The sequence below is a fragment of the Eschscholzia californica genome, unplaced genomic scaffold (assembly GCF_041429995.1).
Source record: "Eschscholzia californica isolate CP2 unplaced genomic scaffold, dmEscCali1.0.p SCAF_2, whole genome shotgun sequence".
Taxonomy (NCBI): Eukaryota; Viridiplantae; Streptophyta; class Magnoliopsida; order Ranunculales; family Papaveraceae; genus Eschscholzia; species Eschscholzia californica.
Genome location: NW_028238309.1, coordinates 15,007,277 through 15,117,009, shown reverse-complemented (window position 1 = coordinate 15,117,009; position 109,733 = coordinate 15,007,277). Strand labels below are relative to the sequence as shown.

The 109,733-nt window shown below is 38.4% G+C and overlaps 7 protein-coding genes, 2 long non-coding RNA genes and 1 pseudogene across 11 annotated transcripts; all 10 read left to right on the top strand.

Moving 5' to 3' along the window:
- Positions 1 to 29,520: 29,520 nt before the first annotated feature.
- LOC147556462 (uncharacterized) lies at positions 29,521 to 30,072 on the top strand. The gene has a single exon (XM_086658646.1). The coding sequence runs from the start codon at positions 29,521 to 29,523 to the stop codon at positions 30,070 to 30,072; it is 552 nt and encodes a 183-aa protein (XP_086514772.1).
- A 189-nt stretch (positions 30,073 to 30,261) lies between these two features.
- On the top strand, positions 30,262 to 33,489 carry LOC147556461 (ACT domain-containing protein ACR11-like). The gene is made up of 9 exons (XM_086664369.1): positions 30,262 to 30,837; positions 31,206 to 31,263; positions 31,351 to 31,476; positions 31,881 to 31,975; positions 32,145 to 32,229; positions 32,365 to 32,480; positions 32,831 to 32,936; positions 33,020 to 33,088; positions 33,173 to 33,489. The coding sequence occupies exons 1-9, from the start codon at positions 30,698 to 30,700 to the stop codon at positions 33,233 to 33,235; spliced, it is 858 nt and encodes a 285-aa protein (XP_086520495.1). The 5' UTR covers positions 30,262 to 30,697; the 3' UTR covers positions 33,236 to 33,489.
- A 716-nt stretch (positions 33,490 to 34,205) lies between these two features.
- Positions 34,206 to 41,599, top strand: LOC147556460 (rust resistance kinase Lr10-like). Of its 2 annotated transcripts, XM_086664365.1 has the most exons (4): positions 34,247 to 34,386; positions 34,646 to 34,674; positions 39,995 to 40,136; positions 40,220 to 41,599. In XM_086664365.1, exons 3-4 carry the CDS (start codon positions 40,100 to 40,102, stop codon positions 41,461 to 41,463), a joined length of 1,281 nt encoding a protein of 426 aa, XP_086520491.1. In that variant the 5' UTR covers positions 34,247 to 34,386; positions 34,646 to 34,674; positions 39,995 to 40,099; the 3' UTR covers positions 41,464 to 41,599. The 2 variants fall into 2 exon arrangements, with proteins under 2 accessions (XP_086520492.1, XP_086520491.1); XM_086664366.1 differs by lacking the exons at positions 34,646 to 34,674; positions 39,995 to 40,136 and having other exon boundaries at positions 34,206 to 34,386.
- A 1,210-nt stretch (positions 41,600 to 42,809) lies between these two features.
- On the top strand, positions 42,810 to 47,497 carry LOC147556459 (uncharacterized; the record flags this gene model as incomplete). The annotated part of the gene is made up of 2 exons (XM_086658645.1): positions 42,810 to 42,917; positions 46,685 to 47,497. Coding segments are annotated over exons 1-2 (921 nt in total), but the record flags the coding sequence as incomplete, so codon positions are not given.
- A 138-nt stretch (positions 47,498 to 47,635) lies between these two features.
- Positions 47,636 to 50,516, top strand: LOC147556458 (auxin-responsive protein SAUR50 pseudogene; annotated as a pseudogene).
- A 1,979-nt stretch (positions 50,517 to 52,495) lies between these two features.
- Positions 52,496 to 54,876, top strand: LOC147556457 (rust resistance kinase Lr10-like). Of its 2 annotated transcripts, none has more exons than XM_086664363.1 (3): positions 52,496 to 52,759; positions 53,268 to 53,397; positions 53,645 to 54,876. In XM_086664363.1, the coding sequence occupies exons 2-3, from the start codon at positions 53,331 to 53,333 to the stop codon at positions 54,751 to 54,753; spliced, it is 1,176 nt and encodes a 391-aa protein (XP_086520489.1). In that variant the 5' UTR covers positions 52,496 to 52,759; positions 53,268 to 53,330; the 3' UTR covers positions 54,754 to 54,876. The 2 variants fall into 2 exon arrangements, with proteins under 2 accessions (XP_086520489.1, XP_086520488.1); XM_086664362.1 differs by having other exon boundaries at positions 53,528 to 54,876.
- Positions 54,877 to 70,647: 15,771 nt separating this feature from the next.
- Positions 70,648 to 74,818, top strand: LOC147556456 (uncharacterized). The gene is made up of 3 exons (XR_015235389.1): positions 70,648 to 72,747; positions 73,391 to 73,457; positions 74,523 to 74,818. It is a non-coding gene; the product is annotated as an uncharacterized LOC147556456 (long non-coding RNA).
- Positions 74,819 to 78,652: 3,834 nt separating this feature from the next.
- On the top strand, positions 78,653 to 82,749 carry LOC147556454 (uncharacterized). Its single transcript, XR_015235390.1, has 2 exons — positions 78,653 to 78,935; positions 82,599 to 82,749. It is a non-coding gene; the product is annotated as an uncharacterized LOC147556454 (long non-coding RNA).
- On the top strand, positions 78,931 to 82,489 carry LOC147556455 (uncharacterized). Its single transcript, XM_086664368.1, has one exon. It carries the CDS (start codon positions 80,246 to 80,248, stop codon positions 81,440 to 81,442), a length of 1,197 nt encoding a protein of 398 aa, XP_086520494.1. The 5' UTR covers positions 78,931 to 80,245; the 3' UTR covers positions 81,443 to 82,489.
- Positions 82,750 to 94,773: 12,024 nt separating the features above from the next.
- Positions 94,774 to 95,445, top strand: LOC147556453 (uncharacterized). The gene has a single exon (XM_086658644.1). It carries the CDS (start codon positions 94,774 to 94,776, stop codon positions 95,443 to 95,445), a length of 672 nt encoding a protein of 223 aa, XP_086514770.1.
- Positions 95,446 to 109,733: the final 14,288 nt, after the last annotated feature.

Below are 109,733 nucleotides of genomic sequence, written 5' to 3'. Positions count from 1 at the left end.
TTATCTTGATAATCAAGCTTTTCTTAACAAAATCAATTGGCGTATTATCAACAACCCCAGTCGATATGGGTTCAGATTCTCAAATCTAAATATTTCCCTAAATCGGCCAAGCCCACCGCCCCAAAGCAGAATCATTCCTGGAATTGGAAAACGATCAGCAAACAATTCTGCCAGGTAAAAAGTTTAATCTTCTGGGATGTCAATAAAGGCGAGCAGATTAACATCTGGCACGACTATTGGATCCCAGATCACCCCCCTCCCATCTTCAACCAGAGCGACGTTAACATCACCTGGGTTGCTCAACTCATTAATAATAACAACTGGAATACTAACTTGATTAACAACTGTTTTGACAATGATACAGGAAATGCTATTTTAAGTATTCAACTGCGGCAGATAAGGACAATGCAGCAATATGGTCTCTAACCAAATCAGGTAAATTTTCGATTAAGTCTATGTATAACTACCTAAGAACGGGCAATAACGAACCAATGTATGACACAACAAACTGGTTTTTCATTTGGAATCTGAACACAATACTACGAATCAAACTATTCTTATGGAAATGTTGTACCAACAACTTACCTGTTAGAGGTAAAATAGGTAAATTTAATGGCAATAATTTTAACTGTCTTAACTGCAATGCAAATGAATATTTAGACTATGTGATGTTACACTGCGACTATGCAAGGGCTATTTGGTTTCATTTCCAGATAAGATCGGAAAATTTGACCACTGTATTACTTTGGATTCAACAATGGAAACTTTTAGATGAGGAACAAACGACGCTATATGCAAAATTTTTATGGTTTATTTGGAATGCTAGATGCGAAAATTGCTTTCAAGCGATTAAGCAAACTCCTATCCAGATCATTGAAAGGATTAAGCAAACTTCTACCACTCCTTTAAAAATTGAATCTATACTAACAAACAAGTGCAGGGAAAAACCACAGCAACACTAATGGAGACCTCCATCGACACCATTCCTTCAGATTAACATAGATGCGTCTTTTTTGAAACTTACGGAACCAGCGGGGATTGGATGTATCATTCAGGATGAACAGGCAAACTTTGTTATAGTAGCAGCAGATACAGTTCGTGGCCAAAACGCAGAAGAATGCCAAAGCTTAGCTTTTCACTTCAGATCATGTGGGCAATACAACTTCAAATCAAATTCGTTCACATCGAAAGTGATAATCTTAACCTTATCAACTTCGCAAACAACCACAGTGATGGCCTTCACTGGCAATCGAGGCATATCATTACAACATCGCTGGAACACCTGGATCAATTTACTGAAATAGTATTCACTCACACTCCCAGAGAATGTAATGTTAAAGCAGATGAGCTGGCAAAGTGGGGTAGATACAATCGTCAGAAGAAAATATGGAATGAGGAGGATTTCTACAGTTATTTAAATTGTTTGTATGGATGTTTTTTTAGTTCTATTTCCTCATAAAAAAAAAATCGAATTGATCATTGAGTGTTTAAATCTACTAGCAAATATCTGAGTTCTTCTTTGTAATTCTTAGCTTTCAAACTTGTACATTTGCAATGCTTTATTGTTTCTTGACACATCTGTTGGCGCTCCGCGCTTGTAATGAAATCAAACCACATCCAAGTATATGGGGCAGATAAATACTAAATCAAATTACTCCCAAAGTTGGGCTAATTAAGAGACTTGTAGCTTTATCCAAGAACACTAATTTGAAGACTTTGTCCCTAGGGTGTTCTTGAAAATACAAAATGAGTGGGAATGTTGGATGAAGTTTGAAAATTAGTTGCTTCCTTGTAAAAACTGTTTTGATTGGGTGATAACTTTTGTATCTCTTAATGATTTGTGCATGATCTTCTAGCAAGAAGATTGTGTGGAGTTAGGGTTTCCTTTCACTAATTTTTTATTGCAGAAATCGAATTAGTTTCATCTCTGAGACGGTTTGTGCATGATCTTCTCATTTAGTTAGTGTGGCAGGTCACTTCAGTTTTATTATAGACATAATTCACTCTCTCTATATGTATATGTTTTATTACTTGAAATTTATGAAATGAACTTAGTTGAAGAAAAAGAAAAGAAAAATACTAAAATTTGGGGAAAGTTTGAGATGTGGGAAGAAACTGTATTATTTTTCTATTTATGTAACTCTGAAGAGGAAACATCCATGCATCTCTTTTACTCTTGCCCCAGCCCCCAAGTTCAAAGAGGTAAAAATGAAAGGAGATGAATATTTTATAGCTATTTGGTATAGGGGTTCTGGAAAGGAAGAAATAATATGGTATTTCGACAAAAAAGAATAGATTTAAACCAGATTATACATCAAGCAAAGCTAAAAGTTAGGGATCTTCACAATACCTCATTGGTTCATTCCAATATAACTGATAGAACTTCGGATTGGGTTCCACCACCAGAGAATATATTGAAGATAAACTATGATGGGGCTTTTACAACAGAGAAGGTAAGTACTCAGGTGTTACAGTCAGGTGTTATAATAACAAACCATCTTGGAGATATCATAAAAATGGAAGGTAGAATCATCAGTGCAAGGTCGTCATTGGAGAGTGAAGCTCAAGAAAGTTTAGTTGCATTTGAAATAGGAGCGACATTAGGGCAACAAAAGATTATATATGAAGGGGATAGTCACATCATTACACGTGCCATCAACGCGATGAACCCCCATGGAGAATCAAGAGGAGCATTCTTCAAGCAAGGGACCTCCTCAAGGCCCAACTCTCAAATAAGTTTATTTATTACCACCGCGAAGCTAACACGACAGCTCACTTGTTAGCCCAACAGTATATGCACCATTGAAGCCCAATTACTTTGACTCTTACTACTCATTCATGTAATCTTTGTCCTTTAACTTCATCTTGTATGTTTCCCATTGCTGTTTTCAACTTACCAATGAAGTTAAATTCCAAAAAAAAAAATATCTACTGTCACTTCCCAAATTCTCAATTGCCAAACCCTGTTATCTTCCGTAAACGCAACATAACTTCGTGATGATCAAGTGAGAAGAGTCTAAGGCTTGGAAAACGAGATGAATACATAGGACTAAAATCTCTTTATGAATTGGTAATGTTTACGAAATTAATTGTTTAATTGAACTATAACAATAAAATTTGATAATTAAATTAACTGTAATGTAGTAATAAGAAATGATGATCAAATGAATTTAAGATATCTCTCCACCTCTCTTAAACCATGTTTATTATAGTTCAGCTGAAAGATTTACACTCTTGTTATATTGAAACTTCAAACTTTGATAAGCACAAATTATTGAACAAACCATTTCTCAAGAAGGATTACACAATATGGCAGGGAATGCGAAAGAATTTATCAACAACAAAGATATTCAGTGATTTTTTTTATTTCTTTGTACACATGCATGTATTCTAGATGGCCAAGAACAATATTTTTACAAGGTAATGATGTAGAACACTATATTAAGGGGCCGTGGTATGCGACTAAATAGACTGAGACACTCGATTTTCGCAAGAAAAATCAATTTTCAAATGTTTTTTTTTGTTAAGGGAATTTTCAAATGTTTGGTTGGACAGAAAAGAAAAATCTAGCTAATCAAACACACATTTGAATTTCTAGATTGTTTTGTTTGCCGTCATAAGAAGATGTTTTCCATGAATTTACATCACTCATCCTAATCACTTGAAATGTACTGTCCAACTTAAATCTTATATATTTGTGTTTGATAAAACAAATAACTAAATCCTCACTTTCCTAATGAAGTAGAAAGATTTGAAAATAATGAGAAGATAATAATTAAGAATCATGGGTAAGTTAAATTTGACATAAATGGAAGGACAAAAAGGATATCAGTTCATATACCTACTCACCATCATCTAAAAGCTTAGCCTTCATCTAAGAAGGAAGGATATGAATAACGAGCATTATCAGCATCATATAAACAATCGGCTAATTCACTGAGAAGATATTCCTCACCTTTGCCGCTAGCATGGTCAAGTTTTTCTAATAGTCGATCTACATATGATGGCCTATCAATTGTTATGCAAATGCAAATCTTCGAACAATCTCTCTTCTCGTTGTCAGGTAGTCGAGAGAACGACAAGTTCAATGCGTCCATTTCGTGGCTTAACTCATACTTTTTAACTATCTTCGTCCAGTTTTTAGTCAATACATAGTATTTCTTGCCCTGTTTCTTGAGTTCAACTTCCCATGGTTCACCACTTGAAAACATCACATAAACATTCGAGATTCCTCTCTTCTTCTTCTTATCATCTCCCATTAATTCCTCCTTTTCTTCAGATGTGAACATCTCTTCGAATGCCTCACATGGCAGTAGAAGGAGTCTACCTTGTTCGGTGTCGCTTCTTGTGAGCTTTTTCTCCTGCCACCATACTAGGGTTGTTCCTCCAAGGTTGTAATCTTAGTTGGCAGTGTCTCCCATAACAGTGGTGGTGCTGGTGGTGGCTTCTTCTTCTTCTTCTTCTTCTTCTTCTTCTTCTTCTTCTTCTTCTTCTTCTTCTTCTTCTTCTTCTTCTTCTTGTTTTGCATTGTCGTATTTGGGCGTTTCACTCTAAACTCCTTTACTTTTGACCCTAAATTGGATGCCCTTTACGTAAAGCGAAGAAGTAAACTTACAAAATACAATCTAAAAAACATCTATTGAACCAAATAATAGCCTAAGTAAGAACAAAACGTTATGTTGACCACTGTAAAATGATAAGGAAAACCAATATCAAATTTTATTTGCGTAATAATCGTGTAAATTGAGGAAGATAGTTTTCACTTACGGTTGAGTTTCAGGAAATCCATATGGAAAGACCCTTCAATGACGAAAGAAAAGAAGGCATCCAGAACATTCGCCATTTGATTATTGTTGTTCTATTGATATCCTCTGTAAAATGAGCTTGCTCGTGATTCTCTTCTGGTGCGAATTTTTTATGTCCAACTGCATTGTAGGTCACCTAATATTTTCTACCAACAATTCCTAAACGCTCTTGTTTCTCATTTCTTCTTCCTATACAAATGGAAAATAAAATAAAAAACTCAGTTAAAGCTTTTTATTAAAGTCTAAGAAACAAGAAAATTCAAAAATAACAAAAATAGACTATCAGCAGAATCATCCATTCCTATTCCAAAAAATTAGAGTAGACATTACTTGTTGAAGAGCATGCATTTTGGTCTATTAGAAAATAACTCCATGACAAGTAAAGGATAATTTCGAATTTAACAAGTCAAACCATAGTGTTAGATTATATCATGACATAAAGATCAAACCACCTGAAGACGTTATTTGTAACTCCCTTATGCTAAAGAGCCATTTACTCGCTCAAAGAGAACTAAAAATTGATCTCGATTTGGCTTACATGGACCAATTGTTAATATATATAGTAAGGAAGTTCTTGTGTTTTTCGAAGTGTTGAAAATGAAGTCACTAATCTTTTCTTATTTTCCGTAGATTGAATTACTATGTTATTTTCCAAAGAGCGAAATTACTGATTCATATATTAGTGTTTGTCAATTTCATGTAAAGCAACTGCTTAAATAGCTCTGCAACAATAATTTGAACAAAAATTTAAGTTAGGGAAGCCTATAACAAAAATAATCATTTGATCAGAAAAGGAGAATATAAATAACAAATAAGAATCTTCAAATTTTAAGAATATTTAGTCAATCTAATCCAACCAAATTAATTACTTCATTGTAAAAAATAAACTAACTACGCAGAGAGTAACCCACAAATCAAAATTAAAGAAACTAACAAGGGAGAAACCTTTCTGACTCGTCACTAAATAGGTAAGCCAAATAAGATTTTTTAGCTGCACGAGGGAGAGGTGGTGATGGTGCAAGGTCTGGTAGAGGTGCGGTAGACAATGCCATACGAAATGGGGGCGGAATTGTCATTTTATTCATCACATGTAATACCTGCACCAAATGTTTCACATCATTTCAAGGCATCATGATAACCTACAATTCTCTAAATGAAGACAACTAAAGAGGTAAAAATAAAAAAGAGAAGTAATGTTAGTGTGTCAGTAACGAAGATCAGTGATTCAATCTGTGTATAAAACCGAGGAACTGCAATTAGGGCATTCATGATGTTCGTTAGTACGCTCCCATTAGGAGGTGGATATATGCATATATGAAATAGGAAGAATGTTAATGAGGAGAACATGAAACTTGAATGACAAACCAAATAATGTATTTGCCTATTAGTTGATTGAATCAAGAAATGCGGATGCATGTTACAATTTTACAAAGAAAACTCGCTAACAAATAATATAGAGGGAAGGGAAGTAACATACTCAAGATGAGGGTGTTGGTCATTCCAAAACATTCTTAATTTTCGATGGATCAACAACAACTCCTTCCTGTGTAGTTAAATGGCCAAGTTACTCCACCTGCAAAACTCCAAATTGACACTTCGATAATTTAGCATAGAGTTTGTTGATTAGCAAAATTTCAAATACTGTCTCTAGATGGTGTAGGTGTCCCTCCCAGCTTTTACTATAAATTAAGATATCATCGAAGAATACCAAATTAAATTTTCAAAGATGTGGTCGAAAGTCATTCACGAGGCTCTGAAAAGTGAAAGGAGCATTTGTTACCCCAAACGACATAACCATAAACTCGTAGTGGCCCTCGTGAGTACGAAATGTTGTCTTGTGGATGTCTGCATCCTTAACCCTAATTTGGTGGTAACCCGGACGCAAATCCAACTTAGAAAAGAACTTAGCACCGTGTAACTCATCCAACAATTCATCTATTACGGGAATAGGGTATTTGTCTTTCACAGTGATAGCATTAAGAGCACGATAATCTACACAGAAACGCCATCCTCCATGTGCCTTACGAACCAATAATACCGAAAAGGAAAAAGCACTAGAGCTTGGACGTATCAAGCCAGAAGCGAGTAGCTCCTTGACAATTTTTTCAATCTCTGGTTTTTGGTAATATGGGTATAGTTAAGGTCGTACGCTTACCGTCCCAGAATCAACCTCCAAAGGAATGTTATGGTCATGGCCACGTTGTGGCGGTAAGTCAGTAGGCTCAATGAAGACATCAGTATATTTCTGTAACAACCTGTCCATGTTACTTTTATGCTTAGAGGTGGTTTCAGATACATTACATAGCATGATCTGTAAAAAATAACCAACACATTCTAGGTTCTGAAGTTGCTTGTTATTAAGAATCTCCATTCCAGATCTTTATAGCCCCTTAAATGTGACTGATTGACCATATTTCTGGAACTTCATAGTCAAATCCTTATAGTTGGCCTGGATCGGTCCTAACGTCATTAGCCATTGAACTCCCAAAACTGCTTGACAAGCCGCAACAGGTAGCACATAAAAATCAGCAGTGACCATAATATTATCTTCAATGGGAGAGTAAGACAACGACCATAGCAAAGTATATGTTCACGATTAACAACCATCACTTGAAAAGATGTATCATTCACATATGTAAGGAATATTTGGCTATAATCGTTTGGTCAATAAAATTGTGGGTGCTCCCTCCATCTATCAACATTGTAATATCATGATCTCTGAGTTTCCCAATCACCCTAATAGTTTGGGGGTGGTTGGTACCAGTCATGACATGGAAGGAAATCTCTTGTACCAGATCTGGTAGGTTGTCTGATTGGTCTTCTAATTGAGGAGTTTCTGGTAAAATATCTTCAATCATATACAATTTTGGTTTATTGCAGCGATGTCCTGGTACATATTTTTCGTCACAGTAAAAGCACAAACCCTTTTCTCGACGTTCGCGTGCTTCCTTTCCAGTGATTCATTTGAAGGTTGGTGAAAATGAAGGTATGGTGGCTGCCACAGACTTTGTGTGAAGAGGGCAGGTGGTGAGCCGAGGACGCTCGAGGTTTTCGACGGTGCAAGCGAAGAGATTCGAGAGGTAGATATTGATTTTCTTTCGATTGTGTTCCTCTCTTTCAATAATCGTGCAACACCAATCGCTTCAGACAAAGTACCAGGCTTTTTAATCTTAACATCCAGTCGCACCTCATCTTTTAACCCTACAATGAAACAACCAATCAAATAGGTTTCAGGTAATCCATAGCTCAATTGTGACAGGCATTCGAACTCCTGTTGATAAGCATCGACATTAATTTGACGTTTGTTTCAGGCGAGTAAGGGCCTCAAATGGATTGTCATATTCGGTGGGACCAAATCTTCGCAATAATGCCTTCAAAAGTTCGTCCTATGATAATGGACCTCTGGATTTTGTTAGCCAGCGATGCCATTGTAAGGCAACACCTTCCAGGTGAAAAGATGCAATAGAAACACGTTGTTGCAGGGGAATATTTTGAAACTCAAAATATTTTTCAGCCTGTAAATCCACCATATTGGGTGTTCTACTGCAAATCTTGGAAAATTGAGTTTGAGATGAGAAATTGGAGCAATAGCCTGATTTGTAGCATCTGAAGGTTGAAAGGATGGGTGGCGTACTTCCCTTGTGCCAAAGGGGTTGATGTCAGACGTCTCTAGGCTTGGAGTGTGGTGGATAGTAAATTTTAGAGCATGAATTTCAGTTTGTTGATTTAAGTGCAGCAGTGAATTGATCAAAAATTGACTCATGACGAGCCAGGATTTCAGTAACCTCATTTCTGAATTCAGTATTAGTCTTACCCCTAGTATCTATGGGAATCTTATGGCTCTGATGCCGTTGATGTTAGTGGGCAGATCAGAGAGGAAAAACGAATTAGAGAAAGTGAAAGATAGAGACAGAGAAGGGATTATGTGCAGAATAATTGTCCCCTTTCCATTGATTAAACGCATCTTTTATAGTGGTCACTTTACAACCATACTAGCAGTTAAAATAACTATGACTTAGTGTTGATCATACACTTAAACCCAATAACTTAAACATGGATAATGGAAATTACCTACTAGATAATAGAAATTAACTACTAAATAATAGGACTAACTACTTGGGAACATGGAAACTAAATTAGCCACATATCATTCCTTTCCCCCCAGAATGTCCTTGTCCTTAAGGACAAAATCAGAATACGTCTTTGAGAAGCACCATTTATTCTCCCATGTAGCGTCTTCTGGTGGTGCACCTTTCCACATTACTAATATCTCGATTTTTGAACGATAAGTTCCTTTACGAATGATCCACATTACTGAGAATAGATTCTGGTTGAGGCAGGAGCTCCGACGTGTCTGAAACCGATGGTAGGACTTGAGAGAGCGGCGAAGTTGGACCGAGCTTTTTTTTTTTAAGAGGCTGACATGGAAGACATTGTGGATTTGTGATTCAGCAGACAATTCTAATTTATAAGCAACTGGCCCAATACGCTCAATGACTCGATAAGGACCAAAAAAAGCGTAGAGATAGTTTCATAGAACTCCGGAAAGCCATTGTAGATTGACGATATAGATGAAGCTTGAGAAATACCATGTCTCCGACCTCGAATTCCACTTCACATCATTTCTGATCGTCTTTGGACTTCATACGCTCTTGGGCGATTATAGTTATTCTCAATTCTTATTCCGTTTCAAATGAGTCAAAACGACTCAAAGAAAAAAAACTAAGTTCTGATTTCTTTATTTGGTTGATCTTCTCTTTGATATTCCCAACATTGACTTGAAAATTGACTTTGCCGATAAATTGCGCAACAGCAATAGAGAAGAAACAAATCATAAGCCTAGATTCTCTGACTGCCCAAACATTAACTGTGAAAACAATTTCAGTAGCCATCTCAAGTGAACCAAATGAAACAGATCTTATGATTTGTTCATCGACTGATGTTCCCCTGCATTGGTGATAGCTAGAAAGAGAGGGAGAGAATAAAGAGAGAGAAGAAAGAAAAGAAGAGAGAGAAGAAATAAGAGAGAAGAAGAGAGAGAAAGAGAGAGAGAGAGAGAGAGAAAGAGAGAGAAAGAAAGTTCAAGAAATGATTTATTTTTTAAAGTTTGAAGGTCGCCAGAAATTTTGTTCGGCCGGCAACCTTCGTCGGACAAGATGATGAGGTGGCGAGAGAGATGACGTGGAGGAGAGAGAGGTGAAGAAAATGAAGAGTGATGAGGTGTCCTTAATGTTTTTAAAACCAAATTCCATTTTGGCCCCCTAGTTTGTTCTAAATAAGTTTGAATTTTTTGAGGAATTAACCCATATTTAAAAGAGGGTTAATTTTGAGTTTACAAAATCACTTTTATAACAAGGGAATTATGTAAACAAAAAATTAACTATAAAACTTAACTATTGGTACTAACAGAAGAGGGTGAAATTTGAATTTATGAAAAACAGAAGGCCACAAAGGAAGCTGGTCATAAAGTAGGGGGCCAAAAAGGAAATAACTCTACAATGATTAACAAATATATATGTAGGAAATTGTTTATAAGTATTGATCTTTGTTATTCATTTAAATATGAAATATTTTTATTATAAACATAACATGTCTTTGTTATAAGTATAAACTAGTTTCATTATAAATATAGAATATCTTTATTATAAGTATAATATTTTTTATTATTAATATGGGATATTTTGTCATAAACATAAATATTTTGTTAAAAAATTATTATAAATATAAAAATGTTTTTATTATAAATATTTAATACAAATAAAAATACTTTTGTTATATTTTCTAATTCCAACATATTGTTTGTTGTTAGTCTTTGAATACCTAATTTACTTCTTAGATTGAGCCTCACTATAATGTTAGATCAAGTTTGTTTACTAAATTGTTGTATATTAATCTTTTTATTACACTAATTTGTTGTTAATCTTTAAATACCTAATTTAGTTCTTAGACTGAGCCTTGCTATAATGTTAAATCAAGTCTCAGTGTACTAATTTGTTGTTAATCTTTGAATATCTAATTTAGTTCTTCGATTGAGCTCACTATAATGTTATATCAAATCTCAGTATACTAATTTGTTGTTAATCTTTGAATACCTAATTTAATTCTTAGATTGAGTATCACTATAATGTTAGGTTAAATCTCAGTTTATTGTTGCAGGAAGAGGAAAATGGAAGTAAATTTAGATGTTACCAAGTTAACCTTAACTGAGCTCAAGGAAATGAAACATTTCTTACAAATGAATGTCAAAATGATACCCTACTACCACGAGGAAACGAAGTTTCTCATCATCGAGTTAAATTTGGAAAAAAAGATCGGGAACAAAAAAGTAAGGCAAAAATTGAACAAAGATGAGACTAAAGTCAGCAAACTCCTTTATAAGCTTGGACAGGGTCTACCTGAAGAAAAGCACCAACGAGATGTTTTTTACTCATTGAAGACTTCGATGCTCGTCTCCCGTTGGTGGATGAAGATAAGTATATTAGCAATACCCATCCACACCCCCAACAATACCACCTACATCGGCACCAAAGATATACGTAGGAACTTGTTTATAAGTATTGATCTTTGTTATTCATTTTAAATATGAAATTTTTTATTATACACATAACATAATCTTTGTTATAAGTATAAACTAGATATTTTTTTTATTATTAATATGAGATATTTTTTCATAAACATAAATGTTTTTAAAAAAATCTATAGAAAGCTTCAATGTTATTGGGTGATTGTGCAATTTCTTGTTCATTATTTAATAATAAAATGAATAACAAAGATATATGTAGGAACTTGTTTATAAGTACTGATCTTTGTTATTCATTTTAAATATGAAATTTTTTATTATAAACATAACATAATCTTTGTTGTAAGTATAAACTAGTTTTTTTATTATTAATATGAGATATTTTTTCATAAACATAAATATTTTAAAAAAATTAAAAGAGTATTATAAATATAATTTTTTATTATTATATTTTTTATTATAAATATAAAATGTTTTCATTATAAATATTTATTACAAATAAAAATATTTTTTATAAATAAAAGTATCTTTGTTGTTAATGTTAATTTTAATTCTTAACAAGATTACAATAAAAATAAAAAAAATAGTTTAATATTATTAAAAAAATAAAATAGGATGTGCACATGTTTTGGATAGATTTCTAAGAACCTTAGGTCTAAGTAGTGGTGCGTAATTAAAGACAATATAAATAGACAGCTAATGTAAATATTCACTTACAGTTCTTAAAGAGTCTCTACAATGAAAGTCTAGTGGAGATTTGTTGGCGAAGATAAGAACTGTTGGTGAGATGTGGAAAATCAAATACACCCACCCTAAATCGAGCCATGCATTGGAGAGAATTCTTGTAAAAATCGCTTAAAATTCTGAGTGACACTTCGAGTTTTTCAATATAGGCCTTGCATTGTTGACATCTCAATATTGAATGTTGGCACATCATCTCAAAATCCTGTCTTTTGAATTGTACATCCTAATTTAGGAAAATATTTGCTTTTAATATTGAGTGACAATTGGAATCTTCAAAAGAAATCTCAAACATTTCAGTTTATTCTTGAAAAGTTTCAAATTAAATGTTGGTCCATCATCTTAAGATCCAAATAGTCTAGTATTAGAGAGAGACTTTTGTGAAAATTTCAAAAAAATCCGAAGTGGCACTTTGAATTTTTTAATCCAAGACTTGCATAAGAGATAGTGTAATCTATTTCCTTACTCTAGCAATTAAAGGAAAAACTAAAAGATGATAGATGGATGGAAATAGAGAACAAGCAAAGTAAAAAAGATCCAACAACCCACTAATAAGAACATCTCCAATGAAAAGTTCAATAATTAATCTCTATTATTCTTATGTGTCAAGTTTCAATTGAAATTTTCATTCTTAGGTGACAAGATAGAGATCCTCAATTCTTTTGTGTCTCCAATACAAAACTAAACTTTTTTTGTTTACTTTCGTGATATGATTATTTTTGTGAAGAAATAATTAACTATTTAAAAAAGTATATAAATACTTGATTTCAGTTGGTTCAAATGCAGATCTTGATGTGTTGGACAAACATGACCTTAAAAGAAAGGGGTTAAACACTCTGAATATAGTTGTAGGAGCCAGATTGCACACAATACCACTTTAAAAATATTAAACGAGGAGATTTTTTTGGTAAATAAGTTATGTATTCTAGTGGTTTGGTAGCCATGATCTATCATATATAAGAAGAAGGCCAATATGGGATATGATAAAAAATGCACATGACATGCCCCAATCCAAAATAGGAACTTTTTTTTCTTCTTTGATAAAGAAGAAAAAGAGAAGATATTCTTCAATTCTTATACTTTTGTCTTTTATAATACTAGTTTTTGTCAACCCTCCTTATCTCCAATATAAAATCTTCCTTGTATTCCCAAATTGTTATTTCTAGAAACTAAGTTTTATTAGTTTGGAAATGAAAGAAATTTAAAACTTAGTTAATAATTGTCTACCAACCCTAAGCCTTTATTTTCAAAACTACAAATTAGATGTATATTTTCCTATAAAACATCGGCCCTTTTATGCAGTGTCCTAAGGACACTAATCGGTTCATTTCCAATTTAGATTCCTCATTTATACTTGACGAAAGAATCAGTAATCTGTACCAAAGGTGTAGAAAATTCACCATTGTGATGATTTTATACGTTGAAATCAATTTTTTTTATATGAACAAGAACACCAACAACGGTATGATGTCTTATTCTTCAACGGATGTTCAATCACCTAGTTTGAAAACCAATAAGGTCGTTATAAATTACTGTATGAGAAAACTCATCCTACTGGTCTTCTTCCCTTGTGCTCATGGCAAAGCTTTTACTCAAGTAAATTTCTTTGAAAGGTTTATTACGTTTCTCTCGGCTCTAAAATCAATATCCCTCTTGATATCTCAGTTTGTAATGAGATTAGTTGCTGCTAGGCCTTTAGGAGGAGGTAATGGTAGTCGTCCACTTAGTTTTGTAGGAGGAAATGGGTCGCCTTCAGGAGAAGAAGATAAAATTAGTTTTTTTTTATCCGGTGGTGGTTGCCGGCAACCGCCAGGTAGTTGGTCGACCATCAGCCGGTGACAATTTTCCGGCAAAGATAGTGATCGAGGAGAAATAGGTTATTAATTTTTGAATAGAAGGGTAAAAAAGAAAAGTAAAGTCCGATGTTAAAGTCGACTAACATTTTACTAACGAAAATATAAACAAGAGAGCCAAATTAGAAACTGATCATTTTAGGGGGCCATTTTGGTTAGTTGGTCATCTTTAGGGGGCTAAAATAGAATTAACCCACACATAATAGGTGATATCTTTTTTTTAGTTCTTATTATATAGATTTTTCTAATTCAAAAAAAATGGTTAATTACCTTTTAGCTCCCAATTTGTGATCAACTCACTGGTTTGTCTCCATAAATGTCTTGCAATTCGTTTTGCCCTTGAGGGGCAAAAAATTTTCAACTTCTTCCGGGAATACCCTTCGAGGTCAAAGCAGAATATATTTCAAAAAAAAGTTATAAACATTAATAGCCACATCATCTTATTATCTCTCTTCAATTTATTCACTTCTCTCATCCACTTAATCTCTCGCCATCTCACTATCTTCTCCGACAAAAGTCACCGGCGGTCACATTTTTCACCGACCTTCGAATTATAAAAGAAAAATCGCTCCTTTCTCTTTCCTCTTCTTGTTTTTTCCCTCTCTTCTTCTCTTCCCCTTCTCTCTTATCTCCCAGTCTCTCTAGTTTTCCATTATTAATAAAGGCCGCGGCTTTGGGGAATAAAGAAAATTCTCCGGGGAATAAAGATTTTTCTTAAAACTAGTCAAATAAGATTGACTTTTTATGTTTCTTTTTATTCCTAAGGGGCTTCTAATTTTAGAAGATGCTATAAAAAAGGCTCCTCCATCTCATCACCTCTCTCTGCCACCTAATCATCATCTTCTCCGAATTGGCCGGCCGGCGACCTTCAAACATAAAAAAAAAAAAAAATTCTGGTTCACCAGATCTAGAGAGAGAAGAGTGTTTGAAAAAAAAAAAAAAATTTAGAGAGAGAAAGAGGAGAAAGGAAAAAAATAATTTTCTTTTTTTTATTTGTTTGAAGGTCGCCGGCCGGAAAATTGGCCGGCCGGCGACCTTCCCGGAGAAGATGATGATGAGGTGGCGAGAAGGTTAGGTGGCAGAGAGAGGTGATGAGATAGAGGAAAACTTTCAAAAAAACGTATTTTGTATTCCCCATAAAAATTTATTTCTCGGAGAATTTTTAAAAAAATCTGGATTCCCTCGAGAATTTATTCCCGGAGAATTTTCTTTATTCCCCAAAGCCGCGGCCTTAACAAAAATGGAGATGGAATTAGGTTCCCCGATAGAGAGTAAGAAGAGAGAGATGCCAATCAAGAAAATTAAAAACCACGAAACAACCTCCAATCCGATTTCCACATTCTTTTCATGACGCAAACACCAATCTTAATCTTTCTATAGTCATTTCTGTTTTCCTCGTTCGAATCCATATTTCTTCTTTTACAAAAGACTTACGTCCTAACAAACTTCCCTCTAAAATATACCTTCCTTGATCATATGAACAAAATAGCATAAAACATTAAAAACAATGATCATACACAAACATATATTTATATATAAGACATTAACCACAGATAAGATATTTCTTACTGAACTCCTCGGAATTACCACCGAATGAAGAAGATGAGTACAAGAAAATAGTAGGAGAAGCAAGAAGCTCTAGAGTCTATATAGAGAGGGAGTACAAGAAACAGATTTGAAACCCTCTTCTTGAATGAAGGGTTCGCCAAAGTTGTCCCTTTCGCCGGGGTTCCAGCCGACGAAAGGGAACCTTGAGAGAATGAAAGGTGAGAGAAAAGAGGAGGAGGAGGAGGAGGAGGAGGAGAAGAAAGAGACAGCAAAAGAAGGTAAAAAAGTGTTTTTAGTTTGAGTCGCGAGAGAAAGTAGTCGCCGGCAACCTTCGTCGGAAAATATGGTGAGGTAGGAGAGAGAGATGAAGTAGAGGAGAGAAGTGAATAAATGAAGGAGAGATAATAAGATGATGTGTCTTTTAATGTTTGTAATTATGTTGAGAATTAGTTATGTTTTGGTCCCGAAGGATATTTTCGGGAAGAGTTGAAATTTGTTTTGCCTATGGAAGCTAAAAGAAACTGTCGATAGTTATGAAGACCAAAATGATGAGTTGGTCACAAATTAGGGACTAACATAGAATTAACCTCAAAAAATATGTATTAACATTAGGACAAGCATATGATAAGAAAAAACATTAGTATATTAGCATATGACTTCTTTTCCTAATCTATAAAACAAATTATATTAACAAATAATGCAGGAATGTAATTATGTTGTTTCGGCCCATATAATTTTAGTTTGGGGCATAAAGACGTTGATCTATTCGTATGACTAAGTTAAAATGCAACACCTTCATCAAAAAAAAAAAGTTAAAATGCAACACTATTTTAAGATTCAAATTTAAATAGTTGTGTTTTATCTCTTTCTTTTCATCTTCATATTTCTCTCCACTTCTGACAACCACCACCATTTCACTATATTTTTTTTCGAGGTGAGTTGGCTTGTTTCTTTTCATCTAAGTTTTCTAGCAAGGGGAAAAAAATTCAATTGTGATTGTGATGATATCGACTTGTTCTTACACATGAGAGAAGGAAAAAAGAGAAAAAAGAAACAAGAGACGCGAGGAAAGAAAAGAATAGAAAAATCGTGGTTGTGAACAAGATGGGGAAAATGAATAAGAGGAAGTACGACAAAAATAATTTAATTTTTTAGAATTAAAACAATATACTCTTCTAATTTATGAACAAAAATTATGCTTAAGCTAAAAACAATGTCAAATTAGAATCCATCTAGATGGGTGGATATCACCCAAACCATCACAAGAGAGAAATTTTGGGTGAAATTTATCTATCCACGTCAAATTTCCATCTGATTCCCACAAAAATTTCTAAGAGTCCGTTTGTTACGTGAGAATGTGTGAGTAAGAAAATCATTTTTTTTCCTGATGAGAAAGAAAATGAATTTTTTTCTTGTGAATTTGAAGTTTTAAGTGTTTGGTTGGAAGTAAGAAAACTACGGGGGTGCCTGTAAAGCGTTATGTCTAGTTGGACAGGGACTCTTTATCTTCATCTCTTTCCCAAATCCTTGCCATCGGCATGTTAATGACGAGAAGAAACCAGAGTTTGGGAAATCAGAAAGTATATTCAAAAGTAGAGACAAGATTCTGCTAGTGTATGGAAGATGTTGATGCTTCTGTTCGTGAATAATTAGGGCTTTTAAAGGGTTCAAAAAGAAAGATCTTGCCCACTTATGAGAATGCTTTAAAGAGGTTGAAAGCTTGTTTAATATGTTAATCTGGGGTTATCTTTTCAAGGGTTTGATTTGGTTAATTCAATTAGGGTTTAAATTAACTATTTTAGTTGTCATGTCTAACTGCTAGGATTTAGAGTTTGTAGGGTTTGTACGTCTATTTCTTCAACAAAATTGATTCTTATACATGTTATTTGAAGAAGTTGAAACTTTGGATTAATCTGAAGTCTGGTGAAGGAAGTTTTGGTCAGGGGCATATTCATCTGATGACATGAGGATGAAAGTCTTCTAGTGAAACTTACTCCCGGTGAAGATCTGAGCTTGTTTCTATGTTAGACTTGAGTAGGGAGCTTTCACCTGGAGGTTCCATGGAGATCAATATAGAGGAAGTTTTTCTTTTGTTAAGGAAGAGGATGTTGTTATAAGCTTGAAAACATCTCGGGGTTCAAGCTAAAGTATATTTAGGAGAATCTAAATATACATAGTTTTGTGAAACTTTCATTTTTTAATTTATTTAAAAGTTACTTAAAGTTAGGTTTCCTTTTATTTTGATGTAATCTAAAATAGGGTTTTTGAGTTATGGTTCCCTATATAAGGAGGTGCTAAGGTGTGGCACAATGATATAGGTGAGTTTAAGGTTTTTGAGTGATTTTTCCTTACGATTAATAAGAGAGTTATTCTTGTTAAATTCATTGAGTTCATATTGAGATTTTATAATTGGTATCAGAGCTTTAGGAAGATACAACAATGGCAGACGGAGACAAGAAGGAAGAGACATCGACGATGTCAAAGACGCAAGAGGAAGGAGGATCTCTTTCCGGTAAGTGTCCCATGTTAAATTCAAAAATGATATGGCTATAGCTTTAATGTTTCAATCGATCCCCGAAGCTCTTATTTTTCAAGTCGGTGACCTAAAGACAGCCAAGGAAGTGTGGGAAGCTATAAAAACTAGATATCTGGGAGCAGACAGGGTCAAATAAGCAAGACTACAAATCCTAATGGCAGAATTCGACCGACTTAAGATGAAAGACACAGAGAAGATTGATGACTTTGTCGGAAAATTATCAGCAATTTCATCAAAATCAACTGCACTAGGAGAGGAAATAGAAGAACCTAAGATGGTCAAGAAATTTATGTCAAGTCTTCCTCGAAAAAAATATATACATATCGTAGCATCGCTCGAGCAAGTGCTAGATCTCAATAACACAAGCTTTGAAGACATCATAGGGCGAATCAATGCCTACGAAGAAAGGATCAGTGAAGAAGAAGAAGAAGAGCAATATGAAGATCATGGTAAGCTTATATATGCCGATGGTAATTCATCACGACAACCGTTTCAGTATAGTTATAGAGGCAATAGAGGAAGAGGATATGGAGGTCGCTCTTCCTGGAAAAGTCGAGGACGTGGTCGGTTCGGGTATCAATAGGGACGAGACAAGGAGTATGAGTCAAAGATAACTTGCTATCGTTGTGACAAGAAAGGGCAATCACATGTGTGGAAATCGAAGCTTCTTCATGGACCTTGATGAGACAATTATGGGAAAAGTGAGATTTGGTGATGACTTTCGTATAGATATACGAGGGAAAGGGTCAATTCGCTTTGTTTTCGACAATAGTGAGAACAAAGTACTAAAGAATGTTTACTTTATTCCAGAGCTGACAAGTAACATTATAAGTTTGGGTCAGGCCACGGAAGTAGAGGTTCGAATGAAAGAAGACTTGCTGATGTTATATGATCGTTTGGGGCAATTGATGGTGAGAACAACAAGATGAAGAAATAGGTTATACAAAGTTATCTTGGAAGTCGAAGATATTAAATGCTTACAACTAACGACTTTGCCTGAATCATCAATGTGGCATGCAAGAATGGGTCATGTTAACTTGGAGACAATGAAGATGATGGTCAATGGAGAGCTAGTGAGTGGTATACCAAAGATCACAGTAGAGAAGGAGATGTGTGTGACATGTTGTATTGGCAAAAAATAGCATTGGGCCTTCCTTATGCGCCCACCCTCGTGTAACATGAGAGGAGTGCCTTCAGTAGCCTCCATGGTCTAGCAAGGAAGCCCACCGTAAGCCCAACACGCCTCGCAAGCCCAGAAAGTCTAAGCAGGCTTACAGAAGCCCACGCTCCTGGCATGCCAAGATAAGGTCTGCCATGACGATCCACCCACACTCCAGCTAGTTGTGCGTACGCGTGGCCAAGGTGTTAGAGATTGAGTCAGTCCAATCCTAGCATTCTGCTACACGTTGGAGTCATGGTAGAAGACCGAGTCTTGCGCTACTTTAAAGGAGTAGTGGACCGTTTCTACTGGCAATGAACAGGCTAGGGCAACGGGTATCGTAAGGCTACCCTTCCCTCTCAAGAGATCAACGGCTACGGAAGCAGTCTAGTGCGATCCTACTATTGCGGATCTAACAACCCTGCGCCCCCAAGAGCGGTTACTATCCTCTACACTCTATAAATAGGGTAAGCCTCACTATTGGAAGGGGAGGAGACTCTCACTCGAAAACTACTTACCTATTCTCTACTTAGCACTATAGAAGTTCTACTCCGATCACCTCACTCACTCTATACTAAGCTCCGGCTACGAATCACCTACCCCGACGACCTTCGGTCTAAGCTAGCCTAAGGCAGAGATTCCGACTAGAAGCTTCCACGAAACCACATCGAAACTTGCTAGAGGCTTCTCGTTTCTCTCATTCCCCGTTAGTCCATCCTTCTGTGAGCAGAAGACTACCCTTCTGCAAGCAGAGATCACCCTTCCGCAAGCAGAATCCTACTCTTCCATAACCAAAAGTCTACTTTGCTGATCAAGTAGTCCAGAAGCTACCACAACTCACCATTCCGTAGAACCGAGCTCCCGCCACTCTACGAGTCGTGCCACCCCGACGCTACAACGATTCTACCATCATTAGTAATTTTATCTTCGGTTTATTCACTTTATCACATCAAACTAAGTTACTGACTTGACCGTCGGAGGGTCCTTGGCCGACACCATCTCCGGTGCCCCCTTGGACTTTACGGTTGTGTTTCTCTTGTTCAGGTTTACAGGCTACTGGTACCCGTTTTTTACCCTGACGTTGGCCCGACAGTAGCTGTTTCCTTCTATGACGTTTGCCTACCCGTCTACCCGACTACCAGAACCGACCTTCTGCCCGTCAACCCGTCTATTTGAAGGCATGAAGCCTAGTTGCTGGTGCCCATCCGACGATCCTTCTAACCGTGTGACTTTCTACCCGTCCACACATGTCCCTTCGAGAAACAGACAAGGAAATCTTTTCCACAAGCAACCACACATTGAGCCTCTCAACTTCTCGAGCTCATTCATGGAGATATTTGTGGACCTATCACACCTCCTACTGCGGCTCATAAGAGGTACATTTTTGTTCTCATTAACTGATAATTGCTCACGATATATGTGGATTATTTTGTTGAAGGAGGAAGCGAACCATTTGAAAAATTCAAAATCTTCAAGATACTTGTTGAACAAGAAACAACGGTTGTGATAAAGACATTCAGAACAGATCTAGGTGGAGAGTTTGTGTCTCATGAGTTTCAAGCTTACTATGATAAATATGGAATCAAGAGACATTTATCAGCTCCGTACTCTCCTTAACAAAACGGAGTTGTTGAAAGACGTAATAGAGCTCTCTTGGAGATGATTAGGAGAATCTTGAAACATATGAAAGTACCAAACTATTTGTGGGGAGAGGTTGTGAGACATCCTACATATTTAATCAACAGAATAGCAACAAGATCGCTGACTAAATCAGCTCCGTATGCGATGCTCAAAAGGAAGAAACCAAATCTCGAGTATCTTAGAGTGTTTGGCTGTGTCAGATATGCAAGAACAGAGGTTGTTGGGAGAAGAAAGCTAGACGCCAGGTCAAGAACGCTGGTACATCTGGGAACAGAACCCGGTGACGTGATTTTTGATGAAAAAAAAAACTAGAGCTAGAACAATATCGAAAGAGAAACAAGTAGAGATTCTGGAACATTTGTTATTAATTTGGGAGAATTTGGTAATAAAGGCATCAGAGGGATTGAAACTTATGAAGACACAGAGGAGAATAATCTTGATACTCGGGCAGTCAGTGAGGATGTGTTAAATAAAAAAAAGGGCGAAGTAGTTGAAGAAAACTCTGGAGATGAAGATGAAGAAGGTGAAGATAATAGTGTGGATGAACCAGCACAAGCACAACCACAACTAAGGAGATCAACAAGGCCATATATTAAGCTAGCTTACTTAAATGATTATGTTCATATCGCAGAATATGAAGGTGAGCATCTGTTTTTGACAATGAACGAGGAACCGTGGAATTTTAATGAAGCAAACGAGTTAAAGGTCTGGATAGAAGCGTGTGAGTATGAACTTTCTTCAATAGAAAGAAATAAGACATTGAATTTAGTAGACCTTCCTGTTGGAGTCAAGCCTATCGGACTAAAATGGGTATTCAAGATAAAACATAATTCTGATGGGAGTGTCAACAAATACAAAGCACGATTAGTGGCGAAAGGATATTTCAACGACATGGCATTGATTATGATGAAGTATTCGCTCCCGTGGCACGTATTGAGACAATACGTTTCATCATTGCTCTAGCAGGCTCAAGTAGTTGGGAAATACATCATCTTGATGTAAAAACCGCGTTTCTCCACGGTGAATTGAAGGAAGACATTTATGTCACTCAACCAGAAGGATTTATAAACTTAGGAAATAAAGACAAGGTCTACAAGTTGAATAAAGCTCTTTATGGTTTAAAACAAACACCTAGAGCTTGGAATGATAAGCTAAACAAGATCCTTAGAAAGTTGAAGTTTCATAGATGTTTAAAAGAGCCATCGTTATATCAAAAGGAAGAAAATGAGCATCTTCTTGTCATGATTGTGTATGTCGACGATCTACTTGTCACAGGTTCATCGTTGAAATTGATACTTGAGTTTAAAAGGGAGATGACAACCAAGTTTGAGATGAGTGATCTTGGAAAATTGACCTTTTATCTTGGGATTGAAGTACATCAGTTTGAAGGAGGTATCGTATTAAAGCAAAAGAGATATGCGAAGAAAATACTAAGTGAAACTGGGATGGAAAGCTGTAATTTGTGTCATGTACCGATGGATCAGAATCTGAAGTTGTCAAAGTCTCAAGAGGAGAAAAGCATCAATGAAAAGGAATATAGAAGAAGCATTGGATGCCTACGATATTTACTCCACGCACGTCCAGATTTATCTTATAGTGTTGGGGTTTTGAGTAGATATATGCATGAGCCGAAAGAATCCCATGGAGCAGCGCTAAAGCAAGTCTTGTGGTATCTGCGAGGAACGCCCTCTTTTGGTCTTGTGTTTTCACGTTCGGATGGTGTAAAACTCTTAGGATATAGTGACAGTTCACATAACGTTGATGAGGATGATGGTAAGAGCACAACAAGACATATATTCTATCTCGTTGAATGTCCAATAACTTGGTGTACACAAAAGCAAGAAACTGTGGCTCTGTCATCCTGTCAGGCTGAATTCATGGCAGCTACAGAAGCGGCAAAACAAGCTATTTGGCTTCAAGAGCTCTTTGTTGAGTTAATAAGGAAAGAGTGTGAGACGGTTACTATACGAATTGACAATAAGTCGGCAATCACGCTAACTAAGAATCTGATATTCCATGGTCGAAGCAAACATATACACAAGAGATATCACTTTATAAATGAGTGTGTCGGGAATGAACAAGTGGTGGTTGAGCATGTTCCAGGAAATGAGAAAAAGTCAGATATATTGATGAAGGCACTTGGAAGAACCAATTTCAAAGAAATGAGAAGCCTTATTGGAGTTCAATATGTGGTTGTCTGGTTGAAGATGTTTTCAAGCTTAAGGGGGAGAATGTTGTTATAAGCTTGAAAACATCTTGGGGTTCAAGCTAAAGTATATTTAGGAGATCCTAAATATACATAGTTTTGTGAAACTTTCCTTTTTTTTATTTAGAAGTTACCTAAAGTTAGGTTTCCTTTTATTTTGATGTTATCTAAATAGAGTTTTTGAGTTATGGTTCCCTATATAAGGAGGTGCTAAGATGTGGCACAATGATATAAGTGAGTTTAAGGTTTTTGAGTGATTTTTCCTTACGATAAATAAGAGAGTTATTCTTGTTAAATTCATTGAGTTCATATTGAGATTTTATAGAGGAAGAAATTGTAACTGATGAACCAACTATCCATCAATGGAGATAGAGAGATAGAAAAGGAAGTAGTTCTGTTGATAGAGGAAGTTATGGGAAGAGAGAGGAAGTTACGGGAGGAGGAGAGAGAGCGCGTTAATGTGAGGTTGAGAAATGGGTTTTCCTATTTTTTTTGTGGGGAAAAAATATGCCCCTTTTTCTACTTTTTTTTTCTCGTAAGAATCCGGTTTTCTTACTCTTGGGTCCTATCAAACAACAACAAGTCAATTTTTCCGAGAAAACGACTTTCGTACCCACATTTTCACATGTATCAAACGGACCCTAAGTAGAATTATATTCTTCATTTACTAATGAAATAATTTTAATCCAATATTGTCAACATTTAGTTGTCCAAGTGGTTAACCGTGTGGATATGAACTTCAAAATCCTGAAGAATCCATGATTTATTGAATTTGGATTATAAAGAATATAAATATTTAATTAACTTCAGACTAAGTTTCTCTCCCCTTCAGACCAAGTAAAATAATATTCTTGATTTACTAATCAAATCAATTTAACTTAATTTTGTTCGTTGTCCAAGTGGTTAACCTTGTTGATATAAACTCTAAAATCCCGAAGATTCCTTGATTTATTGAACTTGAATTATTAAAGAGTATAAATATTTAGTTAACTTCAAGATGTAGTTTAGTTGAGCTTTAAGTCCGATCCCGTAAAAGCTTAAATTTGACTAATATTTTTGCCTTCACTTAATCCCATACACCAAACGCCAATAATTTCTACAAATTTAATTTAGATTTAAAAATAGAATTTTTATTTTATGATAAAAATAGAAAATTAATGAGTTAGGTTAGAAAAAAAATTCATTACTAGTTTACTAGTAATAGATGTCAAAGATTCAAAGTTGTGAATCATCAACACTTAATATTTATCATTTCCACCGATAAAAAAAAAAAACCTTTTCCCAGAATCATTCTTACATATTAAGAGTACCTTCCAAATCTCCTCTTACTCTTTTTCGTACTGGATATTCTCATCTTTCTAGAGAGACAAACTAGAGAGAAAGAGAGTTTAGAGAGATAGAGAGAGAGAGAGAGGGAGAGTCAATCGCAATTGTTGTTCTTATTGTTGTTGTTGTTGTTGTAGTGAGATTTTGAGTTTTAGGTCAAAACAATGGATCAATGAAGACGGAAGATGAATTGATAAGCGTTGATGAAGAATCAAAAGAAGCAATTATTTATGTTAATGGAGTAAGATGAATTGATAAGCGTTGATGTAGTAGTAGTAAGAGGAAGAGGAGGAGGATTATTTTTTTTATGGTTGAAGGTTGTCGGCCAAAAAATTTTCTGGGCAGCGACCTTCCTACCGGAGAAGAGAGAGGTGAGGTCGACGTGAAGTTGAGAGAGATGTGAGGTGGAGGTGAAATGTGGTGGCTCAATATTTTTTGATTAATTTTATTTTGAGAATATATTTATATGAAGGGCGGTTATGGATGCATTTAAACGCTAGGGATATATTTCTTTTGAGATTCTTCTTTTTTTGCATTTTTTTGTGGCTTATATAAAACTTATCTTTTTTTTTTTGCAATTATATAATCTTATCTACGTTACATACTTACATTTGTTATATATCTTCTATGGTAGTATCAGACGAACTTTATCCATCTTGGTTGGATTCTTTTTACGTTTGCTATATGATTCCGTTATATTCCTATATGTTAATTGCATGGGCGGCCCTAGTTGTTAGGAGGCCTAAAGCAACGAAAAAAATTGGGGCCCCATTAGAGAAATAAAATTAGTTATTTTCCACGTTGTAAAATTTACGAAAAATAAACTTAGTAGATTATAATACGCTCTTGACATTTTTTTGTATTACCAGCGTGCCTCGAACTCTTGACCTTTAAGGTGGAAGACTAAACCTTTTACCACTCCAACCCAGAGTTGTTGGCTTCTTCACATATATTCAATGTAATGTTAAATGTTTATATGTTATTACATTTTAACATAATGAAAAAATTGTAGTAAGAAAATAAAAATTTCGGGAATGTTGGAACCAATCGTTGTTGTCAATTTGTTTTAATGAATTGTTGAAGCATGATTTGCTTAATATGAAAAAAAGATTAAGAAATCAAATATCTAATGTATCTTTACTAGTTGAACACATCCGAAGTATAGAATAGTTCTTTGCAAAAAAAAAACTAGTTCATTTTTTTTTTTGGAAATTGACTACGATCAACGATAGTTATTACATATGGCATTGATACATTAAAGATGTGATAAGTTCGATAACCGCCCATTCAAACTCTAACAAGACTGGGCCTATAGCCCAACTAAACAATGGCCTAAAGGCCAACTACATTATTTATACCCTAATAATCCTAATTCAAATAACCAAAGATTCTAACTTTTCTGGGATCCGAACCTGGGACCTCGAGGGGTTTCTGGAGTTTATGTCAACACCTTGGAACCACTTGGGCCACCAACTATTGACAACAAAATTAGTTCAATGCTCCTTGAATAACAGAAATGTGAAAGGAATGCTTTAATAGTGTTTATTGATTTGAAGATGTGAAAAGTAGGGTGGGGGACTTCAACACGGGTCTAGTGGGACAACCACCGAACACTAACACAATGTGGTGGAAGCCCTTTCAAGCTTTCAAGTTGATATTTGTTATATACTACTATATCTCTAGCACGTTGGGCCTTTTAAACCTTCGGGCCCAAAGCGACCAAAGCGGACGCTTTGGGCCTAGGCCGCCCCTGGTTAATTGTTACTTCCTCAGTCCCAAAATGAATGACTTATTTTGAAAACCCAACGTTTTAAGAGAACATCATTAATTAGAGTTTGACTTTAAAAAATAACATAGTTTTTCAAATTGTATCCTCATTAATTTTTTTAGTTTACAGTGAAAAAGTTGAAATTACTTTTAGATAAAGTTGTCATTAAATATATAGTAATGGATACTATTGGAAAGAGCGAAAAGTTATTTTCTTTATTTTTAGAAGTATGACAATAAAATGGGACAACCCAAAATAGAAATTAGGTCATTCAATTTGGGACAGAGGGAGTACATGATATGCACCGTGATGCATAACTTACTACCATGAAGGAATACAAATATACAATGATGTTAAATGTTATATAGTCGACTTATATATCTAAGTATGTAGAAGAAGGTAAAATGTTGATTTATTGCCAAAGGATTACTAGAAATGGAGGAGTTGTTCGTGTTTTTTGTTGGAATGAGAAGAAAACGTAAGAGAAGAAGAACAATGTGGGAGGGGTTATACTTCTAAGTTTGAGAAAAGAGGAAAAAGGATGATAGCTAGAAATTCTAGTAATCCTTATATACGAAGAGTTAAAAAGTCCAGATCCTAAGAAAAAGATGTAGTTTCACTTAATCAAAAACTTGAGAGATTCTTGACTGAAACTCCCCATGACGAGTTCATCAAGTTTCCTTGTATGAATTTGAATTAGTTGAATCTGAATAGATTGAATTGAATTGGTTAAATCTGAATGACTGAATTATTTTGTAAGTTAGATCTTTGTTTTCTAAATCTTAATTGCGAGGTTTAAATTAATATTTTGACATTTATACCCCTATTTGATATTTTTGACAAACAAAACGTAATTCTTATTTTTCGTACTCCTTTCTTTCTCTTTCTCCATCTTTTTATCTCGCTCCTCGCTCTCTCTCTCTCTCTCTCTCTCTCCCTCCCTCCCTCTCTTTCGCTTTTTCTCTATCACAGTCTCTCTCCTAACAGAAGATCCGATAAGGGAGGTCTTCGAGGTTCAGTCTCTCTCTCACTCTCTCTCTCTCTCTTTCTCTCTTTTTCTCTCTCCCTCTCTCTCTTAGTCCCTCTCTAATAGATCAACAAAGTTAGACCCTCACCATATCCTATGAGGCTTATGTCCCTCTCTAATGGTGGTAGACGTATTATGGTGTTGCTTAGTGGTGGCAGAGTTGTGGTAGTGATGGTGCTGGTAGAATGGAGGGGGTGTTGGTGGTTAGGGGGTAAAGTTACAACGACAGTAGTGAAATGGCATTGGTGGAGGTGGTATAATGTGGTGGTGGAGTGGTCGATTTGTGCTTATGGTGGTGAAGTGGTTGTGGAATGGTTGTGGTGGTGGAATGGTGGTGATGGAGTTGCGCCGAAAGTGGTAAAGAAGTAAAGTGTTGGTGATGGTGGTGGAATGGTGGCAGAGGTGGTGGAGTGATGGTCAGAGGTGGTGGAGTGATTGTGGTGGTGGGTGGTTGTGATGTTGGTGGATGTTTATTGATGGTGACAAAAAAAGATAAATATTTTATTTTCATAGCTAGCTGTTAATAAGCAACTATAAAAAAAAAACCACAAAATCTTGTCTTCTGCTTTTTTGGAGAAAATGGGCTTTTCTAGCTTAAAATAAGCTACAGCTTTTAGCTTTTTTTTTTAAGCGGAACCAAATGGCGCCGTCGAGGACTTAATTCAACTAAATTTTTCAGATTTTTTTGTTAACTGAAAAACAAATATTTGAATTTATAGCTAAAAAAATAAAAAACAAACACAACTAACTTTTTTTTTACTGCGCCTTTGGGGAATAAAGAAAATTCTCCTTAGAATAAATAATTAGTCAATAAAAATTGATCTAAAGGGCATATTCTTCTTTTAATCCAAAAATTGACTTCATCAAACAATGACCCCCTAATCTTCATCTTCTCTCTCGTCCTCTCTCTCTGTTTCTCCCTCTCGTCCTCTCTCTCTCACCATCTCTTTCACTCTCATTGACTATCTCTTTGTCGTTCTCACTCTAGATCTTTCTCTCTTTCATTGTAGATCACTCTCATCTCTCTTGTTGTAGATATATCTCTCTGTAGATTAGTTTTTTTTCTGTCGAGTCTTTATCTCTCTTTCTCGCAACCTCTATCTTGTTCTCTCTCTCTCTTTTGCAGTATGTATAGATCTCTCTGTGGAGATCATAGAGTTTCGCCAAAAACCCTCCTCTAGGTCTGGTTCTGGAGAAGGGAACACTTCTCTTCGCCGGAACAATGTTTGTATGTGAGAGAGAAAAAAACAATGAGAGATCGATCAAGAAACAATGAAAGATTGAGAGAGGAATAGTGAGAGATCGGGAGACATAGATAGGGAGATCAATATAGAGAGATAGGGAAAAAGAGGGAGAGACCGAGAGAGTGAGGGTAACAGTAACTGAGAGAGGAGAAGAAATGAGAGAGAAGAGGAGGAAATGGTAGTCAAAATGGTGGTACGGAAAAGTTGTGGTGGTGATGGTGATAGAGAGGATGGAGATTAAGGGGCAATGTTTGATCAAGTTAATTTTTAGGTTAAAAAATAATATTTTCCCAAGAATGTACAGAAAAAACATGGGTTCAGTTTCTTAAAGCTAAATACTTCCCGAACTCTCCCAATCCAGGTTCTGCCAAGGCTCACCACTCGTGGAACTGGAAGGTTCTTAAAAAGCACTATGACAATATAGGTAGTCTTATTACGTGGGAAGTGAATACGGGGGAACATATTAATATTTGGTCTGATAACTGGATCCCTGGCCTTAATACTCTCGTCCCTAATATAAATAACTCTAATCTCACTAAAGTGGCGCAACTGATATCCAATAACCAATGGAATAATGATAGATTAAATGACAATTTTGATGAACCTACAAAAAATCTTATTAAAGCCATACCACTTTCTAATGAGGGTATGGACCAAATGAAATGGGCTCTAACCGAAGCAGACAACTTCACAGTCAAATCTATGTACCAACACCTCAGTATCAACAATATTCTGTCCACTTTGTAACCAATTCCATCATACAATTGGAACGACATATGGTCCCTTCCCAATATTCCCAGAATCAAGCTATTCTTATGGAAAATTTGTACTAATGCCTTGCCAGTCAGAGACAGAATAGCCAAATACATAGATAATAACTTAATTTGCCCGAATTATCCAGAAATAGAAACCATAGAACATGCCCTTTTCCATTGCCCTATGGCCAAAAATGTCTGGTTTTACTTTAATATATTGTCGACTAATATCTCATCTATAACAGACTAGATTTTCTCCTGGAAGGACGAGAATCAACTGTGCTACGCGGCAAATGATATTCACTTTTCAACGATTCTATGGCATATTTGGAAAGCACGATGTGACCACTGTTTTCAGCACATAATCAACAACTATAACACTATTATAAAAATGATTCTAGCATTCCCAAAATCTAGCAATAATGCCCCAAAATTATCTATTAGTCAGAATGACAAATGGCATCCACCACCACCATCTTATATTAAAATTAATGTAGATGCTTCTTTTACTAACATAATTTCTAAAATTGGCATTAGTCTTATTGCTCATAATGAGACAGCAAAATTTCTTGCAGCAAATGTTTCTACAACCCGAGCAAGAACCAGTGAAGAAAGCGAAGCTATTGCAATCCTTCATGCATTACTCTGGGTTGAAGATAATCATCACCACAGGATAATTATTGAAAGCGACAACATCAATCTAGTCAAGCACTTGAAAAATCCAAAGCACAAGATACAATGGCAATCGATGATACACATCCAGAAAATCAAAGAGAAAATGAGCCGATTCGAAAGTGGCAACTTCATCCATACGAAAAGAACTTGCAATACTCAAGCAGATAAATTGGCAAAATGGGCTCGAAGGAAGGATAAATCGAAGTCTTGGAATAATGTTCCTTATTTTCTAGTTAATATGTATTGTAATGGCAGTCTTACTCTTTAATTTATTACACATCTTAACAAAAAAAAAGAGAAGTTATTCCCCGAAGATTATTCTCTATGCCCCAAAGCCACGACCTTTTTTTTACTTTGGAATTGACCCCCATAATTTGCATTCCACAGGGCACCTATGAAACTTGAATTGACCCCTTCATCTTATCATTTCCCCATCTTCAACTCCCAAGAACACCTTATCCTCAAAATGGCCACCCTCGAAACAACCTACCCAACAACCTTCCAACAAACTTAATCTAGCCCTAAATCCAACGGTTCATATTCACTCCCATACTTTATCTTCATTGGTCCGACCAAATTACACATAAGACAGAACCATTGGGCAGGAGGACTTCCGATTGGATGTTCAAACACACACTCTTTCTCTCTCTATCTTTCAACCAAACGCGTCGTTATTATCTAGAGAGAGAGAAAGAACTTCCATGGCGATGGATAACACAACTCATTTGAACAGTAGAAAAGAAGAAGACAAGTGGTTGAGTAATAACAAACCCACCTTTAGAAGAACAACCCATGTTATTATCATCTCTTATGATTTCCTCTAACAACAAATTGTAGTTTAGATCTTAGGAATTTTTTTCTTTGTTTTTATCTTTTGGGTTTTCTAGAGGGGAATGGCTTTAGCAATGGCTTCTGGGTCTGTTCAATTCTATTCTAGATTGAAAAATTTGGAAAATTGTTTACCCAATCAAGGGTTTCTTAAGAGGGTTTTGGGTTCTGATAATGGACGGATTACAGTTCTTCACAAAAGAAGGTAATGGATTATATTGACATGGGTTGGTACTTTTTGTTTAATCAGTTTGAACTCGATCGCCAAAATCAACATAGTTATAGTTCGAATTAACCAATTGATATAACAATTATGCTTAGTTTAGGTCTCATTTGTTTCCGAGCCTAATTCTAATACCATGTTAGGTTTGTGGTAATCAAATTCAAAATCAATTGAATGAGCCGAGAGGACTTAGACATTATATTTTTGGTTACTAGATTACCCTTCTCTCATGTGGGACTATTCTCGCAATAAGTATGTTCTTTTTTAGTTTTGATTCATTTCCAAATTTTTCTCAATCATAATTTATCTTTGGTAATTTCTTTGTTAGTTATGTGATTGGGCTTTTTCAGATTGTCATCTTCCATAGCTGTGAAAGCCCAGCAAGCTTCATCCCCGTCCTCTGTCGAGGTATTTCAAAAACTTAGTTCAGATGTGATTGGTTCTCTCATTTCCTCATATGTATACACAATATGCCTAATGTTTCTGGGTTAGCAGGATGGAAGTTCTAGTGAAAATGACACAGTTCCTATCCCCAAAGTTATAATTGATCAGGACTCTGATCCAAATGCAACTGTTGTCGAGATAACTTTTGGTGACCGCCTTGGAGCTCTCCTTGATACGGTAATATAGCGAAATGTTTCAAAATAAGATCTTTTGTGTAACGGTTCATACCCATCGCAGATGTAATAGTAAAATAACTATTTATAATGGTTTATCCTCTAAACCGGATACTGTTAAAGAATTTACAAGAATAACGGTTTCTACATCATTTACATGGCAAATATGGTCTACAAAAGACGAGAAAAGGGTTTTTTAGTAGGAGTACCATTAGTATTAAACAAGTCTTGTTTCCGTTATGACGGCTGCATTTTAACCACTACACATTTCCTCTTTTATTGTAGGTGGTTTGCTTACATTAAACCTTAGAAAGATCATAAAAGCCAACCTGTTTGCATAGTTCTAATATCAGCAAAATTTCCTTTGGACTGATTATCATTTGTTGACTACTATTCTTTTGCCTGCAGATGAATGCCCTTAAAAACCTTGGACTTAATGTTGTTAAAGCAAATGTCTTCTTAGACTCTTCTGGAAAGCACAACACATTCTCTATTACAAAAGCGTAAGTTCTGGCGTTATATCAGATACGAGTCTCTATCTTTCACTTCGTTGTTGAATATTTGCAGTTCATTCTTCCCCAGAAACAATAATACTTCCACATTGCAGTTCGAAATTCTTGGGTTTTATTTTCCCATTTACTTGCAACCCTGAATAGCTCAAGTTGTGTGCAGCAATACTGGTAGAAAAGTTGAGGAACCAGAGTTGCTAGAAGCTATTCGTTTGACGATAATCAACAATCTTCTTCAATATCACCCGGTAACTTTATTAGGATATTTCTCGAGTTAGATCGCTCGTTTTTCTTTTTGTCCTTGAGACATATTTCAGAAAACCTTAAACTTGCTCCATTACTAGGTTTTTGGTTTGTTGAGTGGGTTTAATTGGTTGGTACAGGAGTCTAGTGCTCAATTAGCAATGGGAGCAGCTTTTGGAGTTGAGCCACCTCCGCAACAGGTCGATGTGGATATTGCAACCCATATAAACATATATGATGATGGTCCGAACCGTAGGTATGCATCTCCTGCTTTCTCTCGTTAATCTGGGTCAGGCTAGAGCTTTACCAATGCAGCACCTGTCTCGGCCCTCTCCGTCCCATTCCGCTTAGTTCCACTTAGTATAGGGCTTTTTTCTCATGGGCCTGCCCAAGACCATTTCATGCTTCTCCATGCCGATGTGGGACTACATGTAATACACATGATTTTCCAGTGCTACCTGCTTGGCCAATCTAGTGTTAGCCCAAAAAAAAAGAAATACCAAACCCAAACAAGCTCGGTTACATGAAAGGTGAAAACCTCAAATAAGGCTCACAACTATGCAATTCTGTGATTTCTGATGCTACTTATCTTATCATTTTCTGCAGTTTGCTTTATGTAGAATCTGCCGATCGCCCTGGATTACTGGTTGATCTCGTGAAGAACATTACTGATATAAACATCGCAGTTGAATCGGGCGAGTTTGATACTGAGGTAATACATAAACTTAAAGTTGTCGTTTTCGAAGCCATGAAGTTCTTCATTGCATGAGACTATAAAATTTGTATTAACTGTAGGGGTTGCTGGCGAAGGCAAAGTTTCATATTAGCTATCGAGATAAAGCAATCATCAAGCCTCTTCAACAGGTACATGGAACTACTCAAAATGCTTAATATGGTCCTTGTAAATTTCAGCTAAACAAATCTTAATCAAAGGAACCAACTTGACAGGTTCTTGCTAATAGCTTGATGTATTTCTTGAGGCGTCCGTCCACTGAGGAGGCGAGTTTTTGAGCCATTTGCGGGGCCATATTTAAGTCTTAACCAACCATCCTAGAGAGGTTGAGTTTCATTTCCTGTCTCTCTCTCCGAAATGGATGGTTTGTTCTTCCAGCATGATGTTTCTATATGTATCAATTATTTAAGATAATATGTTGTAAGAAGCCACAAGAAGTGAATTTAGCTCATGTAACAACAAAACAGGTTTACAATCTTATTTCATCATCATCCGATATATTAATTGTAATATGCATCATTTACTTTTCCAAGTCGAGAACACTTGATTTCATATTTAGTATCTCTTTGACATTGACTTGTCCACAACCTCGATAGTTAATCTTTCAATGACGACTAGACTATGTTATTTTTTTCGACAAGTCCCATTTCTTACCCACATGATTATTATAACAATCTATTTTTTTCCTAATAGTACTTTTTACTGTTTTTTAAAAATAAAATTACATTAATAACAACTAGATCCCTTTCAACAAAAAAAGCTAGATCAAATTCAACTGTTTTTTATCATAATTCTACAACAGTAATTTACATCTGCGTATCCAAAGATCAGACGAACGTCTGATAACAAAAATGCTAAAGGCCCGAAGTTTGGGGCTGATCAGGGTCGCAAGGTGATGTGGCCGGCTCTAATAGGTCAGGCTATGAGAGGAGAGAAACAACCCGACTAATTGGTGCCGACGACATCACCTCATCTCAAATTTCGGGCCGTTTAGCATTAGACCCTTATATTTGACACTGGGTCAACCTGTCAGCTGGCTGATTTTGAACATTACTTTATTTCTTCCTCCTTTAACTTTTTCCTCTGATTAGTATAGCACAACCACAGAAATAAAGAAGAAATTTCCCATACTCTGATAATCAGTTTGAACTCCTACTTAAAGTTGCTATTTACACTAATACAGAGGAAATTTCTTCCTCCCTTCTCTTTTTCCTCTCCACATTTATCATAAACTTGCTTTATAAATGTATACAGATAAGTTCAAGATATAAGTTCAGCTAGCCAAGCCAGTTTGTGTTTTAATCATTGTAATTACGTCGTTAGAATCAAACTTGTTGGAAATAAGAAAGTTTAGATGAAGAAATCGGATGGCGGAGATTATGCGGAGAGGAAGAAAAACATCGAGTAGAGATTTTCTTTACGCATAGAGGTAATAATTTTCAAATTAATCCACTTCGTACAGAGTCATTCAAATAACTTGTTAGGGACTAGAATGATTTTTGAATTGTTCATAAAATATTATTCTTATGGTTTTCTATTTATTTGATACCCGGTTTGAACTTTAGTCCTCTTTTTAGTCTCTATTTAGTTTTTTCGAAGTCGTTTATGTTTATAAAGGATTTCCTATAATACGATATTAGGCTAAAATAGAAGATAGAGTACTTATTTCTCCACTCTTAATTCTTCAGGAAACAAATGAATAACTAGAAAAGCTTATGTTGTAACTAAAAGTCGCGGAAGCTATCGAACCTATCCTAGAAATTGATCCGATTATGAAGATTAATCGAAAAGCTAAGTCAAAATCAAATATGCGAACAGAATTAACGAGGTTCGGCTTTAAAGCCTACGTCCTCGGGCGAACAAGAAATCTTTATTGAAGGATAGATGAAGACGACTCACACAACCCGCAAGTTCGTCCCAAGATGGTACCGTATAGAATTTAACTTCTATACTAAATCTTCGACGACCGAGAAATTTAACACCGCTCAAAAACTATGAACAAAATCTCTCTCACTTGCTCTCTATCTAACTCTCTCTAGAAAGAGTTGTTGTTGAGTTGTGTTGGTGATGGTGATTACAAAGCACTCAACCCCTATTTATATATATCATAAGCCAAAAAATTGGAAACTTCCTATTGAGCCAAAAAATTGGAAACCATCCCAATTTGGAAACTGCCTATTGCTGCCTCTTAAACCTCCTCTTCAATTTTTAGAAACTGCCTCTTACAATTCTCCACCTCGTACACAATTTGATACACTTCAAATTTTGGACGAACATCAGGATACTCCTTGTAAGATATATCTGCTTCTTGTAACTTCATCCGACTGCACCATATGACCATGGCTGCCTACGTACCCTTTTACAGGATCAAGCCTACCGTAGTTCTACCAACCCTTCACATAAAGATTACCTTGTCGCCATTACGCCCTTTCGAGCAACTTAACAGGAGCCGATTTGTAGCAATTCCAGGCAATGCTGAAACTTGCTACATGTCACCACTTTAGTCAACATGTCCGCGGGATTCTCATCTGTGTGTACCTTCATGAGAGAAACATCACCTTCCTCTATGACATCTCGTACAAAGTGATACCTGACATCGATATGCTTAGTACGAGCATGATGGACCTGATTCTTCGCCAAATGGATCGCACTTTGACTATCACACCATACATCCACGCACTCCTGCTTAATCCCTAGATCATCCAGAAGACCCCACAACCACAATGCTTCCTTCACACCCTCGGCCATAGCCATATACTCGGCCTCCGTAGTAGATAACGCAACTGTAGATTGTAACATCGATCGCCAACTAACTGGAGCACCATGTATCCTAAATACATAACCAGTAGTAGATCGTCTTCTATCTAGATCGCCAGCATAATCCGAGTCAACATAACCGCTTACCTGACATGTGTCTCCACCAAAGCACAAACCCGTATCAACAGTACCCTTCAAGTATCTCAAGACCCACTTCACAGCTTCCCAATGTGTCTTCCCCGGGTTTGCCATAAACCTACTAACCACACTGACCGCCTGTGAAATATCTGGACGAGTACACACCATAGCGTACATCAAACTGCCAACTGCACTAGCATACGGTACACGATCCATATGATCCTTCTCCACCGTAGTCGTGGGAGATTGTTTTCCCGAGAGCCTGAAGTGTGGTGCCAAGGGTGTTGACACCGCCTTCGCATTCTGCATCCCGAATCGAGAAACTACTCGTTCGATGTAACCTTTCTGATTCAAGTACAGTTTCTTACTTGACCGCTCTCTCTTAATCTCCATTCCCAGTATCTTCTTTGCAGCGCCCATGTCTTTCATCTCAAACTCTTGACTGAGTTGAGATTTCAACTTATCTATCTCCACCATGCTTCTAGAAGCTATAAGCTTGTCATCCACATACAAAAGGAGATAAATAAAGTCACCTTCGCGAAGCTTCTTGATGTATACACAACAATCATAGTCACTTCTGCGAAAACCATGCTTTAGCATGAAAAAATCAAATCGTTTGTACCATTGGCGAGGGGATTGTTTCAATCCGTAAAGAGATTTCCTCAAACGACATACTTGATTTTCTTTGCCCTCAACCTTGTATCCCTCAGGTTGAGCCATATAGATTTCTTCTTCCAAATCTCCGTGCAAGAAGGCGGTTTTAACATCGAGTTGTTCCAGCTCAAGATCCCTGTGAGCAACAATACTCAATAGCACCCGAATAGAAGTATGTTTCACGACTGGTGAGAAAATCTCATTGTAGTCGACCCCTTCTTTCTGTGCATAACCCTTGGCCACTAGTCTTGCCTTATACCTTGTACCCTTGATTTCGGAAGAATCCTCTTTCTTCTTGTACACCCATTTACAACCAATAACAGACTTACCTTCGGGCAATGGGACAACCTCCCATGTCTTGTTCTTGTGAAGAGACTCCATCTCTTCTTGCATAGCAACCAACCAACTCTCTCTATCCTCCGCGGTAATAGCTTGTTTGAAGGTGACCGGCTCGTCGTCTTCCACCGAGAGTGCATATTCAACAAGATTTGCCTGCCCATAATGCCTAAGAGGTTTGTCTGACCCTAACCTCTGTACCGGCTTATATAACCGTTTCGGCCTAGTGTGTACCGAAACATCCTGCTGTTGTTGTTGTAAAACTTGTGTACCTTCCCCTTGAACCTCCTCATGATCGGGTTCATCAATTTTCTCATCATGAGTATTATCCTGATGCTCCACCTGATCATGATTCCTAGAAACCCGTTGGTCTTCGGCTTCTACTTCCACTACTTGAGCTTTAGTAGACCCAACATCACCACAACTAGGCACCGTAGCTTCCGCCATAGCTACAATAGATGACTCATCAAACACCACATCTCTGCTGATTACAAACTTCTTGTCTTCCGTACACCATAGCCGATAACCCTTGACTCCTGTAGCATATCCTAAGAAAATTGCCTTCTTTGCTTTATTGTCAAGTTTGTTACCTTTAACATGGTAATAGGCCGTACAACCGAAAACCTTAAGTCTCCCGTAATCTGCATGTTCACCTGACCACACCTCGTAAGGTATGCCGCCATCTAAAGAAGAATGTGGAGACCTGTTCACAATATAACAAGCTGTAGCAACAGATTCTGGCCACCATTCTACGCCTAGTCCCGAATTGGAGCGCATACATCTAGCCTTCTCAAGTAGTGTACGGTTCAATCTCTCTGCGACTCCATTCTGCTGAGGTGTGTTTACTACTGTCCAGTGCCTCACAATGCCTTCCTGATTACAAAACTCCTTGAATGCCCCATCCGTGTACTCGGTCCCATTATCCGACCTTAACGTCTTCAGCTTTCGACCAGTTTTGTTCTCAACCATTGCTTTCCATACCAGGAATGTGTTGAATACCTCATTCTTATGCTTCAGAAAATAAAGCCAGACAAATCTCGAACGATCATCAACGAATGTAACAAAATACCTGGAACCACCCTTGGAAGGTAACTTTGCCGGTCCCCAGACATCGGTGTGTACGTAGTCTAATACCTCTTTGCTCCTGTGCTTGCTTGTAGAGAACGTCACCCTGTGTGCCTTCCCGAACACACAATGCTCACAAAACTCCATGCAAGGCTTCTTCATGTCCTTCAACAAGCCTTTCCCGCACATCAAAGATAGACCCTTTTCTGACATATGCCCAAGGCGCATATGCCAAAGCCTCCTACTAGCCGTTGGATCCCTTCCACTGATTCCTACTGCTACATCTCCCGTAATTGTTGTCCCCAAAAGTTTGTATAAATTACCGTAACGAGTACCTCTCATTACCACCAAAGAACCCTTAACGACTTTTATGGAGCCATTCTCTATAATTATCTTACAGCCGTTCCGCTCCAACACACCAAGGGAAATTAGATTTTTCCGCAAATCGGGTATGTGTCTTACGTCCGTCAATGTTCTCACCACTCCATCGTGCATCTTGATCCGTATTGATCCGAGTCCCACAGTTTTACATATACTATCATCACCCAGTATAACTGTACCACCATCTATACTCCTATAGGTAGTAAACATCTCCCTATTTGGGCACATATGGTGTGACGCCCCTGAATCAAGCATCCACTTATCGAAGATTTTCTCAGACACCTCTGTCACCGAGAAACATTCGTCCGCTTCTTCTGACACATATCCCGCCTCTTGCATCTCTTGTTTCTCCTTGTAGCCTTCGTTCTTTTGCTTCAACTTTCTCTTTGGACAAGCCGCTTTAAAGTGGCCAAGCTCACCACAACTAAAGCACGTTTTCTTGAAAGAGCCTCTAGATTTGGATATAGATTTCCCGCCCTTTCCCTTTCCCCTTTCATTACTCCTCCCCCTCGTTACAAACAACCCTTGTGCTTGATCCTTGTCTACTCCACCCGACGCCATACTGTTAGTAGCAACCTTACGAAGGTCATCCGCTAATAACGAATTTCTCGTCTCTTCCATGCTTAGACTATCACCAACAAGCATCAAAGTTTGAACAAGGTTCTCATAGGATTTAGGTAATGAAAGTAACAATATGAGGGCTTGGTCCTCATCCTCAACCTTAACATCAATATCCTTCAAATCTGAGATAATCCTGTCAAACCTATTCACATATTCCTGAATAGAAGAACCCTCTTCCATTCTACATGTGAATAATTTGGATTTTAAGTAGACCCGATTCGTTAAAGTTTTCGTCATGAAACTGCTTTCTAGCTTTAACCACACACCCGCCGCCGTTGCTTCTCCGTCTACTAGGAACGCCACGTCCCTCTCAAGACACAACATAATGGTAGCCCGTGCTTCGAGATCTAACTCTTCCCAATCCTCATCTGACATATCTCCTGGTTTCTTTCCCGTCAACGTCTTGTGTAATTTCTGCGAGATTAACAGATTCTTCATCTGCATCCGCCAATAAGAAAAATCGTTTTTCCCATTGAACTTCTCTATCTCATATTTTCCTGCTTTGACCGTACCACTTCTCGATCCCATCTTCTTATTCGTTCAATCTCAACAAGGGTCTGGTACCAATTGTTGTAACTGAAAGTCGCGGAAGCTATCGAACCTATCCTAGAAATTGATCCGATTATGAAGATTAATCGAAAAGCTAAGCCAAAATCAAATATGCGAACAGAAATTAACGAGGTTCGGCCTAAAGCCTACGTCCTCGGGCGAACAAGAAATCTTTATTGAAGGATATATGAAGACGACTAACACAACCCGCAAGTTCGTCCCAAGATGGTACCGTATAGAATTTAACTTCTATACTAAATCTTCGACGACCGAGAAATTTAACACCGCTCAAAAACTATGAACAAAATCTCTCTCACTTGCTCTCTATCTAACTCTCTCTAGAAAGAGTTGTTGTTGAGTTGTGTTGGTGATGGTGATTACAAAGCACTCAACCCCTATTTATATATATCATAAGCCAAAAAATTGGAAACTTCCTATTGAGCCAAAAAATTGGAAACCATCCCAATTTGGAAACTGCCTATTGCTGCCTCTTAAACCTCCTCTTCAATTTTTAGAAACTGCCTCTTACAGCTTAGAAACAATGGAGACCCACAGACGATAAACTAATCAACACGAAAAAGTTCAAAACTGGGACGAGAACTGAAAAAACAAATTTTGAGCTCCAACCCCGACGGAGTCCAATGTCGAGCTCTTCCTTTGACAACAAAGTAGCTGTTCGTAAGTATTTACCACTAATATTTTAAGTAATAGTTAAATGTTTATTAGGTAAAACCAACCCCAATGATCCTCTCTTTGTGCAGGCATCGTAATAGGGAGTTTTGTAGGATTCTCAGTATTTGCAGTGATCGTGCTTTGTTGCATTAGACGTATTAAAAAGTCGATCGAAGTAGATTTGCAAAGAAGAACCAATGTAACAAGTCAAGCAGACATGAATTTCATGGAACTCTGTAAGATGGATGCAGCAACAATGGATAGATTTTTATATGACATGGCTAAAGAAAAACCCATTAGATTCACAGCTCAAGAACTTCATAGTTTCACTAACAACTACTCGACAAGATTGGGTTCGGGTGGTTTCGGAGTGGTCTATAAAGGAGAATTGCCAAATGGGATCACATTTGCTGTTAAAGTTTTAAAAAAAAGTTCAGACAAAAGAATTGAAGAACAGTTCATGGCAGAAATAGGAACTATTGGAAGAACTTACCATATTAATCTAGTTAGATTGTATGGGTTCTGTGTTGATCTTCATATGAGTGCTTTAGTTTATGAATACATGGAAAATGGGTCTCTCGACAAGTTCTTGTTTAGTACGGAAACACCAAAAATCGAGTGGGAAAAATTACAAGAAATTGCAATTGGAACTGCAAAAGGACTAGCCTACTTACATGAAGATTGTCACCAGAGGATAATACACTATGATATAAAGCCTGGTAATGTTCTTCTCGACAAGAATTTATCACCGAAAGTTGCAGATTTTGGACTTGCTAAGCTATGCAATAGAGACAACACCCATGACTCCGTTACTGGATATCGAGGAACACCAGGTTATTCTGCACCGGAGTTTATTTTACGTAATTATCCCATTACACATAAATGTGACGTTTATAGCTACGGGATGTTGTTATTCGAGATTGTTAGAAGGCGAAAAAACCTCGATATTGTTAGTCGAGATGATAGTGTAGATTGGTTTCCAAAGAAAGCTTGGGAAGAGTTTGAGAAAGGTAGATTAAAGGACTTTATAGTGGAGATTGGCATTGAGGAAAAGGAGAAAGCAGAGAGGATGTTCATGGTGGCATTGTGGTGTGTTCAAGACTGTCCTGATTCTAGACCTATAATGAGTAGTGTAGTGAGAATGTTGGAAGGTGGGGTGGAAATATTGCCGCCGGCAAACCCGTTTAGATATTTATATTCAGTAGGCAACAACGTCGCCAGCAGAGATCTTGCTACTAGCTCAAACACTTTAGAAAGTGCAAAAACCGATTCAACATGGTATAAAGATGCAACTCCACTCGTGAAGAAATATGAGATACAAATTGTAGAGTGATGTTATTGATACATTTGTAATAGAACAGATTCACTTTATCTGGTTCAGATTGTTTTCAGTAAGTTTTGGAATTACAAAAGATAATAAATACAAATGGTTTACTATCTTATCTAATAAAACAGTGCGATCCGAGAGATACATCTGGTTGTTTTTTTTTTGGGGGGAGTTTGATAAAGACCAAATCTGAGGAAGGAAATTTTATTTTGAAATACAGTTTCAATCTCTTTAAGTAATTTTGGGGACAAGAGAATAAACAGGAAATAGTTGCAAAAAGAGTTATTTTGCGAAAGGGGTAAAAATAAGTACTGGGTGATGAGTATGGGGCACGAAGATGTTATTTTTTTTGAGTTTGGGCCGTCAAACAACCATTAACTTAGTTAACTCTTCCGTTAGTCAAAAATGTGAGATGCCCCAAACACTAATTTTTTAATTCAGATGTTCCTAACACAAGTTTTGCACTGTTTTGAGAAATATTCACATAACCATATTCACATAAATTCATAACCCTACATATCATAGCAAGAGTGACCACAAAAATTTAATTGTATGCATTTCCATTCATTTAAACACAGATTGATTGAAAAATTAATACATCCATAAACATTCATTTGTTGATAAATATTAAAGATGATTTGGAGAAAAACATATTGTATCAGGATAATCCAAGTTTTGGGTTGGAATTTCGACCCTACCACTGGCCCTCTTTTATCCTCTCATTGTTCCAACAAAATAAGGAAGGGTTTCCTTCACAGTAACCCACATGGAGAGTTCTAAGGTTTCAAGTGAAACCTTTCTCCTTGAGACGAAGAGAACCTCGAATATTATCTACTTTCTTGTTTGAAACTGAACAGGTTGGATGGGCACTGATAAGAAAAGTATGCCTGGAAAACCCATTTCTTGTCTAATATCTACAACTCGTTGATCTTTTTCTCTTGTGAGGCATTCGGTTCACGAAGAGGAGACCTATCTCCACAAGCAAGCTCCTCAATTTGACCCGGTCCGTCACGCTTTGGACATCACCACTGGGATCATTGAGGCCCCATGAAGATGACTCTCCTTTATTGAGAAGATCAACGCGATCTCTTGCTCCCACCAAGGTCTAGTGACCAACGATTCCTGATTACCCAGCCTTTCTACCATAGTCTACACTTGTCCGCCCAAAGGGTCGACCTTTCCATCAAGTTGGGTCACTCGATCTTTGAGTCTTTCCTTAGCAACAGCCGTCGCAGACAACACTCCACTGCTATCGTCAAGCTTCCGAAATAGTTGGAAGAGAGAGTGAAAGGGGTATGAAATAACCTCAAGGGTTACAGAGTTTCAGCTGATACTCTTCCCCTTTGTCTGAGATGAAGGAGGGTTCTGACGAAGGGAATTCTTCTCTTTGCTTAAATAGTGAGAAAGATAAAGAGGGGGAGAGTGAAGAGAAAAATGGTGGTGGTCATTGGACAGAAATAGTGAGTTAGGCTTATATAAATATATTTTATATGTCAACACTTGGTAGCCCAACTTGTGGATCGTGTTGACATAAACTCCAAAATTCTAGAGGTCCTAGGTTCGATTTCCGGTGAAAGTAAAATCCATGGTTTATTGAACTTGGGTTATTAAAAGGTATAAATAATGTAGTTAAGTGGGCTTTAGACCATTTCATTCGTTAGGCTTTGTAGGTCTGCTTGTTTCAAAAAAGTTTAATTTCGGCAGTTATCGTGTTTATCACATCTTTGATGTATCTATGCTATTGTAATCACTTTGTAAGTCACTTTAAAAGAAACAATTATTCATATATATATATATATATATATATATATATATATATATATATATATATTTTACAAACGTATTCTTTTTATTTTGAATATTTCCCCAAAAAAATTACAAAAATAGTGTCGGGGGCATCTGAATTTGAAAAACTAGTGTTTGGGGCATCGGAATTTGAAAAATTATTATTTGGGGCATCAAAAATTCAAAAAAACTGGTGTTTGGGACATCACATTTTTTGACTAATGGAAGATTTAATTATCGTTAATAACTGTTTGACGCCGTTACTTTTTGAATGGTAAAGTTAGTCCATGCCCCAAACTAAAAAAAAAACTTTTTCGTGTCCCAAAATCATCACTCAATACTTATGTTTGCCCCTTTCGCAAAATAAGCAAAAACTACCAATTTCTGACGATTACAACCCTTCCCTCTAATAAAAAACCATAACTACCAATCCACCATCCCATTTTTTTCTCTACTCTCTACTTTCTTTTGGGAATGCATCTTCCATCTACTACGGACGCGGTGGAAGCCTAATATCCATAAAATAAGATTTTTTTTGTTTTGTTTTGAGAATTCGACTACGATCTACTTCAGTTGTTACAAGGCATTGATACACCGTGAAGATCTTGTGGTTCTAGTTTGTTCCTCGTTCTTTTTTAATTACCCAAAACTCGAGGAGAAAATCTCACCCAAATTCACGTATATTCTCTTTGTCTCTCTTTCTCTATGCCTGCACCCGGAACCCTCTCTCTCAACTACCATAGACTTTTCTTTCTAATTTTCTCTCGCTCTCTTTTCTCTATCATAAAATATGGTCTACTCCCATTCTTCTTCCTCTAAGAAATGTTTCCCCTAACTATCTCTCTCCAATCTTAACCATTCGAAATTTGTACATACTCTTTCAAATTGGTGAGTGTGATTCATTAAACTTCATTATATAGTTTTACAGAGGAGAAATGACATAATTTGTGGTGGTAAAATATCAATTTTACAAATGGAAGAAGAATTACAATCTAAAGACTTACAAGTTAAAGCAACAACTTGCAACAGTTTTGCATAGCTTTGCAACAGCTAGCGACAACTTTGCAAAAAATATTAGGGTTTTAATTTAAAAAGTACAAATTTTAGGCTTTCATTAAAAAAAAAATATAACTTGTCTTTTTAACTTACAAAAGTTTAAAATTGGGTCTTAAGCCAAATTTCCCGCTATAACATTGGGCATTTGTTTTTCCGAGTCTTAGAGCTAAGGAATGAAATTTCGATTTAGGTGTATATTTTGATAGATATGGATGATGAATAAAATATTTCAAATTTTATTTTTTTTAGACTAAGTATTGTTAACAGAAAGTTGTTTAAATTTCGGTTTCAATAGAAATTCCGGTAAGAATTGAAAATGTTAATCAAAATGCAATTGAACACCTGAATGGGTAGGATTTACAATTTAATGGTTTTAATAATGTTGATATTAGTTTTGAATTAGAGTTTAAAGATAAACACGCAATAAACTATCTTACATTGGCGATGCCAGGATTTTTTGTTGTGGGGGGCACATTTAAGTAGAAGGAAATAACTAATTCATCCATAGTTTTTCGCTTAAAATATCTCTCCATCGCAGTTTTGGAACCTTATATATAGTATAATTAGTTTACGAAGAATTTAAAGAAAACATCTCAAGTTAATATGTCGCGTACCTTTAACTAATTTAAATAAGATGAGACCGAAAAAAATTCATATTTAGTCTTTAAGAAAAAAATGAAAATGTGACGACTTTAAAAAAGATATGTGACTATTAAAATTTATAACTTTTGTATCTTCTATGTTTCCTAATGAGTTGGAATTAGAGTTTGAACAAGTGTATGAATGTGGAGAGAGAAGTTAATTTTGAATTAAACATAAACAATTATGAATTAGGGTTTTAAAATAACTTTATTGGTTACTATGGTGAATGGGCAGTTCTTATTTTTGTATTTTTAAAGAATGAATAGATAGTTGGTTTGTCACTTAATTGGTAAATTAATTGAGTTGTATATAAAATGTACAGTCATCGGATGGATGGACATTTATTAATTGAGGGGGTATTTGCTGTTTGGACTCCCTTTCTTATAAATGACTTGTTGTTTGGACTCCTTTTTTCAGAGTTGTAATTTGGACTCTCTTTTTCAAAAAAAAATGTTAAATATAACAGCCCAAAAGTTTAAAGGAGATGAAAATACTATTTTACCCTTAACTCAACCTAAGTAGTTAACCCTCGAGTTAACTAAACCCAAGTATATGACCCGCGGGCTGACCATGTAGGCTCTAAAAAGCAAATCGGGCTACATCATCTTCCACACTTGGACTTGGTTATTTTTTATGGCGGCCATCCATCGAGTGGGCCTCTCGGCCAGTCAACTAATGGGCCTAACGGCCAGATTTTCGAATTAGAATAGTTTCCCGTTTATTATTTAGATTTCCATGTTTAGAGTCCTAGCAATCAAAGATATAATCTTTAGTAGTTATCTTATTTCCGTATTCGAGTTTATCTAGGAAAGTCTAGTCTCTATATAAGAGAAGTCCGGTCTATCTTGTTGATCATTGAATTGAATTACAAAAACCCTTGATTGCAACTTCTTTTATATTTATTTCAGTTTATCGTTATTTGATTATCGTTTTCTTGTTAGTTTATTTGATGAATTCTAATAGTTTTACGCTTCCGCCGAAATCTACATCAGCTGGTATCATGAGCCTACAAAATCCTGAAATTTTTTCACCAACAAATCACCCGGAAAGAAATAAAGTCTTCAAATCACGACTTACAATTAACAACAAAGTCTGTGATTTCATCATAGACAATGGTAGCGAAGATAACATGATTTCCCAACGCCTTGTCAATGTTCTCCACCTACCTACAACCGAACACCCAAACCCGTACAATATTGGTTGGATTTCTAATCATAAAGAATTATCGGTACGAACCCAATGCACGTTCTCGTTCTCCATTGGTTCTCACTATCGTGATTCAATTTGTTGTGACGTCGTAGACATAGATAATTGTCATCTTATCTTTGGGAGACCATGGATTTTTTACGTCGACGCCACCTATCATTGCCGGGCTAACACATTCGAGTTTTCTTGGTTCCGACGAATTCTAACACTAAGACCATTAACAGAGGAACAAACAACTATAACCGGACCAACCAGGACAGCACCACCACCGAAACACCAACTACCACCCAACCGTGACAGCACCACCATCGATATCGTGACAGCACCATCACCGAAACAACAACAACCATCCCACTATAACAGCACCACCACAGAAACAACATCTCACACCAAACCGGGACAACATCACCACCGAAACAGTGACAACATTACCAAACCGGGACAACATCACCAACGATGAAGAAGCAGATGATAATGATTCAACAGAAATCCAATCGACGATACTAGTTTTCCGATTTCTTCCTTGTTCCTCAGAAAGTGTCACTTTGCCCCCAAATGTCGTTCTCCATTACTTGAGAACCCTCCTGTAGCTTCAGTTTCCGAGGAAGAAGAAGAAGAAGGGGAAGAAGAAGTTAGTGAAGAAAAGAAAGAAGTTGAAGGAGGAGAAGAAGAAACTGAAGGCGAGGATGGAGAAGATGAAGATGAGGACGAAGACGATGAGGAAGATGAAGAAGCCGCTAAGTCAAAATTCTCTGTAGAGAAACATGAGGAAGAATTGCCTGAGAAATCAAAACCTTCTGAAGCTCGTCGAAACCCTAGCGGTAGCGGTGATTATGGTGATGTTGCTGCCGCTGTAAAACGCCCACTTGAGTCTGAGAAATCAGACAAAGATTCAAAGAGAAAGAAGAAGAAAGTGAGTGGTGGTGATGGTGATGATGATGAAGAAGGTGATCATCAAGAAGAAGTGAAGAACAACCCTTTTGCTAGATTATGGAGTGAAGATGATGACATTGTGATTCTCAAACATATGAGTGATTGCAAAAAACAAGGTATTGATGCTTACTCTGATTTACCTGATTTTCTTGATTATGTCAAGAAAAATCTTCACTTTAATGTCAATGTAGCTCAATTATCAAATAAGGTTAAAAGGTTGAAGAAGAAGTTTCAAAACAATTTCAAAAGGGGAAAATCAGGTGGTGATCCTGTTTTTTCAAAACCCCATGACATTAGATGTTATGATCTAATGAAAGAAATTTGGGGTGAAGAAGAAGCTAAGAGTAAAAAAGCTTCTCAATCTAACAATGGAGGTGATGATTCCACTTTATCTAATGGGAAAAGAATTCGGAAACCTAAATCCAGAGCTACCACCACCACCACAACCCCAATAACTATCTCTCTCATTGATACCCCCATGAAGGATCTCCCTGGATTTGAAGTAAAGAACAAATCTTTGTACCCTTGTTTGACTGAATCCATGCAGATTGATAAGAACCTTGCTACTGGAGCACCATTACTACACCAGATTATTACATCATTGTCCAAAGATGATGATTTTAAAGGAGATTCTGAAGTTGCAGAGCTTCAATGGCGAATAATGTTCGATGATGTATTCAAAAGCTGCAATTTGAAGGAGTACATTGCCGGTTGTGTTGTGTCAGGGGGTAAGTCAGGAACTTCAATGGATGTTTGTGTCGCATTCGGGTTGCTACTACCAGATATGAATGGAGTTCCATGTACAGGGAAGGTTAGCACATTTAGTAGTAATCCTCAACTCCACCTAATCAATGGCAACGATTCACGTTCCAAGACAAGTTTCATTCGATATATGGACTGGGTGTATTCAAATGACTTCGAAAAGGTTTTCGATCGGTTTTCGGATATTGTTGTTACGGGAACACTGCAGGTTGTATGGATGTTACGGGGGATGTTCGTGTTTAGCGATATGAACTTCAATGCAACATTGAGGACTGTTTTGGAAACCGAATACCAAGTCATCGAGCAGAAATATCAAAAGAGGGGTTTCGTTTTTATACCGAAAATAATTTTCTGGAACCTTTGAGACTCTAAAGCAACTCCACTAAAGAGTAACCAAGAAACCATTGCACTAGTTCGTGGTTTCTCAAGGAATCTATTGCACTTGTTTTTGCAGGGTGGTTTACAAGAGGACGTGAGAGGCATTAGTCTGTTAGACATTGTGTATTTCCTACAAATAATTTTGCGAGCCTCCTTACAATACGAGAATGAGAATGAGGTTGACGCTTTCTTGATATTCGACAGCTTGCGCATTCAATGCAAAGTTCGTTCAAAGTGGGAATTAAGGATAGCCTTCACGATCCTCCCCAAAATTAACGACAATGAGTATACTATTGACTTTTCCCCAGATTCCAACATTTCAAACATCTTCAATGTCGCCGATATCTACTCGTTTTATCAGGATGAACCAATAACTGACGACACCAACTTGGGGACAAGTTGTTCCACAGCGGGGGAGTATGATGGCGGCCATCCATCGAGTGGGCCTCTCGGCCAGTCAACTAATGGGCCTAACGGCCAGATTTCCGAATTAGAATAGTTTCCCGTTTATTATTTAGATTTCCATGTTTAGAGTCCTAGCAATCAAGGATATAATCTTTAGTAGTTATCTTATTCCGTATTCGAGTTTATCTAGGAAAGTCTAGTCTCTATATAAGAGAAGTCCGGTCTATCTTGTTGATCATTGAATTGAATTACAAACACCCTTGATTGCAACTTCTTTTATATTTATTTCAGTTTATCGTTATTTAATTATCGTTTTCTTGTTAGTTTATTTGATGAATTCTAATAGTTTTACGCTTCCGCCGAAATCTACATCAATTTTATTTTGCAGAAATCTGTGATGTAAATGAAGCATGGAAATATAGAAACAACCCACAAAAATTACTAATAACTAAAGAAGAAGAAGATGAATAAGCAGTAAAACTAAGTACCAAGGCAAGTTGAGGTCTTTGGGTTGTCCGTGAGTAGAAAACTTATCAGTGTCCCATTTTCTAACCATCTAAACCCTTCTTCTAGAAAAATTATCAGGTCTTCCATTTAAAAACCTTTCAATTCTAATTCCACCTCCATAACCAAATTCTATATCTAACCCACTATTACCATCTTCATTGATTCTTAACCAATTACACTTTTGTGATTTCTCAATAGATCTATTGCCACTGTTTATAACTTGATTACCGAAGTAAAATAAAAATGCTAGTAAGCAAAAAACAGTAACAAAGTACAATCCAATATTCTTAATGGGTTTTCAATTCTTCAAAGTAACTAAGTATGGGTCTGGATCTTCAGCACATGAAATTATAATCATTTTTTGTTGGTGTTTCTTGATTAATTTGGAGAGAGGGAGTGAGAGATTCTTCATGATTGATATAGCCGACACTTAATGCCCAATCTTCAGCCATCGTCTATTAGGTGTTTAGGGTTTGTGTAGTGAAAATGGAGGAAGAAGATGAATTAAGAAGTAAAGCTAAAATTGAAGAGCCCGGGTTGAGTGGGTCCAAACGGGTCTACAGGTTAAATAAATCAGGGGGGTCCCAATTGCAATATCAATTATATAAGGGTAGACTAGGAATTTTGTAAAGTATAACTTTGAAAATGGAATATTCCCAGGTGATTCCCTTAAAAGGGAGTCCATAGTGCAACTCTGGAAAAAGGGAGTCCAAACAGCAAGTCATTTATAAGAAAGGGAGTCCAAACAGCAAACCTCCCTTAATTGGGCTGGGAGGATATATTTAACCGTGGGTTGGAGTTCGTTCGGTTATTTTTTTTTTCTTTTGAAATTAAACCTTTCGTTAAAAGAAATAATGATAAGTCCACAAAATATAGCTGTTACAACTTACAATAGGGACAATTTAAGTAAAGATCTAATTGGAAAAAGAGCAAATGTTCGAATTTGTCAAAAGTATAAACTTAAGTTTTTTTTTTTTTGTTGAAACAAGTATAGACTTAAGTTGATTGTGCTAAGTCATGCGCTTCATAATTGCATTCTCTAGTCAACTTAAAGACCTAACGTCCTAACGGACCAGACCAAACTTCCATTCGATTTTCTCTCTCTAACCAGTTCATGGCAGTTCTTCCTCTCTAACTCATGTTCCATCTCAATTCTCACATAGATTCGACATCTTCCTGTTGATGTACCCAAAGGTCATTTTGCAGTCTATGTTGGCAAAAATATAAGTAGATTCATTGTTCCAATTTCCTTCTTAACTCACCCTGAATTTCAAATTTTACTTTAAAGAGTTGAAGACGAATTTGGAGTTGATCACGATACGGGTCTTACTATTCCTTGCGAAGAAGTCGTTTTCCGATCTCTAGCTCCAATGCTTCTCAGATGATGATGATGTTAATGATGACTTACCCACATTTGGTATGTTTGGAGAAGTTGATAAATATGAAGATGAAAACTAAGTTGAACTTTATCAACCCATTCAATAATTCTCCTTCTTGATCATTTTTCTTCTTGTCTTTTTTAACCCTTTATTAGGGTTTTTTATATGTTGTAATGGCTTTGGATTTGTAAAGCAGATATGAACATCTGTATATTCTTAATTATCTAGTTAGATTCATGGGAGATTTTTCTTATAGTTTGTGGTGTTTGTGTGTGCCTGGTAAGAGTTTGAGGAAAGTGATCATGGTTAAGTAAATCAATACTAATTCTTTGTTGTTTCTGTCTTTCTCACTAGTGGTGTGTCAATTTGCCGGCGATAGTTGTCGGTGTCGACATTGTTGGTAGTAGTACACTCTTACCTAAGTTTTGTTTTGGAAGAAAAAAAAACTTCCGTTTTAGAAGAAGAAGATAGAAGAAAATGGAGGTAAACTTCACGAGGTTAGTTGACCGGGTGCTTATAGAAGAAAATAGAGGTAAATTTCCTCGGAATTTTGATAACTGCCTGTTTCACTACGAATTTTGTTCAAGAAATCTTATTTGATTCTTTCAAACTACAACAACTAATATACAATGTCCAATGTTCAAACAGCTTTTGAGTCTGGCTGGAGAAGATAACCAAACCCATATGAGTATAAACCCAGTAGATCGACTCAAGATTATACTCGAATCTCAGAATCATAAAGAATACAAGTGGTATAAGACTACAACTTTAATGTGGAACTGGTGGAAAGCTAGGAATGAACTTATCTTTCGAAATAAGATTCCGGATCTAAACAGATGCTGGTGGCTGACATGCGAAGATCTAAGGTATGCTTCTTTAACCTTCAACTCGATTTCCTCTAACCTTTCCTCCAGTACAGATAGATGGTGTCCGCCACCGATGGGTTTTATCAAAATCAACTTCGATGGCTCCTATAAAGAGAGCAGAGCTGCTTGCGCAGCAGTAGCAAGAGATGAGAAGGGGAGTATACTAGATGTTCAAACAGATCAGTTCTTGCCGATTTCGCCATTACACAGCGAGATGTTAGGGTTTCGGTCGGCGGTCGAAATGGCCGAAGAGAGGAGGGATTTGCTTTATATCATCGAAGGTGACTCTAGGGTTTTACTAGAGTTAATCTCGGCCGTCGAACCTACGATCCCGTGGCGTTTAATGGATGAAATCAACGATCTCAGAGCCCGCACGCGTCAGCTGAAGCTAACTCTGGCTTACTGTCCACGTGAATTCAACTCAATGGCACACGGGTTTGCAGTTGGCGTTTCACCCCCTTGAATTGGGGAGTTTTTAAGTTTAGTCCCAGGGACAACTTTGTTGTTATGTTCTTTTACCCCTCATCTTTGTTGTGGTGTGGGAGTACTGATGTAACACTTTTATTTGTATGTTATTTGTATTTCCTCAAAAAAAAAACTAATATACAAAAGGCCAGCGTTTTGGGGAAATAAGCAAAGTTTCTGGGGCAATAAGTTTTGGGTGGAGATAAATTTTTTTTGTTTCCTCCAAACACTACCCACTTCTTGTGTTGCCTTTGATTTTCTTCTTCCACCATCTTCCTTCTCACCAACATCAACTCCGGCGACCACTATTTCCGGCGACAACAACTCCGGTCATCCATCTCCCTCGCCGAAGGGTTCCGGCGAAGGGACCATTCCCTTCGCCGGAACTTAGAGAGAGAAAGGGAGAACAGAGATGCAGAGAAGAAAGAGAGGAGAGAGAGAAGAGAGAGAGGGGAGAGAGAAGAGATAGAGAGGAGATAGAGAGGGGAGAGAGAGATCGTCGGCCGGCCGCCGGTGGCCGGAGAAGAGAGAGTTGAAAGATAAGGTACCTTTGGATCGTATTTTTTGGTTTTCCGCCGTCTTTCACGAAATTTTTTTTTGCTTTCCCCCAAAGTGGTTGCCTATACAAAATAAAATATAAAAATTTAGAATTTTACCACATCCATATAATTAATTCCTGAAACAAAAATGGACTAGAGAGAGAAAGAGCCGTGTTCGTCAACTTCTGACTTCTAACGGAGAGGAATCCCAGAGAGAGAGAGAGAGAGAGAGAGAGAGAGCCTTGAATCCTACATACTTGATCGGTTTTGTTCATTATCTCTCTCTCTCTAATCTCTATCAATCTATCATAAGAGTGAAATCCTTCTTAATTTCTCAGCTTTTCTAACATGAAAGACTCGAAGTGAAATCCTATCTAAGGTTCTTCTTCTGCTTCTATAGTTGTATAGATTGAAGATTCTGCTTCTAGGGTTACTGAGTTTGATAGATGGAGCTAGTAATTTTGGTTATTTTTTTAATTGATTTTTGATTAATTCATTGTCTAATTTAATGTCTATTACTTCCATCTTAAGGTTACTAATTTTGATAGTTTGAGCTTCTAATTTAGACTATTTTGGTGATTATGTTTTGTTAATTCATTGTCTATTACTTCACAAGGGATGATCAAATAAATCTTTATGGCTACGCAGAATTTTTTTGTTTGTTGAAGTTTATAATTAGGCTTTTCTTTGTTTCGAAAACCAACTAAAGAACTTAAAGGAAAAGTCGTTCTTTCAAATTCAAGCAACAATTGTTGTAGACTGGGTAGCCAGACAAGAGCAAGAGTTTCACTAAAAAAATTGAATATTTAAGATATCTTTTAGAAACTGTAAATTTCGAACTTAGGTCTGTCTAATACTTAATGTCTCACTTTTGACATTATTCGCAGATCAATAACATCACACAGAAGGCACAAAGTTCCAACTTAGACAGGAAGACGAACAATTTGAACATGAGCTCGGAACCAAGAGACCCTATCCCTAGCTTTATAAGCTCTATGAAGGGCATCGTGGCTATTGGTAAGTACTTAACACGAAAATTCTTTTTTTGGGCAACGGGAACAGTAAAGGCAGGATACTGTTACTGAAAAACAATCATATTTTTTTTCTGCCATTTATAAAACAATCCGAACTTGTTAGTTTTGTGCAGGTATAATAGGGAGTTTATTACAATTTTTATTAATCGGAGTGGTCATATATTATTGCATTCAATGTATACGAAAAGCGAAATTAGATGATTTCTTAGGAAGATTCAATACAACTGCAGAACCAAGCATGAACTCGCCACATAATTGGAAGGATGATGATGAAACAATGGAGATATTTTTAAATGACATGGCTAGAGAAAAACCAATTAGATTCACATCTCAAGAACTAAATAGGTATACTAAGAATTACTCAAAAAGATTGGGTTCGGGCGGTTTTGGAGTGGTCTATAAAGGAAAATTCCCGAATGGAATCAAATTTGCAGTTAAAGTTCTGAACCAAAGTTCAGATAAAAGAGTTGAAGAGCAATTCATGGCAGAAGTAGGAACTATTGGAAAAACATACCATGTTAATCTTGTTAGATTATATGGATTCTGTATTGATCTTCATACAAGTGCTTTGGTTTATGAGTATATGGAAAATGGGTCTCTTGACAAGTTTTTGTTTCGTATCGAAACACCAAAAATCGAGTGGGAAAAACTACAAGAGATTGCAATTGGAACAGCTAAAGGACTTGCTTACTTACATGAAGAGTGCCGCCAGAGGATAATACACTATGATATAAAGCCAGGTAATGTTCTTCTTGATGTGAATTTCTCGCCGAAAGTTGCAGATTTTGGACTTGCTACACTCTGCAATAGAGACAACACTCATATATCTCTCAGTAGATATCGGGGAACTCCGGGTTATTCTGCACCGGAGTGTATGTTACACACTTATCCAATATCACATAAATGTGATGTTTATAGCTTTGGGATTTTATTATTCGAGATTATTAGAAGACGAAAAAATGTTGATGTTAATCAAGTAGATAGCATAGATTGGTTTCCAAAGAAAGCTTGGGAAGAATTTGAGAAAGGAAGATTAGAGAACCTGATAATGGAGATTGGAATTGAGGAGAAGGAGAAAGCAGAGAGAATGTTCATGGTGGCATTGTGGTGTGTTCAAAATTCACCTGATTCAAGACCTTCCATGAGTACTGTGGTTAAGATGTTGGAAGGTGAGGTGGGAATATCGTCACCACCGAACCCATTTAGTTACTTATATTCAGCGGGCATCGAACTGCCGGCTAACAGAGATGGCCATGCTAGTAGTTCAAACACTCCAACTGCAGAAAGTGACTCAACTCCAATCATGAAGAAATATGAGATAGAACTTGCTACTTTATGATTCTTTTCCTTTGGCTAGTTATTTGTGTACAATATGGTCATATTTGGGAGATTCTAATTGTAAACTTAAGAAGATACATTTTTTTTTTATGGGAAAGCTTCATAGGAGCAACAAGTTATGTAACATCCTTGTTCCTCTTTTCACTCCCCATCATAGCTCTTACTTATTGTTCATGTTCCAAGTGTTGAAGGGAAGGAACCAAATTTTAGTTTGCGTCAAATTTAAGGGGAATCTTTAAGGGGAACTCTAATCTCTATATAATAAGGGAGGAGGGTATCTTTTCCCCTCCTCCCAATGGCCCAGATTTATCCTCACAAGTTTGTCTTCCATGGTTGGGATTTAACCATTTTAAAAAGGCCAGCGCTTTGGAGAAAGCTAAATAGTTTTCGGGGTGTGAAATTTTAAAGGGAATATGTAAAATTTTACAAATTTTCCGGGGAAATAAATTTTAAGGGGAAATAAAAAAAAACACTCCACCTCACCTCACTCTCTCTCCACCTCACCTCTCTCTCCCCACCTCACCTCTCTCTCCCCACCTCACCTCTTTATCTGTCTTCTCCGACACGTTTGCCGGGCAGAAAATTTTTCCGGCGGGCGACCTTCAACGTAAAAAAAAAAAAGTTTTTTTTTTAATCTCTCTCTGTAAATTTTTTTTTTTTAAAATATCTCTCTCCTCTCTCTCTCTAGATCAGGTGAACCAGATCTGGTCTGCGAACAGACCTTTAATGGCCTGTTCGCAGACCTTCATGGAGGTATGCGAACAGGCCATTAGAGGTCTGTTCGCAGACCTTCATGAGGTCTGCGAACAGACCTAGATCTGGTTCACCAGATCTAGAGAGAGGAGAGATTTTAATTTTTTTTTTCAAAAAAATTTTTTTTTTAGAGGGAGAGATAAAAAAAAAATAATGTTTGAAGGTCGCCGGCCGGAAAATTTTCCGGCCGACGACCTTCGACGGAGAAGATGATGAGGTGGAGAGAGAGAGGTGAGGTGGAGAAGCTATTTTGCTTTCCCCTAAATAAAATTGTCAAACAAAATTGACTAAGTCTTCACACCCCGGAAACTTTTTAGCTTTCCTCAAAGCGCTGGCCTTTAAAAATGGATGGCTTAGATATAGTTAAAAATCATCCAAGGGTTCAAATTATAACAAGGAGTATCTATCCAGAGATTCCAATTTCAAAAAAAATCCATGCCCCCAAACAGGTCCTTCCAACCCATTCTTCTATCTCGCGCACTCTCCCATTCATCTCTCTGTAACACAATCCTTCCCCTCAGCTCCTCCCAACCCTTCTGCCTCTTTTACTCAATACCCTCAACCATCTCTCCTCATCGCTGGATATTCCCTCTCTTCTCTCTCTCTCTCTCTATATATATATATAGAGGGTATCTTTCATCCTCTTCCCAAAGGCTCAGATTTATCCTCACAATTTTGTCTTTCATGGTCGGGATTTAACCATTTAAAAATGGATGGCTTAGATATAGTTAAAAATCATCCACGGGTTCAAATTATAACAAGGAGCATCTATCCAGAGATTTCATTTTTAAAAAAAATCCATGCCCCCAAACAGGTCCTTCCAGCCCATTCTTCTATCTCAGGCACTCTCCCCTTCATCTCTCTTCACTTTGTTCGTCTCTCTCACGCACGACCCGTTGTATGGTTTCAAGAAACATCTTGAACATGAGTTTTGCTTGGATTTGTTATAGTTTTTGATGAATAGTTAAAGCAGCTCAATTATTGTAGTTTACGTGGGTTTAAATATTGTTAGAGTTAATTCCGTTTTGGCCCCCGATTTGTGTCCAACTCACCGTTTTGGCCCCCGATTTGTGTCCAACTCACCGTTTTGGCCCCTATAAGTGTCCGGCAGTTCGATTTGGCCCCAATTTCCTGTTTGGCCCCCACATTTTTTTATAAGCTTCCCCATTCTACCCTTATGGAAATTCCGTAATTTAATTGTTTTTCTTTCTCTTTGTCCACCCCACCTCAACGATTTCCACCTCACCTCAACGATTTCCACATCACCTGCCGTCACATCAGATTTCGCCAGAAAATGTCGTCGGAGAAGGTCGCCGCCTGATAACTTTTTCCGGCGACTTTTAATTTTTAACTTTTTTTCATCTTCTTCCCAACCTCCTTTCTCTGTTTTTCTTCTCTCTCCTCCCTTTCATCTCTCTTCTCTTCCATCTCTTTCATCTCTCTCTCATCTTCTCTCTCTCCCTCCCCTATCTCCCTCCCTTCCCTCTTCTCCCTCTTCCTTTCGAGTTCCGGCGAAGAAAATCCTTTGCCGGAAACTCGTCTGGATCTGGGGTTTGGAAAATACCAGATCCAGAGTTCTCTTCGTCTGGGAAACCCCTTGCCTTTTTCTAAATATTCTATGGAATCTCTCTTTCTCTCTCTAGCTACAACACAATGGAATCTCAAGAACAGAAAACATCTCCTCTGCCTAAGTTTCATTACTTTCTCTCTCTAAAAACTTCATCCCAATTTTTTTGGCCATTTAAGAATTTCGGTTTGTTTTCATCTTTACAGTTATAGGATCAAAGAAGAAAATAAAGATTACTCATCTTTATCATCAAAACCCATTGCAATTTATGAAGAAGAAAATTTACCAATCAAACAAGTAGCATTAACAGTATAAGGCCGCGCCCATAACTACTAGTTTTTTTCTTCTTCTTCTAGAAACCCTTTCTCACTCTGGATCTGCACTTCCACAAATCTTAAATCCGTCTTCTCCAAACCAGGTTCTCGCTCTGGATCTATGAAATTTTAATATAAGATTGTTTTAGATGTGTTAGATCGAAGTTATTAATACATGTTTTTTGATGATTAGATTTCGTCTGAAGATGGAAGAAATTAAATATGTTGTCAGTTATATGACGCAAAATTGTTTCTGAAAGCTGCCCGAGTATTCTTCTATCATTTTCAATCCTGTTTTTCTGGTTTAGAAAAGCACCATTAACAATTACACCAATTTCAGAACAAATTATTGTTGTTCCTCTTGGACATTTAATGGCTTCATTAATCACTGATGGTGTTTTCTTCAAAGATACCAAATGGGAAGTTAGAATTTTTATATTCAAGAGGACATGTTTTCTTCAAAGATACCCGCATGGCTTCAGTTAATGGCTTCGTTAAGAAGTTTAATTTTTTAAATCAAATTTATTAAATTTGATTGATTTGTTTTACTGGTAGGTATTGGGATTTGGTTGGGCTGGAACTTTCCGGCGGTATTTGGTTGAACCAACAGCTATGTGGTGGCCGGCGGAAAAAGATAGAAAGAGAAAGGAGGTTGGGGAAGAAGATAAAAAAAAAATTAAAGTCGCCGGAAATGCCGGTCGCGCAACCTTCTCCAACGACATTTTCCGGCGAAATCTGATGTGGCGGCAGGTGATGTGGAAATCGTTGAGGGGAGGCGGACAAAAAGAAAGAAAAACAATTAAATTACGAAATTGCCATAAGGGTAGAATGGAGAAGCTTATAAAAAATGTGGGGGCCAAACAGAAAATTGGGACCCAAATCGAACTGCCGGACACTTATAGGGGCCAAAACGGTGAGTTGGTGACAAATCGGGAGCCAAAACGGATTTAACCCATTTTGTTTACGGTGTTAGTAAGATGTCATTTGATTTAACTGAATATGCATTTTAGGGCTTTGATAAATGGTGATTTAGGGTTTTGATTTAGGGCAATATTTATCTAGAAGGAAGCTAAGAAAAACTTCATGATTGTCTGTGTTATACTTCAAACTGATTTGATAAGCTCATTTATGGTTTTTATGATCTCTGTTTCCATTGCACTTTGCTTATTGTTGCTCCATATTTCAGGTAGGTTCTTAAGAATAGGGATCGATCAAGCTACCCCGTTTGTCTTGGAACATTGTTCAGTTAACCAGCAATCTCCATAATCAACAACAAATGCAGCAAGAACTATGACTAACTTCACATCTCATGAATACTCCGATACTATTTCGAACAACCTCTGAGCTATCTCTATCTCCCATGGATCACTCTCTGTGTAGTAATATAATATCTACTATTTCGAATATTGTTGTCATTGTTTATATGTATAGAAATCTGAAATGTTAATTTCAGTGTATGGAACATTGTTTGACGGATATGTGTGTTTGTGTTGTACAAGTTAACTGTGAAGAATGTGTTTGTGGTTATCCATAATTTTCTTTTTGATTTACAGGTTTTTTTTGCTCCGCCTATGACTGCAATACGAATATCGAGAGTCAAGATCCCTTGCACCAGATTAGCGTAAAGCCAAGTCTTCTACTGCCTCCAACTATGTTTGACAATCGCCTGGCAAGGCATCTCTTGATAAATTGTTAATTATGTCTATAAAAAATATTTGAAAGGTTATCATCATAACTCAATCAACAATTTAATAGTTTGTAAAAATTGGAATGAGATTCAGAAATCTCAAGGATTGCCCTCTCTCTATCTTTACGTCTATCTCAAGAAAACCTTTGTAACAGAGCTTTGAAGTTGTGTTTAGGGAGAAGACTGAAGATATGTTAATCTAAAATGGTGAATCCACATTTAGTCAAGAGAACAAAACAAATTCGAAGTTGTGTTTTATAGTGAAAATGCTTAATCCAGATTTGATGTTTTCTGTTTTGGAGATAATAACGAGCAAAAGTTATATGAGGAAATGCTCATGAGAGAATATAAATTGTGAAGAGCAATCCCAAAAACAATAGAGTTGTAAAAAGTTAGGGTTATAGATGGGTCAAAATTCAAAGAAATTAAGGGTTTTAGCTATGATTAAGATTTAAGATTTTAGCTTTATACCAAGGCTCTTCCCATTCTCATTTTCATTTTTGAATAACATCTCATCTTTCTAATTTTTTAGTTTGTGTTTTAATTATTTTGTAGCTTCATCTTCACTGTTATGTATTCTTCACATGTCTGTCTCTCTTCTTCATGGTAAGTTCTTTCTCATTCGTATCCATCTGTATATTTTCTTATTCAACCTCTTTTTCTCTTAGTTATTGAAAAGTTCTTTTCACTATTATTGAATTTATGCTCAATGTAACTTCAAACTGATCATTTATAACTCAAATCTAAATTCCCATTTAATTACCTTTACTCATTTGGAAGTATTTGCTATTGTGTCTTGGATTATGTTCTTTTTCTCAAAGCATATAATGAGTGAAACTTTTCATGGAATTATTCTTTAGATAATTTCTCTCTCGAGATGTATGTTGATCTATTTCTTAAGTTCATCGTTGTTTATCTATCTTCATCTTTCAATACATCAAAGACTGTTGTTTTACTCAATCGTTTTAGTTTATACTGTAAACTCACGGTTTATTTTTGTTAAATGCAAACTTTTTCATTTTGTTTGTTTTATAGGAATTTAAGCACGGTTTATGACTGATAATGTGCCCTTCATTGATAATGCCTGATAATTAGTTTTGGCTTGTGAGCACGGTTTATGACTGATAATGTGCCCTTCATTGATAATGACTGATAATTAGTTTTGGCTTTTGAATATGAAATGTGGGCTATAATAATGGTCTGAACTTATTTTTGTTAGTCTGTAGTCTGAGACAATTACTAGGGATATTGTGTTTGTGTTTTTGCAGCGGGATTATCCCAAGTTTGTGTTGACCCCGTTTGGACTGTAGGCAGCTAGCTGCACATCAAGACCAACCATGGGGAAGTTGTGAACATCGAGGATATTGTGTTTGTGTTTTTGCAGCGGGATTATCCCAGGTTTGTGTTGACCCCGTTTGTACGGTAGGTAGCTAGCTGCACATCAAGACCAACCATGGGGAAGTTGTGAACATCGAGGAATAGATGAGGAGGAACCAAGCTAAAGCTCTAAAGGCATATGAAGAGGATCAAGATATGCATGGTGGCCCTGAAATTAATTTTAAACTTATTCCTGAACTTGCACTTTCAACTAAAATCCCTTATGCAGAAAATATTAAGAGATGAGTTGTTGCTAATTGTTGCATTGGGAGTTTCCATAGATTTAGCAGAACACTATTCCTTTTTGTCTATTTTTTCTGTCAATTTGCAATGTTAATCCAAAAGAAAAAAATTCACATCCTCGCGTATCATTCAGAAGTACCGTCTGCGCCCTAGGGTCTGGGTTACACCCTCGTATTTAACTATTTCATATGGACAACGGTTTTCAAGGGGGAATTACTCTAATATATTTGACTCATACCCTCTAAAAATCAGATTTTTTTTAGTTTAGTCCTTCCATTTTTTTTCTTCTATAAACCCTAGGCACCCTAGACTTCTTCTTCATTGCTAACAAAATTTGTAGAGAGAAAATTTTTGAAGACATTGTTAATCATGGCCAGATCAAGAAAATCAAAGGAAATAGTTGAGGAATCTTCTCAAGAAGAAAGATAAACAACTGCAATTTGAGATTCTTTTTTAAAAAAATTGGGTCTAAGAGCATCTCCAACGACCCTGGAAAACACCATTATTTTCCAGACCCGAGAACAGTGACAGTCAAATATGGCCTTTTTCATCAACAACCTTTGGTTGGAGTGGTTACCAAGTTGGTTTCCACCGTATAGGTCAAGGGTTCGAGACACAGAATCATACCCCTTAAAGTATGCTGACATTTACAAAAAAAATATGGCCTTTTTCTTTTTTCATTTGGGTGCCTCTTTTTTTTAGCCCCTTCACATGTTATTTTTTTCTTTTAATATTATTAGTGTTTATTTTTTGTGTGCTTGGTCGCGTAAAAGTTGTAATTACTTAATTAATAAAACTCAAAAATTAAATATTTGACTAAAACATTCGAAATAAACTACCTTACATATTTTTATTTATACCTTAATAACATATAATCGATGTATGGTAATTATCATATCCACCGAGTGTCGATTTTGTGTACTCCAGATTTTCGGGACATTACAGTACTATTAAGCCCAAGTAAACAACTTATTGAAGAATCAATAATGTTCATCATTGACTTTTTTTTCCCATTGATGATCAATCAGAGCATTTCGTAGTGCAAAATGAGCTTGTTTATCTTGTAGTTTTGGGTAAAATGTTTTCGTAGAATGTTGTAGTTTTAGTAAAATGTCGTATTAGCTCCAATTTGTAGATTTTGGTAAAATGTCGTAGTTTTAGTAAAATATCATATTAGTTTCAATTTGTAATTTTAGTAAAGTGTGGTAGTAGTTTTAGTTTGTAGTTTAGGTCTTGTAATTTCTTTTAGTTGTTATGTAATCTCATATTATTTAAAAAATGAGTATTAAAATTCACACCAACATATTCATCATTAAGATTTTTCCATCATAAGATATCTCAAGTTTGTATGGATTGAGGATGGATTGTTGGAACTTTAATGGTTTTGTTATTCTTCTTGTTAAATATTTGGTTCATTTGTTGTACGTGAAAATAAATCTTACAGAAATATGTTGGGTTATGGTGTCACCTAGTGTTCTAACGGAATCTCAAATGTCTAATACGTCTAATACTAATTTGAAGGATCACATGCAAGAACTAAACATGAACGAAATGGATCGCTTTCCCACGAACTAAATACGATGCCTTTTCCCCAAGATAAAGAGCTCCAAATTGTAGCTCCTCTACTTGAGACACCCGAGCAAGTTGACTTAATCTCCCTTATTTAATGTCAGCTAGGACTTTATGAGAAGGTTGAGAAGAAAAACTCTTCTTCCTTGACTAAATAAATAGGTTGGGATCTTTTTCTCTAAAATCTACTTTCTACTTGATGTTGTAGAGATAGATTTTCTCTTGAGAAAATTCCACATCTTTGCTTTCTAACATGAGTCCTTATAAAGAGAGCCCTAAAGTGAGAGTCATACTCCAATTAGTATTTAAATAAGATCTCCAGAAAAAATTAGACTCAGAAACCTTTTCTGAGCAAGACTCCAGATGTCCCATCTGGGATTCCTTAATGTGGTCGCCCAGGAAATATTACATATGGGATCTCCTTTGGTCCAGGCCTTCTTTCCGGCCTAGTTCCTCATATCTTTGTCCGGATTTTTTCAAAACCTTTTGGGCTTATCAAACTAGATCTAATCCATCCATTTGTCTAGTTTCCTCTAGTCAATTCTTTTTTTACCAAGTTACTACTCTTTGGTGTAACCCGTTGTAGGATCCAGTCGATATTAGCCGCGAATTACCGAAGTGATCCGACGATCGTAGTTGGCTTCTAGCTGAGCACTACGATCCCTAATTTGTTCGGACTAGATAATCTTCTGGATAAAGTCATCGTATTTCTATTTCGCCAAACTGAGCGCATTGTCATCTTGGTCGAAAGATACTCCTTTAGAAGGACATCTCCTTCAGACTGAAAGGACATATCCTTCAGTCTCCCACTTGTACTTAGAACAAGTGCAATGCTCGATTCCCATGTAACATCGTATTTCATCTGATACGTCATACCTTTCAGACTTTCTTGATCTAGAGGACAACTGTCTAAACAAATGATTAAATTTAGATCAATTGGAGCACAACCATGCTTTTTCAGTTATCACTCCTTAAGTTTTCCTGAGATACTAATCTTAATTTTACTTAGGAAGACATATTGCTCACTCCCCCGACCATTGTCATCTCACCATGATCAGACTACACTAGACTTTGATGTTCAGGATGATAGCTCTATGAGAAAGTTTCGGGATCACACGATGTTAAACTTTCCAACTTTTACCACTTGTGATTATTTGGATGGGTTATGTAGAATGGAAGGTGTTATGCCTGACTTTGAGGCTCCCGATGCCTTTAAGGATGTCGATAATATAGTAGTTGAAGAGATAGCGGATAGCTTGTTGGATTATTTAACTAAGGAAATTATGGACCTTGACTTGGTCCCCGAGCATACTGCCTTACCCTTAGAGTCTAGTTCGACCTTCCACATGATCTCAGACTCGGTTGTTGACCCCTTTTGGGACACTTCGGACGTCTTCCCTAGCATGTCTAGGGACTTTGTGGATGTTTTATCCACTAAGCTTGAGTTTGATTATTTGCCTTCGACTGACTTCTTAGACCTTCATTTATATGTCGATCATTTTGACGACTTTTTAGTCGTCGCCCCTAACATTTATGCTAACTTAGTGGACAGTGCATCCACTAAGTTTGGGGATGGCCTCTTTTCAGTTTTTGTCTCACGTGCACTTCTTTCGATTGATATCTTTGTGAGACTTTTAGCTTTTGTATATAGCTTTCTTTGGGTTGATCCCCAAATCTTCCGTTTGTTACTTTATGATCGTTAGCCGATTAAGGTGGCCTTTGATGTTTGTGGGTAGCATCTTTGGAAACCCTCCGCGAGACATAACTCGTGCTCTTGTGTGAAAACAAGAGAAACAAAGGCTAATAGCATAGCTCAATGCAATCGAGTGATCCCGCGTGAGTGGTCATTTTATATGGTCATGTTTCTATGTGTTTCATTCTTATGATATTTGTTGATACTTTAGGAGCATTTCTTATATGTTTTACTTCTAAGGCGTGGTTTGTTCCAAGTTTGGGGATGGCGCGAGCTTGGCATCAACTTGGAACCTCTTTATACACGAGTCTTGGTAGTATCATCTTTTATCTCCTTCGGTCATGGTAATATCTCTCCACTCTTCTCTTTAAATTGATATGCTTCTTTATCTTTTGGTGGGTGTATGCTTAGAACATTGAGGACAATGTTAGTTTTAAGTATGGGGATGCGGGGATTTGACCATAACCAATGCATGACCATGGGTTTCAAAGACAAAAGGGTTCAAATTAGCCAAAATTTGAAAATTTTGAATTTTTTTGAACATTTTGAGTAGATTTGCATGTGATTATAGTGATAGTTTTAAGAATGTTGATGCATATGTGTCGAGTTGACGAGTTTTGTGATTGTTAATGGTCTTTGCATGAAAGTCGAGTCTTTGAGTGTTTGTCTTGTGCCATGTGAGTAGCATCTTAGCGAAGAAGGAAATCTCTAAGAGACTTAGAGTAGACATTAGTGGAGACTTACCCCATGTGAGAGCACAAAGCCTAAAATGTCCTTCGAGTGTACTCTTCCGCGCTAACTCCGAGTAGAATGAAGAGATACTCAACCTCGTAACCATTAAAAGAGCTCATTTGATCTCGTGTGCTCAACTTTCTTAGCCACTAGGAGTGACATTAGGATAGCGAATTAACCTTGCCCTTGTAGTCCATGAAACCCGATGAGAATGCCAACTAGAGGGAGGCGGATACTCCATCACCATCTATCATCTTATATTCCGTGAATGAAGACATGAGAAGAAAAGAAGGAAGAATGTCAAAAGCAAGTATGAAATGAAAAGTTGTTTGCAAGAATAGAGTTGTGTGTTGTTTTTGTTTTGGTTGATTGTATTTGTGTTATGAAAAGAAAAAAAAAAAGGAAAAAAGAAAAAAATGAATGAAAAAAAAAAGAAAAAAAGAAAAGAAAAAGTGATATGAAAAAAGAAAGAAAGAAAGCAAGAATGAAATAAAAGTGCTTTATGCGTATGTTTGAGCATGTGTTAGCTCTTTTGTGTGAGTGATGTGATTGTATATATGTGTGATTGTGTGTATGTTCATGAATAAGTATTCGAGCAAGAAACAAATGTGGAAGTGCTTGAGAAGTTCTATAATGAAGAAGTCGACATTCTCGGGAATCCACCATCATTATTCCATCTTTTGTATCCGCTAACCTTTAGAAGACATTCTTATAGGGTAGAATGGGTGAGAAGGGTGAGTGAGCTTCCCCACTCTATTTAGTGGCTAATTCCTTTTCGAAGATCATTCGTTCCAAACTGTTGTCCTCACCCCTTTTTATGTGTTGAGTCCATGTTAGTGATCACACTCACACATACGAGCGAACCATTCTTGAGCGATTTCATATTTGGAGTGTATGTCCGTGAGACCAAAGTCGAGGCGAAATGTACTAAACTAGGAATCAAGGTTTTGTCGCTTCGGAACATAGATGTTGCTCATTATGGTATGACACTTGCATTCTAGGATAAGATCATTAGTGAAGAGGCCTTTAGCTTTCACATGAACTCATTTACTTGATCCATTATGTGTTGGCATGCTTAAACCCTTTACTACATGAACCATGCTTATCTATGATTTGGATATTGGACCCTTGTGTATTTGAAACTCGATGTTTGTGGGTGTCATCTATGGAAACCCTCACGAGACAACACTCGTCCTCTAGGGGTAACCTAGAGGTTTAAAGGCTTGTTGCATACGCTAAACGCAACCGGGATGCCTCCGAAAGTGAGTTAGGCTTTTATTTTGTTTTATTTGCTCGAGGACTTGCAAAAATTTAAGTTTGGGGATCTTGATGTGACACGAAAATGTCACATTTGGAGCGCCTAACTTAGCCTAATTAGTCATTTTCGAGTGTTCTTAATAATCTTTTATGTATTTTCCATGTTAGGTACCTATTTTGGACTTTAGCATGTTATTTTGAATTAAACGAAGCATTAGTCTCTATCATTTCATGTGCTCAAAATGAGATAAAAGAATTACAATCAAATCAAATGACAAGTGGAGTCAAGGACGAGTCCGACGGTGAAAACGGAAGTCAAATCCGAGTTAGGACGGACAAGTTATCGAAGAAAGAAGCCAAAGGGCATTTTGATCCTTTTCAGAAAATTAGATATTAGAGACATAATATGGAGGCACCTCTTGGTTTCTAAATGACAACCAAAGCCCAAGCCCATGACAAAGAGAAATAAAAAAGAAGAGAAGATAAGAGAAATGAAGATGATCTTGAAGGCACCCTCTTTGATTAAGCCCAAAGGTATTTTGGTAAAGTGACTTTTTGGATAGAGAAACAAAAGAGGCCAGCCATTCTATCATCTTCTCAATCAAGTTTCTAGGATTTTGGAGAGTGTTCTTGGTGGGAGTTAGAGAGAGAGGCAATAAGAGGAAGGGAAGAAGAGAAGGAGGGAAGAAAGGAAAAGAATAAAGGAGTGAGAGAGAAGCTTGGCCGACCAAGCTATAGCTTTGCCGAGCTGCTGTTCGGCCAGAGCTACTGTTGGCCGGACAGCAGCTTTCCGGCAAGCAGCTTGGCCGGAAACAAGCAAGTTTGGTCCGGCCAAAGCAACCCCCCTCAACCCCTTTCTTCTAGCCTTCTATTCCTTTGTTTTCTTCAACTTTTCTTCATCTTTTCTTCATCTGTCCACCACCATTTCTTCTTGAATCTTCTTGTTTTCTTTTAGATCTAGGTTTCTAGAGTGAGAAAGGATTGAATCTAATAGTTTTGGGTTGATTTCACTTGGTTTTGATTCTAATTCTTAGACAGAGAAAGCTTCATTTAAGCTTTCATGAAGTTACACTATTTTGGGGAACAAGATGAAATGGATATGGGGCAACCAAGATTTCAGATGGGGGAGCTAATATTTCATTGCTAAGGGGGCCCATATTTCTGCTATAGGGAGATCGGCTGCAACTACATGGTTTATATTTTCATCGACCATAGCTTTTGCGATCAAATCGAAAGGGGGATTCTCAAACTCTAGCTATTTAATTCTCTTCTTTCATTTGCTTTAATGTGAAATAACTCCATGGTTAGCTAATTATTTGTTGTCAAGGCTAAAAGATGATGTATTTCGGTTAAGCGATGATGTATGTATGTTTGATAATAAATCGATGCTCTTTTTATTTCAATTATCGTTTCTATTGTATTTTCATGTGTTTTGTCATGCACCTCACATAGTTAATAGATGAAGCGAAGTATTCGATATCGATAGTAGTCTAAGTCAAAATTTCATGTGTCTTGTCATGCACTTCACATAGTTAGGCGACTAGACAACACCTTCGATGACTCGGGTTTAACCGATTAGGACGTTTGTTTGACTAAGTATGATCAATGGATATACGTAGTGCTTATAGACTTCTATCTTAGGAGTCGAGCTTAGATTTTGCATCGACACATTCGATCGGACCGTACATAGTCGTAAGATCGCCCTTACGGATTCTTAGACCCTCAACACCTCTCTCACCCAACTCTCTTAGTCAATCTTATTCTCAACTCGTTCCCTCGCCTTTTTTACTTTGATAACCTAGTTAGTTTTACTTGCTTTATTCTTTTGTTGCTTATTCAATCAAAATCCCCATTTATCCTTTGTTCCTTTCCTTTTTAGTCAAAGTTAGCATTTGATATCTAGACCTACGGATAAGACCCATCGTTATTCGAACTACCTTCCTATCCTTGGATTGACTCCAGTTTTACCGGTTACTACTTAATACCTCCGCTTGGGTGTGCAACCTTTTCGGGTGCATCAAGTTTTTGGCGCCGCTGCCGGGGATAGGTTTAGTAGTTTGGATAGCGTTAGTTGTTTTGTTCATTAGTTTAGTGTTATTTGCTTCATAGATGTCTTTATTTTATTTTGTACTTTCTTAATTTCATTTTCTTTTAGGTACCATTACAAGAAAAGAGCCAAAAGTGACATAAAGGCGAAGGAAAAGGAAGGATTCGAGAAGCTTAAGAAGAAAGACAAACGAAACGAGAGGAGCACTTGATAGTATCGCATTCTATCTCATCCTTTTTACTTGTGTGTGATTGTTTAGTCAATAAGTGTTTGTTCCCATTTTTGCGATTGTGTGTTAGTATCCTTATTGTGAGATCATGGCAAGTTGGTCATTTGATGAGAATGACCTTATGCGAACTCTTTCCAACACTAGTCGACCATCTACAAGTCATCAGGACTACTCAAACTTATATAGGAATGGTCCGACTAGTGATAGGAATAGGCGAGTTGAGTCTGACCGACCTAGGATGACCATGGGTGAATATCGACGGATGTATGGAGTCGGTGAGACTCGTCGTGAATATGGTTTTAGGGATTATGAGCATGAGGATAATCAACCCCGTAGGAGTCTTCGAGACTATCGACAAGAGTTTGGGATGACCACACCTTCATGTATGAATTTGTCATTTGATGATAATCGTAGTTCCAGTAGCATTGATCTACTCCGGTTTTACCGGTTACTACTTGATACCTCCGCTTGGGTGTGCAACCTTTTCGGGTGCATCAAATTTTTGGTGCACCCAAAAAGGTTGCACACCTAAGCGGAGGTATCAAGTATTAACCGGTAAAACCGGAGTCGATCCAAGGATAGGAAGGTAGTTCAAATAACGATGGGTCTTATCCGTAGGTCTAGATATCAAATGTTAACTTTGACTAAAAAGGAAATGAACAAAGGATAAATGGGGATTTTGATTGAATAAGCAACAAAAGAATAAAGCAAGTAAAACTAACTATTCCCTCAGTCCCAAAAAGAATGACCTAATTTCTATTTTGGATTGTCCCATTTTAGTGTCCTATTTCTAAAAATAAAGAAAGAATCTTTCCGCTCTTTCCAATAATACCCACTACTATAAATTTAATGACAACTTTATTTAAAGGTAAGTTCAACTTTTTCATTGTAAATTATAATAGTTAACGAGGATACAATTGGAAAAATCATGTTATTTTTGAAAGTCAAACACCAATTAATGATGTTCCCTTAATAAGTTGGGTTTTCAAAATAGGTCATTCTTTTTGGGACGGAGGGAGTAGGTTATAAGAGTAAAAAAGGCGAGGGAGCGAGTTGAGAATAAGATTGACTAAGAGAGTTGGGTGAGAGAGGTGTTGAGGGTCTAAGAATCCGTAAGGGCAATCTTACGACTATGTACGGTCCGATCGAATGTGTCGATGCAAAATCTAAGCTCGACTCCTAAGATAGAAGTCTATAAGAACTACGTATATCCATTGATCATACTTAGTCAAACAAACGTCCTAATCGGTTAAACCTGAGTCATCGAAGGTGTTGTCTAGTCGCCTAACTATGTGAAGTGCATGACAAGACACATGAAATTTTGAGTTAGACTACTCTCGATATCGAATACTTCGCTTCATCTATTAACTATGTGAGGTGCATGACAAAACACATGAAAATACGATAGAAACGATAATCGAAATAAAAAGAGCATCGATTTATTATCAAACATTCAAACATACATACATCATCGCTTAATCGAAATACATCATCTTTTACCCTTGACAACAAATAATTAGCTAACCATGGAGTTATTTCACATTAAAGCAAATGAAAGAAGAGAATTAAATAGCTAGAGTTTGAGAATCCCCCTTTCGATTTGATCACAAAAGCTATGGTCGATGGAAATATAAACCATGTAGTTGCAGCCGATCTCCCTATAGCAGAAATATGGGTCCCCTTAGTAATGAAATATTAGCTCCCCCATCTGAAATCTTGGTTGCCCCATATCCATTTCATCTTCTTCCCCAAAATAGTGTAACTCCATGAAAGCTTAAATGAAGCTTTCTCTCTCTAAGAATTAGAATCAAAACCATGTGAAATCAACCCAAAACTATTAGATTCAATCCTTTCTCACTCTAGAAACCTAGATCTAAAAGAAAACAAGAAGATTCAAGAAGAAATGATGGTGGAAAGATGAAGAAAAGATGAAGAAAAGTTGAAGAAAACAAAGGAATAGAAGGCTAGAAGAAAGGGGTTGAAGGGGGTTGCTTTGGCCGGACCAAGCTTGCTTGTTTCCGGCCAAGCTGCTCGCCGGAAAGCTGCTGTCCGGCCAATAGTAGCTCTGGCCGAACAGCAGCTCGGCAAAGCTATAGCTTGGTCGGCCAAGCTTCTCTCTCACTCCTTTCTTCTTTTCCTTTCTTCCCTCCTTTTCTTCTTCCCTTCCTCTTCTTGCCTCTCTCTCTAACTCCCACCAAGAACACTCTCCAAAATCCTAGAAACTTGATTGAGAAGATGATAGAATGGCTGGCCTCTTTTGTTTCTCTATCCAAAAAGTCACTTTACCAAAATACCTTTGGGCTTAATTAAAGAGGGTGCCTTCAAGATCATCTTCATTTCTCTTATCTTCTCTTCTTTTTTATTTCTCTTTGTCATGGGCTTGGGCTTTGGTTGTCATTTAGAAACCAAGAGGTGCCTCAATATTATGTTTCTAATCTCTAATTTTCTGAAAAGGATCAAAATGCCCTTTGGCTTCTTTCTTCGATAACTTGTCCGTCCTAACTCGGAATTGACTTCCGTTTTCACCGTCGGACTCGTCCTTGGCTCCACTTTCATTTGATTTGCTTGAAATTCTTTTCTGTCATTTTGAGCACATGAAATGATAGCGACTAATGCTTCGTTTTATTCAAAATAACATTCTAAACTCCAAAATAGGTACCTAACATGGAAAACACATAAAAGATTATTAAGAACACTCGAAAAGGACTAATTAGGCTAAGTTAGGCGCTCCAAATGTGACATTTTCGTGTCACATTAGAGGACATATTCCATTCATGTACTCCCACTTAGTTTCATGTCTATCATGCCTCACCCGGCTTCCGCTTTTATAACTTCCTTTTGTTGAGTATTATACCCTTATACTAGTGTTTATAGCGGATAACGACGTCTAATGTCTAACACTAGTATCCCCAAGATCATCATGCAAAACCAGAGATTAACTAATTAGGAGATAGTTGATTACCTTAATCGCTATTCCCTTCGAACTAGTTGAATAAAATAAAGAAGACCAAGAGCTTCAAAACGTAGCTCCTCTACTTGGAACACCGAACGGTGTATTTAATCTCCCTCCTTGAAAGCTTGCTAGCACTCCAATGATGGTTTGATAATAAGAAGACCTTCTTCTTGCTTGAGTAGAAGATAGCTTGGGAATTAGCTCACTTTCTCCTCTCTACTTGATGTGGTAGAGTAAGAAAGCTTAGAGAGAAATTCCACACATTATTCTCTGCCCTAAGAGTGTTTATATAGAACCCTAATAAGAATCCGAAATTATCGAAAATAGAAACTAGTTGATATTTTCTCAATTCCTTAAGGATATGACGTCCAAACCCAGCCAAAATTGGCAGATTTAATTTTCATAACATAAGGAAACGTCCCTCCAAAAATCAGCCCAATCCGAGTCCTAGAAGTACTTGAATCGGCCTAGGCCCAAAACCCTTATTTCGGGCCTTTTTGCTATCTTTTGTCCAAATTCTATTTAGGCCTGTGAGATATGTTTATGGGACATTCCCAATGTTATATCACACTCCCACTAGTCATATCATCCGATTAAATATTCATTCTTATGTGAAACCCAATGTAGGATCCGATCGAAGTTAAAAGCGAATTACTTCGTAATTCGACGATCGTAGTTGGTTTCTAGCATAAACTCTACTACCCCTAAATCAATCAGACTTGATGATCTTCTACATCAATTGTCCTAGCCAACAAAATGCTCGCATTGCTATCTTGGTCGAAGGACATCTCCTTCAACTCCTTCACCTTTTACGGTGCAGCGTTTAACGGGACTAGAGTTCGACATTCCTTACATAAGATGAGTTGAGTACTCATGTTTTAAGGAATCTCTCCAATTTGCTAATGGGAGTTCTGACGTTCAAATTTTGAAGAACTCTTACTTGTGGATTTCAAGTGTATTGTACACCCATGCAATTGACTTGAATACTCATTATTCCTATAGCCCAAGAAACATCAATATCAGTCAATCTCTCATGATAGTCTTTATGAGTCATTATTGTCTATTCTTGTAACATCCCACGTTTTCAAGGTTAATTGAAGGACTATTTGACATTTAGGTCAAATCAAAAGAAGGGTTAAACAACAAAGAGGACAAATTAGGGGGTATTTTGCGAACATGGAAAAACCAGGGACCAAACTGTAAATATGGCAGATTCTGAAAATGGTTTTTGCCCGGTGGGTTTGTAAGCATGTGGATTTTTAATTTGATTGGTTAATAAAATTTGTAAATGGATTGACCCAAATGTTGGCTTATAATAATATTTAATTATTTTCAAAGAAAACCAACCCATACCTAGTCACTGCATGCTTATACACGTGCCGTCCCAATTTCCATCTATCTCACCCCACCTTTTATTCCCCTTTCCATCTTTGTCCCAAATTGATTTGAGAATCAATAAACAGCATTGAGACTTAGCCGTGGGAAGTGAAAGAAATTTAGGGTTCAGCGGCAATGAAATTCTTTCGTCGATTTCTTCGTGATGGTTTGTCGGAATTCAGTAAAACTTCTTCCAGGTAATCCCACTCGACTTGTTCTACATATCTATCCGTTTAGAATTCTCAATTTCGTCCGTATTTGGTGGATTTATGATGGTTATTTCGATAACTGTATAGTTATACTAATTTCATTTGGGATCGAAATTTGGAGCTATTTAGACAATTATTATTCGATTTCTTCTAATGATTTATGTTCAGGATCATGTTTAGAATGTTATGGACTATTTTGGGGTGATCATATATAGACGAGGTGCTGCCGAATTATTTTACGACTCAAATTTCAGATTTGGACTAGTTTTTGGAATAAATTGGAATAGAGATAGTTACCCGAATTTTATCATATTTCATATAAATGGACAGTTTTAGCTATAGATTTATAGTATGGAATTCAACATACGATTTGTCAGTTTATGAAGACTCTAAAATAAAAAATAGAGTTTTTGGGAAATTGGTTAGTTGGTTTCTATGCATTTCAAGTATTCAATGGACTTGGTTATGAAAGTTAGAGATCGATTCGACAGATGCTTGAAGTCTTCCGAATTTAACGAATTTGCTTTTAAGTTTTCATGGTTTTGTTTTAATGATTCTTTTTATTTACGAAGGTTCCTAGTATAAGAACCTAATGTTTCTTTTCGGTTTTGGTTATTCTTCCTTATCCCAGAGTATGTGAATGAGGAGGAATTTGGTCTTCTGGTAGGTGGGAGGTCTTTGGTGATGCAAGGACTGAGGTAGGGGTTCTGAATCCTTTATCCAGCTTGGTTTTATAGATAATGAATATGCTAGATTATACAGTTATATATGCGCCATTATAACTAGAGTTTAGGTAGCATGAAACTCGATTTATGTGATGAACTGAAATATGCTTGAAATGTTTTGATGCGATATGGGAAATGTTTTCGAACTGATTTTACGATGATTGTGAACTACTGGGATTTTCTTGTATGTACCCGACTGCGGATTATGTCAACCTACGGGCACGTAGCCATTGAGGGTAGGATGACATGTGGACACGGTTGTGATCCGTGTGAGACCGGTGAGGTGGACGACACTAGTCATGAGACCTGTGGGAGTAGAGTGCTTCACTAGCTGGCCATTGGTGCTCGTGCCTCCAGTTCGAGGCTCAGGGACGTACTCCTGACCGCTCGTCTGGGAGGTGACATTGATTGGGAATCCCTCTGCTTTGTGTGTGATATGGCTATTGGTTGTTCCACTTCCGTGTTTGATAAGATAATGAATTGAATATGAATATTGGTTTTGATATACGAATGAAACTGATTTTGAAACATCGCATTAGATGCATGACAGGGTACCGAAGAGAATGAGGTTCAGGTCCTTCCATGGGTATTGGGGGACGGCTCTCTTATTCGAACTCGGTGATCAAAAACTTATTTAGATACTTAAGGTATATATGTATCATGAGGTAAACTCTTCAATGATTGCGGAGTCCCTTAGTGGGAGAGGGACTTACCGGCTAGGGGTAAGTCTCTTTCTCGAGGAGACGTAGTGCATTAGCTAGTGCCATAAATGGGCTGGTACTATCTAACGCACTCTAGGTTCTCCTGAGGAACTCTCCTCTTATTGGGAGCGCACCATGGGTGGGCAGCTAATCACTGCTATTGCTTGCTAGATTAAGGAAAATGGTTTTGTATATAGTATATACGGTAACTGGTTTGATAACTCGCTTTGTCATGATGTTTACAACTTATTAAAGGAACTTTTGAAAACGTGATGGGTTTTGGATTGGTCTTCTACCAGAATAACTCGTGTCGGTGAGTATTCTGACCCCCTACCAGTTGTTAGTGTGCAGGTTCTTGGTTGTAGCCTCGAGGCGGAGTGTGTATTCCAGCCGGTGATCTTGTCTGACGAGGCTAGTGGAGTTTTGTCGTTTTATATGGTTTTTCGTTATTTCCAAGTTATCTATTTATTGCAGAAACCAAACTCTAATATGTATATACGTAACACTTAGAGTTGTTTATAAGTTGTATCGGTGTTTTATGAGGCGTTTGTATGTTTGTGGTTCGGGTTTCGACCCGAAACCGAGTTGAGTTTGTTTAGCTTCCGCTTAATAGTTTATTCTTGTTTATGTGAATGTATGGTTTGCAAGACAGGTTTTGCAGGTGCGACCGGTTCGATTTACAGAGGAGACTCTGCCGGATTTTAGTCTCGTCTGTGAATTGCCGGGGCGTGGTCGTGTCTATTTTGGGACACGGGACGTCACAATTCTTATGACCTAGATTAGGGAGGGGATAATGAAATGATTCCACGTTTACCGAGTAGGGTTTCATTTATTAGGTAGCGTATCTAATAATCCTACTTGGAATATTCCATTATTTTCGATTGTCGTTTAAACACTAAACCAAAATTTATACAACGAAATTAAACTATTTTATTTATAATAACAAGAGTTCGTAAAAGTGAGTTCCCACGTAAACTCTTTTACGCACTCAATTTTACGAGTCTGGGTCATTCTTCTATGATCCTAATGTCTCAGATCTTATATGTCTTTAACATTAGTTTCGAGATGACAGTTTATTTATGGATCTGATCCATATAATAGTTTGCTTATTATCATTTAACTAAAAAACGCTTCCATCAACTAATATGAAAATACCAGTTTCTTAAAACTGAAATTAGTGATTTCTAAGTTCTAACTATTTTATTTACTTAGTAGAGTTCGCAACAACTTCCAAACTTGAAACATTTTCTTTTAGTTGTCCTTCCTTTGTTAATACTGCTATATCTTAAATTTTGGAAGATTGCATTTTATGACTTGCTTCAACCTTCTCTTTTCTTGCTTTCTGAGATTTTATCCTAGATGTTCCTAGCGTCATGTGACGTTCTTTGTTAGCAGTCCAAAGTCCTTACTTTGAAATTTACAAGTGATGACATCTCATACTCCAAGTATGCAAGATGTCAGGGTAAACATTAATCATGACTTTCATGATCGATCTTATGCGTAAGAAATAAGTATCTTTCTCATGTGTTATGTGAGAGTTGGGTAAAATTTCTCTCTTAGAGTATTTATCATTAAACCTCTTCAAGGTTTTTTTGAACGAGTCTTATCATCTTCTTTGTCTATAACTATAGACCATTTGATGCCCAAATGTGTTTTACCCTTGTCTGGTGTCCTTTATTGAGCCAGTTTCTTAACTTCTTTAACATTCTAAATGTTGTTCTCAATTTCTTAGTATGATCATACATACAGGACAGAAAACAAAACGGACCACTCCCACTTACTTTCTTGCCAAACAAGATTCTACTTCATTCTTGTAAGAATTCAAGCCTTTTGAATGTTAGATTCCAACTCTTATTTGTAACACTATTCCATCGACCTTCGACGAGGTCTGCCTACTTTACTAGTTTCATGAGTTTGTACCCTCTCAGATGTTGATCTCCATGTACTAGTTGATCTTTATGGACTTCATGATAGGCGCATGAATTATATTCATAGTCCTTTACTATGAATATTTCGTAATCTTGATCCTTCACAAGTTTCGGGAAACGTCGATGTTTCCATCCTGTTTTGTTTTTCACTTTGAAAATTCAATTATATGTTACAGGCATCATCCTGTTAAGCAACTGGACCAAGTTCTAAACTTGATTTCAAACATGGATTCCATTTCAGATCTTATTGCTCTCAACCAATTTTCAGAGTCTTGTTCTGTTATAGCTTTTGCGCGAGTTCTCTACGACTCATATGGGGTTTTGAACAATTTGTGAACCCATCTTAACCTTTTAAGAAGTTTTCTTATGAGTTGCTCTTAACTTTGAAGAGTTCTCTTGTTTCAAATCTAATTCGTCTAGTGCGGAACACAATTCGAGTTCCAAACTCTTTTATTTGCCTATTGTCTCTTTTGGGATGCTCAGATCGCATTAACTGACACTGGGATACTGTTGTCAATTTGTTGCTCAGTTCGAATCAAATTCGAAATATTTCTCCCACATGTCTTCTTGAAACAACGATTTCAAGGAAGCCACTAACAAGAGCAAAAAGCATATAGTTTTCTGACAATTTGTGGAATAACCCATTCGTTTCTTTTGACTGATCATAAAGAAACTATTATCTAAAATGTTTATCTATTTTCTAAAAATGATTTTGCATTATCAGATTTAAAATGACTATCTTAGAACTTTTCTAGGAACCACATCGAATGGTGTATTTTCTTTGCTATAGCGGGTTTTGGTTTAGTGGGTAGATAGACCTATTAGACACTTGTGTTTTGGAAGACAGTTATGACTCATCTATGTCGTTCTTTGTCTAATAAAGTACGATATCTCGTTATGGAGATGATGTCCTATAGCTCGTTAGATGGTCATCTCTATCTTGGCTTGGATTATGATCTTCGGTCAAGTTGTTTCAGTACTTAATTTAGGTTTTTAATTCCTGTATCAAATATCTTTTAGTTTATTCTAGTCTAATTAATCTTTTACTTATGTCAAACATAAGATTTGATGATTAATTGACCTTTCTTTGTTACAAGATGATCTTGTCAAATTGTTAGTTGAAACATGACTTACAAGTGTTGAGTGATTCAAAATCAAACAACTTTTAGAGTTATCCTTTTGGATTTGTAATTGTTTCTCATGTTCCTTTCTAACTTTTGACCAGATTAGAATAACTGAGTTGAATCATACGGTATTAATGTTGGTTTTCAAGTTAATTAGGTGCTATAGGAACATCATAAAATATTGAACTAAAATACTTTATTAGATCCTCTATAATCAATATTATTACAAAGACGATGTTCCTAACTAAAATTATTAAAATAGCGCCTTAAGAAGACTATGATCCTTCTTGAGTTATCTCAACAACAAGCTTCGTATACTTTTGACAGGTTCATTTCTTCTTCAGTTAAATAATTAGCTCCCATTTGCTCTTGTCATTCAAAATGTTATGAGTATCAGGTATCATATACCCTAAGAGAAAATGTATTTGATTGTATTAACTTTTAACATCTATACCTGAACCGGAATTCACAGTTCTGTTCTTCTTGTCTTCTAGGAACTTTGGGCAGTTTCTCTTCCAATGGCATGTGCCATCACATTAGAAAAATTGCAATCAGAAAGAGCACCTTTGGTTTTGACAACTTGTTTTCCTTTTCCTTTGCTCAACTTCTTCTTTTTGTTCTTCTGTTTGCTAGCCCTCTTGAATCCCTTATCTTTCTGAACCATAAGAACTTCCTTCTTTAGTTCAACTAATGTTATATTATGTTCGGCTGTTTGGAGCATCGCATGTAGTTCCTCCACGGATTTATCTTATCCATTCATGTCATAGTGCAATAGAAACTAATTGTAACGGCTTTCTGGTGTCCGTTGTAAATCTTTGCTTATTTATAACGGCTTCCTTTTGGAAAGCCATTATAAGAAACCCCAATTCAGTTGGCGCCACATTTGGCGCCTACATTTGGGTTTATGTAACGGCTTTCTAAAAAAACAAGCCGCTACAACAACCTATTTACTGGCGCCCGACACTTTTTAACCTTTTATCATAACGGGTCTGAAGCCTTTACAATAGAGACCTTTTATAACGGCTTAGTTATAAACAAGCCGTTATAGAAAAGTGAAGCCCTAAATCAACCCTAAAAAGACCTAACTTTCTTCCTCCTTTCCTCTTCGTTCCTTCCAACTCGTGTATGTGACGATTTGAGAAAGAGAGAGAGAGAGAGAAAGAAAAAAAAAATAGAGTTCCAATTGCAAGGAGCAGTCTTCTGAAATCGACACCAAGGAGGAGCGGAGGGAAAGCTAGGGTTTCTGATGGGGTTTCACTTTTGACTTTCACTTTTGATCAGGGGCGGACCTATTAAGAGACCAGGCCGGGCAGCTGCTCGGCCTGGAATTTGTAATTTTTTTATAGTAGTAGGGGTAATCAAGTAATTTCCTATGTTTTAAGAGTTTTGAGGGGTCTCCACGGGATTAGGTTTTTGAGAGTTTTGGAGAGTTTAGATTTGGGAGAGTTTTAGTCTTTTAGACATTTTCGTTTTGTAGAAAACTCGAATGTTAGCCGAGATTCAATCCTTGAAGGATTCGGATTCGAAGTTCGAAGAAGCCCTAGATAACTAGGAAAATTGATTCAAAGAATCACCAACCTAACAAGGAAGCAAGTTTGAAGTTCCTTCTTCAATCCTTGTTGAGTTCTTGAAGTAATCTGCAGCAACTTCCTAACCGTAATCAAAGTTTAGCCGCCAATAACTCCATTACTTACTCAGGTTAGTAAAATCTTTAATGCATTCAAAGTTAACACATATTTTTTCCTTCAACTATTCTATCCAAAATTTTTAAATGTAACCTAGTTATGAATTTCACATCTTTTTTTTCCTGAGTTGTGATAAATTGATAATGTCATAATGATATATTAGGATTTTGTAAAATCATGTACTAATTTACTGCTTCCTTTATGAGTTAGGTCAACTACCAATGTCGAATTCCGCTTGTTCTTGTTCTATGATGAAAGTTTATCTTTCTGAAACCAATTTCAGTTATAGGCTTATAGCTAATATGTAATTGATTGTTCATCTCTATAATTTAGTACTTTTTAAGAAAACTCAATCTTTTTTTTTCCTGAGTTCCAATAAATTGATAAAGATGTGTTAGGATTTTGCCAAATCATGTAGTAATTTACTGCTTCTTTATGAATTAAGATTAACTACGAATGTCCAATTCCGTTTGTTTATTGTTTTACGATGAAAGTTTATCTTGGGAAACCGATTTAAGTTATAGTTGATATGTATTTGAATGCTCATCTAAAAAACTTAGTACTTTTTAAGAAAAATAATTACCTATCAGAATCACATATTCACAATTAACATAAACCTCGAATTCACAAGATGCCAAAATACAATTACTCAAAAACTAACAAAACATTCATAGTCAAATAGAGTGATTAGACAAATTAACTAATTTTGTGTGGATTTCTGCTTCAATCCCTGATTATATAACTATAAAACTATAAATCATCAAATTGAAAGCAAATTCTGAATAAATCAACTAACTGGTTTGTTTTCTTTTAGCTTTCTAAGACAAAATGTCTAAAGTTCCTCAAGTAAATAAACGGAGGAAGACAATTGATTCGTATTTCAAACCACGAGATGACAACAAAACAAAAGAAGATACTGAAGGAGTTGCATATGGAGTAGCTGATACTGAAGGAGTCAAATCTCCAGATGAGGTTCGAAGAGATGAAGATGGAGAAACTGGTAAGCAATACTTGGTAAGCAACCAGTTGAACCTCCTAATTTAGGTCAATGCTCAAATAGTTGAAGATGGAGAAACTGGTAAGCAACCAGTTGAACCTTCAGGAAATATCGAAGCTACTTTTCAACGTGATCCTGGATTACGTCTTCAAATATGGAAGCATCCTATTAACAAACAAGATGAGGTTCGAAGAGCTTATCTAAATGCTGGACCGTACCAACCAATACTTGATGAATATCCACAAACTGAATTTGGAAAAACACTCCGTAGATTTCAAGCTTCGTGGCTACTAGATTTTCTTGGATAGAGTATTCTCCTACAAAAGATGCTGCATATTGTCTTCCATGCTTTATTTTTGAAACAAACCCACCAAATCGTACAGTGTTTACAGTTGAAGGGTTTAGAAAATGGAAGAGTTAATGATGGGAAAAAATGTTCATTTCTAAGGCATATGGGAGAACATGATTCTTTGCACATGACAGCAGTAAGAGCTTGTAAAGATTTAGGGAATACATCTCGACACATCGACAAGTTAATCAACATACAGTCTAAAGAAGAGGTTGAGAAAAATCGGTTAAGACTCAAGACAACAATTGATTGTTTACGGTATCTTGCATATCAAGCATGTGCATTTAGGGGCCATGATGAATCTGTAAATTCATCAAATCGTGGCAATTTCATTGAATTGATAAAACTTTTGGCAACTGTAAATGACAAAATTGTAGAAGTTGTCTTAGAAAATGCTCCAGGAAATGCCAAATATACATCTCCTATGATTCAAAAAGAAATATTGTCCATCCTTGCTAACAAAGTAAGGAAAAAGATTCGTGAAGAAGTTGGGACAAAAAAATTTTGCATTCTTGTTGACGAAGCACAAGATGAGTCTTATAAGGAGCAAATGGCCATTGTTTTGCGATTTGTCGATGATGAGGGTTCCATCAAAGAAAGGTTTTTTGATGTTTTGCATGTGAAAAATACCACTGCATTGACTCTTAAGAAAGCTACATCTGATGTCATTATTCATCACGACCTTCACACTAACGACATGCGAGGTCAAGGGTATGATGGTGATAGCAATATGCGGGGAGCTTTTAATGGTTTACAAGCATTATTTCTTAGAGATTGTCCAACGGCGTATTACGTGCATTGCTTCGCACACAGATTACAACTAGCATTAGTTGGAGTTTCTAAAGAAGTAGGTGATATTTGGCGATTCTACTCAAAATTAAATGCAATTGTTAATTTTGTTTGTGCTTCTTCTTTACACCAAGATGAGTTACAATCTTCTCATTTGGGTGAAATCAGAAAAATGTTAGCTACCGGTGAGACTGAGACGGGCAAAGGAGCGAACCAAATGGGTAACTTGCAACGACCTGGAGCTACTCGTTGGAGTTCTCACTATGGTTCTGTTAAAAGCTTAATTGTTATGTTTGGTGCAGCATGTGCAGTTACTAAGGAAATTATGGAAACTACAACAAATATTGCTTTACGTGGAGAATCTCAAGGTCTTTACCTTGAGTGACATCATTTCAGTTTGTTTTTATACTACACTTGATGAGTAAAATTATGGAAATCACGGATATGTTTTGTCAAGCCCTTCAACAAAAGTGTCAAGATATCGTAAATGCAATGAATTTGGTAACAAGTACAAAAGTACTTCTTCAAAAGTTAAGAGAGGATGGTTGGGATGATTTCATAGAACATGTCGAACTATTTTGCACGAAGCATGATATTGTAGTACCAGATATAAATTCTCGTTATCTTGTAGGCATACTTCGTTCTTCTCAACAACGTGACTTTATAACAGTGTCACATCACTATCGTGTTGACTTGTTTAATGCTGCAATAGATTTTCAGTTAGTAGAGTTGAATACAAGGTTTACTGAGAGCACAATAGAACTTCTTGTTTTTAGTTCAGCTTTGGATCCCAGAGATGCTTACAAATCGTTTAAGGCTGACAATATAAGCAAACTTGCTGAAAAATATTATCCACAAGATTTTAACAGTCAGGAGATAATTATTTTGAAATCTCAGTTGCTACATTATGAATGTGATGTTTTTAAACATCCTGAATTTCAGAATATGTCTTCTGTTTTGCAGATATGTAAGAAGTTGGTGGAAACATGAAAGTCAGAGGCCTATTATCTTATTCATAGACTAATTTGTCTAGTATTAACATTACCTGTTTCTACTGCAACTACTGAAAGATCATTTTCGGTAATGAAACTTATTAAGACAAAACGTCGCACCAAAATGGATGATGATTTTCTTAGAGATTGCATGATTATTCATATTGAGAGAGAACTTGCTGAAGGAATTGATTCTGACTCGATAATAGATGATTTTTATGCTTTGAAAGATCGTAGGGCGCAACTCAAGTAACACAATTTTATACCTCGAGTGGTGATCTTATGATGGTTGGATAGTATTTGTATTTTATTTTAGTATTTTGCAGTTTTTTTGAGTTTTTATGTTTATCTTTCAAGTATTATGCATATCTTTATTGGATTTATAGTAAATTTGATATACAGAAGCCCATTGATTAATGAAAATATTGGTTTTGTTTATTTATATGTGTTGTGTTGTTTTTAATTTAGTTAGTTAATCTCCTTTTTATATTTAGTTTGTCAAATTAATTCCTACTTGTATATATTTTGTGTTGTGTTCTCTTTTAGCAGGTACCAAATTGAACAATTGTCATACTTTCGTAAATGTGGATATATGATGAAAGAGAAGATCAGATTCTTACTCTTACCGGGTATCACCTTCTTTATACTATTTTTCTGAACTACTTGCACGTTTAAATGAAAAAAATTAATTACGCCTTTAGCTTTTAGTTTTGGAAATAGTAGATGCATCTGAAGTAGAAGATAGGTTTCCGTAGTCATTTTTTGAAGATTTTTTTGGTAACTTTAAGTAAAGAGTCTGCCCTCCCGGTTTTGAAATCCTGGCTCCGCCCATGCTTTTGATGGGGTTTCACTTTTGATACCATTTGAACTACTATCCAATGTAAATTTCATGAATCAATCAGGGTTCATTAATACTAGGGTTTTATTTCTTGCAATTTCAGTTCTTGTTTGTTAATATAGTAATATTTTTGTTGCAGATAGAGGTTTGCTAAAGATCCTGGAAGAAGAATTTGTAGGGCCTCGGATGAATGTAATCCGAGAATCCTTTTTGGTTTAGTTTAAATTATTGGGTTATTATGACTGAGAAATTTTGTTAAAATATCTGAATTGATTATTCTAGGGTTTTTGAAATTTCAGGTCGTTGCTGAACTACTATTAGGTTTGATCTATACACACTGATTCTGATGAAAACAGGTCTTTGAATTTTGTACTTTGGTTTTACTGTTCTTCTTCTTAGAGACTTTTAACAAATTCACTTATGAACGATCTCGTGTTTAGGTTTAAGGAGCGGTGATTGTGTATAGAGTTAGGTTTATATTTTGACTTCTTTTACGCTTTGAAAGGATGGAAAGAACTACAGACGGTCGACTCAATAACCATGTGCCGCTAGGGTAAATCATAGGTTGTCATTAGCTTGGGTTTTCAATATTTCATTGATGTTTGTGTTTCTTTTTGATAAAGCTTTGATTCCATTTGTCGTTCAAATTAGGTTTCAATATTTCATTGATGTTTGTTTTCCTTTTTCATAGACTGATGTTTGTTTTTTCTTAATTCTCTTATTGGTTGAACTCTCAAGGATTATGTTTGCTTTTTTCCTTTACTGAGTTCTTCCATTTTTTAGCATCTATACTAACGCCATCATTTGCACTTGCAGGTTCAGAAAATTCAGTCTGTGACACCAAATATTGGGGTTGTATACAGGTTGTGTTTCTGAACTTGTATTTCTTTGTTAAGAAAGTTTACTTTATAATCCTTATGTTATTGGCGAACTAGTAAAACCTATATCACGCTATACATAACTATCACTAGTAATCTTTCTTTTCTCCTGCAGTGGTATGGGGCTTGATTCCAGAGTTTTGGTAGGAAAAAGTAGGAATCAGGCGCAATAATACCACATATTATACAAGGTACTATTCTACTCCCTATGGAGTTTATTTTTCCTTTAGTATGATGTTTAATTCTTTGAGTACACTTGTCCATTATTTACTTTCTACGTGCTCTCATTTTATTCTTATTTCCAAATCTTGGTATTTGAATTTCAAAAAAATTGAAAAGGTTTTGAAAATTTTTGTGACCCATATGCAGAGAATACTTAAAACTACAGTACCACAATCAAGATGTTATTTTGGAATTTATGCAAAAGGAAATCATTGGCAATTAAAATTGTGTTCAGTTTAATGTTGTTATCTAATCTAGAACTTTTCGGTAAATCATTGCCTTTAGATCTGTATCGATGAAACCCCCACTCCTTTGCCATAAGTAGTTGTTCTTATATGGGATATTTTGACATTCGCCCCCACTTTTATACCAATATTAGGCCTATACCCCCGTGTTTTTAAAAGTTTTGATTTATACCCCTAGATAGTCAGAAACCGTCAAGTCGGAGTTAAGTGGAGTGTGTGCGAACCCCATGTGTGATGTAGGACGATAATGCCCTTTTTTAATCTAACGGATCTCAACCATTCACAAGATCTAATGGTTGAAACTTAAACCCTATTACATCTTTGATTTTTTTCATCCAAATTAGGGTTTCCCCAGGTAGTCTTTCTCTCTCTATATTGGTATAGCATGGAAAATCAAAATCAATACTTCACCCATTAAATCATCTCAGGTAATCTTTCTCACCCTATAAATTTCTCACTCTGCTTCGATTATTCAAAGATTTTGGAAATGGTATGTGAGTTGCAAGTGGTTTCTCACTCTATAGATTAACTTTGATGAGGTTTTTTTGATAATGTCAATGGAGATTCCTCTCTCCTGTTGATTTAGAATCTCTGAATCTCGTATTAGATTTTGAAGCAAATTGTAGAAATGTTCGACCTAATTTGTTTGGTTAATGAAGTGTTTATTGATAGCTTGAATTGATTTCTTCCTGGATTTATGATTTTGATCGATCTTGCATTGATTTGACAAAAGTCATAGAAATTTGAATGTTGCTTAGGTTCAGAGAAGTTTAATTAGGTTCAGAGAAGTTTAATTAGGTTAAAAGATGTAAATGAAAGTAAATTTATGAGTTGTTGTGTTTGCCAAGTGGATACTGGTTAACTCTAGTTAGTGTATTAATAGTTTTACATACATCCGTATGTATGAAGACTATTAATTCACTAGTCACAGCTTCCTTTCAAAAAGGTGACTTTTTCAAATAGTCCTTTTGAACAAAATTCACATGTGTCGTATGATTCAAAATCATTAGACTTAGAAGTCCATACCATTGGAACTTCCTCATGTGTCTTATCTCAATTTGACGCAATGACAAAAACAGAGTTGACCGGTTTGAATCCTTTGATTGTAGCCTATAGTATCATTGTTAATGTTTCAGTTCTCTTAGAACTGCCTTTGTTAATTTAGCACTGATTTAAAATATTCGATGTTTCTAGAAGAACATAATAACACTTAATAAGTTCTATGCTAGATCAGTGTCTAAAAGAAGACTTTTGATCCAATTCAACATCCTTAGCAATTACTGCTTCTGCTCCCTCTTGGATCTTTTCTCCTTTTAGTCAAGTATGTAATTCCCATGAAGGAATCTACAAAACTTGCTAGATTAACTTTGTTAACAAAGATGAAAGAACCGGAATTCTCAATTCCGTTTCTTTTGTCTTCCAGGTACTTAGGGTAGTTTCATGTAATGGCTTAGTTATTGCTTTTAAAACTCTGACCCTTTGTCCCTATGAATCATAAGAACTCTTCTTATATTCCTTTGGTTGCTGAATCTAGAGAACTTGTTTCTTAGATTCAAATATTCCTCAATGTTCTTTTCAGTTGTCTTTACAAACTGAGGTAACAGCGAACATTAGGAATGGGATATTCTCGGATGTTTTCTTTGTTTCGAATTCGAGAGCGTTTTTCAGATTCTAATCCAATCAAGAAAATAACTTTCGTTCTATTCCTTCTCAAGGAATGAGCGAAGGTTGGAAAACTATTTTCTAATTGTCATATATACTCTACACTAAAAGAAAAAGCAAAATCCTAAACTTATTATCATGTGTTTTGCCACATTATTCAATGAACCTTCCCGGTTCAATAATGCAATTCCAAGACCCCATTTCTTTGAGGTTAAGCGTACTAGGGCACTGCCCTTAACCCCATCGTCCTGGGTGAGTAACATTTATGTATTCAAATCATCCTTTTCCTCGAAATTCAAAACCCTTTTGCTGACTCGTTGAGAATAGCCAGTTAGACATGTAGACCTCTTCATAGATCTATCCGTACTGTCCCAAGGTAAATGATGGCACCATGCGGACGTAGACCCACCATCGATGAATAAGGGCTCTACAGGTGTCTTATTCTGGGTAGGCTTTACTCAAAATTCTTTTTGGGGACTTTTACGTAATTTATCAAGTTTGCGTTACTGTGAACTCTATCATAACCATTCATGACTTATTACGTAAAGTTTATGTGAGTTTGCGTAAGGAATTACTTAGTTCCTAGTATAGCCCCTAAAAGATCAAATCTTTTAGGTTTCCTCTTGTTCGCCTATGGTTCGTTTGGATTTACGTCCTTGAACCTCCATTGATTACTCCCACTTGAACCATGATCTCATCGTTCGGTTCATCAATGGATTCTACGACCCTATACTCTAAGTATTATTCGGGCACATACTCACTTGTGTTTAGAAACAAGAGTCGATTACTTATCTAAAGGCACTATTCTACGCATTCACATATACATACATACAAAATATGACATTCATAAAATAAAGTATGTATCCTAGATTCGATTCTAGGTTTGCTGTTTGTGCGAAATTGTGACATCTCTATGTCTAACATGCTACTACGTCAATTTTCGTAAAATATGAACTAATGGCACGTTCCGTTTCTTCCTTAATGATTTCTAAAATCGATTCAAGGAAAAAACTCCATTTGGGCCCTCGGATGGCCCGGGTCGATTTCGGAAAAAATCTAGTTGGAATCGAAGAAGATTGGAAAACTCCCACTCGAGTCGAGACCCATGAAGAGCCCGAGTCAAACCAAAAGACCCAAGTCGAACTTGGTCAAATACCCATGGGCCAGTCTCGGGTAAGCCCAATTTGGCCCATGGACAAGGTTGGGTATCTCTCGGACTAAGGGACAACACGTTCCTACCGTGATGTGACCATCGGTCCAGACGCGTCCTGGCTCAGGTAGGACGCGTCCCTGTGCAATAGATGCGTCTAGGACGCATCTCGGTTCCACAGACGCGTCCTAGACGCGTCTCGATACCATGAGACGAATCCCTGAGGCGTCTCAGAGACTCAGACGCGTCTCGATTGATCAGACGCGTCTTAGACACGTCTCGATGCCTCGGACGCGTCCTAGACGTGTGCCAGACGCGTCCGACCATCTCCGAGTAGAGTATATCTCGGACTATAGAGTCCGAGATATTCGAGACGAGCCAGACGCGTCTGGACTCTCGGGTCCAGGTCTCGGTCCTAGACCGAGACGGACTGGGACTCCCAGTCGCGCCCTAAATGCGTTGGGATTCCCAGTTGTACTCAGACTGGGATTCCATCCCGGTCCAAGATTCCCGCGTCTCGGGAAGCTTCCCGAGACGTGCGGTACCGGCCAGAAGCGTCCTGGACGCGTACTGGCCAGACAGGATTTGTAGTTTTCCAAACTTTTGGGAAACTGCTATTCCAGACTTCTTCTTCCTCATCCAACCTGCTGTTTTTTGGTTATTCTTCACCAAAAACTGTTGTTTTGTGACATTCATCACCAAACACTCATGATTTTAAAACCCGTTTTTCAAAATCAATAATCCGTTAGATCCGTTTTCGAAAATCTTTTTCAAAAAACTCAAAATCTAATGATTCTACGCGTTGAAACTCTTTCAAATACGTGTTTTGATTACGAATAAATCTAATTCAAACTAACCAAAACATGTCTGAATCTCTATTCAAACTAATGTATCTAATAAATCAAGTCTGAATCTAATTCATTCTAGCCAAAACTAGTTATATGCAAACGGCTCGTGATGCCACTGTAGGGTTTTGTATGTATCTAATACACTAATCATCTAACTAATGTTTTAAGTGGAATCTCAATCATCATATGATTAACACTAGTTATCCAGGATTATATGCATGAACTAATAATGAACTAGAAACTGGAAGAAGAATACCTGGATTTGCTTTCCCTCGAACTAAATCCCGACCAGTATTCGGAAGATATAGAGCTTCAAGTGTAGCTCCTCTACTTGAGACACCGAATGTATAACTTGAACTCCCTCCTTTAAGTTAGCTAGGACCTTCTTGAATGTTGAGATAAAGAACTCCTTCTTCTAAACTTGATAGATAGATTGAGAACTTTTTCTCTAAAATCTTCTCTCTCCAATAGTTGTGTGAAGAAAGGGATTTTCTTCTGATAAATTTCCACACCTTTTCTGAACTCATAACTATTCATATTATATAGGCATTACCATAGTGGAGTTCTACTCAAATAAAGAATCTTAAAAGTCCCTCAGAAAAGATAAGCATAAGTTAGAGTTCAATCTAACTGAAACTCCTAATTAGGGGTAAAACCCTTTAGAGTTTCCTTATGCAATGGCTGGCCAGACTAGCCCTTAATGGGTTTAGTTTGTCCGGCCCAATCCCCTTGAGTGGCCGTCCAGGGATCTCCCCTTAAGGGAATCCCTTGTTTTTCCTTAAAAGTGGGTTTTGCTCTTTTCGGACTTCCTTTTCGAGCCGATTCTTTTCTATCTTTTAAGTATTATAAGACTGGATCATATACATCTATATACTAGTTCCCATCAGTCTATTCTCACTGTTCAAGTTACCATTCTTATGTGTAACTCGTTGTAGGATCTGGTCTATGTTAGCCGCAGATTACCGAAGTGATCCGACGATCGTAAGCGGCTCTAGCTAAGCATTACGACCCCTAATTGGACCGGACTAGATGATCTTCCGAATAAATTCATCGTTATCCTAACTGACAAATTGTACGTATTGCCATCTTGGTTGAAGGACACTCCTTTGGAAGGACATCTCCTTCAGACCGAAGGACTATATCCTTCACACAGATCATAGTGGCAAAGAATTTGAAGTATCAATAGATCCAACTCATCTGGATGTTTCAGATTTTTTTTTGCAGATCCAAGTGGCAAAGAATTTGACGTTTTACTTAACAGTGGAAATGTTAACTAGAATCTCTGCTAAAATTTTAGTTTTAATATGCTTTTAGGAAAATATTTTTTTTCTTAGGCTATGTTTTTGTTTTGTCATTTGCTTTCTAGACAATTGTGCTTTTGTTATGTTCTTTTTATTATAAAATATCAAAATATTTACTATGTTTTTCTTTTAGTTTCTGATTGGCATGGAGTTTCCTAAAGATTGCAAAATAAATTGTGGGGATGAATGTCTTATCGACTGTGGAACGACAAATACTATTCTGCGGAACAAGAAATGTTTCTTCCAACTAAAATTAGTTGAGGCTAATGTCGTCACAATTTCGGGACCCACAACCCTGATAGAAAGCTCTGGCAAAGCTGTTGTTATACTACCAAATAATACAAAAATTGATATTCTAAATGCTTTATATTCTACTAAATCTGCACGAAAGCTATTAAGCTTTATAGATATTCGTCACAATGGATATCTATTGAGACAACTTGTGACAAAAAGAAAAAACACCTTTGTATTACTTTAATAGTCTCAAACAAAAAGTTGATACTTGAAAAGCTTCCAGCTTTTGCTTCTAGTTTATACTATACAAGTATAAGAACTATAGAGTCTAATTATTTGATGAACCAGAAGTTCAATTCAATGGCTCTTGCAATTTTGCATGATAGACTTGGTCATCCGGTAACTATAATGATGCGTCGAATAATAGAAAATTCACATGGACATCCGTTGAAAAACCAGAAGATTTTTCAACTAAACAATTATCTATGTGCATCTTGTTCTCAAGGAAAGTTAATTGTTCGACCATCTCAATCAAAAATAAGCATCGAGTCACCTAGTTTTTTACAACGGATTCAGGGAGACATATGTGGACCTATCCATCCACCTTGTAGGCCATTTCTATATTTTATGGTCTTACTAGATGCTTCAACACGATGGTCACATGTCTGTCTATTATCAACTCGCACTGTTGTGTTTGCTAGACCTCTTGCTCAAATAATAAGGTTTAGGGCACAATTCCCTGACTACCAAATAAAGACAATTAGTCTCGATAATGCAGGTGAGTTTACATGAAAGACATTTGATGATTATTGCATGTCAATTGGGATTACTGTTGAGCATCCAGTAGCTCATACCTATCTCAAAATGGATTAGCTGAATCTTTTATTAAACGCTTACAGCTTATAGCTCGAATGTTGTTATTAATTACGAGCTAAATTTCCTAGTTTGGCATGGGGACATGCTGTATTACATGTTGCAGCTCTAATTCGTATTAGACCATCTTCTTATCGTTAATACTCTCCAATGCAACTTGTATTTGGACAACAACAAAATATATCACATCTTAAAGTGTTCAGTTGTGCTATATATGTGCCAATTTCACCCCCACAACGAAAAAAGACGGGTCCTCCAAGGTGTCTTGGTATTTACATTGGTTTTGATTCACCTTCAATAATAAGGTATCTAGAGCCACTTACGGGTGATGTATTTACTGCACGACATGCTGACTGTCATTTTGATGAAGAAAAATTTCCACCGTTAGGGGGAGATAAGCCACAAAATGAGGCAAAACGTGAAATTTCTTGGAATACATCTTCCTTATCTCATCTATATCCTCGCACTAACCAGTGTGAACTTGAAGTTGAAAGGATCATTAACTTACAAAAGATTGCAAGCCAATTACCAAATGCTTTTACAGATTCAGTGAAAGTAACAAAGTCACATATACCACCTGCTAATACGCCGGCACAAATTGATATTCCTAAAGATCAACTTAATTATACAAATGTATCTAAAACACAGTTAAAGCATGGCAGACCTGTTGGTGCAAAAATATACTGCTCCGCGGAAAAGAAAGAAATAAAAAAAAATCCTCCAAAAGAGGCACAAAACACACGTGTACCTGAAATGATCAATCAATCCACCAATATGGAACTCACTGCCCCATAAGAGGCACAAGAAACTAATGTGAGAGAATTATCAACTAATTATATTAGTACAAGAGAATGTTGCGAAAGAAACAAAATCATTCCTGACAATTTGCATTTGCAATAGCTCTGGATATAATAGCAAATGATGATAATCATGAATCACAAAATATTGAAGAATGTCGACAAAGAAAAGATTGGCCAATGTGGAAGGATGCTACTCAAGCTGAGCTAAATTCTTTAGCAAAGAGAGAAGTATTTGGACCTGTAGTTCAAATACCAGAAAATATGAAACATGTAAGATACAAATGGGTATTTATGCGCAAAAGAAATGAGACAAATGAAATTGTCAGGTATAAAGCACGTTTAGTTGCTCAAGATTTTTCTCAAAGACCGGGTATAGACTTCCAAGAGACATATTCTCCGGTAATGGATGCAATAACATTCCGATATTTGATAAGTCTAGCAGCATCGGAATGTCTTGAAACACGTCTAATGAATGTAGTCACTGCATATTTGAATGGCTCACTTGATAGTGACATCTATATGAAAATTCCTGATGGATATAACTTGCCTAAAACATCTAAGGTATACTCCTGATGGATATAACTTGCCTAAAACATCTACAAGAATATCCCAGAGACTTCCTGAAAACAGATGAAGGGTCATTAAAGGCGAAGACCAAACGCACCTCGGAAACGCCCAAAGGAATAATGACCAAGGGATACACAGAGCTCAAGATCGATCAGGTTTGAAGGGATCTCAGCGGGTTTCGAGGAGACGCGTCAACTCTCCCACTAACAAGGCACCACGTGTCCACGCATGCTGAAATAACTGCCGTGTACAACAACCCAAAGGATCAACTCCGAAAACGCGTGATCAGAAGATCAAATACGTGACGTCATAGAATCACGCATGGAAAGAAAATTAATGGGTTAATTCTGTTTTGGCCTCCAATTGTTGACCAACTCACCGTTTTGGCCCCCAATTGTGTCCGGCAGTTCGTTTTGGCCCCAAGATCCACTTTTCGGGCAGTGCTGACATCATCAAGACATAAGCAATACTTTTCTATACCTGAAATACCCCTCTGACCAAATCAAAACCAAATCCCAAGTTGTCAAATCATTTAATCCTAATTCCTTTTCCCAAGCCTTTTTTTCTCCATTTTCATATTATTTCACTTTCTCTCTCTACATTTTCTTCTTTCAGAATCACCCAAAATTAATTGCTTGAGCAGAAGTCAAAACGTGTCTCGGGAGAACAAACCACGCGTTCATCAGTCATAGGAAAACCCGACTTGAATCAGTCCAGGTAAATATAGTCTTAGAGAAAAGAGGTTTTACCATCCGTAGTCTCTACTAGCTCAGTACAAATCAGCTCAGGAATATGCAGCTCTGGAAAACACAAAGAAAGACCAAGCTTCACGAAACAACTCTGGTCCAGGTAAAATCTTTGACTTCAGGGTCTTCAATGTTTAAAACACACGAGTTACTTGTACTCCTTAGTCTCATTACTTTTGCCTAAGGAGTGGCGGGACTCATGATAACGCACAAAATGTCCAGACATTGACTAACATCTGAAGAGTCAAGATCAGACCTGAAGTCTACTGGGTCAACCGGGCTTAAGGTAGCAGGACAACTGAGCCTCTGATGGTCCACCGAATATTCCCCTAACTGGGAGGTCGGCCAAAATAAACCAGCCCTGCTAAACGGCCTTGGCATGGACAGATTAGTCCTGGGGTCTTCAAAGGAGTAAGGGGGGTCCACACAGGTTCGGCCACTTGGGAGGCAGCAGCGCCAAGCGACCTACCGACTTAATCCCGAAACTTCCACGTATTTAAAGGAGGAAACTTCTACTTTAGAGTCTATCACATCGACAAGATATCTACGGAGAATCCTTGAACTTAGAAACTTCCACTTATCAAAGATCCGGGACAGACTCTAAGAGAAACCCTAGATACTCAAGAGAGGAAACTTTCCCTTCGGTTTGACCGCAACCGCCTCACCACCGCCACTAATCACAGTCGGCCTAATATCGCCTATAAAAGGCCCCCCACATCGTCCTTCACAAGACACGACCTCTTGACCCCCAAAAAGATCACCAGAAACTGAGAGTTCCCATAACTCGCCCCCCAAAAGGATCAATTAATATTAATTATTTTACTGCAAAGAGCACCCTGACTGGCTTGAGCGTCGGAGCGGTTTTTCGAACCCTTTACAGGTTTTCCCCCTTGGGAACAGACGACAAGGAGCAGGAGCGTGGAGCTAGAATAAAGAGAAGCAGAGCTGGAAGCAGGCGGAATAACACCCAACATAACGGAATAATCATACATAACGGAGGCTGTCATGCATCAACTCCCTTTTTCATGCTGATCTAACGGAAGGCCAATTTTTGACATCAGCATTTGGCGCTATAAGGAGGGCTCTCTCCAGCAAAATCATCAATTCGTTAACTCGAACCCTATTTATTAAACTTTTCAGAGTAACCACTTCCCTGAGTCCCTCAGGCAGACATGTCTTCAGACGAGCACACCCCACGCGGGTCACCACACAAGCTCCGCAACCCAGTCGAGCTCATGGTCGAGCTAAAGCAAGTCAAGGCCGACTACCTCCGAAGGGATGAGGAGGCGAAACTGCTGATGTCGAAAATTGGCTCCCGGTTAAATCAGCATGAAATAGGGAGTTGTTGTATGACAGCCTCCGTTATTATGATGGTATATTCTGTTTGGAGAGGAGAGATTCCTCTGCTCAGCTCTGCTTCTCGGCTCTGTTCCTCTGCTCTGCTTCTCTGCTCTTTGCTCCTTGTTCCAGCTCCTGACTCCTTGCTCTAGCTCCTGATTCCTTGCTCCAATTCGTGTGTTCCCGAGGGGGGAAAACCTGCAAAGGGTTCGAAAACCGCTCTGACGATCAAGACAGTCAGGGTGCTCTTTGCAGTAAAAGAATGAATGTTGATCGAAGCACCAGTATCAAGAGAGTGACCGAAGAGCTGTTCAACATGGTATTAGGAAAAAGTGAAACGCTAGCAAGCTACTGGCAGAGATTTCGCAACGTTATGGTTCAGGTTCCCGACCCGGAACCAAACGTCGCTTTTGTCGCCTTGCAGAGAGGTCTCAGACAGGATGACGTAATCAAAGATATCTCGGGGAGAAAGCCGGGCAGCCTCGCAGATCTGATAGAAAGGTTGCAACAGTTTATCAGAGCAGATGAGAATTATTCGCGGATGAAGGAGGTGGCCAATATTCCTTACGAGAGTGAACGCCCCCGAAAAAAAAAGGGAAGAAGTCAGGCTACCCAGGGAACGAGAGCGAGGCAGGAGACCCAGGGCTGACTTCGCAACGTACACCCCCCTAATGAAAGGAAGGGAGGAAATCTTGTAGGTACTGATAGCGAAAAGAAAGGCTGAACTGCCCAAACCCAATGACGACCGAAGAGAGTTCAGATCCAAAGATATGACTGCGTGATGTGCCTTTCACAGAGGCTATGGACACAAGACCGACGACTGTCGGCACCTCAAGAATCTGATTAAGGAGATGGTAAGAAAAGGAGAACTGGATAAATACATCCATAAAGAATAACGACCCTATGCATACCGAAACAAAAATCCAGTAAACAGGGCAGGAATCGGATCGGGATCTGAAATCAACGGCCCGGACCCCATTTCTAGAAAAGCAAACAAAGGCCCAGAGGGGCCCACCGGAGTAATGGGGAATATCAATACCATAGCAGGAGGACCTACCCTCGGAGGAGCAACTAAAGGCGAGCGACGCAGATACGCCAACGAAGCAAAAAACCAGCCGATCTTCCTAATCAAGCCTGCCATAGAAACTCCACCCATTGTCTTTACAGACGACGATCTGGTCGGGGTAATAACTCCACACGCAGATCCGCTAGTAATAACAGCTGTAGTTGCCAATTGGAGGATAGGACGCATTCTAGTCGATACAGGGAACTCCACGGAGGTCATGAGTCGAACGTGCTTCCAGAAACTCGGGGTAAGCGAACGCCATCTCAAATCTTATAAATCTTGTTTCACAGGATTCAGAGATAATCAGGTCGAAACTGACGGAATAGCAACCCTGCCAGTGTTGATTGGCGAAGAGGAATCAGCAAAGGCGATAATGCTAAACTTCGCAATCGTCGATAAGATGTACGCCTATAACATCATACTGGGAAGAAACTTCCTGAGGGAGTCAGGATCAATAGTTTCCATGAACCACCTTATGATGAAGTTCCCAATTCCGGAAACGAATCTCATCAGAACGGTCAGGGGAGACCAGAAAATAGCCCGGGAATGTTATCTCGTCTCCGCCCAGGGTTGCGAGCAAGAAGAAGTGAATCCAGTCATTGTTGAAAGAGACAGTGTTCTACGGTGACCCGACGACAGATATCAGAGCTGAAAAACTAAGGTCATCACTACCCCTACTATCTTTCCTTTTTGAATAAAGCCATTAGGCAAAAGAAGTAGCGTTACTAGCTACATATCTTACCTTATAAAATAAAAATGTTTTTTAGCACAAAACACTATAAAAGGAGGAGTCCTAATTAAATTCATCTCGCTCTGAATCGAGCAAGTAGCCCTGACAGCGAAAGCCACGACCAGGGGACCTAAAGGCAGCTTGGTAGGTGAGAGCAGCGACCAAGGGCCCTAATTTAAACAGCCATGCTAAGCGAAAGCCACGATCAGGGACAGGATAGCCTCCGTTGCTACGGCGACAACCGAGGGCCCTAAGGAGCAGTCCTAGTTAAACTGAACTTTGCTTGAGTAAAAACCGACCCCTCACCAAGGTCCCAAGGAGAAGTCCTAGTTACACTGATCGGCTCAAGACGGCAAAGGAGGTAGCTCCGGTAGCTACGGCTGCGACCCGAGGCCTCACAAGGAGGAGTCCTAGTTAAACTTAACCCTTTACTCGAGTGAAACGTGGTCCCTGTGGATCCCCAAAGAGAAGTCCTAGATAAAACTACCGCCCCGATGAAGGTGACCGGGGGTATAAGGAGAAGTCCTTGCGAAACTATTCATACTTAAAATGAGGAAGACAGCCCCGGTAGCTAAGGCCACGACCGGGGGAACGGGAGGAGTCCCGTCGAAAACTAGTCGAGCTCAAGCCGACGAAAACAACCCTGCTAGCGAAAGCCACGAACAGGGATAGGACAACCTCGATAGCTATGGCAACGACCGAGGGCCCTAAGGAGAAGTCCTAGCTAAACTAGCCAAGCTCAAGCTGGCGAAACCAGCTCTGGTAGCGAAAGCCACGACCAGAGGCCTAAGGAGAAGTCATAGTTAAACTAGCCAAGCTCAAGCTGGCGAAACCAGCTCTGGTAGCGAAACCCACGACCAGAGGTCTAAGGAAAAGTCCTAGCAAAACTAGTTGCGCTCAAGCCAACGAAACCAGCTCTGGTAGCGAAAGCCACGACCAGAGGCCTAAGGAGAAGTCCTAGCGAAACTAGCCAAGCTCAAGCTGGCGAAACCAGCTCTAGTAGCGAAAGCCACGACCAGAGGCCTAAGGAGAAGTCCTAGCAAAACTAGCCAAGCTCAAGCTGGTGAAACCAGCTCTGGTAGCGAAAGCCGCGACCAGAGATCTAAGGAGAAGTCCTAGCGAAACTAGTCAAGCTCAAGCTGGCGAAACCAGCTCTGGTAGTGGAAGCCACGACCAGAGGTCTAAGGAGGAGTCCTGGTGAAACTAGTTATACAAAGACAGCTCTGGAATAAACAATCGGAGGCAGAGCTAAGAACTCTAACACTTTTCAAAACTTTTTACACAGGGCTAATTCAGGTTCTATTTTGCAGAAGCAAATAGTAAGCTTAAGGCATACTAGATTAGGTCTAAAATTATTTCTTTTGCAGGAGCGATCATTCGGAGCATGCGTAATAAGCCTAAGAAAAATTGCATTAGTAACTAATTACATTAACCTTTAATTACATATCTAAGAAAACAGGAAAATATAGTTCGACGGCAAGCTCTTATTCATCGAAAAAAGAAGAAGAGGACGAAGGGCCACCAATATCCACCGAAGCCCTGATCATAACGGATAGAAGGCGACCACCCCCACGGCGACGAACCAGAAAACCCACAGCAGAAAAAAGAGCAGATTCAGAAGTGCTGGTAACACTAGTCAAAGAATAAACCAGAGGATAAAGCGGTCTGGAGGAATTGAGGGTAGAAAGGTGATTGTCATTCATAAGATCGCGCGGACGGAGGACTTCAACAAAGCCCTCGCCAGTCACTTCCATGCAGAAGTGTTCAATGGAAGTTCATCACGGTTCAGAACCATGTAGAAGGCAACTTTAACATCACTACCAGGAAGAGTTCCCCTAACCATTAAAAGAGACATGGTGAGATTTGGAAAAGTTATATTCTTGCCCTAAACATCTATTTATAGGGCAAAAATGGCCATGATGATAGGGCGTGATCAACGAAGAGTCGCGGCGAGCAGTCGTTGGAAACTAACAAACACTAAAGTAAAGAGGAAAAGGGTAATTCTTTATTAATTCATAAGGCGAATCTATTATAGGAGAAATTACAAAAATCCCCAATTGTTGAGGGAAAGAAAAACAGATCAAAAAACATGAGCGACTGCAAAAGAGCCGTCATGAAGTTTGAGAGAAGAAAAGCAGAAAGGCTGACAGGGACCACCATATAGAGATGTGGTTAAGGATGAAGAAGCCCTCTGGACACCATCACCCTGCCCCGAGCACCTAGGCGGAAGGCAGTACTGACAAGCCTCACCCTCCTCCGGGCTCAAACATAACAGCGCGTGAAATTATCACGGCCATTATGAAGAAACCCATCTTTTATCACAGTCATTATGAAGAAACATTCATCAAAGAGAACGCTTGGCATGAACTCAAACAGAGGCCTCATCCCGAACCTTTGAGAAATAAACAGGAAGAAATAGTGAAGCAACAACAGAAGGAAAGAGATCTAAAAATGTCTTTCAAACTTTTCGGTGGTAAAGAATTAGGAGGCCAAAGCAAGCTATTTATAGTAAGAAAGGACAACCAAAACACCTCTCAAGAATAAACAAGAAGCATTAAAGGTAGCAGACTAGACGCGCCTCGAAAACACTCAACAGAATAATGACTAGGAAGTGTGAACGACTCAAGAACTGCGGTTACCAAGGAGGCTTTAGCGGGTTTCATGGAGACGTGGTTCGTTCATCAGTCGCGATGCTCCACGCGTCTACGAATGGCAGAGCAGGTTGCCGTGTTAAGTGATCATGCATGATCAGCGCCGGAAGCAAATATTCAGAGAATCGAATTTGTGACGTCACAAAATTACGCATAGAAAGGAATTAATTACTTGCGCAGGAGACGAAACGTGTCTCGGAATAACAAATCACGCGTCAAAACGAGAACACAGTTGGGTCAGCTTCGGTAAAGATAACACTTAATCAAAGAAAATCTCCAAGTTCGCGAACATCAATCAGCTCCGGAGTACTGACAGTAAGACGGAACTCCACCAAACAGCTACAGTCCGGGTAAGGCCCGAAGAGCTTTACGATATAGCTCTGGGACAGGTAATACTTTCAACTTCTGGCCGTTAAAGTAAAACACACGAGTTACTTCTACTCCTTAGTCTCTTTACTTTCAACTAAGGAGTGGTGGGACTCATGATGATGCATAAAAATGTCCAGACATTGACTAGTCTGAAGAGTCAAAGATCAGACCAGAAGTCTCTTGGAACAGCTCGGCTTAAGGCAGCAGGACAGCTAAAATCCCCGATGGTCCGCCAGTAGAAACCAGCTCTGCACAAAACGCCCTCGGCATGGACAGATCAGCAGTGGGATCTCTAAAGGAATAAGGGGGGTCTCTACATTTTCGACCCATATCTTACACCCAGAACTGTGGAGATATCAGCGCTGCGTAACCTAACGACTTAATCCCGGACTTTTTAGAAATATCTCAGTCGGCCACACATCTTGAAGTGTTTAAGCCCGATTGGACTCCACGTATCTAAAAGAGGAAACTTCTCCTTTAGAGTCTATCACTCCGACAAGATATATACAATGTATCCTTTAACTTAGAACTTTCACTTATCAAAGATCCGGGATAGACTCGAACAGAAACCCTAGATACGCAAAAGAGGTAACTTCTATTACGGTTTGACGGCCACCGCCTCACCACCACCACTAATCACAGTCGGCCTAACTTCGCCTATAAAAGGCCCCCCACATCGTCTTTCACGGGACACGGTCTCTTGAGGACAGACACACTCTCTCCCCCAAACACACGATCTCTGGAGAAGAAACACACCATCTCTCCTAAACATAAGATCCCTTCATACCAGAAGGATCGCCCCCAAAAACAGAGTTCTCATAACTCGCCCCTCAAAAGGATCAATCAACATTCATTCTTTTACTGCAAAGAGCACCCTGACTGTCTTGAGCGTCGGAGCGGTTTTCGAACCCTTTGCAGGTTTTCCCCCCTCAGGAACAGACAAACAGGAGCAAGGAATCAGGAGCCGGAGCAAGGAGCCGGGAGCTGGAGCAAGAAGCAAGGAGCGGAGAAGCAGAGCAAAGGAGCTGAGCAGAGTAGAAAAGTAGAGCTGAACAGAGGAATCTCACCTCTCTACAGAATATTCTATCATAACGGAGGTTGTCTTGCATCAACTCCCTTTTTCATGCTGATTTAACCGGGAGCCAATTTTCGACATCAGCAAGTTTGACTAAGACTTCTCCTTGGGACCTTGGTGAAGGGTCAATTTTACTCGAGCAAAGTTCAGTTTAACTAGGACTACTCCTTAGGGCCCTCGGTCGTCGTCGTAGCTACAGAGGTTGTCCTATCCCTGGTCGTGGCTTTCGCTAGCAGGGCTATTTTTAAATTAGGTCCCTTGGTCGTTGCTCTCGCTACCAAGGCTACCTTTAGGTCCCCCAGTTGTGGCTTTCGCTATCAGGGCTACCTGCTCGATTCAGAGCGAGATGAGTTTGACCAGGACTCCTCCTTTGGGTTTCAGGGTTGGAGGTGGTTTACTAGTAAGAGCTTCTAAGTTTGCTAGGATGTAGTCAGACTCTTTATGGGTTCTTTATTTAGCATAGCGTCTTATATAAGTAATTCTATGTCTCAACTCCTTAAGTCTGGCTCATCCGACCATGTTTATGGTACATCGGTGTTTCTCTTTTGGAAGGCGAATTTGAGGTGTTCCGCGTTCCAGGGATGAGTGAGGACGTGTCCCGATGCATTCTCTAACATGTAAGTGTCGGGTCTTACGACTTCTACTATTTTATAGGGCCCTTCTCAGGTAGGAAAGAGTTTGGCCGTTGATGGCTTCTGGGTGAATTTAGAGTTCCTCCACACCATGTCTCCGACGTCGAACTTTCTTACCCTCATGTGGGACCTATGTTGTTTGGTCATAGTGTCTTTGAAGGCAAGGTTCCGCAGCTCTGCTCGATCTCGGACCTCGTCGACTATGTCTAGATGTTCTAACACTAGTTGTTCATTAGTTTCGGATCGAAGTGTCTTACCCCTAAACTTGGCTTGCCTATCTCTACGGGTAGTACGACGTCCATGTCGTACACCATTCGGAAAGGCGTCTCCCCCGTTGCCCTCTGCGGCGTGACGCGATAGGTCCACAGTACGTCGGGGAGTTCGTCTACCCAGTTTTTGTTTTCATGGCATTTGGTTTTAATGTATTTGACCATAGTTTTGTTGGTTACCTCAACTTGTCTGTTTCCAGCGGGATGTGCGGGGCTAACGTAAGCCGGCTTGATTCCGTATTCTGTCAGAAACTGCTTTATGGCGTCATTGTTGAATTGAGGTCCGTTATCCATGACCAGGATCCTCGGGACTCCAAACCTGGTTAATATGTTCGTCCATAATATACTGACGATCTCTTGCATGCGAGTCCTGGTTACTGCTACTGCTTCCGCCCACTTGGTGAAGTAATCCACCATGAATAGTAACATTTTCTTTCCTCCCGTGCCAGCTGGGAATGGTCCCACCAAGTCGATTCCCCATTGTGCGAAGGGGCAGGGGCTTACAATAGGTGTCAGTTCTGTGGGGTGCAAGCAATAATTGTTAGCGTATACCTGGCATGGCGTGCAATGTTTGGTATGGTTTATGCAATCTTGCAACATCCCTAGCCAATAATATCTGGCCAAGGTCAGCTGTTTGTTCAGAGTTCTTGGGCTTGCATGATTCCCGACTGCTCCTGTGTGCATCTCCTTCATGACGTATTTTTGTTCGTCCTTTGCTAGGCAACGCCGCAGAGGGTGAATCAGTGATTTTCGGTACAACAGTCCTCCCAGTAGGGTATACCTTGCAGCATTCCTGCGTATTCTCCGGGCCTCACTAGCATCTTCGGGTAGTTTCTGAGTCAGTATGTATTCGACGTAGGGCTTCATCCATGTATCCCCGTGGCTTATCCTGATTGCCATAATTTCCTGTGCTCTGTCGATGCTCCTTTCTTTTAGAGTGTGAAATATTACTCCGGAGATCGTGGTTTAACCGCTAATCCTCTAGAGTGTTTTCCTCCCCGGGTATCCGGGTGATGGTGAACTTCTCAAAGAGCCCGATCAGTTCTTTTACCTTCTTTAAATATTTAATCATGTCCGTACCTTTTGCCTCGTAGTCGCCGTTGACGTGGTTGACCACCAATTGAGAGTCGTTGAAGACCCTGACGCCCGCAGCTCTAGCCTTCAGAGCTAGTTTAAGACCCGCCAGCAGAGCTTCATATTCAGCTTCGTTGTTGGTTACCGCGAACTTAAACGAAGTAGTCTGGAATGTCTTTTCTTTCGCTGGGCTGATCATTACCGCCCCTGCTCCTTTTGTAGCTTCACTTGAAGCTCTGTCTACGAAAAGGGTTCAAATCTGCTCTGGCCCAAGACTGGTTGCCGCGATGGAACATTCTGTTAGAAATCTGCCCATGTTTGGCCCTTTATCGCGGTTCGAGGCTCGTACCTGATGTCAAATTCACTCAGTTCTACTGCCCACTTCGTTAATCGCCCTGAGAGATCCATTTTCTGTAATATGTTCCTGAGTGGTTGATCTGTCTGGACAACCATGGTATGAGCCTGGAAGTATGGACTTAGCTATCTCGCGGTCAACACAAGTGCGTAGGCTAACTTTTCTATGGTCGGGTAATTCAGTTCTGCCCCACTCAACACTTTGCTCACGAAGTATACCGGGTGCATTACTCCTTCTATTATTTTGATCACTACTGCTTAGACTGCTTCTCCAGAGGTTGCGAGATAAACGATGAGTTCGTCTCCCCGGCTTGGGCTGACCAGTAGTGGCAGCTTCATAAGATGTGCCTTCAGTTCCTGAAACGCCTCCTCTGCTTCGTTCGTCCAGGCGAAATCGGGTATCTTTCGGAGAGTTTTCAAGAAAGGGAGGGCCTTATCCCCCATCTTGCTGAAGAACCTGGAGAGTGACGCCAATCTTCCGGTTAGTCTTTGAACGTCTTTTCGACTTTGCGGACTAGGCATATCTTTTAGGGCCGTGATCTTGGCGGGATTGGCTTCTATTCCTCTGTGGCTTACCATGAACCCAAGGAACTTTCCCGTCGTTACACCGTATGCGCACTTTTCGGGGTTTAGTTTCATGTTGTAAGCTTGGAGTTTGTCGAAGGCGATCTTGAGATAGGGTATGAGGTCTCTGCGAACTTTTCTCTTTACGATCATGTCATCCACATAGCACTCAACCGTTTTCCCGAGCTGATCCCCAAAATTCCGTTGACTAAACGTTGGTATGTGGCTCCGACGTTCTTGAGACCGAAGGGCATTTGTTGATAGCAGAACAAACCTCGATCTATTAGGAACGCAGTATTCTCCTGGTCTGCCCAGTGCATGGCGATCTGATGGTACCTTGCAAAGGCGTCCATGAAGCTGAGCAGTTCGTGGCCAGCTGTGGAGTCCACCAGCTGATCTATGGACGGCAGCGGGAAGCTGTCTTTTGGGCAAGCCTTGTTTAAGTCGGTGAAGTCTATACACATTCTCCACGTTCCATTCTTCTTTTTGACTAGAACCACGTTAGCCAGCCATTCCGGGTATCCAGCTTCCCTTATTACTCCCGATGCTAGGAGTTTTTCGACTTGTTCGGCTATTTCGGCCTACTTGTCTGCTGAGAAATTCCTTTTCTTTTGTTTTACGGGCTTGCTTCCTTCTCTGATGTTCAGTTTGTGGGTGATGATCCCAGGGTCTACCTCGGGTACCTCATCAGTTCCAAAGGCAAAGACGTGACGATGTACCCTCAGGAAAGTGGTCAGCTATGCCCTCTCGTTTTCGTTTAAGGTGCTTCCGACGTAGGTTACTTCGTTAGCTTTCTCCCCGATCTGCACGGGCATTGTCAGGTCTTCTGCCCTCTCTTCCTCCTCTTTGATTTGTTCTTCCGCCGCTGCTTCGCCCCTGTTTGCCTGTTTTTCCGGAAGAAGCTCCTCTGGTGTGGGGTCGGTGACCGCTTCAGGTTCCGTCATCGTGCTTTCTTCTGTGATATGGTTAGTTCTAAAAAAACGTTGGATAAGGTTCGGGTTACTGAATCTGATGATTTGCTGGAGAGATCCCCCTCCTTCTAGCGCCAAATGCTGATGTCGAAAATTGGCTCCCGGTTAAATCAGCATGAAATAGGGAGTTGATGCATGACAACCTCCGTTATAATGGTATATTATGTTTGGGGAAGAGAGATTCCTCTGCTCAGCTCTGCTTCGCGGCTCTGCTCCGCTCCTCTGCTATGTTTCTCTGCTCCTTGCACCAGCTCCTGACTCCTTACTCCAGCTCTTGATTCCTTGCACCTGTTCGTCTGTTCCCGAGGGGGGAAAATCTGGAAAGGGTTCGAAAACCGCTCCGACGCTCAAGACAGTCAGGGTGCTCTTTGCAGTAAAAGAATGAATGTTGATCGATCCTTTTGAGGGGCGAGTTATGAGAACTCTGAGTATGGGGTGATCTTTTCTGGAGTGAAGAGATCGTTTCCTATGAAGGACGAAGTGGGGGGCCTTTTATAGGCGAAGTTAGGCCGACTGTGATTAGTGGCGCTGGTGCGGCGGTGGCCGTCAAACCGTAAGGAAAGTTACCTCTTTTCCGTATCTAGGGTTTCTCTTGAGTCTATCCCGGATCTTTGATAAGTGAAAGTTCCTAAGTTCAAGGATACTTTGTATATATCTTGTCGGAGTGATAGACTTCAAAGGAGAAGTTTCCTCTTCTAGATACGTGGAGTCCAACCGGGCTTAAAAACTTCAAGATGTGAGGCCGACTGAGATCTTTCTAGAAAGTCCGGGATTAAGTCATTAGACCGCGCAACGCTGATATCTTCCCAGTTCTGGGCGTAAGATATGGGCCGAACCCGTGGAGACCCCCCTTATTCCTCTGAAGATCCCACGGTTGATCCATTCATGCCAAGGGCGTTTTAGTGCAGAGCTGATTTCCTCCGGCCGACCCCCCAGTTAGGGGAACGTATGGTGGACCATCAGGTGTTTAGTTATCCTGTTGCCTTCAGCCGAGTCGTTCCAAGAGACTTCAGGTCTGATCTTGACTTTTCAGACGTTAGTCAACGTCTGGACATTTTATGCATCATCAGAAACGATTGGAGGAAAGCCTCCGCAAAGCAGAGACGACCATGAAAGCCGTAGCACCCGAAGAGAGAGAAGAAGTAATCAGGATGCACGCGCGGAGGCTCTTCTCACCCGGTAATGCATTCTCTTCCGGGGCTCTGACTTTACAACCTGGCGACCAGATGCATCTGGAGAATATCTTGGACGAATACGGAGCATTAGACCCCAACCGACCATACATTCCTAAAAAGAAGGGGGTTGGCGAAGGGTGCATGGACGACCTAACTGTCTGCGAAGTGCTCATACATCAGGTAACAGAGCTAACTCGAGAAAGGGAGAAGGAAAGACTGTGGGGGAAGGCAGTAATCCACCAACCCCCTCTCTGCCGAGAGATATTGGATCTGAGAAGCCGAAGAACTTCAAGTGCCCAGCACTAGATCATTACCACGGCTTGGAGGACCCGGGAGTGTTTATTAACAACTATACTGCAGTAATAAACTTATACACGACCAACCAGAATATAGGGTGCGTAGTCTTCGCCACCATCCTAAAAGGACCAGCCCAGGTATGGTACCAAGCGCTGGCCCAGGTATGGTACCAAGCGCTGGCCCAGGTATGGTACCAAGCGCTGGACCCGGGATCGATCAAGTCTTTTGGACAACTTGCCCAGGTCTTCTGTGAGGCCTTTCGGGGAAGCACCACAATCAAGAGAAATACCAAAGAGCTGTTCAACGTGGTTCAAGGAAAAAATGAGACTTTGGCGATTTATTGGTAGAGATTCCGCAACCTCATGGTGCAGGTCCCCGACCTGGAGCCAAAGGTCGATTTTGCCGCCCTGTCGAGAGGTCCCAAGCAGGACGATGTCATCAGGGACATCTCTAGCAGGAAACCAGATACTCTTCCAGAGCTGATAGAGAGGGTGCAACAATTTATTAGGAAAGAAGAAAACTACCGACGAATGAAGGAGGTGGCCAACATCCCGTATGAAAGCGAACCGACCCAAAAGAGAGAACGGAAGGAAGTTAGGCCCCCCAGGGAACGAGAACGAACCTGAAGACCTAGATCTGACTTCGCCACCTATACCCTGTTGGTGAAAGGTAGGGAGGAAATTTCACAGATACTCATAGCAAAAGGAAAAGCGGAACTACCCAGACCCAACGATGACAAGGAGGAGTTCGAGTTCAGAGACATGACCGCGTGGTGCGCCTTTCACCGAGGATACGGTCACAAAATTGACAATTTCCGACAGAACCTCATCGAAGAAATGGTGAGGAAAGGTGAGCTGCATAAATACATCCAGAAGAAGCAACGACCCTACGAATACAAGAATAAAAGGTCGTCAAACAGAGCAGGAATCAGGTATGGGCTAGATTCTAATGAACAAATCCCGACCATCAAGAAAGCAACCAAAGGCTTAGAGGAGCCAACCGGGGTCATGGGAAACATCACTACCATCTCAGGAGGACCGACTCTCGGCGGAGCTACCAAGGGGGAACAACGCAAATATGCCAACGAGGCGAAAAACCCACCAGTTATGTTTATCAAACCCAGTGTGGAGACGCCACCCATCGTCTTCACCGACAACAACCTAGTGAGAGTAATAACCCCACACGCGGACCAACTGGTGATAACGACAGTAGTAGCCAATTGGAGGGTAGGGCGCATTCTAGTCGACACAGGAAGCTAGACTGAAGTCATGAGCCGAACATGCTTCTAAAAACTCGGGGTAAGTCTTCACCATCTCAAATCATATAAGTCTTGCTTGACAGGGTTCGGCGACAATCAAGTCGAAACCGATGGGACAGCATCGCTACCCGTACTGATAGGAGAATGGGAAACGAAGAAAGCGATAATGTTAAATTTCGTCATAGTCGACAAGATGCATGCCTACAACATCATACTGGGCAGGAACTTCCTGAGAGAGTCAGGGGCGATAATCTTTATGAACCACCTCATGATGAAATTCTCAATCCCGAGAACGAATCTCATAGGAACGGTCAGAGGGAATCAAGAAGTAGCCAACGAATGTTACCTAATTTCCGCCCAGGCTTGTGAAGAGGAAACAATTAATCCGGCCACCATCGGAGGCAATAAAGTGTTCTACGGAGATCCCACGACACACATGTAGGACTGAAAAGCAAGAACCACGTAGGTTACCACTACTTCTGATTTCCTTTTAGTAATTTTCCGAATAAAGCCGTTACGCGGGAGAAGTATCGCTACCAGCTACATATTTTATAAATAAACAAAATATTTTAGCAAAAAGGTGATGCTATAAAAGGAGTCCTAGCTAAACTCACTTTGCTTCGGCAAAACTGTCAGCTCTGGTAGCCACGGTGACGACCAGAGGCCCCAAGGAGGAGTCCTAGTAAAACTCACTTTGCTTCGGAAAAACAGTTAGCTCTGGTAGCTAAGGCGATGACCTGAAGCCTCAAGGAGCAGTCCTAGTTAAACTGAAACTTTACTCGAGTAAAACTGACCCTTCACCAAGGTCCCAAGGAGACGTCCTAGTTAAATTTGTCGTGCTCAAGCCGACAAATTAGGCAGCTCTGGTAGCTAAGGCAACGACCAGAAACCTTATAAGGAGAAGTCCTAGTAAACTCACTTTACTCGAGTGAAACGCGGTCCCCACTGAGAATCCCAAAAAGAAGTCCTTGTTAACCTACAGCCCTGGCAAAGGTGGTCGGGGGTATAAGGAGAAGTCCTTGCAAAACTAGTCATGCTTAGGCAGACAAAACAACCCTGGTAGCGAAAGCAACGACCGGGGGAACAGGAGGAGCCCCGACGAAACTAGTTGCGCTCAAGCCAACGAAACCAGCCCTGGTAGCGAAAGCGATGACCACGGTTCTAAGGAGAAGTCCTAGCTAAAATAGTTGCGCTCAGGCCAACGAAACCAGCCCTGGTAGCGGAAGCGACGACCAGGGGTCTAAGGAGAAGTCTTAGCTAAACTAGTTGCGCTCAAGCCAACGAAACCAGTCCTGGTAGCGACAGCGACGACCAGGGGCCTAAGGAGAAGTCCTAACCAAACTAGTTACACTCAAGCCAACGAAACCAACCCTGATAGCGAAAGCGACGACCAGGGGCCTAAGGAGAAGTCCTAGCTAAACTGGTTGAGTTCAAGCCTACGAAAAACAACCCTGGAGCAACGGCCATGATCAGGGGCAAAGTCCAGACCCGAAAATCATTCCAAGCTATGCAGTTACGCTAGTTTGGGTTCTATTTTGCAGAGGGAATTAGTAAGATTAGGTCATGCTAGAATAAACTCAAATCTTTTTTTGTTTTACAGGAGCGATCATTCGGAGCATGCGTAGTAAGTTTAGGAAAAATGCATTAGTAAGGGTAGGATTAATTACATTGACTGCTTGTTTTGTGAATACGTATATATGTATATAGAAAAAAAAAGAACAGGGAGACGCAATTCACGAACAACTATGCATCAGACAGAGAAGAAGAAGAAGCAGGAGGAACGCCAACGACCACCGAAGTTTTGATAATCACGGCGAGTAACCGACCACCCCCACGATGGCGAACTAAAAACCCGGCGGTCGAAAAAAGGGCAGGTTTAGAGGCGCTTGTGACACCGATTAATGAATAAACCAGGGGATAGAGAGAACTAGCTACGGCCAACGCAGAAAGATTGTCGTCATCCAACAGGTCCCGAGGACGAAGGATCTCAATGAAACCTTCACCAGCCACTTCCATGCACAAGTTCTCAACGGAGGAATCGTCGTCACTCAGAACCATATAGAAAGAGCCATAACAAGTATAAAGGAATCAACAGCACCTTCAAGCTTATTTATAGGATAGGAAGATCATCGTGAACGGGCGTGACCACCGAAGAGTCGCAATAAATGGCCGCGAATAAGAAATCGAGGATCGACAGACCTAAACGCGGGAAAATCGAAAAGAAGCACAAAAGCATAAAGCCAGAAGGTAACTTTTTATTAATTCTTAAAAGGGACACATTACAGATGAAATTATAGAAAAGGACACCAAAGCTACAACAGGCATTCAGGTCTATTACAGAAGAAACTGCAAAAAAAAGGATATAAACCACTCAAAAAGAAGTCGAAGGCAAGGAAAAACCCAAAGAACGCGAACAGCTAGAAGAGCAGTCACGCAGTTCGGTTGGAGAAAAACTGTGAAGTTACCAGGTACCCCTTTCCAGAAGAGTTGCCAAGACAAGAAGACAGCCGAGGAAAAAATAACCCTCTTGTCGTCATCACCTTGCCCTGAGCACCCCAACTGGATGCTGCACAGGTAACCTTACTTCCTTGTGGAATCTATCAAAATGGGACATGGGGTTACCACGGCCATTATGGAGAAGTCCACTCTTTATAACGGTCATTATGGACAAACATCCTACAAGCAGGTGACTAGTATGAAATCGAACAGAGGCCTCATCTCGGATCTTCGATAGAAACAGGAGATAAGGGAAAAGAGTTGGAAAATAGTGTAAAAGGAAGGATACTTTTGATCAACTTTTGGTGATGAGGAATTAAAGAACCAAAGAAGGCTATTTATACTGGAAAGGAATAGCACAGAGACTTCTTGAAAACAGATGAAGGGTTATTAAAGGCGAAGACCAAACGCATCTCGGGAACGCCCAAAGGAATAATGACCAAGGGATACACACATCTCAAGATCAATCAGGTTTGAAGGGATGTCAGCGGGTTTCGAGGAGATACGTCAACTCTCCCATTAACAAGGCACCACGTGTCCACGCATGCTGAAATAATTGCCGTGTACAACAACCCAAAGGATCAACGCCGAAAATGCGTGATCAGAAGATCAAATACGTGATGTCACAGAATCACGCATGGAAAGAAAATTAATTGCTTGAGAAGAAGTCGAAACGTGTCTCGGGAGAACAAACCACGGTCCATCAGTCCAAGGCAAACACAAGTTGAATCAGTTCTGGCAAATACAGTCTTAGAGAAAAGAGGTTCTACCATCACCAGTCTCTATCAGCTCGGTACAAATCAGCTCAGGAATATGCAGCTCTGGAAAACCAAAAGAAAGACCAAGCTTCACGAAACAGCTCTGGTCCAGGTAAAATCCTTGACTTCAGGGTCTTCAATGTTTGAAACACACGAGTTACTTCTACTCCTCAGTCTCATTACTTTCGACTAAGGAGTGGCGGGACTCATGATGATGCACAAAATGTCAAGACGTTGACTAAC

Bases quoted from the DNA above. Each gene is read 5' to 3' on its own strand.
- LOC147556462 (XM_086658646.1), top strand. From the start codon at position 29,521: ATGATTCTAGCATTCCCAAAATCTAGCAATAATGCCCCAAAATTATCT.
- LOC147556461 (XM_086664369.1), top strand. From the start codon at position 30,698: ATGGCTTTAGCAATGGCTTCTGGGTCTGTTCAATTCTATTCTAGATTG. The intron at 31,976-32,144 runs GTAAGTTCTGGC...AGTTGTGTGCAG, and splicing joins ACATTCTCTATTACAAAAGC to CAATACTGGTAGAAAAGTTG. The intron at 32,937-33,019 runs GTAATACATAAA...TATTAACTGTAG, and splicing joins CGGGCGAGTTTGATACTGAG to GGGTTGCTGGCGAAGGCAAA.
- LOC147556460 (XM_086664365.1), top strand. From the start codon at position 40,100: ATGTCGAGCTCTTCCTTTGACAACAAAGTAGCTGTTC. The intron at 40,137-40,219 runs GTAAGTATTTAC...CTCTTTGTGCAG, and splicing joins TGACAACAAAGTAGCTGTTC to GCATCGTAATAGGGAGTTTT.
- LOC147556457 (XM_086664362.1), top strand. From the start codon at position 53,331: ATGAGCTCGGAACCAAGAGACCCTATCCCTAGCTTTATAAGCTCTATG. The intron at 53,398-53,527 runs GTAAGTACTTAA...AGTTTTGTGCAG, and splicing joins GAAGGGCATCGTGGCTATTG to GTATAATAGGGAGTTTATTA.
- LOC147556455 (XM_086664368.1), top strand. From the start codon at position 80,246: ATGCTGCATATTGTCTTCCATGCTTTATTTTTGAAACAAACCCACCAA.
- LOC147556453 (XM_086658644.1), top strand. From the start codon at position 94,774: ATGGGGAATATCAATACCATAGCAGGAGGACCTACCCTCGGAGGAGCA.